The sequence below is a fragment of the Ctenopharyngodon idella genome, chromosome 6 (genome assembly GCF_019924925.1).
Source record: "Ctenopharyngodon idella isolate HZGC_01 chromosome 6, HZGC01, whole genome shotgun sequence".
Classification (NCBI taxonomy): Eukaryota; Metazoa; Chordata; class Actinopteri; order Cypriniformes; family Xenocyprididae; genus Ctenopharyngodon; species Ctenopharyngodon idella.
Genome location: NC_067225.1, coordinates 14,716,923 through 14,861,101, shown reverse-complemented (window position 1 = coordinate 14,861,101; position 144,179 = coordinate 14,716,923). Strand labels below are relative to the sequence as shown.

The window sequence follows — 144,179 nt, the reverse complement described above, 5'->3', positions numbered from 1 at the left end:
AAGTCAGTTGTTGGGTCAGAAAGAAAAGAAAAAAACAAATATATATATATATATATATATATATATATATATATATATATATCAAACAGCACCTACGTCACCACAAGTTGTTCAGGAGGGTTTCAAGAAAAATCCTCCTCGCTCATCCATGAACAATCTCCAGCATATTCAGTTGTTATACATGACTGGAACTTCAAATGGGACTGACATCTATGGTCAGATGAAACTAAAAAAAATAAAAAATACACGGCATCATGGATTCTATCAAATGCCAACAGATAAAAAATCAAAAGCTGACCGCTTCTGTTAGAAATCTTATAATGGGCTGTGGTTGGATCATCCATCAGGACAAAATTCCAAAACAAACATCAAAATCAACACAGAAATGTGTCACTGAGCACAAAATTAAGCTTCTGCCATGGCCATCCCAGTCCCCTGACCTGAACACTATAGAAAATGAGTGGGGTGAATTGAAGAGAAGAAGCACCAACATGGAGCTGGGAATCTGAAGGATCTGGAGAGAATCTGTGAAGGAATGGTCTCTGATCTCTTCTCAGGTGTTCTCCAAACTCATCAGGCGTGAAGACTCAGAGCTGTTATCTTGGCAAAAAGAGGTTGAAAAAAGTATTGAATAAAAGGGTTCCAATAATTCTGGCCAATGTGCTTTGGAGAAAAGCATTTATTGCATAAAGAGATTTTCCACACATTTTCAATTCTTTTACTTCAATGAAAGGTTAGATTGTTGTGATTTTTTTTTTTAAATAAAAGATCAAAAGGATTAACAATGCAGTTTTTTTATACAGACTTCTTTGTTCATATTTACCAAGGGTGCCAATAATTCTGACAACAACTGTAAATAGGACACTATTTGAGGGGACAGCCATTTGTAGTGGTCAGAAACCATAATGGATGTTGTCTGGTGCACTAGTTCAATCCCATAATGCACCGCGATAATGAGTGTACAACTGATGTACTCTCAACAACTAGATAATACCCATAATGCATTGTGAGTGTGCATTATGGGTATTCTCACCAGAAGATGGCGCCCGTAGCTGAATAATCCTTCCATCCTTTTTCCAAACTGCTGGTCCAATGTGGCTAAATTTTGTAGGAAAGTGGATCTCCATAAACTCTCCATAAATGTGACTTACTATATCAGGATTTGTAAGGGGGGGATTTGTAAGAGAACCAAAGCAGGTTTGTAAAATGATGAAAAGCTAATAATTAAATCAAATTTAAAGTCAAAATAAATAAGTGTGACTGCACAATTTATTGAAATTAAACTGAAATCGCAGTATAGGTGTCAAAGGATCACCAGGCTCTCTCATCACCACACAACGATCCCTGTCGCCAGAATGCTAATCACCAACACCTGTCAATCGTTACTCATCTCATCAGACACCACTTACAAGCACACACCTCAGTTCAGTCTTGGTCTGGCCTTGAACAAGGACATGGATCTAACTCAGTGATCTCTACCTGATTCCAATTTCTCTGATGATTCCAAGAAGTATATTTTTGTGTTTTATTCCCTTGTGTTTCCAAGTCTGCTTCCAAGTGTGTCTTCACCTGCAATACTTACCTGCTCATTGCTCCAATGCCAGTTGACTAAGGTGTGTGCTTCATCTGTGTGCTCTCCATCAGCCACCTGTAAGAAAAAGGGCTTTCATTATCTCATCAACCACAAACTCTTTCAGTTATTTCTCGCCTGTTCTTCCTTCACCTGCTGTGTGTCAAAGTTTTTATCTTGTATTCACTTACCGTCTTGTTCAGTATATGTTTCTTGAAAATAGGTTAAGAGAGGCACAGTATTTTTTTGTTTTTTTGTTTGTGGGTTGTTTATTTAAAAAAAAAAAAAAAAAAAAACACTAAAAAACCCAATCTGTAGTCAAGGCTGTAGCTCACCTTAGGCATATCGCTTACTGTTTCGCTCATTCAACAGAAGTTGGAGATTGTGCTCGTTGGCACATCTGTAAGAAGGGGATCTCTGTAGACTCTTTGGAAAGAGCAGAGAAGGAAATTATCAGAAATGTGTAGCAGGAAGTTCATTCAGATGAATTCAAGTGCATCCGAGCAAACCGTAATCTTTCCAAACAAAGCCCACTTGTTAAGCTGAATCCCACCATTGATGGTGATGGTCTACTCCGAGTTGGAGGACAGATTTGCCATGCTGGTCTCAAGTTGAAAGAGTCAAACCCTGTCATTATTCCTGGAAAGAATCATATAGCAGCTCTTCTTGCAAGGCATTACCATGAAAAGGTTCAACATCAGGGAAGGCATTTTACTGAGGGAGACATGCGATCAAGTGGTTTGTGGTTAGTTGGAGGAAAAAGGCTCATCGGTAAGGTGCTCAACTAATGTGTTACCTGTAGGAAACACAGAGGAAAAGTAAAGGAGCAACAAATGTGTGATCTGCCAGCAGAACGACTCCAAGTAGATCCTCCTTTCTCTTTTGTTGGAATGGACATGTTTGGCCCCTGGGAAGTGTCAGCAAGGCGTACACGAGGAGGTCATGTAATCAGTAAGAGATGGGCAGCAAATGAGTTCTTCGAGCTTCATTAATGCATTGAGATGCTTCTTTTCATTGCGTCGCCCAGGCAAACAATTACGCTCAGATTGTGGCACCAATTTCATTGGTGCATGTAAAGAAATGGGGATAAGCTCTCCTAAGGAGGATGGTGTACAAGATTTCTTACAAGACCAGACATGCACCTGGGTCTAAATAGATGCTAAATGTAAAGAAGTGCATTCTAAAAATGCAGAGGCACAAAGGTCAGAGGCAAAGATTCAGGATCTTCAAACACAGCTAGATAATTTACTAGCTGAGCAGTCAGCCCTGACTGAAGAGTGTAAAAAACACAAGGAGATCATTGCAAATCTCAAGGCTAAGCTAAATGCTCAAAAGTCTCCCAAAACGCTTAACAGCGATGGGGCTAAAAAGCATGTTCACTTCTTAGAGGAGGTGACTAGCTCTAATGAATTTGGAATGTTTTGTTCAGAGGCCACTGCTCAAGAGAGTGTGCCTATTTCAGTTCTTAAGGTGATGTAGCACTGTAATAGCGCAGAGTCATGTACCAGAACACATGGTGTACAAGTATTAGAGAGTCATGAAAATCCTCAAACTCTAGGAGAACACAGCAAACAACCCTGTGGCAAAGAGAGCACGTTTTGCAGTTCCTGTCAGGAAATAGGCTATACAGAGGAAAAATGTTGGTCACTGGGTAGGGGCAGACCTCCACCTTATTTTCAGAAAAATAGGAAACCACTTTCTAAGAGCAAAGATCAACGCTTATTTGCAGGTAAAACTCTGAGTTAACAGTATTGTTCATGCAGGGCCTCTAAATATTAACTTCACTTGCTAGTGGATTAGCAGCCCAATAGCAATGCTTACTAGTTAAACATCCAAATTGCCATGATCCTGTTTGTATTTTCAAATTTGTAATTGTGCTAAACACATTGTGCGCATAGAACACACATTAAAGTTGTTTGTGATACTACATGTACACATAGACTAGCTGCGTTTATTCTTTAAAACACATGATTACTTTACTGTAAGTGTTGTATGAAACACTTAGGTTAAAGGTTGTAGATGCTATGATTCTAGGCCATGTGTCTTGTGTAAGTTGGAATAATAAGTGTAGTACTGGAATTATATAGCAATTTCAAGTTGCATGTGTGACTATGTTGAATTTGTTTATCTCCTGAGGGGAAAACTCTGCTATTTTCCATATAGCTGCAAGAAAAAAAATGTACAGGAGCATAGAATTGCCATGTGGCTACAATGTGCTTTCTTTACAGCAGGATTCAGTAACTCTGAACTTTGTACTTTATCATGCTCCTTAACAAAAACTTTGGTGTTGAAAAACCAACATTTGTTGTTTTGTTATAATGCAATTTATTTCAATGTTTCCAGAAACAATGTAAGAGCTTGTAAGATCTTCTTTTATTCTCGCCTTGACCACTTTATCAAGTACAATGATTTAGGGGCTTATTGCCAGAGACAAATTTAATCTGACCACATCAAACCTCTGACCATTGACAAATGCCATATGTATGCTTTTGCTGTTTGTTGTGCTATATGTTCTTTTAAATCACAGGATCCCTGCTGTCAAAGTTCAAATCCTGTGTCTTGTCTCAAAAGAGGGGCAACTGAGTTCTACCATCATCAGTGCCTGATTCATGTGCGTGAAGTGTTTGATGGATGATTTGCATATCTATGAACGGTACAACACTATTTGATGGAGCCTTCCCATGCAGGGCTGAAATGAGAACAAAGACTGAAGACTGACCAACTGCTATTGAAACAAGTCTGGACAAGAAGTCTGAAGTTGACGTCTACACACAACAGAAAGCATGTCTTCATGGACTGTGCCACCTTTGGACTCCATGAGCGTGGCCAACGGTGCCAAGAGGGGATTTGTAAGGTTAAAAATATCCAAAGATATTTTAAAATGAACAAAGACATTTGCTTTACTGTTTCAACCCCCTCTCTCTTGCTACAAGTGCCATTTGGAAGGCAAAGAGGTGTTGATAATGATCAAGGCCTGTAGGCCAAGATGTGTACATCGGGGGTCTACGAATTGTCACACCTTTAGTACAGTGGGGGAAGTTTTAATCTTCTGATTGGTCAGTTTGAATGTCTCACATTTGGGTTTCAATCACATGGTCAAGGAAGGGATAAAAGAAGAATGTAACTATTGCTCTGTCCCTTTTTACTCTCTTTTATTCTTGGCCTCTCATGGGCATTCTCTGGCCCTCTCTAAACCACCCCCACCCCCTTCCCTCCCCCCTTTTCCCGCCCCTTCTCTCTCTCTCTCTCTCTCTCTCTCTCTCTCTCTCTCTCTCTCTCTCTCTCTCTCTCTCTCTCTCTCTCTCTCTCTCTCTCTCTCTCTCTCTCTCTCTCTCTCTCTCTCTCTCTCTCTGGTAACTCTTTACATTCATTTAAATTAACGATTAATGGTATATGATTTTATCATCTCATACATCTATTTTGTAATTATTTTTAGTGTAACCATAATCAGATATTGTCATTAAACTCTATTACAAATGATGTGCTAACTAGTTTTGATTTGGTATTAACTTTGAAATGCTACCTATTGCAGTACAATATTGTCACACTATAGCAACGCTCTCCCACATATTTGGCTATTGTAACTGCGCTTATTTCCGTCATTGGTATAAGTAGCAGTGGGTGGTAATAGACATGAAATGTACAGTTTTCTACCATCTTGTTGATAATGTTTCTTTAGTCGCTCGGCAACCCTACAGCCTGAACCCCTGTAGGTGGTCCACCCTTACAAATCTGCCTGGAAGAGGACATGTGTCTATATCGTCCTAATGCATGGTGAGGAGGAGAGTTTGAGTGGCCAAAGACTCTCCAAGGATCACAGCTGGAGAATTGTAGAGATTAGTTAAGTCAGTTGTTGGGTCAGAAAGAAAAGAAAAAAACAAATATATATATATATATATATATATATCAAACAGCACCTACGTCACCACAAGTTGTTCAGGAGGGTTTCAAGAAAAATCCTCCTCGCTCATCCATGAACAATCTCCAGCATATTCAGTTGTTATACATGACTGGAACTTCAAATGGGACTGACAACTATGGTCAGATGAAACTAAAAAAAATAAAAAAAATAAAAAATACACGGCATCATGGATTCTATCAAATGCCAACAGATAAAAAAATCAAAAGCTGACCGCTTCTGTTAGAAATCTTATAATGGGCTGTGGTTGGATCATCCATCAGGACAAAATTCCAAAACAAACATCAAAATCAACACAGAAATGTGTCACTGAGCACAAAATTAAGCTTCTGCCATGGCCATCCCAGTCCCCTGACCTGAACACTATAGAAAATGAGTGGGGTGAATTGAAGAGAAGAAGCACCAACATGGAGCTGGGAATCTGAAGGATCTGGAGAGAATCTGTGAAGGAATGGTTTCTGATCTCTTCTCAGGTGTTCTCCAAACTCATCACGCGTGAAGACTCAGAGCTGTTATCTTGGCAAAAAGAGGTTGAAAAAAGTATTGAATAAAAGGGTTCCAATAATTCTGGCCAATGTGCTTTGGAGAAAAGCATTTATTGCATAAAGAGATTTTCCACACATTTTCAATTCTTTTACTTCAATGAAAGGTTAGATTGTTGTGATTTTTTTTTTTTAAATAAAAGATCAAAAGGATTAACAATGCAGTTTTTTTTATACAGACTTCTTTGTTCATATTTACCAAGGGTGCCAATAATTCTGACAACAACTGTAAATAGGACACTATTTGAGGGGACAGCCATTTGTAGTGGTCAGAAACCATAATGGATGTTGTCTGGTGCACTAGTTCAATCCCATAATGCACCGCGATAATGAGTGTACAACTGATGTACTCTCAACAACTAGATAATACCCATAATGCATTGTGAGTGTGCATTATGGGTATTCTCACCAGAAGATGGCGCCCGTAGCTGAATAATCCTTCCATCCTTTTTCCAAACTGCTGGTCCAATGTGGCTAAATTTTGTAGGAAAGTGGATCTCCATAAATGTGACTTACTATATCAGGATTTGTAAGGGGGGGATTTGTAAGAGAACCAAAGCAGGTTTGTAAAATGATGAAAAGCTAATAATTAAATCAAATTTAAAGTCAAAATAAATAAGTGTGACTGCACAATTTATTGAAATTAAACTGAAATCGCAGTATAGGTGTCAAAGGATCACCAGGCTCTCTCATCACCACACAACGATCCCTGTCGCCAGAATGCTAATCACCAACACCTGTCAATCGTTACTCATCTCATCAGACACCACTTACAAGCACACACCTCAGTTCAGTCTTGGTCTGGCCTTGAACAAGGACATGGATCTAACTCAGTGATCTCTACCTGATTCCAATTTCTCTGATGATTCCAAGAAGTATATTTTTGTGTTTTATTCCCTTGTGTTTCCAAGTCTGCTTCCAAGTGTGTCTTCACCTGCAATACTTACCTGCTCATTGCTCCAATGCCAGTTGACTAAGGTGTGTGCTTCATCTGTGTGCTCTCCATCAGCCACCTGTAAGAAAAAGGGCTTTCATTATCTCATCAACCACAAACTCTTTCAGTTATTTCTCGCCTGTTCTTCCTTCACCTGCTGTGTGTCAAAGTTTTTATCTTGTATTCACTTACCGTCTTGTTCAGTATATGTTTCTTGAAAATAGGTTAAGAGAGGCACAGTATTTTTTTTTTGTTTTGTTTGTGGGTTATTTAAAAAAAAAAAAAAAACACTAAAAAACCCAATCTGTAGTCAAGGCTGTAGCTCACCTTAGGCATATCGCTTACTGTTTCGCTCATTCAACAGAAGTTGGAGATTGTGCTCGTTGGCACATCTGTAAGAAGGGGATCTCTGTAGACTCTTTGGAAAGAGCAGAGAAGGAAATTATCAGAAATGTGTAGCAGGAAGTTTATTCAGATGAATTCAAGTGCATCCGAACAAACCGTAACCTTTCCAAACAAAGCCCACTTGTTAAGCTGAATCCCACCATTGATGGTAATGGTCTAGTCCGAGTTGGAGGACAGATTTGCCATGCTGGTCTTAAGTTGAAAGAGTCAAACCCTGTCATTATTCCTGGAAAGAATCATATAGCAGCTCTTCTTGCAAGGCATTACCATGAAAAGGTTCAACATCAGGGAAGGCATTTTACAGAGGGAGCCATGAGATCAAGTGGTTTGTGGTTAGTTGGAGGAAAAAGGTTCATCAGTAAGGTGCTCAACTAATGTGTTACCTGTAGGAAACTCAGAGGAAAACTAAAGGGCCAACAAACGTGTGATCTGCCAGCAGAATGACTCCAAGTAGATCTTCCTTTCTCTTTTGTTGGAATGGACATGTTTGGCCCCTGGGAAGTGTCAGCAAGGTGTAAACGAGGAGGTCATGTAAACAGTAAGAGATGAGCAGCAAATGAGTTCTTCGAGCTTCATTAATGCATTGAGGTGCTTCTTTTCATTGCATCATCCAGCCAAACAATTACGCTCAGATTGTGGCACCAAATTCATTGGTGCATGTAAAGAAATGGGGATAAGCTCTCCTAAGTAGGATGGTGTACAAGATTTCTTACAAGACCAGAGATGCACCTGGGTCTTTAATCCTCCCCACTCCTCACATATGGGAGGAGTGTGGGAGCGTATGATAGGAGTTGCACGTCGCATTTTGGATGGGATGTTGTTGCAGACCAGTAGAGTACGACTGCCATAATAAATGCATGCCCTTTGATCCCCATCTCATCTGATCCTGAGAATCCTCACAATCTAACACCACCTATGCTGTTAACCCAGAAAAGTGTCACACATTCCTCTCCTTATCATCTCATACATCTATTTTGTAATTATTTTAAGTGTAACCATAATCGGATATTGTCATTAAACTCTTTCTATTCCAAATGATGTGCTAACTAGTTTTGATTTGGTATTAACTTTGAAGTGCTACCGATTGCAATACAATATTGTCACACTATAGCAACATTCTCCCACATATTTTGCTATTGTAACTGCACTTATTTCCGTGGTTGGTATAAGTAGCAGTGGGTGGTAATAGACAAGAAATGTACAGTTTTCTACCATCTTGCTGATAACGTTTTTTTTAGTCGTTTTTAGAGTTTTCTGAAATTTACTTTGATCGGTCATCAGAATGAGGACATTTTTTCACATCTTGTGAATGGATTAAAGCTGACCTTCTGACCACGGAATGGGTAAGACTGTTTTCATTGTTTAATGGTATGATAGGAAAAGTCTCCATTTGCATGAATTGCATGAAACAGAATTTAGAAGGTTGTAAATAGCTTTAATAGTCCTGTTACTGTACAATCCGAGAACATTCAGATCTCCTCAGGGATGGAAGGGAAAATTTCTGAAAAGAGTGATGTATTGTTTGCTTTATGGAGCAAAAAAGTTGAGCCTACCTTGTGCAAACTCAAGAAACAATATATTGGGATTAAATGTTCAGATGATGAAATGCTCAAATGGTAGGACATAATTGGCAAACACCAAAAGAAATCAAAACGTGGTGAAATAATTGAGGCTTTAAACTTCATAAGTTGTACGAGGCTACGTGATGTGACAACACATCTATTTTCAAGTATAGATGCTAAATGTAAAGAAGTGCATTCTAAAAATGCAGAGGCACAAAGGTCAGAGGCAAAGATTCAGGATCTTCAAACACAGCTAGATAATTTACTAGCTGAGCAGTTAGCCCTGACTGAAGAGTGTAAAAAACACAAGGAGACCATTGCAAATCTCAAGGCTAAGCTAAATGCTCAAAAGTCTCCCAAAACGCTTAACAGCGATGGGGCTAAAAAGCATGTTCACTTCTTAGAGGAGGTGACTAGCTCTAATGAATTTGGAATGTTTTGTTCAGAGGCCACTGCTCAAGAGAGTGTGCCTATTTCAGTTCTTAAGGTGATGTAGCACTGTAATAGCGCAGAGTCATGTACCAGAACGCATGGTGTACAAGTATTAGAGAGTCATGAAAATCCTCAAACTCTAGGAGAACACAGCAAACAACCCTGTGGCAAAGAGAACACGTTTTGCAGTTCCTGTCAGAAAATAGGCTATACAGAGGAAAAATGTTGGTCACTGGGTAGGGGTAGACCTCCACCTTATTTTCAGAAAAATAGGAAACCACTTTCTAAGAGCAAAGATCAACGCTCATTTGCAGGTAAAACTCTGAGTTAACAGTATTGTTCATGCAGGGCCTCTAACTATTAACTTCACTTGCTAGTGGATTAGCAGCCCAATAGCAATGCTTACTAGTTAAACATCCAAATTGCCAAGATCCTGTTTGTATTTTCAAATTTGTAATTGTGCTAAACACATTGTGCGCATAGAACACACATTAAAGTTGTTTGTGATACTATATGTACACATAGACTAGCTGCGTTTATTCTTTAAAACACATGATTACTTTACTGTAAGTGTTGTATGAAACACTTAGGTTAAAGGTTGTAGATGCTATGATTCTAGGCCATGTGTCTTGTGTAAGTTAGAATAATAAGTGTAGTACTGGAATTATATAGCAATTTCAAGTTGCATGTGTGACTATGTTGAATTTGTTTGTCTCCTGAGGGAAAAACTCTGCTATTTTCCATATAGCTGCAAGAAAAAAAATGTACAGGAGCATAGAATTGCCATGTGGCTACAATGTGCATTGTTCACAATGTTCACAAATGGTAGCAATAAGAGGCCGGAAAAGTTAAATGTACATATAAGGAACAGCTGGAGGACCAATTTGCAACTTATTAGGTCAATTGGCAACATGATTGGGTATAAAAAGAGCCTCTCAGAGTGGCAGTGTCTCTCAGAAGTCAAGATGGGCAGAGGATTACCAATTCCCCCAATGCTGCGGCGATAAATAGTGGAGCAATATCAGAAAGGAGTTTCTCAGAGAAAAATTGCAAAGAGTTTGAAGTTATCATCATCTACAGTGCATAATATCATCCGAAGATTCAGAGAATCTGGAACAATATCTGTGCGTACGGGTCAAGGCCGGAAAACCATACTGGATGCTTGTGATCTTCGGGCCCTTAGACGGCACTGCATCACATACAGGAATGCTACTGTAATGGAAATCACAACATGGGCTCAGGAATACTTCCAGAAAACCTTGTCGGTGAACTCAATCCACTGTGCCATTCGCCGTTGCCGGCTAAAACTCTATAGGTCAAAAAAGAAGCCATATCTAAACATGATCCAGATGCGCAGGCATTTTCTCTGGGCCAAGGCTCATTTAAAATGGACTGTGGCAAAGTGGAAAACTGTTCTGTGGTCAGACAAATCAAAATTTGAAGTTCTTTTTGGAAAACTGGGACGCCATGTCATCCGGACTAAAGAGGACAAGGACAACCCAAGTTGTTATCAGCGCTCAGTTCAGAAGCCTGCATCTCTGATGGTATGGGGTTGCATGAGTGTGTGTGGCATGGGCAGCTTACACATCTGGAAAGGCACCATCAATGCTGAAAGGTGTATCCAAGTTCTAGAACAACATATGCTCCCATCCAGACGTCGTCTCTTTCAGGGAAGACCTTGCATTTTCCAACATGACAATGCCAGACCACATACTACATCAATTACAACATCATGGCAGCGTAGAAGAAGGATCCGGGTACTGAAATGGCCAGCCTGCAGTCCAGATCTTTCACCCATAGAAAACATTTGGCGCATCATAAAGAGGAAAATGCAACAAAGAAGACCTAAGACAGTTGAGCAACTAGAAGCCTGTATTAGACAAGAATGGGACAACATTCCTATTCCTAAACTTGAGCAACTTGTCTCCTCAGTCCCCAGACGTTTGCAGACTGTTATAAAAAGAAGAGTGGATGCCACACAGTGGTAAACATGGCCTTGTCCCAACTTTTTTGAGATGTGTTGATGCCATGAAATTTAAAATCAACTTATTTTTCCCTTAATGATACATTTTCTCAGTTTAAACATTTGATATGTCATCTATGTTGTATTCTGAATAAAATACTGAAATTTGAAACTTCCACATCATTGCATTCCTTTTTTATTCACAATTTGTACAGTGTCCCAACTTTTTTGGAATCGGGTTTGTAATTCAGTTATTTCTCACCTGTTCTTCCTTCACCTGCTGTGTGTCAAAGTTCTTGTATTCACTTACTGTCTTGTTCAGTATATGTTTCTTGAAAATAGGTTAGTAGTGTAATTCATCAGTGAAGAGAGACACAGTATTACATGTGTGTGGCTTACAGGTATTTTTTTTTTTGTTTGTGTTTTTTTTTTTTTTTTTTTTAATAAGTGTCAGAGCGCCTCGGTTCACAGTAAATGCTGCTCCTCACAAGCTCTATATGTGCATTGAGTTTGTTCATTTAATTTGCCCATTTGCACAACCTCCAACATTTCTGTGGATAATAGTTTACAGAATTTCACCAGCTTGAAGATTTGAACGTTTGAAAGTAAAGAATTTAAGACATAAATGTTAGTATTATAACTATCAGGCCATATGTATATAGCATATATACACTGCCGGGCCAAAAGTCACTGTTTGGAATTATGCCGTCTAAATACCCACACTTGCGATCTTGGCCACTTGAGAGCTCGTGCATGCGACAGGAAGTAAGTGTGCAAGACTGTCCCATGTCTTAAAAATACCCAAGTGCAGTGCCCTTAATGCACACTAAACCCACACTATCTTGAATACTGCTTCTGAGCAGTATTCGAGGCAAAGCGTATCCCATCAAGCATTATGTTCGGGAGCTCACGTGCCCCGAAATCGTGAGATGACGAGGAAAATATTCCACTGTAAGTTAATTATATATTACATATAATTTGGTAGTAAAACATAAGGTGTTGCACATGTTATTGGTGCAAATATGGGTAGGGTATGTGTATGTAATTTGCAACTGCTTTTTATCACTTAATTAGAAGTCTTCTGTTAGTTACATAGCGACTACTGAACAGACATTTAGAAGTGTATTTTAAAATGCAAAGTATTAAAAATAAAATTAATAATAATAAAAAAGCTTAGTAAACTTGCATTTTTTGCAAGACTATAAGTGTGTCCCATCGGGTAATCAAAAGTTCTACACACACTTGCGGTCTTCACGCCTACTTGAATATTTGAGCCAAATAAAGGAAATGCGTCATGTAAGTAGACGAGTGGTCAAGTGCAAAGACCGCAAGTGTGGGTATTTGGACAGGGCATTACAGTTTTTCTCAACTGATTTGACACATTTCTCCAAATGAATATAGTTGCTCTCAAAACAATTAACACAACGCACTAAACACACTTATGTTGGCAAAACAGTTCAGTATGCATTGCATAATGAAGCACTGCATTTTTTTTTTTTTCTATTAATGCATTTATCAAATAAATACTAACAACAAAACTACAAGTGTGTTCTCTGTTGATCTGATAACAAATTCAGTAGATACACTGTAGATAAACAAATACATGAATGAAAATGCATGTTTTTCATGTTCCTCAAAGTTCTTTAATGACAAGTTTAGATGATTTTCATTTCACTACTGTAAAGTGATATTACAGGAGATGAAAGTAGATGAAGTAGTTGATCTTGCAAGAAGAAGAAAAGTTCAAAAACCAAAGAATTAAATATGAAATGTGTATGCAACACAGTACAGTATACTGTCAATTACAGTAATACATAAATAAAGAAATAAATTCACCATCCTCTGCACCTTCAGCCAAATTTCATTACAGTATACAGTAGTATAGCAGTTTCTTGGTCTTCTGAAAAAAGCCTTTCTCTACCTTCTTTAGGCAGTCGTTTCTCAGTTCTGCAAAAATACAGCATATGAAGAAAAAGCGGCTACAAATAAATTTGACAATTATAAATTTGAGGGTGTACATGTGCTACAGTTTACTGGACACAGAATTGTGAAATTTCTCTCATATAAAGTACTGCTACTGTCTACTGTAATTACTATATGTGTAAGCAATATAAAACCCTGTTGATGATTCTAGGATGCAATTTCTAAAGCACAATCACCTGTGCTCCTGTTTATATTACCCCGATATCCAGAGATACTGATGAATAAATGTGTGCTATTTGAGTTTACATAGTGACACTTGAGTTAATTATACTATGTGTTTGTGTTTTCTGAATGAGAACATCGTTAAACCACTGTAAAATAAGGGCATTTTTTTGTGTGTGTTGAGTTTTGCAGAAATCATTAAGAAAATTGGAATGTGTGTGAAAACAAGTGAAACGTGTTTATAGTTTTGAGAAATGTGTCTTTGTTTTGAGAATTCAATAAATGGTTTGGGAAATTGTGTCAGATGAATCAGTTATAGTGTGTTAGCAATCGAGAAATACTGTAATCAACATCTCAGCATATAATTTTACGAGTCATGCGTCATGGAGGAAAAAAGTTGTAAATGCTGGATCCTTCCTTGTGCCTCAACTTCTCCACAAGCCTCTTCCATCACTTGAAGACTTACTTGTAAGGGTTGTGATCATATGCTTTCCATCTCCAAGAGAAGAATATGCTGGAAGGAACACCATCCTGAAATGTGGGTCATGTTCAAACCACTCTTGCACCAGTGCTGAATGGTGAAAGTGGACGTTGTCCCACACAACTACCCAATTTCACTCAGTTTGCTCCTGATTACCCTGTGGAAAGTGGATATCATTGAGGGAGTTTAAACAATTTAGAAGCCTTTCTGTGTTGTGCAGCCCCAAGACAGCGTTGTGTGCCACAACACCAGTGGATTGGAGCACTTGTTGTCCAGGGACATTGATTGTGGTACAATGTTTATATTGGACTGAACTTTCTCTCCAGCGTCTCTTAAGGAAAGCCCATAATTTATGACATGGTAAATTAGGCTGGCTCTGATTTCATTTGAAACTCGTCTGTACCCTATTCCTGTGTTGTGTGTATTACTAACTTACTAATATTTATTTGGGGATAATTGAGAACATTTCAAGTGCAACTGAGAAGTTAACAAATAACAGAGTTTTGTTTGTTGTGTTTGGAAAAATGGTGCACAAATGATTGTGATTTTTTTTTTTTTTTTTGTAAAACCAATAAAATTGTTTTTGCCTGATATATTAAAGTTTCGATTGGCTGTATGAGCTACTGTGAAAACATTTAGGAATTTTATGCACAGTGTTTTGAGAAAATGATGCATGTGATTTGTAATTTGCATGAAATGAAGGAAAATTTACAACCTGTTTAGGACAATTACAAAGTGTTCAGATTACTGTTATCTGTTTTAAGAACAGTGACCTGAGTTTGGAGAAATGTGTCAAATCGACTGAGATAGGCAAATGCTTAAGAGTCTATGACTCGATCATTATTGCAGTGATTATGTTTCTAGTATGTTATATGTTTGGCAACTGTTCTTCTAACCCTAATTGTTAGGGTGTGTAGCTTTTCATTTCTCATGTAGGAAGACACATTCCAGGATGACAATGTCAAGATTCGTCAGGCTCAAAATGTGAAAGAATGGTTGGGAGGGAGCATAAATCTTTTTCACATATGAATTGCCACCTCTGGATCCAAACCTTAAATTCATTGAAATTCTTTGGAATGTGCTGGAGTTGACTTCACAGAGTCCTTGACTTGCATTGCCAATACAAGATCTTGTTTTGATGCACCTCTTGATGAAAATAAATGTCATGTTATTTCTATCAAGAGGTCTATCATATTTAAATTCAAACAAGGCAGTGGGCAGTGTATCTGATAGCTACTGTTATCAGTAAAGACTTGTTTAGGTTTAGAATATTTGAGAATATTTATTATTATATAGGCCTATGATATATTTTCTTAGCTTCCAGGTTGATGTACTATATTTACTATGCAGATGTATCATCAGCTTCCTTTTGAAAAAAAGTCTTTGAGCTGTGACCACCACTTCCACCTGATGGTGAACAGAAACTCACAGTCACAAAGAGCTGCGAAGATGCCGTATGTTCTGAGATACAGTTTTCTATTGATCAGTATTTGTATAAGAAGCATGTCATGTGAAGTTTCGGTGCAAGGTATGAATATGTTCAATACATTTTGTTTTCCAATTTAAAACTGAAAAATGTTACTTTTGGATTATATTGCTATGGCAGACCCTGCAGTAGAACACAGATAAGAAAAGAACAAGCACACACAAGATAGCTTTGCAAATTCATTAGTGTATTTAGGTGTTTGCAGAAATGTCTCAATAGTTGCTTTTTTTTCAAACAGTATTGAAAGCTTCTGGACATGATATCATCATCGAGTGCGCTACTGATAAAATACCTCAGGATGGGGTGTACATGTACAAACAAGAAGCAGCAGCAAAAGAACGACAAGAAATCTTCTACTGCTACAAACCAGACATTGTTACCCATAAAACAATGAGTAAATCCAAAGTCAGTGTAAGAGGAGCACTTCCCAACCTTAACGTCACCCTCTTACATGTAACTGCCGAAGACAATGGACTTTACTGGTGTGAATTTAATATGGAAGAAAAAACTACTTTGGGCAAGTTCACTTGGTTATGGATAGGTAAGTGTGTCTTACATTTCATTAAAATAATTTTATTATAAAACATGATGTTTTTATATCTATATAAATGTACTGAATGTTTAGTATGTAAACATTGTGAATGGAAAAATTCTATTCAGATGCAGAGATTATAAAGTACAATCACTTTCTGACTAAAAGAGTGTAATTCTATAATTCTCTGGTCCTATTTTTTTTTTTTTTTATTCTGTCATTGAAAAGACGAAAAAGAAAAAGAGTGCCCAGAAGAGTGCCTAAAAGAGTGCCCACAAAATGCTCTTTCTCTTGTGATGATCTTGATTTTGTGTGCTGTCGGGCTCCTGTCGATTGCTTGTATCATCTATATGATTCAGAAGGCAAGTATAAAATGATGACATATGTTGTTCAGTTAAAAGCACAAATTAAAAGCAAAAACAAAATTTATAGACAACATGCATCTATCTGAAGTGCATTACTGAGGTATGCTGTCATGTGAGAACACTCTGTGACAAATGACAATCACTTTTCATTGATGCTTTTTGTGGTTTGATTTGTTGTTGAAAATCTGCTGCTGTGTAATTCTTTTGCAATTCTCAAACACTAGGATGATTTTAAATGTGCATTTATACACCGTGCACAATCGGTTCTCAACTCTGGGCCTGCGGACCCACCACTCTGCACATTTTGTATGTCTTCTTTATTTAACACACCTGATTCAGATCATCAGCTCATTAGGAAAGAACTCCCATGAACTGAAAGGAGTGTGTCAGATAAAGGAGACATGCTAAATGTGCACAGTGGTGGGAGTTGAGAGCCGCTGCTATGCACAATATAAAACTCTACAAACACTTGGGTTTGTCAAAATAACTATCATGTAGTTAAAGCTTTATATGAAAAAATAGTTATGGTATTTTAAAGACCACAGGAAACATTTGAAATGGAGCTCAAATGCAGTTGTTCAAAGTTTGCTTGCACAAACAAGTGTTTTTGACATTAAGCTGTACAGTATACAAAACTTGAGTGAAAATAAAAAGTTGAACAATTAATTATGAAAATGATAGTCTAAAGCACTAACCTTTTGTTTAATATTGGTTCACCAAATGCAAAAGTGAAAGATTAATACATTTCAGCAGCAGCTGAGTCTTCCTGAGAGTCCCGGGCCACTGTTGGTAAATTCTCATCACTGACTGGGAGTGACCCACAAGCCTTGCCGTTTCAGAGATACTCTGACTCAGTTGCCTTGCCATAACACTTTGGCCCTTGTCAGAATTGCTCAGATCTTTATTCCTTGAACAATTACGAGAACTGATTGTTTGCTTACAATCTAATTTACCCAGTCCTTAATATGTGGCCTTGTTAGGAGATGATCAACAATATTCGCTTCAACTGTGACTAGTCATAAGGTTTAGGCTCATCAGTGTATATTAATGTATAAATAGTGAATTGCATGTAAAAGTGAAGTAAAAGGTAATAAAATAACAAAAATAACTAAATAAAATAACATGTCTTTTTTTATCTTCTTTATCTTCTTATCTTTTCTTGAGTCATAGAGCTCAAGAAAATCAACAACAGATTCCCACATGTTGCTTTTTGACCACCAAAAAAAAAAAAAAAAAAAGTTAAATGTTATGTGTGATTGGTCAATGACACACATTATCTTTTGTGGTATTTACTGTCAGCAGTCACATACCACAAGCAAGCGACAAGATTCATGTGAACAAGCTTGACAAGCGTCCTGTTTATCTGCGTTTCTCTGCATTCTATGTAAAATGTCCTTTTGATCTTCTAATAAATGTCTCCCTACCTGATTCAGGTCATCAGCTAATTAGTAAACACTCCAAGACCTAAAATGATCATGTTTTACTGGTACATTGTTTACTCACAGTCAGTTTAAAAGCGGGCAAAATATTTGGATAATATAGCTCAAGAACATTGAAAGATTAATTTATGTTTTTAAATGAGTCACTTCTTTTTATCATTCTCAGTGCTGTTCGGGGAAGAGGAATTACAAACCATCAAATGTACCCTCAGACTCAGTTTATGAAGAGATGAAACGGAGCAATTTGGACACCCAGCCCAATGTGCGGACATTCATCAACCCGGACTATCAATCTAGCAAGCAACTTCGATAAATAGTCCTGATTGATATAAGGTTTTAGGTTTTGTTACTGTCCATTTGGATTGGCAAAGCTTTTAAAATGATTTATTGCTTCATATTTGAGTTCAACTGTATTTGCTTTGTGTGTAATCATTGTTTGTTTCTGTAGCCTTCTTTCTGTTTAGAATGTGAGGCATCATTCTTTTCATTTAGTGTAAATATCAAGTAATTAAATTTAAAATACTGTAGATCAGGAAGAATTAAAAAAATAGTTGAAGTGTTAAGAATAAAAAAAAAAAGATGCAGCAGTTGAAAAGATATTGTTAGGTTATGGGCAACAGAAATGTCAAAGACCTTGTGGTTATGTGTGCAAAGAAGCATAAAGAATGTTGTAAAGTACCTGTTAGTTTCAGTCTGACGCTAAGTAGGCCAATGGTGAATTGACTGATGGAATTAAAGTACAGAATCATATTTCACTCCTCAGTTCATAATAATGGCATTCAGAAAAGCCTATCATGGCAGAAAAGCTTTCTATTTTCTATCATGGCAAACTTGAAACTAAACATATCATAAATGATGGGTACTTGTTTGTGATTGACTATCTGATGTTCATTTCTCCACTTGGGTTTACACTCTTAACCAATTACCTTCCTTTGCAGTTGTGGTCATGTTTTCTTCCTCTCTATAACCTTTTAGAATGCATCAAAGCAAGCTACACCGACCTGTTTCTTGTGTTGACTAACAATGTTAATATAGTTTTAAATATAAAGGCTATTATTGTAGTAAAAGTGATTAAGTAATGTGTGTTGTTTTACTCATCATTTAGCATGGTTGCATTTGAATGTATTGTATTTTATTTTGTATCTCTAGTACATTGTTGTTCATAATACTGTATTGCATTAACATTGTAAAAAAGCAACAATACAACAAAAAACATTAAACAATTGTCAAAATTATTTTAAACCAATTTTACCAATTCCATTTATTATACCCCAAATGTTTTACAGTACATTACCAACAAATTAATTCAGGAACTTTCAAGAATGACATTAAAAAACAGTGGTACAAAATAAAAATATACATTTCCAGCTCTCTTTCTCTCTTGCACACATTTATGCCTTTTATGTAAATGTTTTTGTAAATCTTGTGTCATGTCTGCATGTTAAAATGCTTTAGATGATCACATTGTTGCATATTAGCTGTACATACAAAGGTCTCTTCCGTTAAGAGACCTCTTAACATAAAATAAGGCAGCGGCTATTTGCACTAAGTGAAAATAGCGATATATTCTATTTACACTATATAAAAGTAGCAGTTCTTTGCAATAAGTCAAGTCATCTTCATTTATATAGTGCTTTTCACAATACATATTGTTTCAAAGCAGCTTCACAGTGACAATAGGAAAATTCTTATCGAGCTAAAGTTGGTTCTTGATTGAATCACTTCCGTTGTAAAAATTGTTAATTATTACTTTAGGGGCCACTTAAATGACACCTTTCCTACTGAAAACCCAATACCTTTAATGCATTCTTGCCATTCATTTACATGTTTAGTCTATAGGTTTGCATGTTTGAGTGTGTATGTGTGCAGAAAAGTGCAAATAGTTGTTAGATGCCATTTATACTTTTAAATAGTGGCAGATACTATCTGCACCTCGGTATTGTTGTACATTAACAGGATGCAATAATAACACAGAGTGTAAATGATTATATAAATAAAGGTATTAAATGGATACCACCATATTGGGACAATAAAGCCCTCCTTACACCTACCCCTAACCAATACCCAATAAATATTTTATTATTAAACACTTGTTAGGAACTTTATTTCCACTTTTCAAATATTTTCTTCATTTTTAGTTCAAGTACTGCATAATTACAATGAATTTACAGCGTAACATTCGATAATTATAGTGTACCTATAAAGTAAGTATTGGGGAACAATATGTAAAGTCTTGGGAATAAAGGGGTAACAACCAGGAAAATAACAAATTATTTATACTGTAAGCATTTTAGAACTAAGGGGTACTTATACTATTATGATAGACAAAAATCTTACGTTTGGGAGCAATTTAGCGAGAAAGTGCTCTGATTAAGTTGTTTCAAGGCAAGTAGAAAGAACTATTGCAATCTTTTTTAATATATGGGGAAATATACTTTTGTTTCATGTAGTTACAGGGTAAGTATGAAATTGCTGGCTGTAAATTAAAGTGGTGTTTGTTACACTCTTATTTCATGTAGTTAAAGGGTAAGTATGACATTGCAGGCTGTAAATTAAAGTGGTACTTGTTACACTCTTATTTCATGTAGTTACAGGTTAAGTATGACATTGCAGGCCGTAAATTAAAGTGTTGCTTGTTAAAAAATGCACACAATCTGATATCACTGACTCCGAAACATTTATTTGAAAAACAACTTAATTAAAAACAGGTCTACAACACTTATTATTCATTTATTCATTTTTTTTTAAATCAACTTATCATTTCAAATTCTAAAGTCCTGACAGAAAGTAACACGTTTTGTCCTTTTGTTGTTGTTGTTGTTGTTGTTGTTTCTCTTGCTTGGCTTCCTCCTCCTCTTGTTTCTCAACTGATGAATCTTAAGAAGGAATCCCATTGCTATTCTGTATTAAAAGAAAATACAGTACACCCAGAAATTTTCTCATGGTTTAGGCTATTCATCTTTTTGCTTCCGACTAACTGTCACCAGCGCCTGCATGAGAGTCGACTTTGCGTTCGACGAAGCATATTGTAATGAGCAACGTCAAAGAGCTTAGAACCCAAGAGGCGACACTTTGATACTTTTTGGGTAACAGCCACTAGATGCGTGGCTGCCATTATGGGCTGAAAATACTAACTGGACCATAGAATCCCTCACATCTTACGCACCCAAAATCGGCGAATTTCACTGCAAAATCAGAAGCGCAATAGAACAGTTTTTTAAATTAAGTCACCAGTAAATTGTATGGCTCCCACAGTAAATGTTGTATTGTCTTATTTATGTTTTATTTTACCAGTTGTGGAATCCAACCATTCATCCATCTGTGGTAACGTAGATAGTCTACTTTGAGTATTTCCATTTTATGCAACTTTACACATTTATTAATAGTAAATTAATAATTAATAAATTTAAGACCATCATGTTTGCAGCGAACAATATATTTTAGACCTAATGGAGTAATAGTAATAATAGTATCTAGGTCTGAATTGAAATAGGCTATATTGTACTTTTTAATGGATCAAACATAATGATCTTATAATTCACGATGCATTGCTGTGTCCGTTATTGCATAATTCCCACTTTTGGACACTTTTGCTTTAACGGACATTAGACAACACTGCAAAATCAAGCTGTTATATTCATATATTTATTGTCCAACATTCCCAGTTTTTCTGATGCATGTCCCTAATTTAATTTCATATGTTGGTAATAATTCAGTGTTTATAATGCTAATACTTGAACTTCAAAGTCAGTTAGGCCAGAATAGATAGATGTTCTGGGTGTTTGCTAAAGTGTTGTTATGAGATTCTGGATGGTTGCTTGGCTCTTGGCATGCACTTGCTAGGGTTTTGCTAGAGTATGTGGTTGACAGGGTGTGTGTGTGAGAGTATTTGGTTGATAGGGTGTGTATGTGTGAGTATATTTGATAAGGTGTTCTGTGTGAACACACACAGACATTCCCATCACTGTTAAAGGATTAGTTCACTTTCAAGTGAAAATTATCCCAAACTTTACTCACCCTCAAACCATCCTAGGTGTTTCTTCTTTCTGATGAACACAGTCAGAGTTATATTAATAAATATCCTGATGCATCCAAGCTTTATAATGCAGTGAACAGGGGTCACAAGTATGAGCTGAAGAAAGTGCTTCCATCCATCATAAACGTACTCCACACGGCTCTGGGGGGTTAATAAAGGCCTTCTGAAGCAAAGCGATGCGTTTGTGTAAAAAAAAAAAACTATATTTTAACAAGTTATGAAGTAAAATATCTAACTTCCGCCAGACCGCCTTCCATATTCAAGTTTCCGTAAGTTGATTAGGGAAGGCGTAGTGTAAGCTTTTGAACTGCAAGAGTTTTACACTTTCTTCGTACGTTGAATACGGAAGGCGGTATATGAATATGGAAGCACTTTCTTCAGCTCATACTCGTGACCCCTGTTCACTGCCATTATAAAGCTTGGATGCGTCAGGATATTAAAATATCTCCGATTGTGTTCATCAGAAGGAAGAAAGTCATATACACCTAGGATGAATTGAGAGTGAGTAAAGCTTGGGATAATTTTCATTTAAAAGTGAACTAATCCTTTAATAACAAACTCAAAAAATGTTTGCAAAACTGTGGAAATTCAAAAGTTTTTGTTGCTCTTTAACTTGCACTAAAACATGATTTTTACCATCGAAGTAGACTATGTAATATTAATAAAACTGCTCATCTCCTTTAGTGATACAAGCTCAAAATAATAATCTGTTGATGTTGTTCATATAGTGTCTTGACTTGGTGCCATGATGGATATTGAAATTATTTATTTTTAATTTTAAACTGTATAGATGATTATTTTGTGGTAATGCAATATTTGTGAACACAATTGTGTATGTCAGGCCATAAATCTCCAAAAACTATGCATGGGCGCTTGCTTTGGTGTTGCCACCCCTCATAGACCTCATGCCACCCCTTTGCCACCCTATAAATAATTTTCTAGATCCGCCCCTGCATATGGATTACTGTTGTTATTGCTGTATGTGCTGTTTGATGCTTCGACTTTTAGGAACACATGAGCTTGCATTATAAAGCATTCCCAGATATGATTTATTTTTCTAAAAACCTTTGTGTTCATCTTAAGAAGGAAAGTTGTATACATCTCAGATGGCGTGAGGGTAAAAGATGAGTAAACGGTGAGCACATTTCCGGGTGTACTGTATTTTCTTTTAATACAGAATAGCAAATGACATGGGATTCCCTCTTAAGATTCATCAGTGGAAAGAAAGAAAAAGAAGAGCAACAAGAGGAGAAGGTAGCCAAGCAAGAGAAACGAATAAGAAGTGTTGTAACTTTAAATCTGTTTTGAAATAAGTTGTTTTTCAAATAAAGGTTTCCGAGTGATAACAGATTGTTTGCGGTTTTTTTTAATTACTTACCCTATAACTACATGAAACAAGAGTGTAACAAGCACCACTTTAATTTACGGCCAGCAATGTCATACTTACCCTGTAACTACATGAAACAAAAGTATATTTCCCCATGTATTAAAAAAAGATTGCAATAGTTCTTTCTACTTGCCTTGAAACAACTTAATCAGTGCACATTCTCGCTAAATTGCTCCCAAACGTATGATTGTTGTCTATCATAATAGTATAAGTACCCCTTAGTTCTAAAATGCTTAAAGTATAAGTAATTTGTTATTTTCCTGGTTGTTACCCCTTTATTCCCATGACTTTACATATTGTTCCCCTTTACTTACACATACTTACTTTATAGGTACACTATAATTATCGAAAGTTACGCTGTAAATTCGTCGTAATTACGCAGTACTTTCCGGGCTGTAATCTAAAGCGTTACCAACCATTTTTATCTTTATGCACACAATAATAATCTTTTACATGTACATTGTAATCCTTTTATTTTTAATATTTGGCATGTTTGTGTGCTGCTGCACACATAAATGTGTGTGTAATAAGCAGAGTGTATACGCGTACTGTGCACCCGCATATAGACGCATATTACTAACACGCTCTTTAAATAACAAAACAAATACTGCGTCATTGACTTTAGACCAGGTTTCAGTTGGTCAACGCAGTCTATTTCAGTTGCCTCAAAATAGTAACTATGCACTTGAACACATCTCGTTTTCAGACCAGCATGCCCATGGGTGCTCAAATGGGCACAAATACATTTGCTATTTAAACAATGTGGTGCAAGACGTGAAAATGATAACTGCGTCGGGCTGAAACTTGCAAAAAACACTTGCGTCGCACCTGTCGCTGCATTGCGCTGGGTGTATGATAGGGCCCTTGGTGTAAATAGTATAAATAGACAGTCTGATCAATTTATATGAATTTATAGCATTATTAATAACAGTAATTGCTACAAACCAACTAAAATTGATTCTCTTTACTATAATTTAATGATTGTGTATGTTGAAGGGTGTAGCGAATTAACTCAAAGGGAAAATATTAATAATTATTCATAACTCATTATGATTATTAATTATGATTAATTATGAATATGTGAATCAGTTAATCAGATTAACTTGATGTAGCTACATTAAAATTAATATTACAATCAATTAACCTGTTTGTCCAGTGAACACTCAGTGTTAATTGTTTATTAATTCTAAGAAATGTTCATTTCCAGGTTATGGAAAAACAACATTCTTATTGTACAGTACTACTCAGAGCATGTAGTCAAGATCTAAATCATTTAAGAGGCAATTTATTAGCAGACGTAGTCAGAACCAAACCTGTATTGTGAACAATCTTTATTAACTATCTCACAAACACATAACTAAACTAACAAACACATAACATACACGCAGGTCACACACATACGTAGGTAAAAATGAGCAATGATAGAGTTGAACCGGAAGTGGGACCGGAAATGGAGCTATGGGAAAAAGTCAAAGACAATCTGGAAAAGAATCATCAGTTTCCTCAGTAATGAAGCACCTTTGCTGACACAGGTGGTTTACAAATTAATACTAAATCGCTGTTTAGTGTTCAAATGTATGATACTTGCAAGATGCCTTTAGGTCGAGAAGCATCGGATTTGCAGGCTGAGGAGTCCTTGATGATTTGGTCCGAAGTTGTAGTCAGTATCTTCTGCGTTGGATGAAGTAATATGAAACAGCTTAAGCTGTTAATTTGACTCTTAGTGGGGAAAGAGTTCTTTCTCTCTCTCATAGATGAGCACATGGCTGGGTTGCAGGCCTAAGCCTACAGGCCTTCCAGGCCCACAGGCCTTTGCCTGGTTGCATAAAGCACCTTAAGTGTAATTTTCCCTTAAGATCGCCCTTATGTTTCCCTTAAACTTAAGGGTGTTGCAGAAAATAACCGTTAAGTGTTACTTAAGGGTTTCTTTAGGTGAAACGTCATAAACCCTAAGAATTTCCCTTAAGTATATATTTTTCACTTAAGTAATCCCTTAAAAAACCGTAAGTGTTGCATTAAGTTATAGAACAGTCTGTCTATAAATTAATGCAGGAAAGTCTGTTTTCTGTAGGAAAGGTGCAGGAAAGATGCAGGTTTTCTGTGTGTCTCTTTGTCTCTGCTCTTCTCTGCTCTTCCATGTGGCAACCAACATTCTTTAGCGCAATAAAACTTGTAACTGAGAACTTCTCGGGGGATGGGGGACAGAGCCCAGAGTGAGCTTTAAACCATTATTGGTTAACTATAACAAATAATTGTGTCTGATTTGTCTTAGTCGTTACAAGGGGGTTGATTCTGGAATCCACTACCACTTCAATATAGCTTTTCAATAATCAATAATTATCCTTCCACACATTACATGATTTTTAATTACTTCTTCAAAGCATTTATTTTCCTTTTCATCTTCAAACACTAGAGAATAATGATGACTATTGTCTGTACGTCTCACTGAGAGAAAAGGGCAACTAATCTATATGTTTTGGGGAAATATCCTGCTCAACAAACTTCAGCCTTTAAGTTGCTATGTATCTGTGTATGTGTGCTGGTTCTCTGTTACACAGCGGTATTGGTGAAAGATAAACAGCTGACTTGTTTTTCTCGACAAGTTGGCGCCTAGAAGAGCAGTTCTGTGACCTCGGACGGTCACTCCGTGCCTAAACCATGGTCATCTGTATATTCTATGGAGACATGCTTATGTCTATCAATCCATGTGTGGACAATTTCTACTTTTATCTATTTCTTAGCCAATCAGAATCTTTTACAAGTAATGACATAGTTAGTGGACTCTGTAAGAATATAATTGTTGTGGAAATATGGATGTACGCAGAGCGGCCTACGAACTCCTTGCTGAGTATTGAAGCTGACCTCTGCTGAGGAAACTGCAAACTATTCTTCAGTAAAAGTTTTTTTTTTTTAAACTCTGACTCCAGGTCTTCATTCATCATCTGGGTCTTTAACTGTAAATTCCCCTACCATGTGCAGGAAAATATCACCAATTTAACACAAGCTTAAAAGTACTATAACATATTCCAAGCAATGCAATGTAAAATGCTACGTAAAATTATTTAATTGTAAAAGTATAAAAGTATGGCATTGGTAAATAACTGAAACACTTCAATAAGGACAGATATGAAGTACACAAGTGTTATTTAATTATAGTTGTCCATTCTCTGTTTACCCACACTGATGATGCTTGACCAAGGAGCAATATATAGCCCCGACATAGAGGGTATGTGGTCTGTAGCATCATCCTGTTTAGCTTCCTCTTTTAGTTGATTTTCTCAGTAAATGACTCATTTGATCACACCAGATCTCTTCTGCATGCAAAACAAGTTACATTCTGATCAAGATAAGCTATATTCTTTTTAATGCATTTGGACCTGGTATAAATAAAGTGTGATTAAACAGCTGAGCGGTCTTTGGCTCGCATGCAGAAACCCCAATTCTCTCTAGGTTGCTTAAATTTCAGTTACATTTTTTAGAGACGGGGATTTATCACACTTTAACTATAATCATCCCATTTAGGAGGATTATAATACATTATTGACATCTATAAATGACTATTTCAAACTTTTATTGTATGGTATATGGACTTCCATTGACTTGATTTTTAAATACTGAGCTAACCGTTACTCCTAAATCTTCTTACACAAACATACTCGTGGGGACATTTGGTCACCCACAGTGTTGGAAAACTTGACTCACACAGACAAAAACATCTGTACGTATATGACAAAAATATACATACGTACATGTCATTCAGACAGTTGTGGAAAAAGTAGGTTTCTCAAGTTCCATATGTAGATAAAAGTTTTAAAAAGTCCTTAAGAGTCAAAAACAAATATATTCATCTTATAAAATGTGACCCTACAGAAAATGGACAAATCTAGAACATACTAAAAACAAGATCTATAATTAAAAATGAGCATGCAATGACTTTTCCCAATTGAGATTATTCAGTTTCTGTTCATCCTGAGTGTTTCTGTGGTGGGGAGTGCTAATTTTTGTGTGGCACAGACTCATCTGAACACAGGTAGAGCAAAAAAGCTAAAAGACACAGAGAAAGCTTGCGTCTATGGTTACAATCAGACTTCAGGTTAATGTGGCCCAAATCTTTTTTTTTTTTTTTTTTTGAACAGCACAAAGCACATGGAATCTGATCTTTTAAATTCCAATTTGTGCTACTTCCATATGTGGTCCTATCTGATACAGGTCAGATGTTTTGCTATGCGACCTCAGCCTGAACAGTCAAATTAGGTAGCCCATGCCTCAAGGGGTTAGTCTGCCGGAACTCCACATCTTGGCAGATACGGCAGCCTCCACTGCAATGTGTTCCACCAGTCGAACGATGATCATGGCTCATTTTGCGATCTTCAAGTGCCTCCAACCCAGACTGACCCAGAAGAACCCCAGACCCTCCTAGCGCTGTGTGTTCAGCTCCTCCGAGAGTATCCAGACCGCACCCAGGAGCCCGGGTCAAAGGGTCACCCTCTTCACATCCCGCTGAGGATCCCCACCCCTTGCCCGGCGCTGTGTGTTCAGCTCCTCCGTCCGCAGGGTGGGTCGGCCCAGCAGTCTGCCGTTGTCCTCTGCTCTTGAAGGTTTGCCGTTCTCACAGATATGGAAGCCATCCTGTCCCGGTGTAAAACCACCATCTGTGGCCCAGGCCTCTCCCGAACACGGTAAACAGACTCTCCAAGCCTCTTCACTACGTAACAGGGTCCTACCCAGGCACAATCCAGTTTAGGTGAACGTCCCTTCTGCCTCTTCAGACTATAGACCCATACCAGCTCTCCAGCATTCCCGTCCCGTACAATGATGGTCATATGCCCGTTTCTGGTGAACATCTACCTGCAAAGCCTGACGACTAGCAAACTAGTACATCCACAGCCATGCGGATAGCATACCTCCTACGCTACGCACAGCCTACCAGGCATTGTTGTAGTGGGGCATGGGACTGGCCCGTTGGCCCTTTTTTAGCAGTGCAGGCATCACACCGATGACAGTAGGACTCCACATTTCTACGGCAGGTGTGCCAACAGAACACTTACTGAACTCGTTTTAATGTTTTATTTACTCTAAAATGTCCTACCCCCATCTGTCCATGCATTGCTTCCAGAACCAGGCGGTGGCAGGACTTCGGCACTACTGTCTGCCACTTGGTTACGCCCGTCACAGGTTCCACGAATCCTCTCTGTAACACTCCCGAATTCAATGCCAGGCCATCCCACATAGACCACAGTCCCCTCACCACTGATCCGAAAGCCATGACTTCTTCCCACCTAGGGCCCCTTCTAGCTTCCACCCAGTCGATGACTACCTGGAGCTCGGGGTCCTTAGGGGCTGTTCACACAAAATGCATTTTTCTATTCCAGTGCGCTACTTTTCCATTGTTTTTCTATGTAAACACGTGCTAGATGGATGTGCAAAACCGTTGTTTTCGCGTCTTGCGTCTTTTGCAGAGTCTCGCTCATGACATGGCATTCCATAAACACGGCACTCAAGTTAAAATCAGTTCAACTTTTAAAAATGCATCTCGAAACCTTGCGTTTTTTGTTTTTTTTCCCCCATTCCACTGCCCGCATCTCACGTTTTTCAAAGCATTTGAATCAGGCAGCACTGCACAACAAGAGGAAACTCCTGCAGGCATTCTATTCACAGTGCCACCTGTCCCTCTGGCTCCCAGAAAGACAACAGTTAATGTAGAAAAGCATTAACTGTTCGGATCCCAAAATGAAGACCGCAGAGGTGATGCCTGAAATGGCTGACTGCCACCACCTCGGCTAAAAGTTCGTGTTGGGTCACACAGTAATTATGTTCTGCCCTGTTGAAGGCCCGACTGTAGTAGGCAATGACCCTTTCTCCCTTTTCCCCCTCCTGGGAGAGAACCGCATCCTGTGTCCAGGATGAATGGTAATCTAGGGTTGGAGTGGCCAAGACTGGCGCATGACACAAAGCCTCCTTCAGGCTTTCAAAAGCCTGCTGCTGTTCTTGCTCCCACTGGAACCGCTGTGATTTCTTTGTTAACTCATGGAGGGGAGCGGCAACAGTGGCGAACCCAGGGACGAATTTCCGATAATACAATGCTAGTCCTAGAAAAGCCTGCAACTGCTTAAGGTTGCATAGGACTGCAATTTCAGTCCAGCCTGGGCTATCCTGGTCATGACAAGGTTGAGGGCACTCATGGCTGATTCAAAGTCTTTTCCATGCACTAAAACGTTATCCAAATAGGAATACCCTGGATTACCCGCTCCATCAGCTGCTTAATGATTGCCAGAGCGTTGCACAGACCAAAGGGCATGGTCTTGAATTGACAGAGGCCTGTCCCTGTCGTGAAGGCAGTCTTCGGTCCTGTGTCAGCACTGAGGGGGACCTGCCAATACCCGCTACACAGATCTAGCGAAGAGAACCACCTGGACCCAGTGATCCGACCCAGTTACTCATCAAGCGGGTATAAGTCCTTGACAGTCACCTCATTGAGGCACCTGAAGTCAATGCAGAAATGCCAGCCACCATCCTTCTAAGGGAATACAACTGGTGAGGCCCATGGGCTTTCCGATGGTTTTATAATTCCTGAAGCCTTCATCTCTTCTAGGCAGTGATCTGCAGCCGACTACCTTATGGGAGGTGTAGGAAAGTCTATCCCTTTAATTGCACTTTCATATTTAACCACTAGAGGGTGCATGTCTTCCATCTTACTGATACCTATACACCAGGGCTATTCAACTGGCGGCCCGCGGGCCAAGTCCGGCCCGCCGATTGTCTTCATCCGGCCCGAGGGCACCCACACCACTAATCCTACCCAAGACTACCAAGCGTATTATATGCATGCCATAAAGTGCGTATCATATACACTGCAAAACTCATTTTGGCGTATATTTTCTACGAGATTACACGAACGTACTATTGATATGCATTCTCATGTGATCGGTTGGGTGGCCGCAGTGGCACCTGCAGCTGCACTGTTCGTACCATGCACGCTCCTCCGACTGACCCGAGAAACGTTTTCCGTGCGGATATTTCAGCAGTTATTATGTCTGTCCCGTATTTCTGTTGACTGAACCAGCGATACCAATCATTCGTGAATTAATCATTCTTTTGTCTCGATTTTTTCTTTTCCGTGAATTGGCTAAACGCGCTTGCATTACGTTTCAATTAGACACACACCTCTCGGTTACAAACCACAAAACACTCGATGATTAAACTAGTTTTAAAACAGATGAAACAGCCTCACCATTCCCAACAATGAGGAAAACAGGAGAAACGTGCCATGAAGGAATCCCAAAATCACCACACTTACAAACATTTACCATAAATGAACTGTAGTAACTTACCATGGATTGTGGAAATGTGGAATATTCATATTGATTACCATGTTATTGTCACATCCACACACCATATGAACTTTCAGTTTGTTTGTCACGTGTTCTAGTTTCCCGCCACAATCTGTTACCATGGACACTCATCACATTCATCACAGCTGTTTGTCATTTTAGTTAATTCGTCAGTGTATATTAGTTCAGTTCTGTTGATGTGTCTTTGTCGGGTCTCGTTTGTACTTCTGTGGTGTATGTTCTTGCCTGGATTCTGTATTCTCCCGTTGGATATTCATATAAAGACTTATTTAACTATTATCTTCCTCATCGTGTGTTTGATACCCTACCAGACTGTAAGAGTTATAGCCATTTATATTGCAATATATTTATTAGGTGGGTAGGGGAATATATAATTCATTTCTTTGTGAAGGTGTGTGTAGTTTTTACCTGTGTTTAGGCATTTTTTATAGGCCTATATAACATATAATATAATATCATTTGACAGTAGTGAGTAGCCATGTATGGTTTTACCTGTGGTTACCAAGTCTCACTGTCAGAATATTTTCATTTAAGCCCATAATAATTATAGATAAAATAATTCTTACCAATAAGAAACCCCGGCCCTCCTCAACTTTTTGATTTGATAATCCAGCCCTCGAATAAAAACTACTTGAATAGCCCTGCTATACACCTTCCCCTTTAAGACCATGCGCTTCATACACCGCACATGCTGGGTCACGGTGAGCATCCGAACTTTAAAGCTGTGTGTGTTCATGCAGAAAAACCACACACACACAATTTTACCTGTATATTTTTCTATTGCAATCCAATTGGTCAGCAACGTGACCTGTATTTATGTGCCCAACTGTATTAAAGTTTTTTGGATGAAACTCTCAGAGCCCTTACTCTCTTACTGGAGTCACCAGATTTCAAGGACTATCTGAACAATCCAGAGGTTCCACCTCTACAAATGGTCTTTCGAGCCGGATGGTAGTAACCTTGAAGACAACATGCAGTCAGAGCAGGAGGTCACAGAACCAGTCGTGCGGCCTTGTATTCAGCGGGAGAGACATCCACCAGCCAATTCCAGCTTCCAGTGTGGATGCCAGCAGTATAATGCCAGTGGCTACAATTCCAGCTGCACAACCAGATGATGCAACTGTGCCTTGCAGACCACCTTCAGCACATTCATCTGCGAGTTCACGTCCCAGCCATTCCAGAACAAAGACCAGCAGAAGCTCTGGATCCAGCGGCACAACAGCTTCACGACTGACTGATCTAAAGGCAGCTATTGTAGAGGAAAAAATGTAGAGCATGGAGCTTGCAGAGATACAGAGACAGATGGTGGAGGAGAGCAAAGCTGAAGAACAGTGTGAGTTCCTGGATCAACAAGCACGCCTAGCTCTATATGAGAGAAGATTTACTCAGAGAGCAGCAAAGGAGTAGTCGGCAGTTGGATGAAGAGGCTCGTGCAGCACACAAGACCAAAGAACTGATCACCAAGCACCTTGAAAGACAGCGCTGCATTAAGGAGAAGGAGATGGAGCTGGCGAAAGCATGTCTCATTGCATCACTTCTTCGAGAATCAGATACTAAAAATGCAACAGCTGTTGCATTGGACTTGAAGTGGACTTGACCCAGGGCAGGTACAGACTGATATACTGTGTTCACAGAAGGTAGAGGTTGCTCACCACATAACACATTAGTTACAGTATCTGATAATCTACAGCCCTCGACACCTTATATACATCAGAGTAATCCTGTCACCACTCAGCACTTGATTTCACACTCTGTTCCTGAGCACATTACATGTCTCTCTACATCCAAACCATTACACACAGAACCTGTAACTGTTGTTCCTTCTCCTATCTATCCTGTAGTACTGCCAAGCGTGTCCCCCCAATAGGTAAAATTGCCTACTGCAAGTGTATACTCTCCTACAACAGTGCAGCAGTCATTGTACTTTGATAGACAAACCTATAGTCTAGGTCAGTCAGATGCCAACCTTACATTTCCAGCTAAACCATATATGTCTCAAGATTCAACAGGGACCAGCTATGCCCAGGGACCAGTCCCAGTCCCAGTCCCATACCTTTGCAGTCCCAGTACAATCCCAACCTCATCCTCAACAGGTCATGTTAAAGGTAGCCAGAGTACTTCTGCATAATGCTGAACACTCACTAGAGGCATATGCTTTGCTGGATGATGGTTCCGAGCAGACTATTCTCCTTTCTTCCGCTGCGCAATATCTCCAGCTGCAGAAAGAACCAGAAACCAGATCTCTTTCACTGAAAACTGTTAGTACAATGGCAATCCTGGGAGGCCGAATTGACCAGTTTGCACACTGTGGAAATACCCAGAGCATACATACCATCATGTGTTGACACAGAAGGCACCCAGAGAAGCACCCATTTTTTTTGCGATGCCTCTGAACGGGCTTACAGGTCGGTTGCTTACCTTCACACTCAAGATCAGCTAAAAAAGATCCATGTAGCCTTTGTGATGGCAAGGTCCAGAGTGGCTCCCCGCAAACAAATATCAATTCCCCGCTTAGAGCTTTGTGCAGCTCTCACAGGAGCGCAGCTAGCAAAGTTGACCACTAAAGAGCTTTCGTTCCTTCAGGTGATACAATTCTGTGGACCAATTCAACAACAGTCCTGAGCTGGCTAAAATCAGACTCTTGCCACTACAAAGTTTTTGTCGGGACACGCATTGCTGAAATCCAGGACGTGACTTTGGTGTCAAATTGGCAATATGTCAATACCGCAGATAACCCAGCAGATGACCTGACTAGGGGGAAAACTTTGCTAGAGTTGAGCAAACCTCAGCGCTGGAGTCAAGGACCACAGTTCCTTTATCAAGATTCCAACACCTGGCCATCCTTGCTTGAATTAGCGGTTGGAAATGTTTGTCTTGCCAAGCCCCAAACTGACACCTCCAATATTAAGAGTTGGAAAGAATTGTTGAGAGCAACTCACCAGTCCCTGAACTACACCTGTTAAGACAAGCTCAGAGTGACAGTTTTCCAGAAGAGGTGGATGCGCTGATCACAGGTAAATCCATACCTGCACAAAGTCGTCTTTCTTCACTTTCCCCTGAGTACAACCAAACATTTGGCTTAATCCGAGTTGGGAGACGACTCCACCGAGCCGAGGGCCAAGATCAAGACACAATACATCCCATAATACTAGGCCCGAAACATCACATACTGTCAATACTGGCTCCTACAGATTATGTGCCCATGTCGAACACAGATTAGTCCAGTCACTTTAAGAAAGTACTCCTAATGTCAGCTCCTTATGTGTATAAAAGACACCTGTCCAAAGAATCTGTGAATACCGTGATTAAATTTACAGTAAGCATACTGTGAAATAATTGCTGCCAGCAAGTTACCGTACATTTCAGTGTTCTATTATTATTACTGCTGTATTTTTTTTTAATCACAGCAAATATAAGATTACTGTAAACTGCTTTCATTGTGTACTGTAAAATGAAGACATGATTTTTGTCACAAAATGACATTTATTTAATACATTTTAAATTTGAAAATACATAGGCATAAAATATTTTACATTATATACATTTATAGGTTATACATTTTTATTATTATGTATACAACACTCCTAAACATACAAATCCATCATCTTTGTTGAAGTTGAATTAAAATGTCCAGATACAATTGGAAATTATTAAAACAGAAAGTAAATAATTCAAAAACGATAGAATTTTAAGCTTCAAAATCCTTAACACTGACTTTATTCCTGAATGGGAAACTTCCTTCTGGGCTGGAGTCATTTCCTGCAGTGGAAGAAATTAGTCATTAATTTAGACGACTAAGAGGGCAAGACTGATGGCTTGATGACAATGTATACAAGTTGGACTGGCTAAATTAAATGATCCAGTCAACATTAGTAATTACTATGGTGACCATATTAACTAGTGTGACTGTGAACATGATAATGGGTGGGCCTCAGTCAGCTCCCTAGTTCAGTAGTACAGGGCACTGATCAGGGAGTCAGCCATTTTAAGGTCTGTCTCGATCACAGAATCCTTCTAGTGCACTGAAATATTTGCTCGCTAAAAAGCAAGCAAATATTTAGCTTTCTACGCATTCATCATTGAAGTCTGTCCTTAAATGTTTCCTCATCTTTGTGACTTTCCTAACCACGTATTGTAACAATTATATTTTATTATATTATAGTCACACAATGGATGTGTGTTCAGGCAGACACAAGAAGACTCAGATGAATATAAATCCAATCCGAAGTTCAATAAATTACCAACAGGCAAGATAATACACAAAACAGGCAGAGTAACACACCTTAACATAATCGTGAGTAACACTGAACAGAAAATGAAGGCAAAGGCACAACTTAAGTAGTAAATACAAACGAGACTAATTAATCAAACACAGCTGAAATCATAGGAACTAATGACAGTTACTATAGAAACAAACGAGAAGCGGGAAATTAAACAAAGAAAAACAGGAACTAATGAAATAAATTCTAAAAGTCTGTGCATGACAAAACCAACTAAACATAATTGTGACAACTATATTATATTCTCCACAATGTAGATGGGCTACCTTGTGTCTGTGGCAGCATTCGAAAAATTGTTGAAGAAATACAAAAAATACTGTTAAATCGCGTACAATGGCATGTATGTATTATGGTTCCACGAGGTGGGAATTCACTTAAAAAGGCTAGCATCTATTCTATGTAACTGCTGTAGTTTGCCAGGCAAAGAAGCTCAGAAAAACATGATGCTGTGAAAAATGTTGTGCTGTTTAAAATCCGGTTGCTGCATTTTCTTTCACTTCAGCCCACTTCGATATTTGATTCATCATGCCGTAGCTAGAAAAACAACGAGAAACGGCTAGCGCACTTTGCTAACAAACAATTTCTTCATTGTGATTCACAGTAAAAAATCTGCTTTGCAGATTTACAGCAACATGCTGTATACAGGTTCTACAGTAAGGATTTGTTCATTTTACAGTAATAATGCTGTGAAAACTACAGAAATTTGTTACAGTGTACCATAAAAATTATAGACCCCTCATTTCTTTATAAGTGGGCAAACTAACAAAATCAGCAGGGGATCAAATAATTATTTTCCTCACTGTATATATATTTGGGGTATAATGGTACACAGAAGTCACGGTTTGGTATGTACCTCGGTTTCGTTGTCACAGTTTGTTACAATTTCAGTACAATAGGAAAAATGGTCACACTTTAGTTTAGAGTCCAATTCTTACTATTAAATATTAACTATGACTTTGCCTCAATAAACCCCTAATTACTGCTTATTAATAGTTAGTAGGGTAGTTGTTAAGTTTAGGTATTGGGTAGGATTATGGAATGTAGAATATGGCATTAATATCTGCTTTATAAGTAACAGCCAATATCCTAGTAATATGCATGCTAATAAGCAACAAGTTAATAGTAAGAATTGGACTATAAACTAAAGTGTTACCAGACAAGGGGAACAAATGCACAATGCTAGGTTTATTTTATTTTATTTTGAACAGACAGTAGTGCAAATCACAGTTTGTTCCACCTAGCGCATTTAGTCCCTTAGTACAGCCTCCTTTAGTGTACTAAGCACTAAGCAGTAATATGTCTTTTTTTTTTGCAAGGCTTATAAAAAACAAAAAATATTTGGTCACAATCAACTACAAAACTGAAAAGCTCCTTGTGTTATAAATACTTAGAATAATGAAAAATAAAACTTGTGCTTTAGGAGTGTTACAATTTTCTCCACTTAAATTATGTTTAAACATTTAAAGCTTAAGCCCAACCCTCCTATACTTAATTTTCTGTGTTCCGCTCTGTTTCGTGCACAGTTGAGTGCGTGAGCCTTTCAAAGTATTCTCCTTTGTCCGTGAGCGCAGAAAGATGCATTCAACACGTGCACTCTCTAGTGGACTTTGTTTTCAAGCGCTCAAGTCATTCACGTATGCGCAGTTGTTCAGCTGCAACACATCCACTTTATCTTTCATGCAACTTTCATACAGTTTATGTTAATGGTTATTGACTGTTAACACAACAGTTCACAGGACAGACCTCTTAACAGATAAATGAATGCATGGATGATGTTTCTTATCATTTTTGGACACTGTTCGTTGCCTTTAATAACTTGAGGTTTGGAAAAAGAAGAGTGCATGGGTAAAACGTTAAAAACACTGTTTTAACACTGTACTTTATACTACGCAAATGAGTTCCACACAAGGGTGGGAAACACTGTGGCTACGTCTGACACCAGTGGCCAGTCACACTCCAGATACCATCTGGTACACTCATAATAACCACATCTTAAGTGACAAATGATCAAAACTAGGCCTACATCATCTGTGACTTGAGTAGAAATCACAACACTGCTTTGTTTTTATCTTCATTCTCTGTCCAATGCATTAATTTCCACCACTCATCCTTGCTTAGCTCACCAAGCTCACCAAGCTCAAATAGATCATTATTATAAAACAAAACAAAAGTATTTGAAATAAGAACTGTACATCAGGGAAAGTGTGTAAACTCAGCACAGTCACATCAGACACTAATCTTACACAAGAGGACACAACAACACTCTTAGAAGAAAAAGTTATATACCTTCTGTCAGGCATTTCATATATAGAACCTTTTAGGGGTCCTCGTTATAGGATAATTTTATGGATTTTTGGAGTTTCATTTAATTAATTTTGTTTTATTTAATTTTTAATTTTAATTAGATTTTATGAATTAAGTAGCTCGTAAACATACTTTATAACTAGAAAATATTTAAATAACCTGTTAAAGAACTTGTTATTCTTCAATTGTAACTCGCTTTAGATAAAATCATCTGCTAAATGAATAAATGTAAACATGAAAGTATAATGCAATAATTTAAGACATTTCTCCATATATAGGACCTTTCTGGCATATAAGGTTATTTAAAATTGAGTCAAGGATCCTAAGGTTCTATATAGAACAACATTGAACCTTTTTTTGAGAATGCACTAACCAGGATGGTTGTAACATGGGTTCAGTTTAATAACTTAAAATAGAAATAATATGAAACTGATGATGTACTCTTTTACACCATTTCCGGATACGTTTTAGACAAACAACTTTAATGTAGCTGACGTGTTGGAACTTAAAACACAGAGCTAAATAATAAAAAATAAAAAAATCACCAAGTTCCGTATGTTCACGAAAGAAAAAAGTGTTCTATGCAATTATCCCTAGGTCTCCTTTTTTTGTCAACGTTCTGCATGTTTGGTGTTTGACAGTTTGATTTGTTTGTATGATTGTAGCGTGGTTTGTAACTTGTGGTGTGTGTTGTTAGAAAACAATGAACGAGACTTTCAGAAGCTCTGAATTACGATTTTAAGATACATAACAATTGCGACATCTTCTGGTCTTATACGTGTAAGTGCAACAAATGATAAAATGATTTGAAAGTTGCATGCATTTTCATTAAATGATATTCGGGGTCCCTGGATTGGCTGTGAGTGTGGAGTCTTGAATAGGTCTAAGCACTGTAATTAGCAAACGGGTTCTTGACAACAATGTCAGCACCGGAAGCGCTCCAAATGTCAAGACCCCATATCGGAGTCTAATAATACTGCCTCCATTGCTTTTATTGAATTTTATTCATGAAGTCAATTTTGTGAAATCAAGCATTAGCGTCAGTTCTGGCAGGACATGTCAGTCAAGCTCGCATCAGCTGACTCCCAGGTGACTCACGTCTACCTATAGGAATACGACGTCTATTACAGCATCCATATATAAGCTCCTCAGTATTATCAGCAGCTATTGCATTTCTCAGCAGCTAATTACCCTCCTCCATCCCCAGCCCCTCCTCTCTTCAGTCAGGATTGGCCTTATGGTTCCCCTGAATCAAACTAATTCCTGAAATATGTGTACATGTTAAATTATTGACATATCTGCATATGTTGGTTCTGTTCTGTTTACCCTCGCTGCTTCACTACCATAGTACGATGCATCGTTGAAAAAATCAGCTAGCAAGTCACGAATGTTTCCCGAAACCGTATTGTCGCAAACCTGTCGTTCAGCCATCATGTTGAATGATGTCACGCAGGTGGTGGAGTGGCTAATGTTAATAAATATCCTGACGCATCAGAGCTTTAATGGCAGTGATAGGGTTCAATGAGTATGAGCTGAAGAAAGTGCTTGTATCCACATCCACCCATCATAAATAGGTGCTCCACATGGCTCTGGAGGGTTAATAAAGGCCTTCTGAAACGAAACGATGTGTTTGTATGTTGGTGGTCTCCTGACAAACTAAAATATGTAAATTACATTTGTATATACTCGAAATAAAAGATATGCATTGTACTTAATGTCAGCTTGTTTATTTTAAGATAACGATGTATCAAGTTCACATGTCATAAAAACAAGAAACTGCTTAACCACATCTCGAGAGCTGTCGTTCCAACCAGGGGCGGATTAAGGTGGTCAGAGACCTCTAGGCTGCTCTTTGTGTAGGGCACCCCCTTAATCATTATGCTTTACTGAAAAATGTATTTAGTGCCACACATGGTCCACATGCAAATATTACGGTTAACTGGCATACCCACACCACACACATCGAGACTATACTACAGTTTTTCTTCTAAATTCCTTCAACTGGTGGACCACCACAGTAAGAAAATTACCACCACACCACATAGGTAAAATGGGAAATTGAAAATCATAATAACTCATATATAATAAACCAATATATAATACATAGCCTAATCAGCGCTCAAGCGCACGCATAAAACTTGCCACAGCGCACCGGCAAACGTAATTATTATGAATGTGTTGCGAAAAAACAGCAAGTAGACTTTCTAAACATTTTAATAATTTATTGATAATGTTTTCTGTTTTCGGCTGCAAAGACGAAGTCGACGATGTTGATTTATCATTTCCGCAGTAGTGGACGCGCCTATGTTTCATACGGATTACATAATCAGAGAATATGTATTTTCCATTTGAATTGGTTCGATTAAAAGTAGACATTTCAAGCTTTCTATAGATAGGCCTATGTTTCTCGTGTCTGTGAGGGAACTACGGTTCATGTTTGTTACGTGCTCAAGTTCACCGAGATGGCAGAACGCGCATCCTGGTTGTTTTCATTTTACAAAAGCACGTTTTCGGTTGTTGTGAGTTTACAGTTTGTGTAGAAATGAGTAAAGTAGACCCTTACTCTTATCTGTATGAGCAAAATGACGGAGTATTTTAAGTGATTTTAAGTGATTTTAAGCTTCCATGTCATGCAGTGAGCGCGCTCTCCACACAAACGGATATGCGCCTAATAATAGCGCGCATTTATCTAGGACTAGGCTAACATTAGCGGACTTGTCAAGTTGCTACTACTTGCATGTTTCAAGTGATAAACCATATTTGAGGTAGATGAATGATAGGCGAATGCAGGGGCGCCGCTAAGGGGGGCGGGGTTAAGGTTAGTACGATTCTATGGGCCCATGCACTTTTGGGGCCCCCAGAGATCGGTTTTATTAGTAGTAACAGTCAGTTCTCGAAGTGGGCCGGTACGCACCGGCACTTCTCACATGTTGCCGGTACTCTGAATGCCCACACCGACACGTAGAATCATCAGACTATTAGGCTAATTAATTCTATACGTCGCGCGTTCGGAGCTTTTATAAACTGTACGAACTGAACGGATCAATTGTCTGCGCAAAATGACTGTGACCGAAGCCCAATTGTTTAATTTTGCATGAGTGGCGCGTTCACCAGCGCGCTCCAAAAGTGTTAAGATGTGCACGAGCCGTTCCTATGCGACGCTGATGATAAAATGTGCAACCCATTTTAATTCTATTGAGAATAGTAAAACACTACGGAGAAAGTCAAACATGATCTAAAACAGCCACTAAAATGTCTGATGAAAAGAGGGGAAAACATCATCCTGCAAGCTTTTAAACTCATGAAGACCACATTTACTAGAATTTATCACATTTTATTGAATTTATTGTGGCAAATTTTGACTAGTTGTAGAATTTATAATAGATAATCTGTTAAGGGAATAGATTTTTCACTAAAGATATTACAACTGTGGCATGTTGTGGCTATAGTTTCTAACTGTGTTACTATTTTTCATAACAAATGCTATAAAAAGGAAGAAAGAAAAAATGGTCTTACCTGTAATTATATCCTTATTATTACAAATGGTATAGTTAACAATTACAAGAACTATGTTATTTTAAGGCTAAATACAAGTTAGAAAGATCAAAAATAAAGGGTTAGTTCACCCAAAAATGAAAATTCTGTTATTTATTACTCACCCTCATGCCGTTTTACACCCGTAAGACCTTCGTTAATCTTCGGAACGCAAATTGAGATATTTTTGTTTAAATCCGATGGCTCCGTGAGGCCTACATAGGGAGCAATGACATTTCCTCTCTCAAGATCCATAAAAGTACTAAAAACATATTTAAATCAGTTCATATGAGTACAGTGGTTCAATATTAATATTATAAAGCGACGAGAATATTTTTGGTGTGCCAAAAAAAAACAAAAAAAAAACCAAAAAAAAACGAATTATTTAGTGATGGCCGATTTCAAAACACTGCTTCAGGAAGCTTCGGTGCGTAATGAATCAGCGTGTCGAATCCGCATTTCAGAGCGCCAAAGTCACGTGATTTCAGCAGTTTGTGCGGTTTGACACGCGATCCGAATCATGATTCGACACGCTGATTCATAACGCTCCGAATCTTCCTGAAGCAGTGTTTTGAAATCGACCTCATTTTCTTTCATAGGGCCCAAAATTGCTAGCAGCGCCCCTAGGCGAATGTTTTGATTTCCTGCCATTAACGATCTCTCCCTCACGAACTGCGTGACTTCGCCACTTCTGTCTTGATGTAGGCTATCCAATGCCTTGAAGTATCAAGCCAATTTTGGGATTTTTTTTTTTTTTTTTTTCTCAGTATATCTTGATACCTCTTTTAACCTTTGTATTTTTCCGTTTTTTGTGCTCCACTATCGTAATTTCTTTCGGACATTTTGCCGCTATGCTGTTTAGCAATAGCAGTGACGTAAATGAAAATGACTGACATGATTTGATCAGCAGCTGATTGGACAGATTAGACCCAAATGTCACATCTACCCAATCACCTGCTTATTATTATTATTATTATTATTATTATTGTATGTTTCTTATGGGCCAATGAGGGTCTTTTTTTATTCGCGCTGAAGTAAATTTAAAATAATAAAAGAAAAGTCTGGCCCCTGCACACAAGCCTGTTTGTTAATCCGCGCCTGGTTCCAACTACACAAGTTTGCGATGTTGTTTGCGAATGTTCGTTTGAACTATGGTTTTGGGAAACACCAAATCGTTGAACTATGTTAGTAACGACGGAACTTCCGATGTTAGTTGGATAACGATGCTTTTGGGAAACGCACCCCAGAACCATACCGCCAATACAAACTCTATGTAATTATCAGTCATATTTTGACGATAGTGGTCCTGACAGAATTGATGAATAGCCTTGAAACAAAAGCAGGAAATTGTTAGAGAGCCACCAAATCCCTCTTGCAGTAGGCTATGTGTAAAAAGCGCGCTCCTCGCAGATGCGATGCGCGCGCCCTACACAGTGTTATCACGCCTCACGCCTCACGCGATCTGACAAGTGGAAGATGCATGCTGGCGCGCTCCAGACAACAAGAGCAGCGCGGATAACGGGACGCCAAGGCACTCGTCTTGTAAATATTTACCAGTAATAATACCAATAAACCTAAATTAGTGTTAATAAAATATTGGCGTTAAATAAATAAAACAATTAGTGTCAACAAAAAAGTGGTTATTTATTGAAGATGAAGAAAACTACTTCGCATCAAGGTAAGACCTTCATCTTTCATTATGCGTACAGTATGTGTTTTAAAAAGATTTTCATCATGGTTTTTGGGTGATGGTGAGATATTGGACGACCATTTCTTTCTTTCTTTCTTTCTTTCTTTCTTTCTTTGAAGGCTTGGGTTATAAAGTAATTTCTACATTATCTCTCTTTCCTCTTCTTGCTCACTTTATCTTGGGGCTTTCTTCCAAGAGCTCTATTAATATACTCAAGCATGAGGCCAGCTGACCTCTATTCCTAAATGCAGAAGACACTTAAATGGAAGGTGAAAACAGAGCCACATCAATCAGACCACATGTTGAACTAATGCTCTATGAAAATGGAATATTACCTCTATGTATAAGCTAATTTTGTAGACATGATTCAGAGAATTGTACATGACGAAAATATAGAAAGTAGACATTTCTTAGTGTGAACTGTGATCCTTGTGTCTTCAGCAGCCCCCAACTAACTTTTACACACAACTCCTCATACTCAATTTGCCATGACAAGCATTTTAAGGCACATACTTATTTATCTCTGAATATTGAAGTGATAATTTTACAAATATGTCATTTTATTTCACAAAAGCAGCTGGATATTCTATTCCAGTATCTGAAATCAGATATTGTAAACACACAAATGGACTGTCATGCTTGAGCTATTCTAGAGGCCATCTAATATATTTGGACATTAAGTCACTCAGTCCTGAGTACATCTTTTATATTGTTAAAACTGCCAGAAGGAGAATCAGTGATCTAGATAGTAATGGTTGTTTCAGGAACAAAACTGAATATTCAGGCAACATTTATAGAAAGAACTGAATTCAGATCATGAAATCATCCAAAGGTTATGCTTAAGCTAAATGTATTGTGCTAGAATATATGCAAATTACATTTTAATCTTTAAAGTCGCACTCTTAAGAAAAGACCTCAAAAATAATACCCAGTGTATTGTGTTAAAAATGATGGAATTTTCAGTTTGAATCTTACCAGTATCTTGCTGGATTTTTTTCTTACAGTGTGGAGATGTTCACAGAATTATTTCCTATAATACCAAAAGCAGTTAGAGAAGTTAAGTAATCCCTTAGAAAATATTCATGAGCAAATTATCAGAAGAGTGATTTGATGGTTTACATTATAACTGCAATGGATTTTGTTAATAATAAGAATAGTCTAGGTATGTAGATGTCACATATGTCAGCTGCTCTTCTATCAACAGAAGAATGGGGATCTTGTTAGCATTCCTTTATAATGATGTTAAAAAGTGTTTATTTGATTGCTTAATATTTTTTAAAGATTAAAAATCTCCTACACATGCAGACTGTATGTTTTATCAAGCAGTTGCTTCCCTCACCATTGCATCTAAGACTGAGGAACTGTACTTACTCCTTTGCAAGAGTGGAATTAACATTGTAACAGGAAGTGATTCATGACTTGTTAGCTCTCTGCTGTCCCTTTCCAATGCTATGAGCTAGTTTCCCTGGAATGTAATTTTTGCTACAGTTATGCAGTCTAGACTTTATGAAAAGAATTCTTTATTCATGAATAATATATTTTTTTGAACTCGTGTTGAAATGATTTTTTTTTTTTTTTTTTTTTCAGAATAACTTTATTCACTCTCTCTTGCTATGACATCATTTTCTGCTGGCCAATAAGGTTATACATAAATAGCTCTTCAAGCGTGCAGCTAATGCATGATGTCACGACTGAAAAAGCTTTTGAACAGATGGAAAAAAAAAAAAAAAAACAGGTCATGTTGTTATTGTTTTTTGCTTATGGTAGGTCATTAGGCATGAACATTTAGCCAAAACCACATTCCAGATGCTTGTTAGGGGACTGTTCCTGAGGCTGTTTCCACAGCCCTGTTGGCTTATGGAGCATTTCTTTCATGATCTCTCCTATGTTTATCATCACAGATAATCACAAGTGTTGCATGTTCATAAAATCAGAACCAATGTAAAGAACATTTTAAGGCAAAGTATGGGTCATAAATTAATCAGGTTTCCAGGCAAAATATATAGTCTCTTATTACTGTAACAACAGGCAATTACATGATACATGGTTTACATTTACATTCTTATTTGCACAAACACACTTAACAGTAACATATAAAGATGACATTAATTTTCAACTATCAATGCCATATGTGCTCATATCATTAGCCAAGATTAATTTATTTAGTGATAATAAATTAATAACATGGGTTCATGAGATAAAGTGAGAAGTGCTTAGCTGGTCATGTGAGCTTCAAATGACAGTCCCCATCAAGCAACCTTCTCCAAGTAAAATACAACTGCCTTCATCTCATGTGAGTGTGTAAGTTTACATCTCTTGTGAATGTACTTGGTTTGAATCATACTTTTCAAAAATACTATTAATTTCTTTAAACATAAAACAATGTACCTGTAATTATTGTACATTTAAGCCTAAACCTTTAGCTCAGAACTGCAGGTAACATACAAAGACCTAATGCTTAAAGAATGAAGATGGTCTGGATTCTTATTCTAATGAATAGTTATGTAACTCTCAAGGTCATGCTTAGTGCTTTCATATTTAGAGTTGTGTGCTCTGCCAAAAAAGTGTGGGCAAGTCTGTGGAGCCTGTGGCCAAAATCCACATAAGAGGAGTTTGTCTCAGTCCTGCTGCTGCTGTAGATAGACATTAGCAATTTGACTAGCTACATGGTCAACGGAGAGGGCCAACACATGATTTTCACCCGAGCTACCGATAACATAATTGCAAGTTTTTTTGCCTTGACATATCTAAATAAATATGTCAGAAAAGCTTCTTTTTTTTAAGCAAATATGTAGCAAACATTCAGTCTTTTCCCAGTTTTTAAGACATGTATAAGCATAACACATCATGGCACTGAACATGGTATTATTGACTTAGAGTGAGAAAGTAGTCAGATTTACAGGTTCATATGGACACACTTTTTTCCTGTTAAACGGTTTGTTTAAAATCTACATTTCATCTGGATCAAGCTCAATCGGAATGAATGGCCCGGTCCCAAATGGTACCCTAAACCCTCACAGTCTTCCTCTGAGTCCGCACTTTCGTGACGTAATGCCGCTTTGACTGCCGGGTAGAAGTCCTCTGCGTAGCTCGCAGACTTGCGGGTTCAACAGAAGTGCACAAAGGGGGCGCTCGCAAGCACCCTTCTGAAAACTAAAATGATGAATGGAACACCCTACGGTCTCGTGGACTTAATGGAAATGTGCACGCAGCGGCCAAGTAAGTCCACAAGACCGATAATCCACATGAAGTGCGTCATTTGGGACGCAGCCATTGAGGTGTTAAAATCAAGGCTTTTCAGTCTGATTGAACCATCAGTCCTGTTATAATTGGATTATTAGGTTGCATGTAAACATGTTGCATGTTAAGAATTCTTTCTAGGTTATAATCAAAGATTACTTCTAGATTGAAGTCAAATAAACTTTAATAGGGTGATTCTTAATGCAAAAAAAAAAAAAAAAAAAACCATGGAAAATTTACCTCCATGCATGTTTTTCTCCAGGCCATGTTTAGATTTTGTTCTACAGGTAAGATTTTGAACTTGTACAGAATTGTCAGGGCCCATGGAGGTTCATGGAGAATATATAATACACAGAGGGAGAAGCATCCCTTCTCTTGCTCATCACAGAATACATATACCTTTTTTATTATATTCCATCAGTCCAAATATTTTATTATTAGACATTTGGAAATGTAGAACATCTACATGTCAGCTAACTCTAGAGGCATCTTTACACAGCCGAGTTAAGCCGGGTCTGTACCTGCTCAAAATTCTGTGTAAAGTCGCCATGCCGCATAAAAGCAGACCTAAAATACGCCGGGTCTGACCCACCTCAGCCCCTAGTATCAAAGGCTCTGATACTGTTTTGGTTCAGTGTAAATGAACGCGAGCTTTTGGCGGCATTTACACTGCAAGTCTTAATGCACAAATCCGATCTTTAGACCATATTCAGACGCGACTGGTATCCGATATCTGTGTTTACATTACTTCCTGCCCCAAAATGATTGTCATTAATAGTTTTACATGCACATAGCAGACCCTTGGGTTTTGAATGGCCGTGCTATTAAAATTATTTATATAGTTCATGTCGAGTGGCTATGATTACCTGTCAGAATGGATAAGTTAACAGCTGTCAGTGTCATGGATGTATTGCAGCGCGAATTCTGACTGAGCGGATATAGACCGGAAAATAAAGGTAATTTGCGTTTGATATTTTATCTACAGTTATCAGTTTTAGAATTCCATTTTTTTTTTTTTTATGAATTCGACCGAGCTAGGGAGAGAGCGCGCGCGCGCGAGAGAGTAGCTACAGTGAAGCTTTCGGCTTAAAAGAAAAACAACAACACGGCGGTCTCTTTTAAATTAACCGGGCAAAGGTTGAAATTCAGCTGCTGAATGTACGTGTGTGCGTGCAGTTTCTTTCTAGAAAAATAGATAACGTTAAACATATATCCCACCTCAATAATGAAGCTGCGAATTTTTAGTGCGAGGGCATACTAGCACGTCTGCTTCATAATGCACCATAAAAGCTACCTTTTAGTGAGCAAACGTGCCGCCCTCGCCTTGTGATGGCTTGGAATTCCAATGGGAATCGGATATGCGTGTTTAGACGTAGGTCGCATGTCCGGAGATCGGATATGTATCGGATTTAAAACCACATTTGGAAGTGGCTCAGATCGGATGCGAAAAAAATCGGATCTCGTGTGAAGTTTTGTGTTTACACGTGTGCAACTAATTCCGATCTGTGTCAGATGTGAGCAAAAGATCGGATTTTTTGTGCCAGTTTTGTGCCAGCCTTTGCCGCACTAAACTACGTCATTGTCATGAGCACGCCTGTCAGCTCAGGCGGCGCGAGAATCAAAAGCGGGAGACAAAAATATAGACCTCGCTTCATATTGTTTTAGGCAAATTAAAAAATGTATACCAACAAGAGATCGTGAAGTGAAGTAGAGAAGTAGAGACCCATAGACCGGTTTTATTAGTGGTAATAGTAGTAGTAGTAGTAATTTAATAGAAATTATAAATGTACAGGTGCTGGTCATATAATTAGAATATCATCAAAAAGTTCATTTTTTTATTATAAATTATTTTTAAAAATGAAACTTTCATATATTCTAGATTCCCTACATGTAAAGTAAAACATTTCAAAAGTTTTTTTTTTTTAATTTTGATGATTAGAGCGTACAGCTCATGAAAGTCCAAAATCCAGTATTTCAAAATATTAGAATATTTCCTAAAATCAATCAAAAAATGGATTTGCAAAACAGAAAAGTTAAAGTTCTTTAAAGTATGTTGTTTTGTGCACTCAATACTTGATCGGCAGGACATATTACAGCAAATGACTTGCTCCTAGCACAAATTACTGCATCAGTGAAGTGTGGCATGGAAGTGATCAGCCTGTGGCACTGCTGAGGCACTATTGAGCCTTCAGATCATCTGTATATTGTTGGATCGACTGTTTCTCATCTTTCTCTTGAAAATATCCCATAGATTCAGGTCAGGCATATTGGCTGGCCAATAAAGCACAGTAATATCATGGTCAGCAAACCACTTGGAAGTGGTTTTTGCACTGTGGGCAGGTGCTAAAGTCCTGCTGGAAAAGGAAATCAGCATCTCCATAAAGCTTGTCAGCAGATGGAAGCATAAAGTGCTTCAAAATCTCCTGGAAGATGGCTGCATTGACTTTGCACTTGATAAAACACAATGGACCAACACCAGCAGACGTCACGCCCCCCCCAAATCATTATTGACTTCAGAAACTTCACACTAGACTTCAAGCAGTTTGGATTCTGTGCCTCTCCAGTCTTCCTTCAGACTCTGGGACCATGATTTCAACATGAAATGCAAAATTTACTTTTATCTGAAAAGAGGACTTTCGACCACTGTTCACTGTCCAGTTCTTTTTCTCCTTAGCCCAGGTAAGATGCTTCTGACATTGTCTCTGGTTCAGAAGTGGCTTGGTAGTCCTTTTCCTGAAGATGTCTGAGTGTGGTGACTCTTGATGTGCTGACTCCGGCTTCATTCTACTCATTGTGAAGCTCTCCCAAGTGTTTGAATCGGCTTTACTTGACAGTATTGTCAAGCTTGCGGTCATCCCTGTTGCTTGTGCACCTTTGCCTACCCAATTTCTTCCTTCCAGTCAACTTTGCATTTAATATGCTTTGATATTTCACTCTGTAAACAGCCACCCCATTCAGTAATGACCTTCTGTGACTTACTCTCTTTGTGGAGGGTGTCAATGATTGTCTCCTGGACCATTGCCAAGTCAGCAGTCTTCCCCATTAGTGTGGTTTCAAAAAACAAAAGATACCCGGATTTTATACTGTAGGGATGGTCATTTAATGAAACTCAAATGTAAATATTCTAATATTTTGAGATACTGGATTTTGGACTTTCATTAGCTGTACGCTCTAATCAACAAATTTACAAAAAAAAAACTTTTGAAATGTTTTACTTTACATGTAGGGAATCTAGAATATATGAAAGTTTCATTTTTTAAAATAATTTACAATAAAAAAAATGAACTTTTTCACGATATTCTAATTATATGACCAGCACCTGTATAATCTATCAAAGAATTACAAATAAAATAAAATGACGGCTTATTTCTGCATTTTCCGGCAAAATGATCCCCCTTATTCACTGCATGGTTTCGTCCTGTCCTACGTAGTCTAGAGCAGTGTTTCCCAACCCAACCACTGTGCACCGCGCACTAAATGTGCCGTGACAGCTTGTCAGCTGTGCCGTGGAAAATGATAAAATTCCTACAAATAAATGCTACAAATAAGAATCATCGCGCTGTCCGGACAAAACCTTGTATCGCTATATTTCTTCATTATTTTATCAGATTAATGCTATTGGTCATCCTTTATGTCTGTATGTGGGTTTTACAAATATTTAACCAATAAAAAGCATTTAAAAGAGTTTGTGACTAAACCTCGTAACTCCATTGGCTCCTCAAACTGTCAGTCAAATCTCATATAACTCCGCCACGCCTGCCCGCGCATAGTTTGGAGTCGGAGTCGGAGATCTCTTATTTGCAGTGCGAGGGTAAATAAAGAACTGATGTTTACGTAAGTACAGTGTTTTCTTTACTCAAGAAACACTATGTCCATAAAGGCTAACGTTTTTTGTATTTTGTTTGTCTTTGTCGTCTAGTTGAAGCATACTGTTTTAAATGTCCTGTGCATAGCGTTTCATCATATCATGAGATTTTAATCATAAGATTTCAACAAGACTGAGCGCCCATATAGCTACAATAAACTTTATATAACGTTACTGTACGATGATGAAAACATAATGCGATGCTCTTACTACCTCAGATGCGACTGTTTCAGTGAGAGACAAAATATCTGGTCAAAAACCTCGTAATTTGAGCTTGATTTTCATAAAATGTTAATATTATATGACATGTGTAAGTCTGCTATATAATAGCTATATAAAGCCACAATACCAACTTCGATGACAGTGTTTAAATACGAGGTGTAAATTTAAAGCAATGATATGTAATTTTTTTTTGTTTTATCACTAACATCATACTTGACCTTATTGTGTTCTTACCTAACACAAGCTCAAGTTAAGCATTAAATGTGAGTACTACTTTTAATATAATAGTTGTATATGCCGTTTGAAGCAATGCATGTTTGTGCAGTTTTGTTATATTTTTATAGTGGTGTTGGGAAACACTGGCCTAGAGTCACTGAGTGAGATCAGATGGTAAACTGTAAAATTAGAGATGTTTTCGAGTTCGACGAAGGTCGTCAAAAATGAAAAGAGAGGTATAGAAAGAGAGAGAGAGAGAGAGAGAGAGAGAGAGCTTCCTTTGCTGTAATGTTAGCTCTAGTTGTCTCTAGCGTCTGATTATTGAAAGTTACTGTTGCAGTGTATTGCATATTGCACTTTGTTCATGTTTAATATGGTGTATGTTTAACCATTGTTTAAGAATGTTGCATTTTCTATGAATATCTTATTACTGCTATGGTAGGTATCTGACTAAATACTGACACCTAGTGGTCAAAGCCAATAACAAAAGTAATAGGTCAGTATTAGTAAATATAGACAAAGATTTTGGTTGGCTTGTATGTTTGGTGAGGAATGGGTGCGGTAGGGGGCCCAACCTCATTTTCTTTAATAGGGCCCAAAATTGCTAGCGGCGCCCCTGAGTACAGGACTGCGCTGCTACATTTCTCTCAGATACGGTAAATGCTTAACCCAATCAGCGTCACTGTAATTGTGTATTGTTATGTTATATTCCAAAAATCCTCTCTTTGAGGATGCTATTTTCACCCACACACGACGGTCTGGTGACATCTGCTGTCCTGCCTGAAATGCTAACGCTAGCATCAATGTTCGTTTGTTGTGCCAGAGACTTTCTGGCTCTTTGAAAAAACCTTTCGCCTTCTTTTGATGTACCCGGTGTAAAAATTCTTAATTTCTTTGTAGCACTTGATAAAAATGTAACAATTTTAATAAGAAATAGAAAATAACTATCAGTACCACAGAATTATGACAAACATCAAAGCGTGAGATAGCTATAGCACGCAGAGGAAATTATTTTTTTATTTCAAGTTTTATTTCATTGTTTATTATTTGATTAGTTTTAAACTCATTTTATTAAAACTGTAGTTTTAAAATAGTAATGTTCAAAGCATTGTTTCCAGCGATTTTAATTCCTGTGTAAATGCATTTATGCTACTTCAGAAAAGCATTAAACTGTAATGATGGGTCGACAGAATGTGGATCCATTTGCAGCTAGTTTATTAAGAGAACTTACAGAGCAGACAGGGCAAAGGCAGAGGCATAAACTGGGACAGGCAATGGTCGAGGCAGGCGGCAGACAAACAGAGTCAGTGTACAGGCAAGGATCAGGGCAGGCAGCAAACAATCACAGTCCAGGAAACAGGCAGAGATCAGGGCAGGCAGCAAAGGGTCACAGAGAATAAACAGTCCAAACGATAACAGGTAACAGTCCACGGGAAAACGCTCAGAAATGATCACCAAGGCAAATCAAGACTTCGCGGTGAGAGAGTGTGTGTGTGTGTGTGTGACTTAAATAGTCCAGGTAATGATCTGCAGGTGTGTGTGGCAATTGGTGATTGGTGTGGAGTGTGCATGTGGTTGGAAGGGAGGATTATGGGAAATGAAGTCCAGGAACTGACAGGAACAGACGGTGATCGTGACATAACGCCCCCCTTCCGGAAGGCGCGTCCTCGCGGCGTACATGGCACAGATAGGGAGGGGTGGTGGGTGCATCGGAGACGTAAACAGGAACAGGGTCTCCAATGCAGATCCAGGAACTCAGGCAGCCACGGTGGGTCATGTGCCACGGGCAGCCATGGCGGGTCAGGTTCCACGGACAGCCATGGCGGGTCAGGTGCCACGGGCAGCCACGGCGGGTCAGGTGCCACGGGCAGCCACGGCGGGTCAGGGGGCTTGGGCGGCCACGGCGGGTCAGGGGGCTTGGGCGGCCACGGCGGGTCAGGGGGCTTGGGCGGCCACGGCGGGTCAGGTGGCTTGGGCGACCACGGCAGGTCAGGTGGCTTGGGCGACCACGGCAGGTCAGGTGGCTTGGGCGACCACGGCAGGTCAGGATCTGTAGCCGGCCACAGCAGTTCACAGGCAGTTGAAGGCCGTGGGCGTGTAAGGTCCCCACCCGCAAGCTCAAGCAGTTCGGAGGCCGCTGATGATCGCGGCCGTGCAGGGTCCCCACCCACAAGCTCCCCACCCTCAGGTATATGGCCCCCCCCAAAAAAGTTCTTGGGGAATTCAACGAAGGCCGTGGCGGTTTCGTGGGTAAGGAGCTCAGGTGGCGCCGGCAGGGCGAGGAGCTTGGGTGGCGCCGGCAGGGCGAGGAGCTTGGCGACGGCCTCCATGGCCGTATCAGGAAGAGCGGGCTGCTCTGGGACGGCAGCGGGCTGCTCAGGGACGGCAGCGGGCTGCTCTGGGACTGACTCACGGACTGGAGCGGGCTCTGGGACGGCCTCCGGGCCTACAGCGGGCTCTGGGACGGCCTCCGGGCCTACAGCGGGCTCTCGGGTTGGAGCGGACTCACGGGCTGGAGCTGGTTCTGGAGTGGACTCACTGGCCGGAACGACCCCTATGTTCCCAGACACTGGCGGGGCGGCCATCTTGCCCGTGGGCACTGGCAAAGCGGCCATCTTGTCCATAGCATCCAGAGAGTTTGAGTGCGTAGCAACCGGGGGGCTTGAGTGCGTAGCAGCCGGCGGGCTTGAGTGCGTAGCACCCGGCGGGCTTGGGTGCGAAGCGGCCGGCGGAGGCTTAGGAATGCCAGCCGCTCGCGCTGACGTCAGTGGTGGATCAGCCACACTGGAACGCAACCCACTCCGCTCCCAAACAGATCCAGAGACGTGACGTGATCCTGGGTGATCGGCGGAGACGTGACGTGACTCTGGGCGATCAGCGGAGACGTGACGTGGCTCTGGGTGATCAGCGGAGACGTGACTTTGCTCATGAAGATCAATTGTGACTTGACTGGGCTCAGGAATATCAACTGTGGCTTGACTTGGTGTTGTTGTTGTAGCCGCCACCTTGTGAGTGTCCTCTGGCACAGCCGCAATTACGTGAATGGATGAAGTGTCTCATTCCTCCGCGACACCCACAGTAAACGGAGAGCCAGAAATGCTCAGAAATGATCACCAAGGCAAATCAAGACTTCACGGTGAGAGTGTGTGTGTGTGTGACTTAAATAGTCCAGGTAATGATCTGCAGGTGTGTGTGGCAATTGGTGATTGGTGTGGAGTGTGCATGTGGTTGGAAGGGAGGATTATGGGAAATGAAGTCCAGGAACTGACAGGAACAGACGGTGATCGTGACATAAACATTCTGTGTAAATGCACATTTTTGTGATTTTATGCCACTACAGAGTTGGTTTCTGTGCCGCTTTTTCTGTGTAAAGATGCCTCTAGAGTATAAGTAGACTGTTAGGTATTGGGGTCTGGGTTATAGAATAAGTTGACATGTAGTTGCTGTCAGCAAAGGGTAGCAAAAAATAGAGAAATAAAAGTGTTGGATCTATTTGCAAGCAGCAATCAGAAAATCAAAATTAAACTCAATATCAGACTTCTTCAGGAAATCTAGAACCAAAAACATGGGAAACAAAATAGCCACAGTAGAGACAAGTTAAGACAAAAACTGAGCCAAAAACAGGGTTGTATATAGACCAAGAAACACAAGGTAATAAATGAGGTAATTAACAAGACACAGGTGGAACACGTGAGGGCAAATCAAACACTATGGCAACAGATGACAGAGACAAAGGAAACTGAACTAAGAACAGTGCAAAACTAACAGGCTAACAACTCAAATAAAACATACACAACAGCGATGTTTTTCCTTTGCGTTTTTTGCATACAGACGACAACGCTGTCAAAGTAATCCCTATTCACACGAATCCACAAAAACTATTAAAAACGCTGTATTATGCATGTCAGGCCAGTAGAGAAAAACAACGCACCTATAGAGTGAACACACACATGCGCATGACTTCACTGTTTTCACAAAATTGTTTGTAGTTTCACAGAGAAAATGACAGTATCGTTTTCAAAAACTTGCACCTCAAAACCCGTTTGTTAAAATTTTCCGTTTTCAGGCCTCCAAAACGACATAGTCGTGTAAATTAACGTCCAAAACACATAAAAAGTTTTATGTTTTTAGAAGAAAACATGTTGTGTAAACAACCTCTCAAACCCAGAAACAGACGTAACAATTTAAAAGTTACTCATTGTTAGTAGAATGTCTAAAGTGGACCATCGAAACGAAGTGTTACCCATTTGGCAGTCGTTGGAGAGAGGAAACCAGTCTGCACTAATCACAAGCCTCACCGGCATCAATGAGCTGGTATGTGGTGGCAAAATGAAGGTTGTCCAAATGGGTCAAGAGGAGGAAAGACACACAGACCATGATCTAGAAAAAAATCCAATACTTTGATGAATATGCTGCATTATGAAGAAATTCTTGGTATTTTTCCACAATTTTTTTTTTTTTTTCTTATATGCACTTAAAAGTCCTCTTATTTGCCCTTTTCTGTTCATTGAATCACTCCATCACATCCCTTTATTGCTTCTGTCATGACATCACCCTTTTTTCTTGTATATCTCATTCTTTTCTGACTTCTTCCTCTGCTTCTATAAGCATTGCTCCCCTGCAGCCCTGCCATCAGACTTAGCCGGTCACTGCATGCTTATATAACAAAATGTTCATGTCTGAGTCATGCTTGTAGGTCAGAGTGTTTGGGGCTGTAAGGCATGTGCACTTTAGTTACACTGATGCTGATGCTATTTGTAGATTTATCTGCATCTCTGTTTTGTGCATGGATGCTCTTGCACACGTGCCTGTGTCCATCTGCTTTCCTGAAAAAGAAAGGGGTAAAAAAAAACAAAAAAACATAAGCATGTGTGTGTGTGTGTGTGTGTGTGTGTGTGTGTGCACATGTGTGTTTACAGGATGTTCATTCATGCAAGAGGAATGTGCTTTGATAACAGGCTGCAGGAGATTGTTGTGTGCATGTGTGAATCAGGCTTGATGGTAGTGCTGAAAGGTATGGCAGATCTCCTCTGTCTCATCCATGAGTTGATAAAAGCATAGGGCCTTCCCTATTTTCCCCAGCCACTGCTCATCCAGCACAGCCAGAAGAGTGTGTGCCCAGAATATGACTTTATAAATATCCCTGTTACTGTGCCATTAATTTCAGTGACGTGTTTTCTCATCATAGGCACTGTGGTAGCCAGACTTTAAATCCATGCATAGCCTTCTCACTCATCTTAGTTGACAGTTTTGCTAGGTAAAATGAAAAATGATGGAAAGAAGCACAAAAGAGATGATGTCTCTTTAATGTCTCAATTGTTTCGCTTAGACAAAAGTAAGAATGAAATGTAAAGACTTTTGCTCATGCCTCCTGATTTTCTGATCATTTCACATCTTCTCAGAAGTGCTCTTTGCAATATTTTAAACATGATTTGTAAATCAGCAATCAAAAGTTAGAGATTTCTTATGAACTTGAACATTCTTCATCAAAAACTACTTATATAATAACTGTATAGATTCCATAGTATCTTAAGAATATGGGTTTTAGGATTTAAGATTTGTTTCTATTGTGAATTGTTTAAAAATTGAAAGATTAAAAGATTATATAAAATATTAATAATTTAAAATCATTATTAATAATTCAAATGTATTTTTTTACACTTGACAAAATAAAGTAAATATTTTCTTTTTTATGCCTTTCCTTGAAATAAATAAATAAAATAAAATAAAATAAAATAAAATAAACAAACCAGCAGCCCTCTGCGGGTCTTCGGTTGCCATTATTTAACACCATTATAAGAAATCTGTGGATTAAATTATCACCTGCATTTTTTTTTTTTTTTTTAACCTGCTGTTTTAACTGCTTTTATGATCCTTGAACAAAATATCTGTAGCGCACTGCTGGGATTTTGCCAAGTGTTTTTTTTTTTTTAAGAAGCACACCCTCTAATTTAATCTCTGCTGTAATGCCTATAAAAATAACTTTCTTTTTTTCTTTTCTTTTTTGTACCTTTTTTTTTTTTATAATACTTTCCTGAAAATACCTTTCTACCTATCTTCTTTATCTGATGTATTTCCTCTGTGGCTACACACTCTGCTTTTTAAGTTCTAAGTTTTATGTAAAGTATGATTTAAAAAGAAACTGTTTTAGTAGTAGTGAACCACTGATATTTAGATGTCTTTTACCCTGTGAGAAGATTTATATCAACAGCATGTTAGAGCAAAAGAAGTACTGTATTTCCTAAAAAAGCCAATTATTTCTAGAACCAGATTATTATAGGCTTATTTCATCTGCGTCATCAGTGACCCAGAAGGAATAATCATCATCATATGGTAGAGTGATATGAGGCCTTTTTTATTCTTTGGAAATGGAGAGTAGGTCTTGAATCCTGATGCACATACACTAATCAGAGTCCCACGCTACATTTGATCTTAGATGTGTGAGGTTTAGGTCATAGGTCATCATGATTTTATTTCATGACATGTATGACATGTAGTTTATGGGCACTGCTTTCACTGCAGGAATTTCACTGTGTTCATTGTCACTGACGGCCTTAAAAATCTTAATGCACTGTTGTGATGCAATGAAAATCATAATTTTTTTCTTGAATGCTGTTCATAAACCAGACGAGATTAATGACTTGATCACAAACCGGCCATCTGTACAGGCACTGAACAGTTAATTTTTTTCCAAATGTGATGGACTTAAGAAAACTGTGTAATATTGTCAAAATAATAATAAAAAAAAGCCTTAATGCCTTAATGATTACAATAATAGGGTAGAGATACTTGCATCATTTCAGTAATGTAATGAAATAGTATTGCAATTCATGTTGCTTTAGCTGTATCAAACCCAGTGGTTCAAAGACTTCTCTCATTTGCTTTCATGGTGAGAGTATGAGGCTGTTTATGGAGTCACATGGCTTATTCCCATCTCAGAGACACAATACAGCTTCAGTGTCAAAGGAGGTCAAAAGAAAGACGAAAGAAGATCGAATGAAGCCATATGATCAGCACATGTCAGTGCAGTTCCATTGGATGCACTTGTCAATTAAACCCTTCAAACAATTTTAATATTAGTATCGGGGAAGGAAAATAGAGACAAAGAAAGAAAGAAAGAAAGAAAGAAGAACAAAGTGAGTGGATTGAGAGAGTGAGAGAGAGAGAAGGGGGGGGGTGACTAAACTCTCGGAAAAAGCAAAAGGGGAAGTCTGCAAATAAAGGGAGAGGAGGAGAAACGCTAGAAACCACATGTGGCTGTTAGGAGCCATAATCCAGCTATGGAGCGAGACAGAATTGCTGGTAAGTAAATCTTTCTCTCTCGTTCAGTTTAAAAGACAGCTGAGAATGAGAATCTTTGTAAATCGTTTTGAAATTCGCCCTTTACTCTGGTTTTGTCTTGAGAGGGATGTATAGAAAGTACTGTGTTTTTAATTTCCACTTTGTGCAGGTTGGTCAGTTGGTGATCAGGCACAGTTGTGACACTCAATTGTGACACTCACATTTCGTTTGAATAAAAGCAGTTTGGAAGTATAGTAGTTGGTCCAAATAAACTGTTCTGTGTCATTTGTGTCTATCTATTCTTAACTATTTTTTCTTCCAAAAAGGAAATCAGTTTTCCAAGTAAAGTGCACAAATCATTATGTTTGGTTTATGTGGATTGTGCTTTTCATTTTTTAAGGAAGACACATGACCATGGGTGTGATTTTACCAATAAGGAAGTGGAACCTGATTTTAGTTTCTGCTTTTTGTGTTTTCTCATTATTTCTACTTCTTTCACACTGACTTTTAAATATTTTTTTTCTTTTTTTTTCAATACTGTTGTTACACACAGTTCATTGGTGAACTGATTGACATAATTGTTCAGTTTGAAGAAGAACAAGACAAAAGTATACTTTCTTGAATGTGGACAACTCCCTAGTGATTTCACAAAGTTACTAGAGTATATGTGTGAGAGTGACAGTGAGAAGGATTACCTTACTCAGCAGAATCTCCCATAAGGATTGTGTCAGTATCACACCGCAGAGCAGCTGTGCAGGGAGGGGTTTGTTGTGTGGCATGCCTCAAATCTTTGGAGCTCCTGTAACATCAGCTGTTAGTGGGCAATGCCACACGCCATGCACACACCCTGATACAGTATATTGTTTTTAATTTTTTTATCCATTTGTTTTGTACACCATAACGCTCGGTCTTTGTATGGTTGATCAGAATGTCATCTAAAACTGAGAAAGGCAAATATTTGTTTGGATGTGTTTTACATGTGACATCAAAGATTATTGCAGAATTGTATTGAATTGGTCTGCTATGCAGTTTAACAGGTGACCACAGAGGGGCGTTGGAGCTTTTCTGCATCCGAATATTATATATACTGTAGATTAAAATATAACTTTTGCTTGTGGTGAAAATGTTGACAAGGAAATGGATGGAGTAAGTGAAAGTGTCTTTGTGTTTATTTGTGTTGTGGAAAAGTGTTCATATGTGTGTAAAGCTGTTTTTATGTTTTGGTGTGTTGTGGTGCAGTGTGTGTGTCTGTTATCAGGGATGGGAACAGATTTCCAAACTGTAAGTTCAGCTTTGTCGAGGAAGTTGTGGGCAGAGCTACTTCCTGGTTCCGCGTATCCACTGGTTTGCATGTGTTGCCATAGCAATTAACACACCAGATTGTTTTGAAAGTGATATGTCGGAGAATCCTAGAACTTTTTGACCCTTGAGTCTCCTCTCAGAGCTTAGACACAAGATTATGTTACTTGTCAACACTTTAGTATAGTTAAGATAACAAGCACACAGAGAGAAACAATGATCATGTGTTAAATATAGATAACACTCTGGATTCTGTTGCGGTAGAATATAGCAGAAAAACCTAGTTGTGCTGGAGTGCTATTGTAATTTTAACAAATCATATATGTGTCTAAAGTGGACTAACGAAACAAAATCTTACATATTGTAACAAGGTTTGTTGATTAGAGAAGGAGGAGGCAAGAACCTGTGAACATTCAACATAAACTTTAATCCAAAAATAAACAAACAACAAAATGTAAGTAAAGTGGCTGCCCCTTACGGACGACTGTCGTATATAAACATAAAATGATATAAATTCCAGGCCTGGTCCTCTCTCGTCCTTTGTCATCACTCCTCCTTTTATCCTTCGGGAGCTTATCCGTGGGACTTTAGACCGGCGTGGTGTGAGTGCTCCCTGCGTTCCCAAGGCTCTCAGCCCCGTCCTGCTTGCCACATACCCCATCACAGGCCGGGGGGGGGGCACCCACGAGACTGCGCTCTACTCCGCCGCAGAAGTTGCAGCACCTGAGGGTAAAGACAGACGAGGCAAGAGAAAAGGAGACGGAAGGATAAGGAGGGACAGAGGCAAGAGAGGGGAGAGGGGAAAAAGGAAAAATAAATCTGGGTTTGTTTCCCAAAATGCACTGGTCCTCCACCAACTGGGTGAACTGCTCTGTGATGCTTGGCGGTGGCGCTGGATATCCCTCGGTGGATGGCTCGCTGGCTCCTCCGATGCCTGGTGGACGGCTCCGGCTCCTCCGGCTTTGGACACCCGGCAGCGAGTCCCCAGTTCCCTGCTCCTCCTTCTGATATTTTCTGTATGTATCGCAATTCTCTCTCGAATCAATTCTGAGCTTAGTTTTCAACAGCAGATGGCACTGCGTGCTTTAGAAACAACCGCAACCTGCTTCCTTCCAATTCCTTACACATACCTCTTAAACCTTCTATAAAATAATCATTAATAAAGTTTGAAAAGGTTGTAGCGAATTACAAGGGTGTTTGCAGTGGGCTGTTTACATTAATCTTGCGTCATAAAAGCATTCTGAGGTGCAAATACTTTGTCAGACTCAGCCGAATGCACGAGCGGTCTTCTTTGTGAGCATTTGAGCATGCGGTTAAAAAAATAACCTAGAGTGCCATCTGCTGCTAAAAACTAAGCTCAGAATCGATTTGCGATGCATTTGGAAAATATTAGAAATGATCCATGAATCGTGATGCATCGATTGTATTGTCCTAGCCCTACGGTAGACTCTGCTCAGCTCTGCTCGATGGCACCACAGATTTCCTACAGCAGCGAGGGCTCTTTAACAGCGCGTTCCTCCTTCCTCCTGAGTAGGGGTGGGTGATCTTCCCAAAATGAGTTGTACTATCGAGAATATCCAGACTGGAACAAGCCTATGAACTTATTTATTTGCAGAATTTAAAGGGCACCTATTGTGCCACTTTTTTACAAGATGTATAAGTCTTTGATGTCCCCAGAGTGTGTATGTGAAGCTCAAAATACCCCACAGATGATTTTTTATAGCATGTTAAAACGGCCAGTTTGGGGGGGTGAACAAAAACACTATTCTGCTTAAACATCTTATTATTATTATTCTTACCTCTTTTCTGACTGCTACTCCTCCAAGAGCTTTAATGCTACAAGCACCAAACTCGACACAGACTTTGGCCCTGGTGTCTAGTTAGTTGCTGTATCTTTTTAGACAGATCAGACGTACAGTTTTTTTTTTATATTAATTTTTTAAACTCAAAATTTTTCCATTGACTTACATTGACAGAGCAAAAATGCGCCCTCTAGAAGAGCAGTACCGTCCACTGGAGGAAGCCGGTTAAGAAATCACATTGTTTTCAGCCCAGTCAAATGACATAATGTTAAAAAGAGAGCGCTTCACAAGTTGTTTGTTTATGTCAACTGGAAATAATATGACGTCTTACACAGTTTATGGGTAAGTTCATCACTGTTGTAAACTAATTCGATCATACATTGTGCAGACGAGCCCCGCATTATATTAGACCAGATTACATTAGATTTGTCAGTTCGTCATTTGTATGCGTTTTAAGGCTTACAAGTTTGAACCATTCTAGCGACTGTACAATGTACAAGCACAGGAACACATTAAAGACTTACATTTAGATTTTGGATGCAGTTTTGAGTGACACAGAGACGGCTCGCGTCTCTAATGAAGCTCGCGCTCCGAACTCCTCCATTCTCGCTTCTATCATGTCCAAAATACATGGCGAATCTCATTCAAGCGAGCACAAGAACGCATCAAAATGCTTCTTTGTTTGAATGCTTATGTGTATAACTGTGTTCATTATGCGTGGCATCTGTGCAGATTTGTGCATTAAAGAGGCACGTCGTGTCGCCGGCGCCGCTGCAGCTCCCAGCATGAGCAGATGAGAGAGAGAGAAAGAGAGATAGAGAGAGTTTCGATACTGTCCTCAGTTTGTCAAGATTCATTATATCTTTGTTTATACCATCTAGAATATCAGTATTGATCGGGTGACTGCATGTTTGACACAGTTTATTGAACAGCTTAGTTAATCGACCGTTACGTTACACGCACATACATTCAGAGAGTTGCCGAGCCGAGCCGCGTCTCGTCCTCACTATGTTCGTCATTCGCACGTTTTCTGACCTTGTTAAATAAAACTTTCAAGCGATTGTATAAGATTCTATCACACGAACGCATTAAAAATGTACATTTAGAGTTTGAAAGCGATTTTGTGTGTGACAGAGACTGCTCGCGTCTCTAACAATGCTCGCACCCCGAAGCTCATTTATTCTCGCTGCGCTTCTATAAGCTGTTTCTTAAACAGCTTCTTTAACAGTGTTTTTAGACAGTATTGCTATTTCTGTGTTGCAAACATAAAGCAATAAGGAAAAAAAAAATAGGATAAAGATTTATAGATATAAAAACAGATGTTGCTGCAATGGCGATTAACATGAACAAATGAGCTTTGAAAGTGAAAGTAACTTGATAAAGATCTACATATTGATATTCTACTTAAACATCTTATTATTATTATTATTATTATGTTTGTTTATGCCATCTAGAATGTCAGTATTAATCAGGTGTTGTTTTACATAGTTTATTGAACAGGTTAGTTGATCGCATGGTGCTACTCATTCAGAGCTCGCAAGCCGCACCTCGTAACCGGCCGTAACTGTTCCTTCATAGATATGTATTGAAGCAGATAGCCTACTTTAATCTCTTGAATGAAGAAAACATTTCAAAACTCACGTGTAAGCATATGCTGTTGTCCCAAACAGTGACGGTGAAAACAGCATGCATATTTGTATATTTTTATTACTGATATGTTACCGTTTTAATTATTGCACATTATTTTCCATGTTGGATTTTTTATTTTTTTTTAATTATTATTATTATGACAAAATGTTTAAATAAACCTTGAAATATTAACAACATAAATTACAGTTATTATTTATTGGTAGGTTAATTAAGGTTATACTGGTGAGCCACTATATTTGACTAATCAGAAAATAATACATAGAAATACAATAAATTCTTTCTTTCTTTCTTTCTTTCTTTCTTTCTTTCTTTCATTGTGGCGTGGCCAGCTCAAGACCACCGAACAGACATGTGCGTTGGCTCTTTTACCTCAGGCTGCCCATCAAGGCTTTCTCAAGCCAGCATCAAAGTTTGATTTACGAACTTTATCTTCTAGTTGTGAATGAGCTGCTGCTGCCGTCCCCCTTTCAAGAAGAGGGGGGAGCTTCAAGAGCTCATGCAACAAACAAACAGGACAATCTCAAGCACTGAAAATGTCAGAAACTGTCAGTAATGGTGTTCAGCTCAAACCGGAGTCAGACAATGATGCCTACAGAGCCAGAGAATATATGCTGCATGGAAATAGAACAGGTAAATTTAGTTTAATTAAGTTTATAAATTATGTTGTCATCTTGTTATCCACTATTAGTACAAGCCTGTTGTAGCAGACCCTGTGCAAATGATGGCCAAAACTTTACTGATGAATTTTATTAAGTTTATTGTACATCACACAAAAGATGAAGCATCCGTTTTACTCCGGAAAATCACTCTAAGAGCTGAATAAAACACAGTACAAGAAATGCGCATTAAAGCCTTATCCATAAATGAATTTAGGTATATTTTGGGGCACATTACCTTCAAAAATAAAACTAATCCACTGGGTCCTCAGTGGCTCAGATGTTGGGAGAAAATGAAGACTCCTACAGTACGTTCACTCTTATATCCAACAACAGAACACAGGGATTGCTTACGAGACATTGTTGTCTGTAAATCTGCTCGAGCGCGAAGAAAATGGCGGACAGCGGACAACTCGCTGAGGGCGGAAACTATGCTAATGCAGGACTGTCAGTCAGTGGCCGTGGGTGTGGCCTGAGCAGTGTGATGTCACACTGCTCAGAGAGTCAAAACGGCATGTCTAATGAGACTGCTTTGGTTTAATGGGGATTAAAAAAAGGAGTGGGTGGCTCCAGTCAGCTCTGCCTTGGATCCTCCCACCCTTGGCTCCGCCGGATACCCTGTGCCTTGTGACTCCACCAGGTTTCCTCATCCCATCGGCTCCCCCTTGGTCAGTCGTCACTCTGCTTCCACCACTGACTTGAGAGCCTTCCGCTGTGCTCCGTCTCTCCACCCTTATGGCTTCAACAGGTTCCTCCTTCCCTCTGGCTCCGCCTCTGTCCTGGGGCACTCTGGATCCACCTTAAGCTGTGTCACTCAAGCCCATTGGCTCTCCATCTGTGCCCTGGGCTCCACTTCTAACAGCTCCATCTCCATTGGTCATCCCCCGGATGTTGCCTGTCAAGTCACCATCACGGCTCCTCCCTCCATTGACTCCACCGTGGGCTTTCGTCCTGGTTGTGCTCTGGGTCACTGCCACCTGGCCACTCTTTCCATCATCTCCACCATGGATGCTACCTCCATCATTGCCACCCTGTTCTCTCCTGCCTGCCCTCTTCCAGCCCTTCGCCTGCTCCTCGTTCACCTCCAAAGCCCCCACTTTTCCCTTTCTCGTTTCATCTCTTATGGTGCAAGGTCGCGCCTTTCTGGGAGGGGGCGTCATTTAGTTCATCACCATTACGAGGACATAAAAGATCACAATCTCTACAAATGTATGTGTTTTTCAGTCAGTGACTAGGTACTAGGTACGGTGTGTGTTCACACACAGGCAGCATCTGTGGACACATTTTGAATCACTGCACAATCACTCATCCAGTAGTTTAATCACATGGTTGTGTAATTTCAACAGCCTTTAAAGTGAACATCCTGTATTCAGTGACCTCCAAACCGGACACTCCAAGTAGTGGTCTTGTTCCATTAGTGGCGTATGGGATATCCTGAATGACTCATGACCTCACACGTGTACACAGACACACACACACACACACACACACACACATAAACCAACATATCATCAGTAATTATTACTCTGCTATTTTATAACAGAAAACCCAGTCTTACCTTTCAGAAACACTGGTGTTTAAGGGCTTTGTATAGCCACAGCTTTGGCACAGAGATTCAGAGAAAAAGTAGCACAGAATTATCTCAGTACTACCGTCCCTACTGACCAACAACACTGTAAGAAGTCACTTTTAAATGTATAAGGGAGTTCAAGGTTGTTTGTGTGCAAGAACAGTATGTCTATCAGTATGACTACTCAACAGGCCAAAATGGTAAATGGTAATGAAGAAATCTACTTAGAAACAAATAGCACCTTGTCCAAAAAAGCACCCAGTGTGTAGTAATTGCAGCAGTTTCCCTTTTGCTGAGATCTGTTCACACAGAATGTTCGGGAGAAATGTTTTTTGTCTGCATAAAAAATACCAGATGGGCTGAAGGAAATTGCAAATTCACTCTTTGACAGTAAGTGGAGCTTTCAGAAAAGCAGAAATACCCCAGTACCAAAGATGCATAACTTTTCGTTTATGACACCTGCTTGTCACAGAAAAGAAAGTCAAACAGTATTTACATGTTTTCACCCCAATCTGGGGTGCAACTCGCTTCTTAACTACCATACTATGATGCATTGTTGGAGAACTAGTTGCCACTGTTGAACTAGTTGCCACTGTTTTCTGAAACCATAATAACCTGGTCACATCGCTGTCATTTGAACCATATTGGTTCAAAAATATATAGGACTGTCGTTAATGATATCACACACAGGTGGTGCGGTAACTTATTAACTTAAAATTAACTTAGCTAATTAATCAATTCAATTAATGATAGATTATTATTGTTCATTTAAACAAAATGAAAACACTGTCTTCAACTAAAAACAGAAAACTGTTAAGCTAAACTACAAAAACGTGAATTTGTGATAACGGTGACGTCATGCACATGCGTGTTACGTGTTCAGTCTATAGGCGCGTAGTTTTCCTTTACAAAGTGACCTCGCCAACTACTGGCCTGGCATGCATAAGACAGCATTTTAAATCAGTTTCGCGGATCCGTGTGTGTGCAGAGATCGTTTTGACAACTTTGTCGTCTGACGCACATTTTTAGTACATTGTTGTTGTGTAAACATATACCCTAATTCATGTTTACATGCAGTATGCAGTAGCACAAATAGCTTGTTCTCAATATTTCTGTGCGTCGTGACATTCACAGATGGCGCGTTCTCATTTGTCTTGTCGAGCTTGAATGGTTTAAACTTTAAAGCATTTGCATGAAGTAGAGTGTGATCATATTATGTAATGCTAGCCAAAGGATGACATAAAAAACGGATGCTGCGTTAATTGCGTTAATTATTTTTAATGCGTTAAACTGAAAAAAATGTTTTATCACATGCGTTAACATTGACAGCACTACTTACAGCACAACCAATGTGTTTATGTGAATACGAGGTAAGACGGACATTGTGACAATATTTTCGTGTGTATTTGACCGTAAGCACAACAAGCCATGAAAAAGAGGTGGCTTTATGTGTACGCACTGGGAATGAAGCAGGAAATCATGCGCAACCCCCGCCAAAATTCAGACCAACCTTTCTTACGATTCGCATTTTTATTAGAAATTTCTGTGTGTTATTTGTAATTATTGGAGACATCAGATATTGATGGTACATAATAAATGATTTTTTTTTTTTTTACACATTTTAGCAATTTAAAACAACAATGTTTTTACACAGCATCCCTGCTCTCACCAGACTGCACCCCCGTTGGGAAACGCTGTGCTGGTACATTTCTCTCTGATATTAAATTAAATTAAATGTGGAGGATTTTAACTGTGACAAGATGATTGATAGGGCAGTTTAAACCGTGATAGGATGCTAAAAAGTAAGCGACAGAGTGGTCCTTTAAAGACGCAATTATGACAAAGTAGTACGTCCCAAAGCTTACCTACTCTTCTGCTACACACTCAAAAGTATGTCCTTTTTCTTCACAAAAACAGTACATTCTTTTAGGGCATAGTACAAGTAGGTTAATTGGGACTCAGCAATTGTTCCTTTTTGAAGGAACTCAACACTGCATTAATTGCAGTGAGGGACGTGTCTGAGGGACGTGTAACTTCACACCAGTACCACTGGCCGATGCAGTGCAGCGACGTCACATGGAGTGCCCGAGCATATAAATAGGGCACCTGCAAACACATCATCAGCTTCATTGTCTTCAGGAAGCTGCTTGTGTGTGTGCTGTGTAAAAAGCAGTGTAATTGTGTGTGGAAAAGCCTTGTGTTTGTCTGTAGTTATTATAATTCAACACAACCAGGAAAACAGTTTTGACTTTCATGTTGTGTGAAAGAAACAAAGACAGCAAAAATGGTGAATGAACAGTTTAAAAGATGTGTCCATCCTTGCCCTCCTACACCAGGCGATGGACACGAGTTGTGTGTCATCTGTTTAGGAACACAGCATGGGTGTTCAGCCCTTGAGGAGTTGGATGCGCTCAATGTGATACATTATTTGTGAGAAAGCTCCCTGGTTCCCTGCGTCGGTTGCAATTGCAGGGATCTCAGGTGGAGCTAGCAGAGGATCTTGAAGGGGTCTCCCTCACTTCTTTTGTTAGCTCCATGGCTCTCGAATCTATTCCGGAAGCCTGTGTAGTGGATTCTTCCAGGTTTTGGTTGAGAACATCTGCTCGCTTTTGGTTCTGGTTCTGAGGAGCTAGATGTGGAGTCAGTTGCAGACGTAACATCTAAGTTTGACACTCTCCCCTCCTATTAGAGCCCCACATACGATGAGCTTTTGGAGCTTATGACACATGCTATGGCCTGACTAGGTTTGAATTGGTCTGGCCCGAAGCACGGGATCATCTGTGGCCATTTAGATGAGAGATATCTGACAGGTCATAAGTCTCCAGCTCCAATAAGCCATCCTTTACTTCCGGACCTGCACACATAGGTGGCAGGTTCGTGGAAGCACCCTTACTCTGCTTACGTAGCTCCTTCAAGTTCAAGTTATGCGAATATCAAGGTAATGTGTGAGTGGGGTTAAGGACAAATACCTCGGGTTGATAAGAACTTAGCAAACTATCTCTCCCCGGGGAAGTGTTTGTCACTGAAGGCTTTCGTTTTGCCATCCAAGCCATGCCAGATAACATCTAAGCTGGTTTTCAAATCGTATGCGGTGGCAGGTCAGGCTGGTGGTGCCGCAGGCATACCTGGCTGACCTACTCAAAGACCTGGATCAGCGTGAGGATCTATCCACTGAGGCGTCTTCAAAACATTTATCCCTCGCAGCGTCTAAGCTCATCCAAAGTCTACTGGTCCGTCTCAGAGAACAATTTCATGGAGAGAGGAACAGAAGAGATGCCACAGGGCTGTGCTCTCCGATGGATATCCAGTGAGTGGAGCTGACAAGTGAATAGATAGTGTCACCTGCCTCCATTTTTAATAGGGTAGAGCAGTATATTAAATGTTTTTAAAAAGTAGAGCTATACGGATGATGTTTGAGGTGGATAAGTCGTGAAGCGACCCACTCTCGTATCTGTTGCCTTCTTCAGAATGGATGTTAAAGCAAGGCTATGCTCCTTTTTACATCTGTAAGTTAGAGCCTGACTGTTACAAATGCCAGCGAAGATCCCTCGATCGGCCACCGGAGGTCTCACTCTCCCAAGTATTAACTGGACTACAAATCCCAAGCACCCACATACCTGGCCTGATTACTGCGCACCTGTTTCACATCAGCCAGCTATTTAAGCCACACACACACACACACTCCTTGCGAAGTATTGTTTGCCCTGCTACAATTCTCAGCGTTTGTTTCCTGTTTCTGTCTGCCCATGTATCGACCTTGTTTGGATTACTGACCTTGGATTGTTTGTCGCCTGCCTGTTACCCAGTTGTTTGCCTGGACTGTTACTTTGATTGTTTCCTGCCCTGATCCTTTTCCCGGTTATGACTACGATTAATGTATTGCCTCTGACACTGTTGTTTACACTGGTGATAAGACCCACGCCTGCCTGTACTGTGAACTTGCTGCTTACCAATAAACCACTTATGGATCCCAACCAACCTGAGTCATCATCACAGAATACTTCGCCGCAAACAGATCCAGCGGTCCTCGTGCACTTCTTATGAATTATCAGCTCAAGGGAATTTGTTGGCATCTCACCAGCAGCAATTGGCCTGATTCACCACTGTAACGGAGGAGCTGGTGAAATCCCTACAAAATCTGCACCAACCCGCATCTGATCCAGGCCCTTCACCAACCTTCACCCACCAAGCGCCAGTGCCAGCACTGTTGTCACCTAGTCCTGTGAGAACCCATCCACGTCTCGCTTTCCCCGAAAAATAAATGCGTTTCCCCAATGCGTTGCAAGGGATTTCTCATGCAATGCTTCATGTTTATCAATCAGCAGCCCATGCTATATCCCACAGACGAAAGCAAAATCTCTCTGATGTGCTCTTGCTCACTGTAAAAGCACTGGACTGGCGTACCTGTCCAACTCGCATTCCAGTTTAATACTCTGTCTACTAAGGCATTGTTGGACTCTGGGGCAGCGGGCAACTTTATTGATGACAATTTAGTCAAAGTGCATAAAATACCATTAATACCGTACAGCTCTCCTTTGGCAATGGCAGCGCTAAGACGGACGCCCCCTAGGGACCGGTCACGTACTGCACACCACCACTGAACTCACCTTGCAAGTTGGAGCATTACAGACTGAAACAATCCACTCTCCACACAACCCGGTCATCCTTGGTTTACCCTGGCTACAGGATCATAATCCACTGATATCATGGCGGGAAAAACAGATAATTCGTTGGGACCCTATCTGCTCTTCCATGTGCTTAAAATCCATCCACCCCATCCCGGTGAGAACAACCACAGTAACTAACACTACCAATTCTGCCCCCAGTGTACCTCCTGAATATTCTGACCTGCTGGAGGTGTTTAGCAAAACTAAGGCTGCATTTACACTGCAAGTCTTAATGCACAAATCCGATCTTTTGACCATATCCGATTTTTTGGCCAGTGTGTTTACATTCACTTTAGACGCGACTGCTATCCGATATCTGTGTTTACATTACTTCCTGCCCCAAAATGATTGTCATTGATAGTTTTACATGCACTTGGGTTTTGAATGGCTGTGCTATTAAAATTATTTATATATTTCATGTTGAGTGGCCATGATTACCTGTCAGAATGGATAAGTTAACAGCTGTCAGTGTCATGGATGTGTTGCAGTGCGAATTCTGACTGAATGGATATAGACCGGAAAATAAAGGTAATTTGCGTTTGATATTTTATCTACAGTTATCAGTTTTAGAATCCCATTTTTTTTTAATTAATTCGAGCGAGCTAGGGAGAGAGCGCCCGTGCGCGCGAGAGAGAGTAGCTACAATGAAGCTTTTGGCTTATAAGAAAAACAACAACACAACGATCTCTTTTAAATTAACCGGGCAAAGGTTGAAATTTAGCTGCTGAATGTATGTGTGCGCGCACAATTTCTTTCTAGAAAAATAGATAACGTTAAACATATATCCCACCTCAATAATAAAGCTGCGAATTTTTAGTGCGAGTGCATACAAGCACGTCTGCTTCATAATACAACATAAAAGCTACCTTTTAGTGAGCAAACGTGCCACCCTCGCCTTGTGATGGCTTGGAATTCCAATGGGAATCGGATATACGTGTTTAGACGTAGGTCGCATGTCCAGAGATCGGATATGAATCAGATTTAAAACCACATTTGGAAGTGGCTCAGATCGGATGTGAAAAAAACGGATCTCATGTGAATTTTTGTGTTTACACGTGTGCAACTAATTCTGATCTGTGTCAGATGTGAGCAAAAGATCGGATTTTTTGTGCCAGTGTAAACACAGCCTAAAGCCACTCAACTACCACCGCACTGTGCCATCGAACTCCTTGCCAGGTACCACGCCACCTGGGGCAGAATCTTTCCCCTGTCACAGCCTGAAGTTGAAGCCATGAAAACTTACATAGTGGAGGAGCTAGCCAAAGGATTCATCCGCCCATCCACTTCACCGGCAGCAGCAGGGTTCTTCTTTATGGAGAAGAAAGATGGGGGCCTTCGACCTTGTATCGATTACGTGGGTTAAATGAAATAACTGTCAAGTTCAGATATCCACTAACCCTGGTTCCAGCAGCATTTGAACAGCTCAGAACTGCCAAAATTTTCACCAAGCTTGATCTACAATCCACCTATAGCCTTATTCGCATCCAGGCAGGGGATGAATGGAAGACTGCCTTCTCCATCAGCAGTGGCCACTATGAGTATCTTGTTATGCCCTTCGGGCTGTCAAATAGTCTGTCCGTGTTCCAGTCTTTCATAAATGACATATTCAGGGACATGCTGAACCAGTGTGTAATTGTATACATTGATGACATCTTGATCTACTCTGACACCCAAGAGGAGCACGTCAAGCAGGTCCAGGCAGTCTTAAATCGTCTCATCGAAAACCAACTTTATGCTAAAGCCAAAAAATGTGAATTCCATCAAACCTCAACTGCATTCCTTGGCTACATCATCAGTCCTGATGGGGTATCTATGGATGAGAGCAAAGTACGGGCAGTGCTCAAATGGCCTCAGCCTATTTCAATAAAAGATTTTTAGGATTTGCTAATTTCTACAGAAGGTTCATCAGGAACTTCAGCTCTGTCGTAGCTCCGCTCACCTCCATGGTAAAGAAAGGGAAAGCCAAGCTTCACTGGTCCACTGACGCCACACAAGCCTTCAACGAATTAAAGAACCGTTTCATTTCTGCACCCATCCTCCATCATCCCGACCCCAACATTCCATTCGTGGTGGAAGTAGATGCTTCAAATACAGGCATTGGTGCTATCCTCTCATAGCGGTAAAGCAATCCTCCTAAGCTTTTCCTCTGCGCCTATTATTCACGTAAACTTTCTGCCACTGAACAGAATTATGACGTTGGCAACCGTGAACTGCTCACCATAAAAGCTGCTTTTGAAGAATGGCGCCATTGGTTGGAGGGGGCAAAACATCCATTCCTGGTTCTGACAGACCATCGCAACCTTGAGTACTTGCGCTCTGCCAAAAGACTGAATCCCAGACAAACCAGATGGGCTCTGTTCTTCACTCGATTTAACTTATCAATCACATGTCGTCCTGGATCAAAAAACACCAAAGTTTACTCATTATCTCGCCAACATGACTGCACTCCTTGGAATCCCTCTCCAGACTCTGTTATTCCATCCTCCTTGATTCTAGCTCCAGTGGGACATCATCTCTGAAATAACCCTGGCGAACACTCAAAACCCACCCCCCCGGAATGCCTGTCCAATTGAACGTTTGTTCTGCCTAATCTAAGAGAAAAGGTAATTAGTTGGGTACACTCTTCTACAAGCTCCAGCCACCCAGGTATTACGGCCACAGTACATCAGTTCTGGTGGGAAACATTACAAGCTGACACCAGTACGTTCATGAACTCCTGTCACATCTGTGCCGCAGCAAAGTCTTCCAAGCTACCACCAGCAGGGCTACTACATCCCCTACCCACACCACAACGAACTTAGTCACACATAGCCATCGACTTCATCACCGACTTGCCAGTCTCACAAGGTAATACCACCATACTAACGGTCATTGATCATTTCTCCAAAGCATGCCGGTTGATACCCTTACCTAAACTCCCATCAGCATTTGAAACGGCAGAACACCTTTTCCACTACGTGTTCCGTTATTATGGCCTCCCTGAAGACATAGTATCTGACCGGGGCCCTCAATTTACATCAAGGGTCTGGACGGCCTTCTTCCATTTAATTAACAGGCTTCAGGCTATCACCCTCAGGCAAATGGCCAAACAGAACGTCTTAACCAAGAAATCACTAAGTTCCTCCGTATGTACTGTCAGCAGAACCAATCTGATTGGAGCCGCTTCCTCCCCTGGGCAGAATATGCACAAAATTTTTAAAGCCCTCCATGAAGTTAACACCCTTTCAGTGTGTTTTGGGGTTTCAACCTCCTGTTTTCTTGGTCTGGTGAGCCGTCTGAGGTACCTGCTGTGGATGATTGGTTCCGTCGGAGTGAGGCCGTATGGAATCAGGCTCATGTGCATTTACAACGGGACATAGACAGGAGTAAAGTGCAAGCTGATCATCATCATCGATCCAGCCCCAACTACTCGCCTGGACAGTGGGTGTGGCTTTCAACCCAGGACCTCCGGCTGCGCTTACCTTGCAAGAAACTCAGTCCCAGGTATGTGGGTCCCTTCAAAATCTTGAGACAAATTAATACTGTGTCATATCGCTTCCAACTGCCTGCTAATTATCGGATTTCTCCAACTTTTCATGTATCACTGTTGAAACTCTGTTACGAATGCCAGCGAACATCCCTCGATCGGCCACCAGAGGTCTCACTCTCCCAAGTATTAACTGGACTACAAATCCCAAGCACCCACATACCTGGCCTGATTACTGCGCACCTGTTTCACATCAGCCAGCTTTTTAAGCCACACACACACACACACACACACACACATACACATACATATACATATACATATACATACATACACACACACACACACACACACACACACACACACACTCCTGGTGATATGACCCACGCCTGCATGTACTGTGAGCTTGCTGTTTACCAATAAACCGCTTATGGATCCCAACCAACCTGAGTCGTCGTCACACTGACAAACATAGTCTGTTGGACCCCACCTGTTTATTAGCAGGGGCTTTAATTGGGGTGTTTCTCCATGCAAGAGTGACTAGATGGCTTATGCTTTTCAGTGAATGGGCAGAAGGGCTGACACATGAAACTAGAAAATAAAATAAAAACAACTTTTTATTTGTAGTCTTTCCCAGTTTTTCGACTGAGTTTTTTAAGCAAGGCTGCGCTACTGAATTTGGCTACGGGGTTAAGCTGGGCAGATTGAGTTGTTGCCCCTCCTAGTTTTAATTCTAAGAGTATGATTGTGCTCCAATAAACCTATTTTTTGGAAAACTAAAATCATTTTCTGTGCTCTCTGTCGATCACCTTAAAACTATCCATCTCATGTAGTATCTGCAAAGTTTGTATTAGTGGATCCCAAATCATGTCCCATATGGGTTTTTAATTCTGGTGAATGTTCAAAATATGCTTAAATTTTGGGCAAATACTCCCCATAACCTTTTTGCTTTCACAAGGTTCTCAGATCTTTTATGTTGGCAAAATTTGTATTATCATAATTTTTCTTTAAATTATGGCCTGTTTTCTGTTGGCTCCTAATTGACACCATATTCCCTTCACTTTTCTGAGGAGTAGGACAAATGAAAGCTGATGCTTCTTTAGTTCTATGAAGGGACTGGAAATATAAGTCTATCTATCTTAATGTACTGTCTGCCCTAAAGCTGCCGTAAGCCTCGACACAGCGATCTTGTTAGAAAGCCAAGAAAAATAAAGCTTCACTGAAGGTTGGCTGCTTTAACATATGCTGGCCTGGTTCTGAATCTAATGATTGTGTGCTGCTCAAGAGAGAGAGTGGGGGACTTCAGGTCATATTATTACTTTTTATCATCTAGATGTGTTTAGTTATTCGTTAGTAAACCTATCTAATTGCTTGTTTATTTCTTTATCTTACATCAGCTGGGTGTCTAAGTGTGGTGGGTTTGACAAGTTAGCATGGTCAAACTAACAGCACCATTCTTTAGGCAAAAAAACTTTCCCCACTGATGACCATTACACAATTTGGTATGTTTTGTGAGAAAATAATAGCAAATGTTTAACCCCTGGCCATCAGGCTTAGTCCAGCCTGGCGTATATTTCTGAAATCTCTGAATTGGTTTAGGAGCTGTTGCTTCTGAGAACAGTAGATTTTAATGGAAATTCTGGAGTAAGAGCTTATTACAGGATATCCATGAACAACTACAGGCTTTCATACGCATTGCTCTGGCATGGATTTCCTTTTTGCCATTTCTAGTTTTTCCTCTGTTTTCCAGGTGCGTGGGATGGACAAATGGAGTGCTCCCATAATCCCTCAAAAGCATGCTGGCTTTTCTTCAGAAACTGAAGCCAAAAGTAGCTCATGGGCTATGTTTGACTCAGCCAAACAGCTGTAGATACAGCATCAAATGTCACTCCATATAAATTTAAAAAGCATATTGTTTTAGTATATGGAAGCATATGGCCTAACCTCAGAAAAAACGGGTAATAGTCAAATGTAAATAGTATTATGTGAATGAATGTTACTTCAGGTAAGGGCACTTTTGACCCCATGGCCATTTAAAAACTAAACTTCCTTAAAACTCACTTTTCACACTCACTTATTTATTTATTTATTTAATTTGTCTCCTAACAATGTTTATCAGTGGATATACATGCATCACAGCTGAATTCTGTCATTTTTTTTTTTTAACCCACAAAAACAAATGTCATTTGGGCCAGCTTGAAATGATGCACAAGTGTTCACTTTATTTTTATTTCACAATTTCACACATTGCAAGTCTCATATTTCATATCAAGTAGGCTACCATAACTGTAAATAATTAGTGGAAAAATGTAAAGATTTATATAAATAATTTTTATACAATAAGTTTGTTTATTTCACTCTTTTTTTACTCACTCTTGTTTATATAATAGGTATATATATATATATATATATATATATATATATATATATATATATATATGTAGCTCCCAACTTTGTGGGAACAGTTTTGGGATGGCCCTTTCCTGTTCCAACATGACTGTGCACCAGTGCACAAAGCAAGGTCCATAAAGACATGGATGAGCGAGTTTGGTGTGGATGAAGCTTCATGGAATGGGTTTCCATGGCTGAGCAGCTGCATCCAAGCCTTACATCACCAAGTGCAATGCAAAGCATCGGATGCAGTGGGGTAAAGCACGCCACCACTGGACTCTAGAGCAGTGGAGACGTGTTCTCTGGAGTGACGAATCATGCTTCTCTGTCTGGCAATCCGATGGACGAGTCTGGGTTTGGTGGTTGCCAGGAGAACGGTACTTGCCTGACTGCATTGTGCCAAATGTAAAGTTTGGTGGAGGGGGGATTATGGTGTGGGGCTCTTTTTCAGGGGTTGGGCTTGGCCCTTTAGTTCGAGTGAAAGGAACACTTAATGCTTCAAGATACCAAGACATTTCGGACAATTTCATGCTCCCAACTTTGTGGGAACAGTTTTGGGATGGCCCTTTCCTGTTCCAACATGACTGTGCACCAGTGCACAAAGCAAGGTCCATAAAGACATGGATGAGCGAGTTTGGTGTGGATGAACTTGACTGGCCTGCACAGAGTCCTGACCTCAACCCGATAGAGCACCTTTGGGATGAATTAGAGCAAAGACTGCAAACCAGGCCTTCTCGTCCAACATCAGTGCCTGACCTCACAAATGTTGTGGAAAGCCTTCCCAGAAGAGTTGAAGCTGTTATAGCTGCAAAGGGTTGGCCAACTCCATATTAAACCCTACGGATTAAGAATCGGATGTCGTTAAAGTTCATGTGCACGTAAAGGCAGACGTCCCAAAACATTTGTCAATATAGTGTATATATTTTAATTAGGAATGCACCGATACCAGTATCGGTATCAGGCCCGATACCAAGCTCATGCAGCAGTTCGCCTATAGTGCTGCTTACCTGGATTTAACAGTATTCACTGTACACTTTCGGTTGTGTTAGTGTGATCAGACGTCCTGTTTTTCCCGGGACAGTTCTGTATTTCAGCTCTATTTTTAGTGCTCCGACTTATTGAGAAAAAAATCATGTTTTGTCCCGTATTTCATCTTTCCTAAATTGTCGTTACAACTGGGTGACCATAGAAAGGAGTAGTAGTGTTCTGTCACGCAAGAACAGCCCAATCAATTCGTCACAGAACAAAATTACCATCTAATCACAATGGACTACTTGCAGACGGGTGCAATTCTACTTTATTACGGCTCGAGCGTTTCCGGTCAGGGTTCAGCGCACTTATATACAGAGAGCTTCTTGTGAAAATGCAGATTATTACTATGTTTTAGGGCTGCCAAATGTTTTTTAATTAATCATATTCTCTGCATTAACATTAATTATCTTCAACCTGTTGAAATGTTTATTAATGGGCCATTCCACTGAATGGGTGACATTTGCTTGTTGTAACTCTTCAAAATTAAACTTTGTTTTTTATCTTTTTTCAACACTGAATCTAATACTACACACATTTAACTATTCAAAATGTCTATTGGTCAATCTCAGGCAACTTTATTTAAGTTTTTACAAGGTTTCAAAGCAGAAGATGGATGCATGTCAGTTAATTCCTTTGTATTCACCTCAAGAAAGTGTTTATTTTGAAGAAATGGTTGGTTATGTGTTCAAATAAAAGATATTTGTGACAAAAAAAATCACTTTATATTAAGGCAAGGTGTATTTTAATAAAAAACGCAAAGCAATTTTCTCATTTAAAAGAAAACAAAAGCCGCAAGTTTGTATATTTTTAAATAATTTAATTTATTTAACAATTGTGTAAATGATGGATCAAACAAAACTAATAAAAACAGTGGTTTAACTTTATTTTTCTAGAAAAATAAATAAATTTAGTAACAGGACTGAGCACTTTGTAACAGGAATGAACACTGGGTAACAGGACTGAGTGTCCATATGTGTGTGTATGTGTGCGAGAAAGAGAGTGTGTACATGGCCGTGTGTGCATGTGTGTGAGTGAGATTTCTGTGTTGAAGGGATGTTCTATGTGATAGTAGTACATCACAATGAAGGAGGTAGAAAGAGAAAGAAGGAGAGCGAGGAAAAGAGAGAGGGGGGAGAGGGAGGGAAGGAAAGACAAAAAATGGGGAAAAAGATAGGGTTGCTGGTGTGTTTCACTCCTTCCCTTGCAGTATGCCATAGGTGTGTGTTTCTTGCACCTGCAAAGTATAGGTTCTCTCCATCTTCTACAAAAGATAAGAAAGAGAAAGAAAAAAAAGATTAAGTCACGTCGTGGTGGACTGGCTCCCTGCAATTATGGCATTCACACTGTAAAACTAATCCTAAAAATCTACAATTTAAGTAATTTCAACTGTAAAACTCATGATACAGGTGAATAGTATTATATCAACTAATATTCACACAATTAAATCAACAAAACAGAGGACTCCACTCATTCCTGTTACTCTTAAGTCAGTCCTGTTATTTTTCATTTAAGTAACATGACTGAAAGTAACAGGATTGAGTTTTTAAGCAAAAATGATCAAATACATGTTGGAAGTACATGCTAATATCACGAGGACACTGAGCAAATACTAGTGACTTACCTAAGGTTAATATTTTTAAAATAAACAAATAACATCAAAAAAATAATTTGGGTAACAGGACAGTACGTTTGAGATTGACCTTCTTAGTCATAGTTACAATTTCATCAAATATACAGAAATTAAAATGAGAGAACTTACTTTTGGTCTTCTCATGGCCTGCATAAGATCCAGATGATGCAACTTCCCGTTGAAAATGTGTCTTGTGGAATGTTCCAAGTTTTTTAGAGGGGGAAATGTGTGAGGGTAACAGGACTGAGTGAAAACCTGGGGACATGACTAAAATGTGTATTTTATATAACATATTATGGATTTATTATTACATTTCTTTTTGTTTAGCATAGATGGTATATGAAGTATCACAACAATGCAAAAATAATAAGATTTCTGAAAGATTTTAATGATTATATTTCATGATAAAGTTTAGGTTTAGATAGCGGGGACATGTAACAAATGCTATTTTTTTAGTATTCTCAGTAGTTTTTAATACTGTTTTAAAATATATATTTTAAATTTGCAGTTAGATTAATGTTTAGGACACTTTGCTTAATAATAAAATATATTTTAGAGTTCATTTTCATGCATATTTATACATAAAATGTCCTGGGGACAGAAATGGCACCCATTCAGTGGAATGGCCCTAATATATTTCCCTTCCAAATGCGCATTCTGAATAATAAATAAATATATTTCCCCACTAACCTACCGCCGTCAAGTGCTTGTCTTCTCATTAGCAGTGTTTTTCTCTTACTCATCATATTTGATACCTGTTAAATTTACATTTAAATTTGACTGATAAACACCCTTAAGAAAGCGCATGGTATAACTATGGGTGACAACGCATTATCACGATGGCTAAACCATTTTACGTTACAGTTGCACTGCAAACAAATACAAGTTAAAACCGTCAAGCATCGCTGATTCCCTCCTGACAATCTGTTAACAGAATGACAACTGTAAAAGTCCGTTAGCATCGCGCGCTAGCTGCTTTCTGACTGTAAAGGAGCTCGGAAGAGCATACAAGACATGCACAAACCAAGCTGACGATTAAACAGCAGTATAACTTACCTTTCATATAATAGTTATAATTAATCAAATACTTATGAAGGCGAACCATGTTTACTATAGTAAGAGTGTAGTAACTATAGTTAATTTTCGTACGAGCAGTATTGCTTGCTTTTTTTTTATTCCAGTGATTGAAATAGTTGAATAAATGTGATAACTGCCTTAACTATGTTAAATATTTAATTAATCTTAAAGAATAACGCAATGACAGCTACTACTTTGAATAATAAGATTTTTGGCATAAATGTGTGAATTACATACAAGTGATTGTCAGTAAAAAATGGCACAGAATAATTTAGTGACTATATTATGTTTATTCTTATCTTATTCATCACATCTCACACTGCAGCGTCGCGATCACCAGAGCGCTGACACCCTGTGGTGAAAGAATCACATCTTATGTTGGATTAAAACTTAAAGTTCCGTTGAGTTTGGAAAGGTCTGTACACGGTAATCATCAGAATATCTCTTCTCCTGTCTCTGAATAGGCTATGTCTGGAATTTAAAATCATCCCGAGGACTCTAATTTTAAGAGGGGTTTAGTTAGGTTTTGTGATAACGGCGCATTGAAAATATATACAACCGGAAACAACTGAGCCGTAATATTTCAAACCGGAAGTGCGTTACGAGGCTCAGTGAAAGTAGTCCATTCGTTATTGATTAGTGAAGGCGAGATCGCGCTTGAATGACACGGACCAGAAGCGCTCTCTCTCGCGTGCGCGCTCTCTCTTTCTTGCGCGCGATCCCAGTTCTCTCAGACAGCGCGCTATCAGTACTCCTTGCGCCTGAATGGTCAAATGCACACATAGTTTTCAAAATGTTCATCGTGTGGAGTATCTCACGCAAATACAGTCGGTTATGGCTTAAGTGGACTTAATCAGGTGGGTGAAAACATGATATGTGTCAGAGTATATTACATCCATGGATTCGGTCTTAAAAGGACAGTAACCTAATTAAATATTTGTCATTAATGTTATTAAAACAACAAAAGATGTTAAATAAATGTCTGTGTGTGTGTGTGTGTGTGTGTGTATATATATATATATATATATATATATATATATATATATATATATACCTGGTCACCCTAGGTTGTTTACATTGGTAAAGGCAGGTTAAAAAAGACTTGATGTTTGTTTTTAATTTATTTATTATGACTTTGTTAATTATGCCCTTTGAAGGTTATTTGACATTGTGAAATTTGTGCTTAAAGTTTATAAAATATTATTAAAAATTATTATTACACATAAAAATTATTACTTTCTTCATTGGAGTAATAATATAGAAGCTGTCTTACATTTATCAGTCTCACTGTGTTGTGCTTGAAAAACTGCCACATCACCTTTTCAAAAAAAAAAAAAAAAAAAAAGAAAGGAAGAAAGAAATTAATAAATGTATAGGCATCGGTATCGGCGAGTACCAGAAAAAAAAGTATCGGTACTCGTACACTGTCCTTAAAAAATGGTATCGGTGCATCCCTAATTTTAATGTAATAATGATCAGTTTTATGACGAAAGTCATCTGGGACAAAGGTAAATACAGTTCTAATCTAATATTATATTACTTTCATATAACAAAATAAAAATGTGCTTGAAACTTTTCAAATCAGGAGATGAATCTCATGGAAGGTTTCTGATGTTACTACATTGTTCCATCTGAATCTGTTAGTCAGCTGTTGCAGAAACTCTAAGTTGTTCACCTGAGCATAAAATAGTTGTACAAAGAAATAACAAATACTGATAGTTTATTAGTTTGTGCTGAGTGACATTACAATGAAATTCTCTGTCATGTATTATATGCCATACTGTATATGTTGTGTCGTCGCATGCTTTATTCATTACTATTTGTGTGCCAAGTGTGAGAAACTCTTAAGGGATTTTCAAAGCACTGTGAATATTGCAGGCACTTTGGCAAACTCATATATGTATCTGGGAAAGTTTGTCTCTGGAATATCTGGCCCAACTTTAGAGAGATTGTGTTTTCTCCCAAGTCATAAACAACTGGGTGGTGGGATTTTGAATCCAGTGGCAGAGTGGTTTGGACATGCATGTGATCTCTTTTAGACTGTAAGTTTTATATTGACCTTATTCACATATCCAGATTTTTTCATATAAAGCATATACTGGAAGTGAGTAAGATACTTAAATGAGCAGTTCAGATTTTATTAAACTCTTAAAGTTTATGACAGTCTGCTATTAACTTTACTATCAAGCTGTTGGTGTGAGAAAATTATACTGTCTTTCAGCAAATTTATTCAGATGCCATTACATTAAAAGGTCAAAATAAATGTCACACAAGTGTTTAGCTCTGATTTCAATAATTATAAAAAAATGAAGTATTTTATAGTTTTCCATTCAAAGAATTGATTCTTCCAAAAAGGTAATATAAGACCAGAGGCCTCATTTATAAAACGAGTGTACGCACAAATTTGATCTTAGAATGTGTGTACACTAAAATCCACACTGACGTTCATATTTATAAAAACTGTCTTTGCTGTGGAAAAGTACTAAGCACCATGTCAGGGTCTAAGCAGGCGTATGCACTTTTCCTTGTGGCAGAGAGTCGGAGTAGGCTACTGCAAGTATTTGGAAATCTAAGTCATTCTTGCCCGCTCGCGATTCTCAAGTAAAGGATTTTGACATTGACTGGTGCTCTTTTATATGTTATTGACTTTACCTCTGGAAGAGAGGCGTGTACACGTTTTTTGTGTGTACATTTGTTCTCTGAATCACACACATTTGAGAAATGATTGTAAGATCAAATGTAGGATGGTTTCTGTGCAACATTTTATAAAAGAGGCCCTAGAAGTCACTGCATGGTCATGCAACATCGTACATAAGGAACCTCATATGTTTTTGGTATTTTTTTAGCCAATCTTTTATTCGGTTGTAAAGTCTGACGTCACGCAGCAGCGCTTCCGGGTCCTAACGCTCTATCTCGTACCACAAGAAAACAACAAATTGTGCTAATATACACACACGATGTGGTGTAATACTATCAAAAAATAATAATCATAATCTTCATACCAAAATCCCAGATGGCCAGACAGTGATTCATCTTTTATAAATCGTTAAAATATTAATGTCTGTGACGCTGTGAGCACGGAGGCTGTTGTGTAGACTAAGTATTTTAAATGTTTAACTTTTTTAAATGTTAAACGTTTAATATGAATAAATAGCGCTCATAAACGGCCATCGCGATGGCATTCTCAAGTGAAACGAGTCGAAGCTTAGACCCAGAAACGGCGTTCCTTACGTCACGACTTAACAAGCGGATAGCCAAAGCAGTTTGAAAGGGAATAGACCTATATTTTATCAATGGCTATTTCTCTACCCATCATTTAAAAATAGCAGGAGTGCCTAAAAGTAACATACATTCACAAACAGACATACGTCACTTCAAACTGACAGAGATATACTATTAGACTGATTTTTCAACCACATGAGAAAAAAAAAAAAAAAATCATGCTTTGGTAAATCATAATTATATGAGATTTAAAAGTCGAAAATTATGAGATACGAAGTCGAAATTATGAGATACGAAGTCATAATTATGACATAAAATGATGGACTTATGAGATAAAAAGTCATGATTATAAGTTGAAATGTCGAGAAAAAGTCTCTTATAGTATCTTTTTATATATAATTTTGGCTTTTATGTCATAATTGACTTTTTAATCTCATAATTTTAACTTTTTTACATTTTTTTATGTCAAACATCCTACTTTTTATCTCATAGTTATCAATTAGTATTTCATAATTTCATCTTTTTATGTCATAGTTGATTTTCCAAAGCATTTTTTTTCTTATGTGGTGAAAATGGGCTTCCATAGATTTACTATTATCATGTATGAATTTAGCAAATATAGACAGAGCCATATAGAAATGAACAGTGTTCTGTCTGAGAGACATGTAGGCTGAATTGGATTGCAGTCCATGGTGAGTTTGTCAGTAATGCATTATTGTCTGCACCAACAACTAAAGAAGGAAAAATAAAGAATAGCACTTAATAATTGCACACACTTTTTCTTAAGCATGGAGTCCTTTGTCCGCCAGTTGACCTGCTATATCTTAGAAGATGCTAAAATGCTTAATTAAATATCAGAACCAGGGCAGCTCCTCTGGGCATCCAGTGATCTAATGCACTCCAACAGTGATGCTGGCACTGGCACCAAACAGGATATCTGCATTCAGACAAGCATGACAAAACAGCACACAACAGGCCACTTTTCTGATATGATATGACCTGATATGAATTTGTTTCTCAGTTTAGCAGTGTGAGGAAGATGATTATGATTCAGTCTAAGTTTTCTTGTCTGAGATGAATCTGACCATTGAGTGATGTTTAGTTTATTGGGAGAATAGAGTGTCCTTAGTGCATAGACGGTTGTGGCCACATGGAGATAAAACAGAAGTAGAAAACTTCAGAGGGTAAAGGTGACTTTCCAATAAGTACATACAAAATGAGAAATATTTTGACGAGCATCCAATCATGGAAAGTCAGACGTAAAGGTCCAAAATAACACTCACCTTCACAAAACACTTCACAAAAATAGTTCATAAGTATATAACAGCCTTTAAAATGACTTAAAATATATATAACAATGAGGCAATAATAATTGGTTCAAAGAAAGCATCAAAAGCAAGTAATTTTATGATTTTATTGAACAAGCTGTTAAAATACATAATACATAGATTTATGTATTATAACAAATGCCGGCAGGGGCAGGACAGTCATGGCCTAATAGTTAGAGAGTCAGGCTGGTAACCCGAAGGTTGCAGGTTTGTTTCTCAATATTGGCAGGAAATGATTGAGCAAGGCACCTAACTGCTAATTGCTCCCTGGGTGCCACAGCAAAAATGGCTGCCCACTGCTCCGGGTGTGTGTCCACAGTTTGCAGTGTGGGTGTGTGTGTTAGCAGTTGGGTGTGTGTATTCACTACTCACTACTCACTAATGTGTGGGCACTAACTGGATGGGTTAAATGCAGAAGACAAATTCCGAGTATGGGTTACCATACTTGGCCTTGATATATCCCTTTGCAAACTCATGCAAACTCAGAGTGGGGGTTTAAACTTTGATGTATTCTTCTGTCTTAGTGTTGGTTTATAAATGATAGCACTATGTTATGCTATATTATGATTTTTAAATTGTTTTAATATATCGTGCAGCCTTAGAAAACGGTCTAATAATGCCGTTTCGAGTATCGATACATCTGCCCTTTTCGAGGAAGACAAGAACATGCAGCAATCTCAGACAACTTAATGCAGATATTTTAATCCATTCTGCAAATTTGTTCAAAGAACCAAATTAGCCACAGTTCAGTTATCACGATTAGATGATCTGGCATCTGTCAAATCATCTCAGATGTATGAAGCGAGGTATGAAGAACAGACCACAGGGCATAGTTCTCCATTAATTATGATCATTTGCACCCAGCCACAGACATGAGGTGGGGGCGGATGCAGGAATGGCGTGTCGCATGTACTTAATGCGTTCACCTTAAAATGCATTTTTTGTTTATATTTCTGTTTATGTTAATATAGAATGAAAGATGGCCCTGCGCAAAATGAGCAGGTACTCTGCGGATAGGGAGCAGTGGTACTACAATACCTTGTGAATGTGCATGTTATTTTTGGCTCATATTCAGTCAGCTTTTTATCCAGTAATTTGCTTTCTTTTACAATCACTGATATCTAATAAAGTATATTTCGGTTAACACTGTTGCTGTTGCTCTGGTCCAGTCTTTGGCCAGAGCACTGAATTTGGCTGTTCCACCCAACTGAAAATTCATTATAGAGAAAATGGTGTTTCATAATGCTTCTGTGCTGATAAGTGCACCCTGGGTACCATGTCACTTTTACCATCTGCAAAATGTTTGCTTGTGGGTTTGGCCAACCTGCCTCACAGTCTGGATGCCCTCAGCCTTCCATTAGTTTTCTAACACTATAAAATATAATTGTTAGGTTGAGTACAAATGAATGGTTTCCTTTGTATTATTTACATAATTTGAATTTCAAACCTTAAATCTTTTTTCTAGAATTTGATGGTTAGATATACATGTGTTGACTACAGAAGATAAATCTAGGAATTTAACACACTAAATTCCAATCTAAAAGTTTTCTAATCTGACCTTTTCCTTCAGCTCTTAAACGCTCATTTGAAGTGGAGGATGTGGACTCCTCCTCGCACTCTTCATCACCTCACACACGCCGAGCACCATCCAATGTTCAGCGTTCAGCCATGTCTCCGACCAGTGGACGGTATTACGAACTGGGCTCCAATGGTACCAAGCCCTCTGACACCTCGAGGCCCAAGGCACGAACCCCTGAACCTGTGTCACGTAGGACAGAGCTAGGCTTTGACATCTCATCCAACAACAATGGCAAAGCTATTGAAGGCTCTCCCAGGTATAAACTAATACATGTATAGTTGCAATTTTCATGTTACTGTCAGTTACTAGATTTTTTTGGGGGGAAGACCAAAATTGTCTTGTGTGGTATTGTCTAGCAATTCCAGTTGTGTGGTCTTGCTGGGAGCACTTTTGGAAACAATGAGAGCTGAATGAGCAAGCTCTGTGGTTCACAGATGGAATAAAATAAAACAAGGCTTTAGACACTTAGCAGACTGTTCTCAATAATGCTAAAATGTCAGAACATGGAAGAGTAAAAATGCAAACGTGTTCTCTGGATTTACAGCACCAAAGACAAAGAAAACCTGTTCTTTGATCTGTTCTTTGGATTCAAATATGCATTATACAGCAGTCAGTTTCTTTTTGTGTGTTTTAAGTGAGCCATTGAATCATTCACTCAATCAATTTGTGAATGATTTGTGAATAATTTGTGAATGATTCAATAAATCAATCAAACCTTCATTCATGAACAAAATAACACTATTGTGTGTTGCTCTGAGACATGTAACTGTTTTGATCCTGCTTTGGATTTGTACAGAACTTCATTTGTCAGTGAAGCAAAAACATAAAACGTAACTGCAAATATTGTCTAAAATGTAACTTGAATATTTTATATGAATATAAGTAATAAACACTTTGTGGCAAATTTGTACAATCTCCTTTGTACATTTTTGTACAATTTGCTCATGCTCTCCTGAAGGCTTGGTTTAGGAATGGACCTTCATGGTTTTACCTACAAATCATACATTTTTGTATGAAGTCATATGACATTACCAACTCGTATAACACTTCTGAACTCACATTGAACAGTTTTAGAAACCAGAAATTACTATTTGAGTGACTTAGATTTTAAACACCAGTTTTTCAGTTTGTTTCTGCTTAGCCAATGAAAATAGTGCTGGACAAGTTAACTGTAAAAAAGTGATACAAATATTCCTAGTGCTGTTATATAAAATATGACCACACCTGTCCAATCAGATCAAAAGACCAGAACTAACAGTTGTATAATGCAGATTATGTAAGGCTTAACTAAAAGATAAAATGTTATTGTGTCCTAGTCCTGGCACGGCTCGGTTTGGGCTGAAGAGACCAGATGTCTTGGGCCACAGTAAGACCCCTGAGATGCAGAAGCACTCAGTCACCTTCAGCAAGACACTGGAGACCATTGCCCCCATCACACGTGCAGCATCTACCATTGTTCCTCATGCCAGTGCTAAACTCCCAGAGACCACCTTCAGAAAGAGTGAGCCACCAAGCCCTGGGGATGGATCAGCAAGAAAGCATGAAATCGGTGTCACCAAAACAACAGACACCAGAGGTCATGACAATCTCCACCATCCACTGGTTACAACAAGGTGTCCATCGCCAAATCATGTCGGACGGAAATCCCCTAGTTCTGACGGGCATAGTAAGTACAGTCCAATTATATTAATGTTTTGGTCACAGTTTACAGTATATCGTCTTTAACTACAATCTACTTACTTCAAAAAAAAAAGAAAAAAGTTTGGTGCAGTGTTCTTATTGTGCTCTTGTTGTATTGCAAAAAATGGGACATGGGTAAGTTTAGAGATTGGTTTCATGGTATGATTAGGTTTAAGGCTGGGTTAAGAGGTAAGTAGATGTAATTACAGAAATTAATTACTGATGTAATTATATGCAGGCATTTTTAAAAGTATAAGTACAATGTAAATACATGTATGGAATGAAGTTTTAAGATAACCACACAGCTGGACAGTTGTCTTCTCATATGATTTTTTTTAGAAGCAAATTCAATGTTTTTGAACCAGCAGTGGTGCACATACATTATTTCATTAGTGTTCTTTTCTTTGGTGGTCTATCCCGAGATGCCCTGGTCTATGGTTGGATCCTATTATCTTTAACCTCATCTCTTGCTTTAAAGGGTGTTCAAACACTGTGTGATACATAAGTGCCTGTCATTATTGTTATTGAGGGGAGTTCTTCCAGTCTTCTGCTTCGTGTGATTTCGAATTTCTGTGCTTCATCCCCCTTAGCCTGAGCTTCAAGCCTTTCTGTTCTGTGTTTGATCTCAACTGGATACTGAACTTACACTGACTCTGACATCCTGAATGGGCCGTTGAGATTTGGCCCTTTACTGTCCATGAGAAATTAGCAAGATGCAAATGAGCCATGAGTGGAAGAAAGCTGCAAGGCAGCCGCAGGCTTCTTACTCTGTCTGGACTGGAGCCTTTCAGTCCAGCTGTGCTTCAGACAGCCTTCATACTGAGACATAAACATACTGTGGTAACTCAGGATCACAAAGGACCTGAGGTAGAGGAGAACTGTGCTGAATGAGAGGGGAAGTGGTAATATTTAAGTCAGTGCAGCTGTGGAGTATCTGAAAACTTTAATGGCATTTGTAGCCTAAACTATAAAAAACATCCAGAGGCTGTTTATGGCCAGACTTCATTTAAAGTTCAAAATTGTTATAATGAAGGCTGTTGTTTATTTAAGGAGCATTAAATGTGATGGATATGCTGTCAGTTTTATTTATATTTGGTATAATGAAGGAGGAGTGCTTTCTTTTTTATTCCAAATTTATGAGCACTTTTATGAAAGGTGGAACTATGGCTAAAGGTGGAACCTTATGGCTTAGTAGAGGTTACAACAGGTGTACAACCTACAATCAACTTACCATGTCTGACTATGATGTAATTTGCAGTCTGAAATTTTCTCTGCCTTTGTGGTTGTGAGATAGTTATGATGTTCTAGCAGCTTATGTCACATTTAGGTCATTTCTATAGTAAATAATGTTAACGAAACTATATATACATACATAAACTACATATATTCAGTATTCTTCCACAGTTTATGCCATTCTGCTTTTATTGATCTGATATAAATGTAGAATATTTTCATAATGCAAAGCCTTACGCACCTACCAATATGTCTCAAAAACCTTTTTTTTAATTTTTATTTTGAAACATGTTACGTAGTAGACCTTACAGGGTTAGTTCACCCCATGAAAATTCTGTCATTAATTACTCACCCCCATGTCGTTCAAAACCCGTAAGTCTTTCGTTCACAAACTGTAAGAACAAACCTCTTCTGGAAGCTCAAACGTTTGAGCTTCCAGAAGAGGTTTGTTCTTGTGCGTCATTCAGGTTAGGTTGAGCTTCTGCTTATGTTTGCAGATCAATGTTTATATGCGAGTAAAAGCCTAAATTAAATATGTTCATCATAAAAAGCGATCGAGTCTCGCACTAAAGTTGGACTTAACCTCTTGATTTATATGGATTAGTTTTTTCGATCTCTTTATAAACTTTTGAAGCATCAAAGTTTCAGTTGCGAAGATAGTCAATGGAAGGAAATCTGCATTCTGTCATCAAAAAGATCTTCATTTGTGTTCTGAAGATGAATGAAAGTCTTACGGGTTTGGAACGACATGAGGGTGAGTAATTAATGACATAACTCTTTAATCAGGGTAGGCACCATATTTAATTTTTTTCTGTGTACAAAAACGTGCCTGTGAGGGATATACCATATTAAAGGCATGCACTGTATAAAGATTCTAGATCATGTTATTTTCAAAACTCACAACGTTCAACTTTTTGCTTACTGAAAGTCTTTTGGAAAGATGTTTTGTCAGCTGAACAATCAGTGTTATTAAATTACAGTACAATCCACTGAACACACTGTACTTCCCTCACAGCCTCGTTTTCATTCCTGTCAAAAATTAAATATGGCACCACCCTGACTAAGGTCTTTTGTATCACCCCTCCGATTACAAAACATTTTTTTGAGAGTTCCAAAGCTTCCAATCTATGCATATGGATTATGCAAGCCAGCAGTTTCTACAGACACTGTAAGAGCAGTCATCCATTTGAATAAATTAAAGGGTGGAATATTTGTCAGTACTGCCTATAAAAAATGTATTCTGGTCTGTCTAGGAATTGCCTAATGGTTAATATTTGAAATGATAACACAAAAGTTGCTGATTCAAATTTTCAAATGTGCATAGTAAACTGTGTATAGTAAACTGTAAAGCACATTGAAAAGAGAATATCTGCTAAACGACAAGTTCAAAGCTAGCAATTTAACCCTGCCATTCAGAAGTCGAATTGTGCATGTGGAAGATAAATGATGGACATGAGAAAGGGTAAAGGGTATAGTTAAAACAGCTTCTTATACATTTTGGTTTGATTAAAGTCATCCAAACTCCAACTTCTCACCCCTTAATATAGCACATGCACAACAACACACACCACTGCATACACTTTAAACAAGTCACACATGTACATCACAACCAGGTACACAACCAAACACTGATAAAACACACACAAGAAATGGCACACATCACACATGTGGAAGCTCTCTGAGCCAGAGGAGTTCCTGTAAATGCTAAAAAATAGAGGAAAGAACAGCTGCAGCCAAGAATGATCTAATGCCTAAACAGACGCACTGTGTGTGCGCGCGCGCGCGTGTGTGTGTGTGTGTGTGTGTGTGTGTGAGTGTGTTTTTGTATAGGCTATATGGTTTATGAGGACATATGTATAATGACATAAGTATTATAACGTAAACATGGTTTACTAGGACACTTCCTGTGCCCTTGTATACCAAATGGCTTGAAAACATACTAAACAATATTTTTTTAATTAAAAAAATGCAGAATTTTTTTTTTTTTTTGTGATGGTAGGTTTAGGGGTAGGGTTAGTGTAGGGGGATAGAATATACAGTTTGTACAGTATAAAAACCATTACGCCTATGGAGAGTCCCCATAAAACCACATATTCATTTATGCATGTGTGTTTTTGTACCATGTGTATATATTTTGTCTGCTAAATGTGTATTATTAAAAATTAGACTGACTTCTAATCACCTAAAACCAGTTTTACTTTCTATAATAACCAGAGAAAGCTTTTAGTGTTCCAGTTTATCTAAATTGGAGATGCTTGGCTTGTGTAGAACCCCGAAGCACACCATTTGTAAATCTACCATCTTTATGCTTTATAGGTTGATTTGTTTCTTTTCTATCCCACTACTCCCTATTTCTCTGTGTGTTATGCTGTTTAGCATCTGTTAGTTCTGGTACTGTCACATGTCCTATTAAAATTATTATTAACTTATACTGGTGCTGACTTGCCCTCAGGCACTGCACTATGGCACAAATCCCTCTTGATACATGCAAAGCACACAAACATAGCATACATTTCCTAAATTCAATCAAAGCAGTTAAGCAAACATGACACTGTATGAGTTCTTGGAACTAGCAGAAATATTTAGCTTCTAAAAATTTTAATAAATCTTAAACCTAAGCAAATGTGGTTCAAGTTAAGTTTGGCTTTGTATGAACATTAAATATATTAATAGATTTTTATAAAATCTAGTCAACTCAGCTTGTTTTGGAGTTTGTATCTAGGATAAAAGAATACAACAATACATAATAAAGGAATGTTGCAGGTTTAATAAAACTTAAAGGCATAGTTCACCCATGTATGAGAAATGATAAATTATGGAGAAAAAAAAAAGAAAGAAAGAAAGAAAGAAAGAAAGAATCATAGCTTATTAAGAATATAATTTTTTTTCATTCTGCACTAGCCCACCCTCAGACACCATCTATGAATGTGAAGATAGCATCACTGGCACAGAAATGTTACTAATTTAGTGCTCATGGGTTCTCTTGTTGTGATCTGCCCTCTGTGGGACATAATTCATATAATTATCATTGTTGTTTTTAAACTTCTTATCTCTGTTATTCTACACCATTTAATTGTTACCATGTAAAACATGATTGAATGGTTCATGTGAAACAATTATCTTGCATTAGGTTCACTTTATTTAATTTCATTTTCTAATTGGGGCTTGTGTGTTCACTTATCCACAAAGGAGTTACTTTTATGTAAAATGACAGTACTATCTAACAGCTATATATTTTGTAGTTGGCCCTATACAACTATACAGCTGTATAGTATACTTCTATATGGTATAAACAGTACAGTAAAGCTGGGAAGGCAACATCTAACTATAGTTTTGAGTGCGACAGATTAGGTTCCTTCCTGTTCATTCAGTTTTTTGGGAGCAGGAACTGACCTCACACCAGCTTGTCTCACGTCCTTCCTTCCAATTGTTTCCCCTAGATCTGACATTTAAGAGCCTGTGAACATGTAGTATATTTTGTAGTATATTTTGATTTGCTTTATTTTGATTTTCTATAAAACCTCAGATCAGATCAGCTTCAATCCAGAAATGCTCAAACAAATTTTTTTTATGTAGCTACTGTTTAACAGGCAACTGACTATCCCCTGTTTTATTCTTTAAATTTAGTCGTAACTTGGTTTTCTAACTTATTCCTGACCTTGGTTCATCCCAGTCTCTGGGTCCCTCCTCCTACAGATCATGTGACTCATCCTTATTGCAGAAGTTTACTTTAAAATCTTTTCTCTTGGGTCTGTAACACTGAAGAAGAGCTGTGTTTTCTGCCTCAGTGAGGTCATACCCAGACCACCCGTCCAAACATGTTATCCATGCACGAGAGAGGGGCTGTCAAAATGGTGATAAATAGATTTTATCAACTAAGCGCCTCCTGCTGGTGCCCTAGACCTTCTGCAGAGTGTTTTGTCTGGCTCTATGCCTCATACTGTGTGTGTGTGTGTGTGTGTGTGTGTGTGTGTCAGATATTCCCTTTATTATGCAGACAATTTGTCCCCACAAGGATAGTAATACTAGCAATTTTTGACCTTGTGACATTTTTTGGTCAGCTTGAGGAAAACAGCTTATAAATCGCTAAATTATGTTTAAATTAATTAATTTTGAAAATACAAAAATGCAGAAAGTTTTCTTTGAGGGTTGTGTTTAGGGGTATGGTTAGGATAAGGGGATAGAATATACAGTACAGTTTGTGCAGTATAAAAATCGTGTCTATGGAAAGATATCATAAAACATGGAAACCCAACAACCTCCCTCTCTTCTCACCAGCTAAATCTGAGATAGAGAGTGGGTGTCTGAGATTTGTGAGTAGAAATAAGATGCAAGGATTTTTTTTTTTTCTTTTTTTTTCATCTTCTGTTTCTGTTGTACTCAGTTTTGTGAAGGAGCTGTGGATTAACAGTAATGTGAAAGATGTTTTGTTTGCTAAATTCACTTTTAACATAAGATAGATGTATGCATGCAACAAATTATATATATATATATATATATATATATATATATATATATATATTATTATTATTATTATTATAAATATATACTTAATCTGTATAAAAAGGTCTTGATTATGAAGGATACAACATATCCCCTTTTAATCATGAATTTCAGGAGGACATTACAGGATACCAAAGACCCCAAAATTATTTTCTTTACAGATAATGTTGTTATGGACATCTTACTGAATTAAGGGCAGTTCACACAAAGAATTATAACTATAATGATAACTATATCTATGAAGTTTATTAATTGTTCTAATTCTGTGAGAATAGAGAAATCCACACCACAGCTATAATGATAAAGACACAAAGGAACGATATCACTCAAATTACTTTCAGAATGATTATTTCCAGCTAATAAATTATAAAAATATTGACAATATTCCAATCAGATTCCACATAACTTTGAAGAGCTTGAGCATGGAACGTAGTTAGGCCTTAGAGAGTCGTCATGTTGAGGCTTCCATTCTTAGAGCTTGGCTAGGCATTGGTACTGAGTGTCAGGTTCTCTGTGAAATCCTTGGTTCTCCTGTGTTGGGAACGTTGCTTGGCCTCCTCTTGCTATAGAGAGTCATTTTGTTAGAGGCTTCCGCTCCCCTGAGCTCCGCAGGGATAGCAATATCAAGTATCTAGGCTCTCTGTGAGCCTCCTTGGTAAGCTGTCCTGGGTGTTGGATGTAGCTAGGCCTCATCTCACTTTAGAGAATCATCATGCTGAAGCCTCCGTCCTCAGAACTAGACCAGGCAGTAGTACTGAGTCGTTAGGCTCCCTCTGAGCCTTTTTGGTTTCTGCCTGTACAATGGAGCAGTGTTAGGCCTCCTCTCGCTAGAGAGAGTTATCTTATTGAGGCCTCCACTCCCCAGAGCTCTGCTAGGATAGCAATTTTTGAGTTGTAGGCTCCCTGTGAGCCTCCTTAAAAGATATCCTGAGCATGGGGCATTGTTAGGTCTCCTCTCGCTTTAGAGAGTCATTATGCTGAGACATCCGCTCCTAGAGCTCGGCCAGCCTCTATGCTAAGTTGTTAGGTTCTCTGTGAGCCTCCTTGGCTACTACAAGTGTTGTAAGATGTCCTCTCACTAGAGAGAGTTGTCTTATTGAGGCATCCGCTCCCCAAAGCTCTGCTAGAATAGCAATTTTTGAGTTGTAGGCTCCCTGTGAGCCGCCTTACAAGATATCCTGAGTGTGGGGCATTGTTAGGTCTTCTCTTGTTTTAGAGAGTTGTCATGCTGAGGCCTCTGCTCCTAGAGCTCGGCTTGGTTGTTTGCCAAGTGGTTAATCTCATTGTGAGCCTCTTTGGCTGCTGCAAGTGTTGCTAGGCCTCCTCTCACTAGAGGGTGTTTCTATTGACGCCTCTGCTCCCCAGAGCTCCGCTGGGATAGCAATTTGTGAGTTGAAGCCTCTCTGTGAGCCACCTTACAAGATATCCTGAGTGTGGGTCATTGTTAGGTCTCCTCTCGTTTAGAGAGTTGTCATGCTGAGGCCTCCGCTCCCAGAGCTCTGCTAGGTGGTAAGGTAGTATGCTAGGTTGTTAGGCTCTCTGGGAGCCTCCTTGGCTACTGACCTCAGTGTGGAGTGTTGCTAGGCCTCCTCTCATTATGAGACTCATTGTTTTGAGGCCTCCACACTGCGGAGCATCGCGGGCCAGTTAGACTGAGTTTATATCTCTTTCTGAGCTTTCTTGGTATTGCCCTTGGGTTAGAGTGTTGCTTAGAGTGTTGAGTTCTGAGTGTAAGGCTCCCTGTGAGCCTCTTTAGACACTTGCCTGAATATGAACTTTGTTAGGCTTCCTCTCTTTAAAGTCATCCTGTTGAGACCTCTGTTCTTGAGAAGCTCCAGTCTATGATCATGTTGCTGGTGTGCACCGTAGGGATGAAGACTACTTTGAGTCCTTTAACTTAGCTCAGCTGATGGGCACTCATTCCTCCAGCATGGCAGTGTGGGTATTCCATTCCCCATAGTGACCCCTAGGGGACAGAGTGTAGAGTTCCCTTTCGAAAGAGAACGTCTCAGGTTACGCACGTAACTATGGTTCCCTGAGAACAGGGAACGAGACGCTGCGTCCCTTTGCCATGCTTTCAGTATTCCTGCAGACGTCTCCTTTCAGACAAGAAGTGGATGATGTTTTGCTGCCCTTCTATACTCTTGGTCGCACCAGTGGTGACGTCATAGACTGCTGCCTGCCAATGTCAAGTTCATTGTCGTGTTTAGATTCATGCTTCAGACACCTGTCATGCCGGAGGCATTCCCCATAGTGACCCCTAGGGGACGTAGCGTCTCATTCCCTATTCTCAGGGAACCATGGTTATATGCATAACCTGAGACATTATTCTTATCTACAGCTTTTTTGAATAATATGTATTCGGACATACTACTCTGTTGGCGTACTGTTTTTCGCATACCATATAGTAGGAAAGTATTCAATTTTGCACTCAGCGATACTGTACACAGCCTCAAAGAAAGTGAAGAAATCTGTAACAAACACACCCACTTGCACTCTGGAGTATCCAGTTCAGAAACAAAAAGTTGAGTTCTGGTGGCTTTTGTTGTTTTTGATAAAGTTGTGTGTAATGCTGACAGAGGACCCCTCTGTCTCTGAGAAGAGTTGAGCTGAGATGCGTCACTGGAAATATGACAGTCCTCTCTTGATAAAATTTCCGGAAACATGTGTTTACTTTATATGGTGGGAGGGAGGTCAGAGGTCACACAAGTTTCCCACCACAGTGCAAACCATTCAAATGACTGTTCAAATGACTTTACCCTGGGGCCACTCTGACTTTATTCTCAGTCTACCCCTTTTGTCTTATCATAGATATTCTATGTGCTTGATCGCCATCTGATTTCTCTCTCCCTCTTTATCTCTGATTTTTTTGTTCTTTTTTGTCACAATATAATTCTTTAAACACTTTAGTCTTTTAACTTTATAAGAGGTTGTTCAATGTAGTCTTAAATTATGCCTGAGCAGTAGAACTGCGTTCATATCATAGAAGACCAACACTAATGTGGTGAGTGACATGTAGCAAGACATAATATCTCATGAAATCAAAAACCCTTCCCTCGAAATCTGATCACAAGTGCCTTCATTGGAGATGCACGTTACTACCAGGTGTAAATAGTGTTCTGTCCCACCTAACCATTTAAAATTGACCTTAAAACCAGGTGTAAAAATGGATTTTGGATTTATTGATTACATATATATTATACTTACAAGCAAGCATTCTATGATATTCATCAACGCATCATGAAGTGGAGAATTGGCATATGTACTAATGTGCATATGTACAGTACCAGTAATTATACTATTCTTTAAGTTGGAATGATAGACAGTAACATGACGATAAGGTGGAATGAATCTTGCTCTCTCTGAGCAGAGCCATCCATCCTCACAATACAAAAATTATTATAACAAGTAGGGGTGTTCAATAAAACTAGTATCTGTATCTATATCTGTAACAATAACAAAATTATTTATTTTGGATAAAACTAAATTTAGTCAGTTTATTTTAACAGTCATTTTAAATTTAAGTCTGATCTACTCATAGTTTCAATTTAGCAAGTAGGCTATGCCTATAATTATTGTTTTACAACATTTATGTAAATATCTTCTAATTAAAACAATAATACTAAATGTTAGATAAAAGGAAAAGTTCTTTAATGAAGTACATAGGTGTCATTTGCATGTGGGAAATGTCCCCACCTCTTTTTGAAAACCACTGAAAATAAAATAGCTGCCGGAACCCATGTTCAACAAACAGAAAAGACATCTCCAATCCCTCATTTAAATTCACTCTTGTGTTGTAATTTTAATTGTTTATCTAAAATATTGTGCACCTGGCTCACCTGTTATCCAGCAAGCACAAATGAGTAATAGCATCTAACATTTATTTTTACTTTTTATCATTCGTTACAATTTGTTTATTCATTTTGAAGTCATTAACATGACTTTTTGATTAAGGTATTCGACTTTGGGCTCATCCCTGATAACATGGATCATCACATAGGGATATTATTTGAACCACAACCTCACCGCTTCCCCTGCAGTGGCCTGACTGCATTGTATTTTTGCGGTGGACTCTGATGAAAAGCATTGATGTCTGTCTTTAAAGGAGAGAAAGAGAAATGATTTAGTCTGTGGGGGGTGCAAAACAACCTTTGACCTACCTTATGTTCCCTGTGTGTTCTGCATATTATGACCTCATGACTCACAGCTGTCAGCCTCAGGTTACAGAACAGCAGGGTCCATCCAGCTCTAGGGGGTTTCATTCTGTAGTGATTCCAAAGATGCGATGAACAACACTATTCATGAGAGATGTGATGTGGACCTGTGGCGTGAGTAACTGTAAACATGTTAGAAGCAGTGCAGCAGTGCAGCAAATGACCACACAACTGGAATAAATTAACAACAAACTTGATTACAATACACTATCTGTCTTTTACTATACCTCAGAGAAATAGGCTTTAAATAAATGAACAAATTTTCCCAAGGTTGTTTTTCCCTTTTTAATGAGTTAGTTCACCCAAAAATGAAATTTCTGTCATTAAGTACTCACCCTTATGTCATTCCAAACCCGTAAGCCCTTTGTTCATCTTCAAAACAAAAATTAAGATATTTTTGATGAAATCCAAGAGGTTTTTTTTTATCCCCCATAGAAAGCAACATAATTACCATCATTCATGGAACATAAAAGTAGTAAAGACGTTAAAATAGCCACCGTGACTACAGTGGTTTTAACCTTTATGTTATGAAGCGACGAGAATAGTTTTTGTGCACAAAAGCAAAACAAAAACAATGACTTTATTCAACAAATTTGTCTCTCCCCTGTCATTCATCAAAAAAAACCTCTTGGATTTCATCAAAAATATCTTAATTTGTGTTCCGAAGATGAACGAAGGTTTTACAGGTTTGGAATGACATGAGGGTGAGTACTTAATGACAGACATTTCATTTTTGGGTGAACTAACCCGTTAACTCTTTTGTTCCTGACAGGGCCTTCAAAGGTGCCATTTTGTAAGAAGCCACAAAGGAAGTAGATGGAGGCTGTGTTCTAAAGCTTACGATCATTTCACACATGATCCGTTAGCAGTTTGTATGCTGTATATGTGATGCAGAAGCAGTTTAATTGCTTATACATAAGATGTATTTGCAGTGCACAACTGCTTCGTGGCTTCTGTATGCCACAAATACAGAAGTATTTACAGTAGTAAGTAAAATTATCTGCCAGTGTGGTAATAAATAATAATCTTAATGCAAATGGAAATTTTAATAAATATAATCATTTACACTTATTGCATCCTGTTAATGTTTTTTTTTTTTTTTGCCTGTGGGATTCCATGAAAATGGATATTAGTTCAAAAACTTACCGCTTGCCACTTTTCACTTTCACTTTATTTTAACAGTGATAATAATTTCTTGTATTGACTTGGAAGTATCCGGACGTCTTTTTGTTGGGTGCTGTTGCCAAGGTGAATCAATATCGGTGCTCCATTGATCATGGCTTTTCATAGTCATGGTGCACACACTTAACTCAGAGTCAACCTACTCAGAGTTGTTTGAACTAACTCAATTTAGCTGTTCTGAAACCGAAATCTCAGAATTTCCCATCTCAGGGTAAGCCAACTCAGAGCCATTCTACTTCCTTCTTCTTCTTTTGTTTAATGGCGACTTACATAACCTACTTAATGTACATCGCCACATTAAGTTGTGCAATCATTTTTTCAATCATTTTTTCAATATTTTCAGTATTTTTTCACTTTATAATAGTGATTTTTAATATATATATATATATATATATATATATATATATATAATAAAAAATACTTACCATTTTATTTTTTTAGCTCAACTCAATGCACAGGATAGTGGTATGTCAACATGGGATAGGTACATCTATATGCTGCCTTCAAAAAATGATCAGATGAAGGATGTGTAGATAGGATGTGACATGATTATAGAATTCGGAAATGCCTTCCCACCACTGTATGCTGCCTGTGAGGCAGTATTTTTCAGCTTTCAGACACAGCCATTGTGTGAGGATCTGCTGAGTAAAATTAAAGCACAAGCTTTGCATGTTTGGACACAGAGTAAATTAGTTCAGAAAACCAATAAAACCAAATTTAAATGCTTCTAGTAGTCAATGTCTGACCGTAGATTATGGCTTCAATGAACCATTGAGACTCTTTAAGATGTTTAAAGGTGACAGCTTTACTATCACCACATATCATCCTCAAACTAAATGTCCTTCAGTTATTTAGGACAGAAAAACACCAGGGGACAGGAAGGTATTAAACCCAAACCTCTTCCAGATAAGACAGAGCTGCAGTCTTAAATCTCTAAAGGCCTTAAGAATGAGTCATCCTCACTGCCTCAGTACTAAGAAAGCTGTGAAATCAATTCCATATGCTGTAATTTTAAAGCATGCCTTTCACTATCATATCTAATCTTGCACAGCACAAGCTTCCTTCTCTACACTCTCTATCTCTCTGTCTTTTTGTCTCTCTCTGACTGTTTTTTATTCATTTTGCTCTTGGGCAGTGATACACCTTAGTTTGCTTTCTGATAACTTCCTGTGAGGAAAACAACATAAACATTCATTCTAGAATAACAAACAATTCCAGTATAGAATCTCAGGAAGAGGCTGACTATGTGTGAAGAGCAACAACTGGCCAGTAATATTTGGATGTTTATGGTGGTTATCATGAACAGGAAGTTATGTTGTCAAACCTCTAAGGACCAATCTCGCATGTATATGCGTAATTAAGATAAGCAGAAAAAACCCACAGGAAGTCTCTCTCCCACTCTCTCTCTCTGTCTTTCTCTGGTCAAGAGTTCCTGAGTAACATAATGTAGCTGTTCTCAGATGTATTTAGGATTACAGACTAATGCATCTCTGACAGACTACTTCCTGTACCCTAAAATCATTGTCTAGCCTCTCTCATTATTATCAGTGTCTTAAGAATTGTTTTGACGGTGTTGCCATCTCAAAAGGCTGAAATAAACGTTGAACATGTGACTGTCGTATCATTACAATCAGTGTAGAATGCATTTGTAGGATGTGGTTACTATCAGACACAGGAAACTGTATTAGTTTGTCTCATTGTTTCAAATGAAGCTTCAGAATAAGTAATGATAATAATTTTTAGTTTAAAAACCCATATTTTGAGAACTAATTTTATTATTGGAGGAACATACCAGTAGTTTGAGCCAAAATATAAATATGTTAATATAAATTTGTTTTAATATAGTATGACATTGTATTCAATTCATTCATTCATTTATTCATTCATTAAAAAAGGTAGCCTATTTTTCAGAATTCTAAATAAAACTGATCCACTTACAATTATATGCTACTAATAATAAAAATCAGTGTTTATTATTTTAGTGAGAATAATTTAAGGAATTCATGGCACATTGCTTTTGATTGTGTTCACTGGCTATAATTTAATGGATACATGGAGAGACACACAAATGTTTGTTTTTATATCATGGTGGGGACTTTTTATTTTTTGTGACTTCCATAGTTTTTATACTGAGCTATTGGATCTTCTAATAACTCTACCTTATACCTAACCCTAAAAAAATGTATCAGACATTATTTTATTAAGCCGTTATGCTTCCCTCACACTGTACAGTAAATAAAAGTTTTACTATATTCTTGGAGACATTTGGTCCCCAAAATGTAGACAAAATCTGAGCCACACACACACCATGACAGATTTTACTATAGCCTGTATGAATGGGTGATGAGTGCTGCTTGGCTGCTCTGTGGTCACATGACTCTAGAGTGGGCGTGGCTGTGAGTCCAGCTGGTGTTGCAGGCTGACTCAGGCACAGAGAAAGAAGGACAGAAAGAGAGATAAAGAAAGACAGCAAGAGCTACTAAACGAAGGGTGAGTCACTATCTGCTCTCCATGATTTCTTTTATTAAAACGGACTTTCTCTGCGTGAGTTTTACATCTCTTTCCATAGTCTCATTCAGAGAGGCTGTAATGCTTTTACAGAGCTACAGAGTGGGTGCGCGTGCGCGTGTGTGTGTTGCTGTTTGCACAAGTTTCCCAGGTGTCCTCACTGTGTTCTTGCCAGTGAGGAAAGGAAGCAAGTGAGAGAGAAAGTGAAGAGGAGATTTTGGCTAGTTTGTGGGGTTTTGTACTGAGTTTTAAGACCTCTCTTTCACTTGTTTGTCTGTGCATTAAAACAGATAAGCTTAGTGAACCCCTCCTTTACTTTTCTTCCACCCCCTCCCTTTCCCTTTCTCTCCTCCTCCTGGCCCTCTCCTTTCTTTGTGTGGGGTGTGTGTCATCACCAGTGTTGGGGGTAATGCATTACAAGTAACATGAGTTACGCAATCAGATTACTTTTTTCAAGTAACTAGTAAAGTAATGCATTACTTTTAAATTTACAATTTTTTCAAACAAGTTACATTTGTTTTCCCATTGATTGACTGACACCTCTCCTGTCCCCATGTTGAGAGAAATCAGGTGCAGAGTTATTGTGTGTGCTGTATAAATTTGATGGGTATTATAGTTCTAGACTAAATGTGAGCATGCATTTACTCCATCTTGCATAAAAACAGATTCAGTATTCCTCAAAATGAATAAAACAGTAAAATGCAAACTCAGAATATTACACAAACCTGCAATAATTAAATGTTAAATATCACAAATATACTTTATGTATTTAATCTCACTTTATTAACCAGTGTATTTGCTGTTGGCCTTCAATTATCTAATTCAACCATAACAATAAGCAAAAATTACTTTAGATAAACATCACATTTGTGTTTCTTTTTTCTTTTTCTTTATTTTTATCACTGAAGTAAGAGTGTTTAACTTTCGCATCCTATTTTTCTGCAATCCAGAAGGGCAGCACAGCTGGAAGGTTTGTTTGAGCTGCACCTTTTACTGTACAGCAGTGAATTTGCATTTCCTTCAGCCTGAGGCTTATTCATATTCTTTATATTTGCCAAAAGTAGAAATTTTGTTTGTTGTTGTTATTATTATTATTATTAAAAAAATCAAGCAAGCAAGCACAGCCCAGTTAAAAAAAAGTAACACAAAAGTAACGTAACACGTTACTTTCTAGAAAAATGATGTAACGCAAATTACGCAATTTTACTTATTTAGGGAGTGAAGCAACATTAGCTGAGTTTCCATCCATATGTAAAGCGAATCTTTTCAAAATTCGGAAAAAAAAATTGAATTAGGTGCATTTCCATCAAGTTGTTCAAGCGGATGAAGGTGGTATTGGCAACCTAGTAACCAACAGTAAATAAAACACCATCAGCGGAAAAAGCCATTAAACCCCATGTGGGGTTTAATGTTCGCTATGTCAGTATGTATTTAGCAAATGCATTTCCATCTCCCATTATTCGCATTAACTCTTTTTTGCACAAGAACCTCATGTGGGCTTTTTTTCCACCAAAATTTGGCGTTTCCATCACTCATTTCTGATTCGATACTTCAAAATGTGTATAAACACAGGGTGATGGAAACATAGCTATAGTAATGCATTACTTTTAAAAGCAGCTTTCCCCAACACTGTTCATCACTGCTTTCAGATTTAACCATCAGGCATTCTGATAATCAGTTTTAATTAGTTTACATTGGGCCCAGCATCCCACATGTTCAAACTTGTGTGTCATAGCTGTAGACATTTGCTCTATTGATTATAAATATCCAATCACCAATTATTTTTAATGGCTTTTTATGTTAATTCTGTTATTTTTGTGTTGCATGACAATATAGTTCCTGCTATTTAATTGTTATGATTAACAAGTAAGTAAATGGACCTTTTTGTAATCAACACAGATCTGTTCTGTTCCTCTGTTTAACTTCTCATTCCATTTGTCAGTAAGTGTCAGATTACTTCCAGTCATTTTCTTACAGTAACAGCAGTTAGCAATTTATCTAGCACACCGATCTTTCAGTTAAGTTTGAGCTCGGTTATAAACCAATTACAAATACCTCTGTCATCTTCAGTACATCAACAAGGTAATATGATACTTGTTCAGCCGAGTTCCTTTTTCAGATAAAACACCACTTCCTCATATATCGACCCAATTTTTTCACAGCAAATCCTTCCACATCTGTAGAACAGCTGCCATTCAACTTTTTTTTTGCTATATTATATTATTCCCCTACAGCTGTTTTCTTTCTTTTTCGAAGCTCTAACCCATTTTTTAACATCATGTACATGCATCCAAATTGAATACATTCTCCAAATGTTTAAAAATAATTATTTTCCATTTGGGGGTTAACTTTATTAAGCACTGTAATTACTTTATAAGGTGCATTACATGGGTTAAATCTCAGTGTAAGAATAATTGGTTCTGTTTGAAATTATGTGAAAATTAAGGACAGTTTGTTGTTGAACACTAGTGTTGATTATTACATCTGTGATATAGAGTGCATGCGGAAAATGAGAAAGCTTGTCACCACCATACTATATCACAATCTTATGTCTAAGACTGACCATCCGTTTTATTAATGTTTAACATCTTAAAATGTGTAAGGCCTCAACATTTATGTTCATTTTCCTATTTTGTTCTTCACAATAGTGGTAGACTGATATATATTGGTCAGGCTGATTCAATATTTGCCTATTTTTTTAGGTCCGCCAACCAGAGTCTGTTAACTGTTCCAAAGTCTAGATTAAAATCTAGGGGTGATCGAGCTTTTGCCATAGCCGCACCTAAACTTTATACCGATCCATATTAGAACTGCACCAACATTGCATATCTTCAAATCAAAGTTAAAAACGTATTTTTTCACTAAGGCCTATGACTTGTGATGTTGTTTGTTGTCTGATGTTTGCTTGGTTTGTATACATGTTTTTATAAGTCTTTTACATCATTGTACAGCACATTGGTCAACTGTAGTTGTTTTTAATTGTGCTTTATAAATAAATTGAGACTTGAGACTTATTTTTGGATTATCAGCTTTTGGATGATGTAAATTCCAAGGTCTACTAACAATGTATATAACATTGTAACATATACAATATACAATATATACAGTGTACATAGTGTATATAATTAATATATATATATATATATATATATATATATATATATATATATATATATATATATAGTCATAGTTATAGTTATATAGTTATATAGTGTAAAACAACTGAAGTGTTCATTTCAGCAATTGTGCAGGAATATTGCAGTCATGATATTATATTGGCGTTTTTTACCACCTTGATCTCTAGAATTGGCATCAGCCATTAAAAAACACAATGGGTTAGATTTATAGCATCTTGTTAGTGGCGTTAAATTCTAAAGGCTTTGATGTAATTACAAATATTTGATGTGACAAAGTCTGCCTCTCTCTGTGGTTTCAATTTAATATGCATGGTTTCATTTAAAAGTAAGACATTCATCCTCTATTAAGCTTCAGATTAAACATTTACATTAAAGTGCCATAAAGATGCATTGATTGCCTGATCTGAATAAAAATACATTTATCTGTGCTCATCACAAATGGTTTTACAGTGGCTCTTTTGGTTCTCTGCAGTTTTGTTTGCCTACAGCACTCAGACAGTCTACTTTTCTCCTTTCTAGTTGGTTCACTGTAGAAAATTGTATTTTAACACCCTTCGTCACCATCTGCTTGTGGCATGTAATGGCAAAGGTTGAATTCTCAAGGGACAAGCAGGATGAAAGATGAGTCCTCCAGTAGCATTCTTCATGCTGAGCACCAAAGTTCAGTCTACAGATCAACATTGTGTAGTTTACAGTTGTATCTGGCTTTTAAAAGGAGTTGTGAGGTTAAATAGCTGTACACAGCTCAAAACAGTTGGAAAAGAGAACGTCCTGAATACACGCCACTTGGTTTGGTCTGTGGAGTATCTTATCCGGGGTCTGACATGGTTGTGCATTGGCAGCTTTGATAGTGTTTGATGCATGCTGTCAAAAGAGTCTCGGTTTACATCATGAGACACAAATGAAAGTCAACACACATATACATTGGATTACAGTACACTTCTGGGTTTTTCAGGTGCCCTGGAAAGAAACATCCCATTTCCAAAAAAATATTAGATACTTAGGCTTCTTTAGATTTCCACAAGGATTGGTGGAACATTACACACAATTTGAATCAAAAGCAGCCAAATATTAGCAAATATTAGCAATAAATACCTCACCCTCACCCATTTCCACCTATTATGCCAGTCAACAAAGAGGGGAAAAAATAAATAAATTAAAGGTTAACTTTTTTGTTCAACAAATAACATTATTATATTCTTTACTATATAGAATGCTCACCCAAGCCCACCATATAATACCTAAAAAAATGCAGATTTCCCAGTAATTTCATGCTTAATTTTCTTTCTATTTAAGACACTGTTGAGTTGTCTTCTGTGCTATCACCATCCCATATTGTATTTTCTGAATTTGGAATTTTCCATATTGGAATACTAAATAGATTAACTATGGTGAAGTACAGTAACTAACTGTGTATTACATTGACCTAATTGACAATTGAGTGTATAGAACATAACTTGAAGGGCTTCAGTCCAAATATCCTCAGAGCTCTCCAGTTTATGAGAAACACACCCAGATTTTTACATAAATTTTGATAGTTCACTATGTTACATTCCTTGTGATTGTCTGTTCTAATGAGACTTGAGGTCAGTGTTTCACTCTTTTGTCTGATGCATCTGGTGAACACATGAAGCATGTGAGGATCATCCCTGTCTTCCAGCTGGTGCTTTTTACGTGAAAGTTTCTATAAATGCTCCAGGTAACATAAGGCTCCATATATCTGCTTCAGTCAAAGAGAGACATACAACTTTATTACCACTTCCTCCTTCAGGTTCACCCTGGATCTGTGGAATGGGCCTCTTGTGCTTTCCGACTGATTGTCTAGATCTGGCTATACATTCCGCATGGTTTCATACACTTATTGAGAGTGGACTGGGTGTCACAAATTGAGGATTTGCAATCAAAATTTATGAACTCGAAAAGATCATACTTCTGCCATGAGGATTTTTTCTCATCAGACCACATCTATGGGAGCTTGTGTTTAAAATATGCAATAGATAATTCAGCATTAGTTCTGCCTGACTTACCTTGCACTCATTATGGATGGTTATTTTTGCATTCACACAATATCACTGAACCATGATAAATTTGGTTACTCAGTTGAGAGTTACCTGAAATGTCTTGTAATGTGGTATCAAAATAAGTTGGTATATAGCTGGTATATATACGAGGTGGTATCAATTCCTTCCTCCTTTATTCTGTTGTTCTTATAAATTGACACCCTTTTCAGTAAGAAAAGCCTTAGCAGCATTTACATTCTTAGCTTAGCGTAACCAAAACACGTTTAAATACACATTTAGGGCAATTGTCAGATCTAAACTTCATTGGCTGTTGACACTAATTGTTAGTTGTACAAAGGTTTTTTATTCAACTGATTTTGAATCTCTGTTGCCAGACCAAAGTCCAGTCACAGGGGCCAATATACCACAGACCACTAAACATAGGCAAATTCCCAAATGTTCTGGGTCAGAATGAAGACAGAATTAAATAGTATGTTGCCAGTGAGGAATGAATTGTTAGATGGTCTTGTTTCAGTGTTTGCCTTGCTTTTCTGTGGCTATATGGTTTCTGCACAGGGTTGGATCAGCTTCATAAGGGGGACACACAATCTCTTGGGTTCTTAAAGTGAAAACAGGAAATAAACTATGTCAGATTTTCAATTCAGAGGGAGAGAGTTCTCTGTGGTTTTACGTATCTTGGAGAACTCATTGGAAACTAGAGACTTGTGGAATACTGTGCTATAGTTGGGGATTTTGTGGTTCTAAATGTTATAATTTTCATAGAGGACAAACCCGGTCATACTTATAGATGTACCTGATGGAATACATATTGTGGTCTTTGACCAAACTGCAAAATAGAAAATTAAAAGCATGTTCCAACTGTTAAGGCAAACTATTCAGAATTGACTATTTGAACAGCTTAATAAAATAAAAGGCAATGGTATCAATTCTAAAACAAGAAATCACATAAGAAACATAAATGTGACGTTTAGCTACAAAAGCAGAATGTGCATATAAATTTGCTTGCATTTGTGTGCAGGGACACACTTTAGCGGTAGACCCTATTTCCTGTTTGTTAGAACTCCGACACTTGCTAATATAGGCCACAAGTTTTGCATGAGAGACAGGATAACTGCCACTGAAGCTACATCTTTTCAGAACTGACTTGTATTGTTTTCTGTAAAGAGGCTTTGTGATTTAAAAGCTGTGAAGATTGAGATTAAAGGATTAGTTCACTTTCAAATGAAAATTACCCCAAGCTTTACTCACCCTCAAGCCATCATATGACTTTCTTCTTTCTGATGAACACAATCGGAGAAATATTAATAAATATCCTGACACATCCGAGCTTTATAATTGCAGTGAGTGGGATCAATGAGTATGAGCTGAAGAAAGTGTCTCCATCCATCAAAAACACGGCTCTGAGCGGTTAATAAAGGCCTTCTGAAGCAAAGTGATGTGTTTGTGTAAAAAAATATCCATATTTAACAAGTTATGAGGTAATATATAGCTTCCGCCAGACCGCCCTCCGTATTCTACTTACGAAAAAAGTGTAAAACTCTCACAGTTCTTGAATACGGAAGGCGGTCTGGCGGATGACAAATTTTTTACTTCATAACTTGTTAAATATGTATATTTTTTTTTACATAAATGCATCGCTTCGCTTCCCCCCCCACGGAGCTGTGTGGAATATGCTTATGATGGATGAATGTGGATGGAGACACTTTGTTCAGCTCATACTCGTTGATCCTCGCTCACTACCATTATAAAGCCCGGATGCGTCACGATACTTATTAATATTTCTCCGATTGTGTTCATCAGAAAGAAGAAAGTCATATACACCTAGGATGGCTTGAGGGTGAGTAAAGCTTGGGGTAATTTTTATTTGAAAGTGAATTAATCCTTTAAGTGACTGACAGACTGAGGTTTTGGTCTTGTGTATTAGAGTCCACAGAGTGTCTAGTGTGCACAGATCATGCCTAGAGCTCTTATGTTGAATGTGGCATAGAGGGTCTGATCCCCTTTGGAAATCTGTCAACACCATATCATTCTTGCCTTTAAATATGTTATGGTGTAGTTTTTTTTATTTGTTCTTTCTTTTTTGGCCCACAATGTGTGACCTATAAAAAACAAAGCTTATTTGCATTTTTTCTTTTTTATTTAAACCTACAAAAGGCTTATACAGATTTTCTGCATGTTAAGCTAAGAAAGGAGAAAGTGTTTTTTGTAACATCTACAAAATTATGTTTCTTTTAAGAGGCCTCTTTTAGTGCATTGTTTGATCTTTATGCGGGGTTACAATCCACACACAGTATTTTATGCTTACTGAGACGTCATTTGATGAGATTTGAGTCTTGGGTTAAAAACTTTAACTCTAGTTTTGGTTTGTTTTGTTTTTCTAGGTGATTTGTTTGAATTGGATTTAATTCTAAATCTTACCATCTTACCATAGTGTGTTTTTAGATGCTGAAAAGGCTCTTTCACAGATCTGCACAAATCAGGACTGATGAGGCAACATCTTAGCAGCATCATTTGTGTGAAATATAGTAATATTGATGTGTATTAAAATATGGTATTGTGTGTACAGTATGTTTCTAAAGTGCCTGGACAGTTAGAGAACCACTGCTCTAGATAATCCATTGTTTTTGACAGTGATATGGAATTTAGCACTTCACATTTTAAATGAGGCATAAAGCGTAATCAAAAGAGGAACTAATTGAGATTTATGGTATATTTAAATCATAGTTTGTGTGCCTGTGTCACTGCCCCCTTTCCTATTCATGCCTCATTTTGTTTCTTAGCAGATGGCAAACAATAGGTGCTGGCATCACCTACTTGGAAGGCAACGCAGTCATGTAACCAATGGCACAAGTTATGGTTGGTCTGTGTATTAAACCATAATTAACATGACAACATGTTGTGATCACTCTGACCCACCATGCCAGCAAAAATCCTGCCTTAGATACAGTAATGACTATTTGGCATTCTCTGAAAATGTAGTTTACATGGGAGATTCTCCCTCTTGTCTTCTCAAAACTACAGGCTAAACTTACAGGGATAACATTTCACTTTGGTATTAAAAAACTGTGGTTCACTCAAGGTTGAACTGTGGATTTCACATGTGATTGACTGTTGGGTTAACATATGAAAAATATAGGTCACAGTAAACCATGAGGCTTCCCTGAGATGAATGGAAAGTTCTAGGCCTCAATAGTGAAGCTCGTTGATGGGTTAGGTTTACCTAGACCTATCATTTTATTTTAATTGGCTTTAGGAGTTTTGCCAAAACTCCACACAAACTGAAAGACTGCATTAATCATACAGTGTTTGGAGCCAGAGGCTGAAATGAAGGTGAAGTCTGAGGTAGAAGGTGGAGCCTGAGGGGTGTAGTTTGCCTGATTCTGCTCTTTCCTCTATGTTTTGCCAATATGTTTTATGGCCTCTAAGTTGCACTAATTTGTGAAAAAGAGCACTGTCTGGTATTCAAACTTCACAGTTACCTTGGGAGCTGTTTAGCAAGTGTGTGTTAATGTGTGTATGGGTCTAAATTGGGACTTTTAAAAAGATAGAAGAAGCTTTTCCTGAACAGGTAGCCAGATATGAAATCACACTTTTACAGTGAGGGGTTTTATTGAACAATTATTTAGGATTGGTTATAAAAGGAAAAGTGAAAAATAAGATAAAGTATATAGTGTGAAAGAGCAGTCACTTTATGGTGACCACTGACCAGAAAATGTTTCTAATTTGAATAATAAGTAAGACAGATATTGAAATGTATGAGCACACAGCATGTTTAGTTTGCTAATTCTCTGTTTAAATGGCATAGGTTAAATTCTCTGGCCAAAACATGGCTGCTTGTAGTTCTGTTACTGTCTACTGTTTTAGGTTGTTTCAGCATGCCACGTTTTCTCAGAAAAGACTGTCATGTAGTGTGTGTAACTCACTGACAGGAAATCGTTTTCTAAATGCTTTGATACTGTATATCAGCCACAGAGGAACACATGCAAAAAAGTTTCATATTTGACTTATAGTTTTGACTTGACTCCTTACGCACATGAATCATTACCTTAAAACATGGGAGTGAAATAATAAACTATAAAAATATAAAACATAACAAGACTGTTTCTTAAAATGATATAAAATAAAACTAAGCAAAACAATTAACTGCTATTTGGCTACAGCTATTGTCATTCTCAGTTTTGTGTTTTATTGAACCCTACTCTTATACTTCATAATTAATGATATTTACAAATGTGTACATTACAGTATAAACTGTGTTGGTTAAGTCACAGATCAGGATTTCAGAGTTTCCACCTCAGGCATCTGATTAAGCAATAGTGAGTTTCATAAGTTATGTTTGTACATGCCTATACTTTTTTGCAGTTCAGTAAAATCACCTTGCATTATCATTTGGATATACTATATTATTTATGATATTGATTACATGTTATTTATTTATGAAATCACCATTGGCATTTTTGGGTATATTTTCTTTGGGTATATCTTCTTGGTAAGGCTTTTGTGCAAGTGTCTAGACGCTCTATGAAAAGAGGAAGCCACATTTAGTCGTTATAAAAGGAAAAGCAGCTATCTTGTCCCCTCCCACATTCACATATTGCGTGTGTGTCAATTGTTCGCTGTTAGACACACATTTTTTAAGCTACTGAATCATCAAATTCAACAACTTTGCAGACTTTCGTCTTCTGGGTAAGTTTGTGGTTTGCTTTTTTGGTATCTTTTGGTAAAGTTGATGATCAGTTAATCATTTGAGGAGAATTTAGTTTGCTCTAGAGGTTTTATGAATTAATTAAGTGCTTTATACAAGTAGTTTTGTAAAACATTGGTAATATAATGGTAATTTAGATAAGAATTCTTGGAGTACACAAAATGTGTTGTATAGAATGAGTGTATGTTCGTATGTTTACGTGTGTTTTGTTTAAGCTGAAGAAACTGTTTAACTGTTGTGGGTTTTCTGACCTACTTTATGTCCATGTGTTCTGACATCTGGTCTCTTTTCAGAAACATCAATACAATATTTGATTGCTCATAAATAATTAGCACAACTTCAGTGCAACCAGGAATCAGACTACTTTCATTTTACATATTATTACATTCAAAATATGAGATTTTTGTTGTTGTTGTTGTTGTTGTTGTTGCATCATTTAAATATGGCTTTTGCACAAAGCTGTTTGGTTCAGCTGACCCACATCTAGTGGACCACTAAACCTCTGAATGCTGTGGTAATGCTTGTGACAAGCTGCCATTTTGCCACTTCTGGTAGCAATGTTTTATCATACTTTACTAGGCTCTGAGAGTGTCTACTTTATTCTGCACATCTAGAATAGAGCAAGTGGGGTCTGAGAACACACATGAGGTATTCATGAAGCTGTGACAATGACCACATCATTGAAAGTTGCACATGAAAAATGTTCAAGCCAGTAATGTTGCAAAATAATCTTACCTGATCTGTCTATGTCTTTCTTTCTGTCTCTCATAAATTCATTAGGGCCAGAGGTCATTACAAGTATTTACAGCAATATGGCAGACGTAGGAAAAACGCCTGTGGCACGGAGTGAGAAGACCAGCAGTGAGTTTGGCTATGTGGGCATTGATGCCATCTTGGAACAGATGAGGAGGAAAGCCATGAAACAAGGCTTTGAGTTTAACATCATGGTAGTGGGTAAGTACAGGTGTGAGTGTGGAAGCCTAGATGCGTGTACACTTTTTGTTGTTATGTACAAAATTCACATTTAGTATCACTAAATGTAAATATTTAAATAGATCTAGATCAGGGTTGTCCAATCCAGCTGCTGAAGGGCCACTGTCCTGCAGAGTTTAGCTTCAACCCCAATTAAAAAAACTGAACCAGCTAATCAAGGTCTTACTAGGCATATTAGAAACTTCTAGGCAGGAGTGTTTAGGAAAGCTGGAGCTAAACTCTGCAGGACAGCGGCCCTCCAGGACCAAGTTTGGACACCTGTGTGCTAGATTAAAAAAAATAAATAAATAAATAAATTTTAAAAAAAAATTGAAGAGGGTCAAACATTACACTTTGATTTTAAGTCATGAAAACCATATACACTTAATATTATTTGTTTATTAAAATAAATGTGATGAAGGGATATTCAGGTAAAATTTGGCCTGGTTATAAGTTGGCTACTGGCAGGTATAACTTGCTCTTGATAAATGTTTTACTATTTTTTTTTATTTTAAAAAATACACTTGTTTTAAATATTCTCCATCTTTCCATATTTTTAAATATCTGGACTTAACTGTATTTTATGTTATTCATGTTTGGAAAACTTGGATAGCTAAGCTATGGCCAAAATATAGGCCTATATAATGCATACTGTAAAAATGTTCCCTTTGATTTGGTTATGGAATGCATGAGGCATGAGGCATAATGCATGAGGATTTTTGAACTCACTTGAGTTTTGCACACAAGAAATCTGCTCTATTGGTGAAACAATTTCAACTAATTCAGTCGGTCATAAAAATGATTAATGGGCTGAATTTTGCCAAGCTGTTAGCTAAAGAGCCCTGCTCTAGTCAGCTCATGAGGAGCTTATAAAATTTGTAAAGGAGTCAAAATAGTACCAGGAATTCCTCCATTGTGCACACAAACGAAGATCTGCTGCAAGGAGCTCCTGTAATGAGAAGAACCAGGTATGCTTGAGCATTCAGTCCTTTTTAGGGTCACATCTTGTGACATCACATCTTGTTTTTGGTTCGTTCAGATGTTTTTGGTCCATGTTGCTTTCATATTTCAGTTGAACCGCACCAGAGTTTGTTTGGAAGCGAAGTTAGACCCACTTTTTCAGAGGTTTTAGTCTGCTTGTTTGGTGTGCACTAAGGATGCAACGGTTCAAATTGCTCACGGTTCGGTTCATATCACGGTTTTAGGGTCACAGTTTCGGTACGGTTCGGTATGTGCCATGTTCAGGGAAAATAGGACTACTGTCAATTAAAAATAAAGAAAATAAAAACAAATAATCAAACTACAAGCAACATCACAAATAAATACAATAGAGCAAATATTAAAATAAAATAAACGGTGCTTTTCAGGTTTTTCAGGTATCTAACAGTAGTTTTCAGGTACAGAAAATGGATAAAGTAATCAAATATAAAATAACACTACATATTATCTTCACTGTATAAATTAAATAAAGATTAATCATTATTGAAGTTACAAAAGCTATTCAGTCAAGAGCAGTGAGTGATTTCTTTGTCATTTGTTGTTTGATTTAACATTAAAAACACAGGGAGCAGGAATAGTTTTTTTTTTCACTTTAAGCCATGCACGATCCAGTACATATACTGTTACACATGCGTTGTCTTTCTCGACTATTATATGTTCACTTAAGACATAACCGACTATGTTTGCTAGAATACTCGCCAAGACGGGCATGTGGACATAATTTTTGTATGAATTTGTCCGCTGAAGCCCAAGACTTGAAAGAGAACTCAGTATCTGTGCGCTGTCTGAAATAAGCGCGTGCGCGCTTCTGATGAGCGCACACACAAATCTTCTCTTTCGCGTCTTACACTCGAATGTTTAAATGAGCAAGGCTTAAATGAGTTTAGTTTAAACACAGATAGCAACGTGTGCTGTTCAGGTCTCACCTGTGCTCACACGCTATCAACACCCGGGTGATGACAGCGTAAATAACTGGACATTAGAGCATACGGCATTCGCATTGAACAAAGTTTACAAAGAGTGAATGTTTTGTCCACGCTTTTTGATTATCGTTGTTGTAATGTTTTGGGAAGCCAGGCACATCCATCGACTGAAACACATTATCTGAACTCTGTCTGTCTGTTTTCCAAGTTGCTATTAAACAAACCATATTAGCCTATAGATGCGTTGACATTCGAGATGCACCGCGGTGCAAGTGCGTGCCGAACCGTACGTGGAGAACGGTACGGTTCGATTTTTTTTTACTGAGAACCGTTGCACCCCTAGTGTGCACCAAGGTTCGGATGGCAGCGTTCACACTTATTCAAATGAACCGCACTAGCAGAGCAATCGTACCAGAGTTCATTTTAATCGAACCAATCCTGCCAAATGTGAACACACCCTTAGTGAACAGGATGGTTTCTTGTCATTGCCATTACATCTTGGATTCAAAATGGCTTAGATTGGCTTAGATTCAGGCAGACCCATTTGAACCCACGACCTTTCAGTTAATAGCCGAGATCTTTTGGTTATATTCGGTTACCAGCAGGCAACACCTCCCAGCAATTTCACCTCTAGTGGTGCATTATGAATGCCCTGAATGTCCCCAACTGACTCTTAATCATGACCTTGGTTCTAGATTCAGGCTATATTTTTCTTAAATGCCATATTCACAGACCCTAGTGCATCAGTATGGAACTGCTCCAGAACACGTGGTGACTTGCCTGGAGGCAGACTGGCAACCCACTCCCAAGATATAACTACAAGTTTTTAAAAAAATGTATATCTTCCTGGAGACTGATTTGTTATTCTCCAGCATTATATATCCCTGATTTTATTTGTTTTTCTTGGCAGTGTGTAAAACTCTGAAGCATAGACCTGTAGCCACATGCAGAGTTTTAGAAGAATTGTTTCATTGCAGTGCTGTTTATCTTTTGCTTTGAAGACTTAAGAGCTGAGACAAAAGCTTTTGTGTCTCTGAATGAACATGTCTATGTTTGTTTTAATCCAGTACTTTGGTAAGTTACTATATGGATATGTAGTGGCTTTACAGATATATTTAAGGCTTGTTCATAGGTTGATCTTTCTTTAAAAGTTCTTTTAGTGGTTGATGGTTTTGTAATCATCTAATTACTTTTTATCAGCTCTTTTAAGCTTGAACCTATTCAAACATTTGCAAACATCTAAAGGTTGGAGGTTGCTTTTAGGGATTTTATAGTGCATTATTTTTCATTGCCCACCAAAATGCACAAAAATGTTCAATCGGACATGGTTAATGCTTTCTGCAGTGAGAGCATCTGCCTGGCTGCTCCACTCAACTGATTCCAGCTGCAACCTTTGTTCTTGCTTTATCCTGGATATCAACGAGAGATCCAACAAGCAGCTCCCATGAACCACCTCTAGAAACACTGGCTCTTTTTATAGTCAACAGTATGATGAGAGAGTGTGTGTGTGTGTGTGTGTGTGTGTGTGTGTGTGTGTGTGTGTCATTGAAAGAACTAGTGGCAGGTGGTGGGTTAGCATGTGAGGATGAAGATTATGATACTCAGGCTCACACACTCAAACACACACATTTTAAAGGGGTCATATCATGAAAATCTGACTTTTCCCATGTTTAAGTGCTATAATTGGGTCTCTGGTGCATCTACCAGCACAGAAAATGTGAAAAAGGACAACCCAGTAACTTTGTTTTAATAAACATTTCTCTGCACGCATGAGACAAATCGAGCCGTTCTGATTTCGGTCCCCTGTGACGTAGGAAGGGGATCTTAGTATAATATTGAATCTGAATCCCCCTGAATCTGTATGTTTCCACCCATGGTACCACTGGTCCTGGAGTGCAGCAGCAGCAGCTGTCCTGCAGTTTAGCTACAACCCTGATCAAACACACTTGAATGACTTCAGGATTACTAAAGCTACATGAAGGAAGGTGAGCTGTGTCAGAGCAAAACTGCTGCAGGACAGCAGCACTCAAGAACGACCGTCCTTGAGCTGGTGATATGTCTCAGCTATGTAAACATTATCACTGATCTGTTAACGGTTATAAAAGCAAACATATGAGTCTCCATAAACTCCCTGTCATCTGAGCCACTAAGGAGGAAGTGGTGCAATTTTATTTATGAAGGGAATGTGGCTAGATAAATTCATATAGCAGTATGTGTAAGTCATTAACACTAGAATGCTTCACACGATCGTCAGTAAAACACAGGATTTGCACAGAAATTGATTCTCAAAGATGGATTGATCCAATTTCATATATATATATATATTTATTTCGTGATGTTTGCAAATTGTCTTCCTGAATGTGTTTAGTTAGCATGTTGCTAATGTACTGTTAAATGTGGCTAAAGTTACCATTGTTTCTTACTGTATTCACAGAGACCAGAGTCATTTCGTTATTTATATTTTTAACCCAAAAACGCATGTAGTGTGTATAATTCATAAACGCATCTCCATTCTTATTGAGTCTCTCCAACAGTATGTAGCTTTAGCCACGTTAGCCATGCATCACGCTATCAAAATCATTCAGAATCGAATTTTAGCAAACATCCACAAAATACATACCATACCTATGTTATATGCTGCATCAAGAATAGTTTGTAATGATCCATTTTGCGAGTTACATTTGCTGTGTTAGCTTCAGTATTATGTATGCCTCAGTGTGGGGGCGGGGGAGCATGAGCTCATTTGCATTTAAAGCAACCCACCCACAAAAACGGCTTGATTTTACTCACACCCAAATTTGACAAGCTATAATAAATGATCTGTGGGGTATTTTGAGCCGAAACTTCACAGACACATTCTGGGGACACCAGAGAATTATATTACGTCTTGTCACAAGGGGCATAATAGGTCACCTTTAAAGGGTTAGTTCACCCAAAAATGAAATTTCTGTCATTAACTACTCATGTCGTTTCAAACCCATAAGACCTTCTTTCATCTTTGGAACACAAATTAAGGTATTTTTGATGAAATCTAAGTTGTTTTTTTGTTTTTTATCCCCCATAGAAAGCAACGTAATTACCGTCATTCAAGGTCCAAAAAACGTAGTAAAAACATTGTTAAAATAGTCAACATGACTACGGTGGTTCAACCTTAATGTTATAAAGCAACGAGAATACTTTTGTGCGAAAAAACAAAACAAAAATAAAGACTTTATTCAACAATTTCTTCTCTACCCTGTCAGCCTCGTACACAGTTGACGCAGCTCTTCCGTGTTTATGTCTAAACGCTGGCTCAGTATTGGCCGAGGCTGTTCACGTGAGCACCACGACGCATGCATGTGGTGCTGACACAGAAGCCGGCCAATACTGAGCTGGCGTTCGGACGTCTTACGGGTTTGGAACAACACGAGGGTGAGTACTTGATGAGTGAGGGTGCGTTCACATTTGCAGTTCAGTTCGTTTGGTTCGTTTGGTCCGGACCAAAGAAGAAAAAAAAAACATTTAGTCCTGGTCCGATTAGCGTTCAGATTGGCAATTTTATTACCGAACCAAAAGATACCGAACCTAAAGGCATAGGGATACGTTCACAACCTGATTGGTCGGATTTTATGACGTATTGCCAACTTACCGAACATCCAAAACAACGCTGTCTGCTGAGGTAAATGTGCTTGTTGTGTGTGTGTGTAGCCTGCCATATGATGGTATTTTGGCCAGCTGGGAACCCGTGAAGAGCTTATAAAACGATCTTCTGCGTGGGTGACGCGCGTCTGATGCCTGTTATGGGCAAACTCGTGACTATGATGAAAAAAAAACCCCGATATCTGTGAGGATTCTGTCATTTTTAGGGTATCGTCTTCCTGTTTTTGGTTCGATTACATGTCTTTGGTCCGTGTTGCGTTCATATATCATTCGAACCGCACCAGAGTTCGTTTGGAAGCGGACCGAGACCCATCTTCTCAGCGGTCTCGGTCCGCTTGTTTGGTGCGCACCAGAGTTCGGATGCCAGCGTTCACATATGTTCAAATGAACCGCACTAACAGAGCAATCGCACCAGGGTTCATTTTAATCGAACCAAACATGACAAGTGTGAATGCACCCTGAGTGCCCATTTTTGGGTAAACTAACCCTTTAAGTCCCTTGCCATATTTACTCCACTCAGTAGACAACTAGTTTTTATTTTTTTTTACTTGATTCTTGAACACATTTAATAGGGCTGTTAAATTTAAAAAGCATTTAAAAACAGCTAGATCTAGTGGAACAGAATGGAGTTGAAAGCAGGTATCTGGAGTTGCATATTTAGCTGAGCTGTTTTATAGTGGTGTTTTAATGAAGTACTGATGGTGTGAGATGCTAAAAGGTTTCTCCACTCTGGCCCTCAAAATCCACAGCAGAATTTACTTGCAACCCGAATCAAACTCACCAGCCTGTCATTTTCTAGTAATCCTGAAGACCTTGATTAGCTTGTTCAGGTGCATTTGATTAGGGTTAGAAGCTTTGCAGGACAGTGGACCACGAGAGTTGAGAAATGAAGTAGTAGGTAGAAAGCAGTATATGAAAAGTACCTAGATGACCTACTACTTTTGCTGAGATTCCAGTGGAGGTCCAGTGGACGCTTTACTATGTATATGCCATTGAGATGAATTGTGATTGACAGGGAAGGTGCTGACTACAAGGTCACCTGACAGTGCCAATATGCCGAATGTAGTTAGTCCATATTAAATTTATACAACACGCATGCATACTTTGTAGTACTACGCTTTATTAATACTCCACATGCATACTTTTTTAATGTAGTACCTCCAATTTGCAAAGTCGATGAGTTGAGAGAGGAAAGGACAGCTGAAGGCTCAAACAAACAGAAAAGGTGCAAACTCTGCCCAAATGTATAGAAAGATGCAAACCTTGTGTGTGAAATGTTCTGTCCCTGTCTGAAAAGTCATTCTCGCATTATCTTTGAGACATATGTGGAGTGAAAGCTCAGACTACAACATATATTACAGTAGATCTAAATTTGCTCTGAAAAAATAAAACTGCATTTTAAAAATTGTCTAATGCTGTATGTTTTTCTGCATTTCCAAGAACAGTCCAATACGACCCCACTTAATTTCAATTATTTCCATTTGTACAGGTCAAAGTGGTCTGGGTAAATCCACACTGATGAACACACTTTTTAAGTCTAAAGTGAGTCGCAGATCGGTGATGACAACAGAGGAAGAGCGAATTCCCAAGACCATCGAAATCAAGTCTATCAGTCATGGTAAAAAGGCCTACAGAACTAAACTAAAACTTTAACTTCTGCTTATCTATTAAGGGAGGGATAAGCAGAAATCTTATTTTAACATTTCTTACTGTCTCATTCTTTTAGTTATTCACAGTGCACATTCACCTCTTTAAACTCATCTTGTATACAGATATTGAGGAAAAAGGAGTGAGAATGAAGCTGACTGTCATCGACACACCAGGCTTCGGAGACCAGATAAACAATGAGAACTGGTCAGTGACAGTGTCTCCTTATTCATCAGTCAGTGCTGATGCCTGCTATGAAAAACATATCAATATATAAAACATGGAGTATAAGTAACTTAATACTAACAGTTATTCAGATATTTCTTAGATCACATGGTGGTCTTGTTAGATCTCATGTGTTTTCTAGTGTCTCACTGTCTCTCTTATCTGTTTGCAGTTGGCAGCCCATCATGAAGTTCATTAATGCACAGTACGAACAGTATTTACAGGAAGAGATCAACATCGACAGGAAGAAGAGGATTCCAGACTCAAGAGTCCACTGCTGCATATACTTTATTCCTCCTACTGGACACTGGTGAGACACACACACACACATTCTATCCCCCTACACTCACCCTACCCCTAAACCTACCCATCACAGAAAACTTTCTGCATTTTTTTAATAAAAAAAAAAAAGAAAAAAAAGAAAACGTTTAGTATATTTTTTTAAGCCATTTGGTTTATGAGGACACAGGAAGTTGTAATGCCCATGTCATTATAAACATTTGTGTCCCCATAAACCACATATGCCAGAACACACACACACACACACACACACGTTTGTTTTTGTGAATTGTGTGAATGGTTTTTATATTGTACAAACCGTATTTTCTATCTCCCTACACTACCCCTACCCCTAAACCTACCCATCACAGAAAACTGTGCACATTTTTACTTTCTCAAAAAAAAAAAAAAAAAAAAAAAACTAATTCTGTATGATTTATAAGCCTTTTGAAAAATGGGGACATGGGGTAATGTCCTCATAAGTCACCCTCTCCTTGTAATACATATGTCATACCCATGTCATTATACAAATTTGTGTCCTGATATGTCACAAAAACACACACACACACACACACACACACACACACACACACACACACACACATACACACACACACAAACACACACACACAAGTTTCTTCCATTTCAATGAGTATATACAAATTGTTTTGGTGTATAGACGTAACTCTATATAACCTTTTCAGTTTGCTCAACAAATTGCTACACAAATTAGACAAATTTTGAGTTAGACGAAGTTAGACAAATAATGTTACACACTCAGCTTAACCGAAAATGTAAATTTATTAAACTCTGATCCACAAGTCAAAACATTTTTTTATAATTCCTTCTTTTTTTATAGTTTATAGAACTTTATTATAATATGTTTGATGAAGACAGATGATACAAGACTTTTTCCATAAATTGAGTGTTGCATTTAGTAATTTTAAGTTAATTTTTTACATTTACAGTTTAGACCGCATTTATTATTATTATTATTATTATTATTTATTATTATTATTATTATTATTATTATTATTTGCTTTGGGTGATCCAATCTAAGAGGTCAACATTAAATGCAGGTATAAAAGGGGCACAAAATGTTTTGTGATTCAATCACACATTTGGAGGCATCCGTAAATACATTGGACCACATAGTAGTGTAAAATACTAATCCGTCTTACTCTTAATGCATCCTGGACTGGTGAAAGACCCCTTACTCACTTGTCAGTCAACCACTGCGCTAAAAGTTTTTAAACTCTTGCTGATTTGTGCAGCTTTTTTCATTTAGAAGATTTAGTTAATACAGGTATGTGACCAAAATAATTGCAAATTCTGCTTGAAAAATATTTGCACTTTAAAAAAAAAGTATATTTGGCGAAAAATGATGCACAAATTTTTCATAGTTTTTTTTTTAGCAAAAAGTAATAAATAAATAAATAAATAAATATATATATATATATACACACACACATTGTAAGTGATGTATTTAGTCATGAAATCAGAGACCCTTCCCTCCCAACTGATCAGAAGTTGTCACATGAGACACGTTACTAGAAGGCATAAACACACTCCTGTGATCAGATGACTGAGATGTATCTTCATATCAGTTGTAAATAGGGTTGTATATATCTCTTAAAAGGATAGTTCATACACAAATGAAAATTCTGTCATTATTTATTCACCCTCAAGTAGTTCCAAACCTGTATGAATTTCTTTCTTCTGCTGAACACAAAGGAATATATTTTGAAGAATGTCAGTAACCAAGCAGATCTTGCCCCCCATTGACTACCATAGTATTTGTTTTTCCTACTACTACTTTGTCCAGCAGAACAAAGAAATTCATACAGGTTTGGAACTACTTGAGGGTGAGTAAATGATGACAGAATTTTTATTTTTGGGTGAACTATCCCTTTAACCTCTTCATTTTGTCTGCTAGCTTTCTAACTCGCTTGCATGCATGGGAGGAAGCACTGTGTGTGTGCGTGTGTGCGTGCGTGCGTGCATGCATGCGTGTGTTTGCGTGTGTTTGACCGGGCTGGAAGAAAAATGACATTTGTGTGGTCCTGCAAGTGGTTTGCTGTCTCGCTTTTTATGTGTATGTGTGTAATGTGCGCACAGGAGAGAGGAGGGTTTGGGGGGTTAAGTCTTTTAAAGAGGGCATTTCCTTCTAAGAGTGTGTGTTGGTGTGCACACTGTTATTAGACACTGTCTCGCAGCTGCTGCATGCTTGTCAGATATCTGAACAGCTGCTCGTTTCGCCACATCACAAGTCGCACACAGACTTCAGTGCCTGTGTTTGAAAGTTTGTCCTGGAAACGGCTCCTTTCACCTCAAGAGCATAAGCGGAAATATGAGTAGAGCCAAATGGGCAATGGGCCCAGCAGAAATCTGATTGGCTCCTTAATTTCTCCTGTCTTGGGAAATTGTTGGTTATAGTAAGCCAAAAGGCTCTAGCCAAACATAACTTTGGATGTTCAGTCTTGTAGTGGCATCAGGCAATCAGTGTTCACTGAATTTTCAAATTTCAAATGAGTGATTAGTCACATTAGTCACATTTACTACTTATTGGATATTGCAGAGAGGGTTTTTATACTCAAGATCTGGTACAGACCCATTTGTATTACAAAACCGAATGGAAGTCAGGCACCCTTAATAGGCCAGCCATTTATCTAAATTAATGTGACACAAACGCGGTTGCTAAAGAGCATTCAGAAACATAGATTTGACTTTCTGTTCCAAAAGAAAACAAAATATTTGCACAATTATTGTGTTAATATTTTGTCACCTTGTCTTTCTTAAATTGCTTGGGGAAAAATAGCCTAATATGTATAGTATGAGGTTATACTGTAAATGCACATTTCATGAACATGTCATATACTGTATGTCACATGAAATATACAGTTATCTCTCTGCATATTTTGGCAGTGAGTGCCAACACCTTTATTTTAAGGTGTCTTTGTTACAGTGTAAATATACAATTAAGTACTGAGTAATAGTAATTATAACTACATATACTTACTGTTTAAAATAGGGTTAGGGTTAAGGTTTGGTTAGTTGCATGTAACTGTGCATAACTGACTGGGACTCTGTAAAATAAAGTGTTACCCAACAGTCTTGTTACTTATGCAGATTTCAGAGAATTCCAGGAAGTACATTAACTTGTGGCAGCAGTTCTATATGTTAAATTACATGTAACTAAGGCTTGTAAGCAAATTAACACACACAGTGCCATATTACATATACAGTAGCTGTATATTTTTCACTTGGTTACTATGCCATAATCCCACAATGAGGAAGTTCTGATTAAAATTGTAGCCATATATTAAGTAATAGCAGTGTTTTAGCATATAATATTACAGCTATTTATTTATGTTGTCAAGTGCCTTCAGGGAAGTTTGAGCATCAGACATCATGATGACAATACCACTGTCAGCATTTGGCTCTTTGGCTAATTACTTTTAAATCATCATGTTTTCAGAAAAGCAGAAACAAGCTATAAAATCAAATCCCAGATTCAGCTGTCAGCACTGGCTGCAAATTTGCCATGAGGTTCATTCTTGGGCATTTCAAACAGATCCTTTCCCTTGTGGAGACTTTTATAATCTCATTAGCAGATGTTGCACTTTGTTGGCTAGCCATTTTCATGTGGTTTATTAGGAAACAGGAAATGAAATGAGAAGTGTCCGCCACAGATGGTGACTCCTTCCTCTATGAAAAAAAAAATTATGAGACCAACAGATAGGGGTAGGTGCTCATATATCAAATTGGCATTTCCCCTTCCGGGGCTTGTGCAAGTTACAGTATGTGCATCTTATAATTTGATGTTTCCTTTCAAATATACATGCATATATCAATCTAATTGAAGTAAATTATACAAGTAAATTAGGCAAAATAGGGTTGACTGCAACCTCTCTGCCAAATGGAATGTCTAGGAAAGTGTGTTTATCAGTGGGCTCTGAGGAAGCTCTGTGCCAGCACAAAATGGTGCTACTAAGAGAGAATTTGACTTTGACCACTCTACACAGAAAAAAAGAACTGCTATCATAATTTATGTCCTAGTTGGAACAGATGCAACAAAATGACCATGACCATACAGAAAGAAACACATATCATAAATGCAACATTCGAGTGTGTGAAATTTGAATACTAATATAATTGAATGTTTTTATGCTTGTGATTGTATTATTTCATGCATTAATGTTATTTTTTTTTCTGCTGTTTTAATTCCTGTGTAAATGAATTTATGCTGGCTTTGTAGAATTAGTCTGTGTAAATGATTGTTTTCATAGTACATAATCTGGTTTGTGCAAAACGTTTTTTTTTTTTTTTTTTTTTTTTTTTTTTTTTTAATTTGAACCCTATTTGCTGCAACCCAGTGACAGGGAGATTAATTTATTAAGAAATTATATATAATAAATGTATTTAATATAATTCATTTTAATTATACCTTCTTTAATTCCAGTTCAATTTACAGTTCTGTAAATACTTTAGGTTTACCTTCAGTTTAAAAATTTGAGTTAGAAAGGCATTCTCATTTAATTGTGTATGCCACACATGTGCAGCTTCTAATAATTCTAATGTTTCACCCTAAACCTACTTCTCCATACATAAGCTTAGGCACATACAAAAACACACGTTTTGTGGGCTTTCACTTTTTAACATCCTATAATTTACTGCATTGTGTCACTGTGTAAAGGTAATGCTTATATATTCAAAGAGGCATGTAATCATGAATGCACGTAATTCCTCAGAGCTTCTCGTGCATGTGTATGTTTTGCGTGTTTTAGCACTCACCGCACTATTCAAAGCCCTCAAGCTCTGCAGGTCCTCATCATATGATAGTATGCAAGCCCAGATTGTGACATCTTTTTGTCCTGCGGACCAAGGGGCTCTGTGCACGTTCATTCCAGTTTATTAAAAAGACAAAATTCAGTGTGTCATGTGAAAGGAGTGTACTGGATGTTTGGCCATTAAAGATGTCAGTGTTGCTTGTTTGTGCCTTGTGGTTGTAAATGCAGTATACTCCAAATCAACCCAGTAGACTTAAATACGCATGCCAGCTGGTTATATGTACAATTATTTTAGTACAAGTAATGCAAAGTCTCTAGCACAAAAGAAAGTTCAGCATATCCTTAAGGGCATAGTTCACCCAGAAATGTACATTTTGTTATAATTTACTCACCCTTATGTTGTTCCAAACTCATATGATTTTCTTTCTACTTTAGACCACAACATTTTATTTTCTATTGATGTAAAAATAAAATAAAAAATTTAAATAAAATACAAAAAGGCACCATAAAAGTAGTCCTTTGTGTGAGGAACTGACCTAAAATGAAGTTATTATTCACTGAAACTATGCGCTATTGTGTAATTTTGACATACATACAGTATGTTCGAATTGGGGACACCATGACTTGTTACTAGACAAACAAGAACCAATAATGTACAAGATTTATATATTAAAACGTGAATAAGATTTCAGAGCTGCAGCAATATGCTGCTTATTGTGCTTTTTGTCATTTTTGAGCTAGACAGCCCCAGACACCATTCACTTCCGCTGTGTCGAAAAAGCAGCGTCAACATCCTGCTAAACATCTCCTTTTGTGTTCCACATACGAAAGAAAATCAAAATGATATGAGTGTGAATACATTATCCCCCACTTTTTAAACTTTTAACCTTCCGTAGTAAATTCTCCACATTGGTTGTTGTCAGTCATTCGATGCCTTGTTTATTTATTATTCTGCTCCTACAGTATTAGATTGTGATACGTACTGTACGTGAGGTTAAACTACTTTTACACTGTATTACTTTAAATGTTTTGAATAAAGATTAAATATTAGACAGACTGAATAGACATTACCTGATGATCTCCAATTTGTCTATTTTGAGCCTGATTGCTTTGCTTTGTTTGTTGTTTTTCCCTGTTTTAGTTTGCGGCCAATTGACATTGAGTTTATGAGACACCTAAGTAAAGTGGTGAACATCGTTCCTGTTATCGCCAAAGCAGACACATTGACCCTGGAGGAGAGAGACTTCTTCAAACAGAAGGTGAACTCCACAGAATGTAGATAATGGACCTCTTCCAGTTCCAACTGTATGATAAAAGCTTTTATTACATAATTTCAATACCTCATCTTGTAAAATGCTGGTGAGGGGTTTTCCCTCTTGTCTACATCATTCACCTGGGTGATAAAAGGAATTTATTTGGGAGCAACTGGCATGTTTTCCATTCATTTGAAGACATTTTGCCTCACTCATCCAACACCAGTTGTATAATGATGGATTTTTTTTTTTTTTTTTTTTTTCCCAAGCATTTAACCTCATTACAAACTGTCATCACACAATGTCTGTGAGAACCTCTGTGGGTAAATATCTGTCCAACAGCTTTTCTGATGGTGTGAATTGGTGCAAAACTGCTCCCCCCTGACCATTTCTCAAGGCATTTCCTTGTTGGCATGTTGAGTAACAGACTACACCATGTGTATAATGATACAGCACTGTTCCAGTCCTGATTAGTTGGTACAGTTCTAGCATTTTGAAATACGTAATACGGTAAAGGTGCAGTCACATTTACCATTGTTTGCCAAAATTTCACAGGCAAAATCTCAAAAGCCATGCAGTTGGGAATTATGCACAAGGGCAAAATATTTCCTCTTGTAGATTTTGCAACAAGTCCATATGGATCATACAAATTTGCTGTATTGATCAACAGACCAGCTTGGTTTAAAACTGACTTTTGTGTGAGAATATTGACAGTAGACAATGGACATTTTTGGTAACAAAATTTTGACATGAAACACCTGGGTATTCTTTAGCTGTTCTTAAGTTCTTTCTTAAATTGGAACATAAAGTCCACACTGGGGGCTTAGTAACTTCTAGCTATTTTGGAACTAACTCCTAACTTGTCTATTTGTGCAAATCATCATCATAATTATTATTATTATTATTATTATTATTTTTAAATTCATGTGCCCAATTAAATAACTTCTCCTCATTGCAAAGGCATCTCTTCTCTTCTCTGATGAACTTTGCAACTAGGCAAAGTTGTAACTTATGCACAGCTGGTTTAACCACCCTCATTCATCAATGACATGTTTACTTCATAAAATTTACTGGTAACACTTTACAATAAGGTTCATTAGTTAACATTAGTTAACTACATTATTTAAGATGAACTAATAATGAACTGCACTTCTACAGCATTTATTAATCTTTGTTAATGTTAATTTTAACATTTACTAATACATTATTAAAATCTTAACATTAGTTAATGCCCTGTGAACTAACATGAACAAACAATGAACAACTGTATTTTCATTAACTAACGCTAACGAAGATTAGTAAATACAGTAACAAATGTATTGCTCATGGTTAGTTCATGTTAGTTAATACATTAACTAATGCTTAACTAATGAACCTTATTGTAAAGTGCTACCAATGTGCTTTTTAAATAAACTTTTTAAATAAAATATGTGGCACATGCCTTACAACACCCTTCAGCTTTCGACTATATTCTGGATATACCATAGTCTGGTACTTTTTTTTTTTTTTTTTTTTTTTTAATTACAGTATCAGTTATTTTCTATAGTATAATAATATACTGTAGATTGTTTTTTTTTTCCCCCCTCATTTTAAAATCTCTATACCCGCCCATAAATTGTAGAAATAATATGTGGAAATATCTTCAATCATGCTTGCATTCTTAATTATGGAGTGAAAGCCCTAAAACTAGTTGAGTATTTCTGGGTTCTTTTTTGGGTTCAGGGGCCAGTGAGGCATTTTGTGTTTTGTTTGACCTCAACCTTAAGCTGTAACTCGGCAGAACTTCAAATGCTGGTAGAAGCAGTTCATAGACAGATCCAGCAGAGGGCAGCTGGAGTTGGTACAGTTTATGGAGGCTTGCCATAAAACCAGCACAAACATGTGAACTGATGACTTACCCTTTGGTGTACAGCAATAATGTGTTGTCCAAAAGAGATCTTAAGGACTGCACGTATCTAGCACTTTAGTATGTTAGTGATTATGTAGTGAAGTAATTGGCTACTTATTGAAGTGATTAAACTGCATCAATCATTAGTATTATTGCTTCATGTTTTTATCCAATTAACATGTTTGCTTGGGTCTTATAGTAGGTGAAGGCAACTTTATCCTTAACATACTTCACCTCGTATAAAGTCTGTTTGTTTTGCCTGTGTAAAAGCTGCCAGAGGAAACTCAGTGGGCATCCAAGCTACCGTTTCCTCCTAACATTTGCTTCACCTGCCAAACAGAACAAACTGTAGGCTTCAGAAGCTCTTCAGGCTTGTATACAACTGTTATGTTTGGCTGTGTGGTCAGCGTACAATCCTTAGATCTTTTTCCTCCACCCCACATGGCCTTTGACCTGACAAGAGAGAGGGGTGACTCTATTTTCAACCTTGAGAACATTGATGTGGACTTGTTGAATTTATCTGGTTTATTTGCTTTAATGTCCAGCTCAGGACATCAAGCACATGGAAGCAGAGAATCAAAACAAACACCAGCTCAGAGTGGATTCTGTGAAGGGTGTAGTTTTGATCCTTCGTCACGCATTAAAGCCTCTCGCAGGCTGAGAGTTCTTTTCATTATCCTCACCATGGCCAGTTTAAATCTTCACTGCCAGAGGTCTGAATTCATGTGGGTTACGATTATTCAGTTTGACATCTGGAAAGCGTGGTGACCCTTAATATACCTACTATAGAATGCGTCATTAACAGAAAAGTTCACCCACAAATGAAAAGAATTCTGTCATCCTCCTACTCTTCTTTATGTCGTTCCAAACCCGTATGACTTTCTTTCTTCTGTGGAACACAAAAGGAGAAAACATGAATTACTGGCTGCTCATTTGCTTATAATGAAATTGAGTTGCCAAAATAAATAAATAAAAAAAATAAAATAAATAAAAACCTCCATGAAAGTGTCATAAAAGTCAGCCTTTCCAGTGTTAACTAGCACTGTTAATTAAAATTATTACAAATAATTTCTATTTGGAATAAAGCTTAAAAAAAAATTAAATATTAGTTGAAAAATTAAATGTAAAATACTTAATGAAACTACTTACTAACAAAAATTAGAAAATGTTGCTTTGACAACTAACTGAAATAAAGTAAGTTTAAGTACTAAAATTACTAAAAGTTGAGTTTATTTTCTTATAAAACACTTATGTACTTGTTGTACTTGCTACAACAAATATAGTCCAAAGTGCTGTATAAAACAATACAATAAAACCAAACATAACAAAATAAAACAGAACTACATAAAATACAAAAATTTAGTTCAATTCAGCTACAACTGAAATAAAAAATGAAAATTAAAGCTAAATAATATTTATTAATATACGCTATAATGACATAAGACATATAAAAAAGAAAAAACTTATAAAACTTATAAAAACGTATAAAACTTAAACTAAAAATAAAGTGAAATAGAAAATATAAAAATGGAAGCTAATTCAAAATAGTATTAAATAATATAATTGTCTGTAATTAATTTGAAAATAGCACTAGTCCAAATGGCTCCTACACTATATTCCAAGTGTTTAGAATCCATATGTTTGGATAGTTTTGTCATTTGACACAAGTATGAACTACTTGAAACTTGAAACCTTTCACTTTCATTATGGGGAAAACGTCTAAATGATTTGTTTACAAATAGAACTAATTATATTCTTAAATTTAACTTACCATTTCAATGGTTAACATCTCACAAGAGGGGAAAATTATCAGCAAAAAACTTTTTGTCTACATTACACAAAGTTACTGTATATCTTTTGATGAATGAACCATTTTTATAAGGTTTTTGCATCCTTTGTGAAGCTTGAACTCTCCAGTTCTCATTTATTTCATGGAAAATGGCGACCGGTACATTCTTAAGCATTTCTTTTGTGTTCCATGCAGGTTTGCAACAAGTAAATGATGACAGAATTTTCTTTTTCAGGTGAACTATTACTTCATTTTCATGTCTTTTATTTTCTTAAGACCTTTACTTGTTAATGTGTTTAGTAAGAGTTGAACTCTTACTCATTTTGAAATCATCCTGAATCATCCTCTTTTGTTGACAGAAGATAATTAGGCCTCTTTTTGTATAGGATGCCTCATAAATAACTACAATGCCTACATAAATAAATAACCTAATGTTCTGTGCACACACACTCATGTATGTCCTCCATATATGAACAAAGAACTAAACAATGATTCATGGGTGTGTGTGTGTGTGTGTGTATGTATGTATGTGCAGATAAGAGAGGACTTGCGAGCCAATGAAATTGACATCTATCCTCAAAAGGAGTTTGATGAGGATGCAGAGGACCGAATGATTAATGAGAAGATAAGGGTATGTCCACTTGGGCTGGCTGGGCTGTATATTGTTATTACAAGTGTTGCTTTTGTATATTGAGGGTTTCCATGTGATCTGCGTTTTAGGAGATGATCCCGTTTGCTGTGGTGGGAAGTGATCAAGAATATCAGGTCAACGGAAAAAGACTTCTGGGCAGGAAAACAAGATGGGGGACAGTAGAAGGTAGTGCGCGCACACACACACACACACACACACACACACACACACAAACACACACTCTCTCTCTCTCTCTCTCTCTCTCTCTCTCTCTCTCTCTCACACACAAAACACTTTTCTTCAGTCTTACTCTTTCTTGCCCAAACTCACATCTGCACATCCTCTCTGCCAGTAAGCTTTGTTGTTGGATTGGTGTCCTGTACTTCTTTTCTTCATTTAAAAACATTTGGTTGTGTGTGTAAGGAATTTCATGTACTCATGATGTCCACACCATCCTACATCGCTGTGATTGTTTTATTTAAACAGATTCTCAAGATTTAAAGCACTGAGCCAAACTCTTAAAGAGCCACATCACATAACTGTACTCTCTACAGAACCTCTTGGAGACATTATAAATATACATACTAGGGCTATCTAAGTTAACATATCTGATTAATTGAAAATTTAATGTTTAATGCAGTTCATATTTTTTTATGTCATTAACACATTTATTCAAATAAAAATAATAAAAATATGATATTAAAATATGAAATATCCGGAAAATGAAGGGCATCAAAGCACAGTGATAACAAGTCAGCAAGAAAGATTAAGATCATAAAGTGTGTGAAAATGTAATCTCATTATTGTAGTTTAGCTTTAGAAAATGTTGGGTAACACTTTACAATAAGGTTCAGTAGTTAAACATTAGTTAATGTATTAACTAACATGAACTAACCATGAGCAATACATTTGTTACTGTATTTACTAATCTTTGTTAACGTTAGTTAATGAAAATACAGCTGTTCATTGTTTGTTCATGTTAGTTCACAGTGCATTAACTAATGTTAACAAGATTTTAATAATGTATTAGTAAATGTTGAAATTAACATTAACAAAGATTAATAAATGCTGTGTAAGTGCAGTTCATAGGTCATTTTACCTAATGTAGTTAACTAATGTTAACTAATGAACCTTATTGTAAAATGTTACCAAATGTTGATTGTATGCTGTTTTAGAAATGTAGAATCTTTTGTTCTAAACTGGAAAGTGTTTTATAACTGCTATAACTTTGATATTGGTTTATGTATTTTGAGACATAGTGTGAGAGGAATAAGATGGAACTGAATGAGACATGTTAACTACAAAATATATTATAGTCCTAACAGGCTACACATTCACATAGGCCTATCTGTGTGGTACTTTTGTCTACAATATGGTTCTCATTCTTGCTGCCAATAGCAAATCAAGTTCCTGTACCAGATTCATCCAGTGGGAATAGAGAGCATAAGGAATCATTAAAATGAGAATCCAAACTGCTCCTTCACATAGAAAGCATATGACCAATAGGATTACCAATACGAGCACAGATCAGCTCACGTGACCTTTTTGGCAATCGGTATTTAGACAGTCACTTATGTGTGTAAGAGTAAAAAAAAAAAAAATACAGGAAGGAAACAGTGCTTCTGTTACTATATGGGCTTTCTACATTCTATAGAACTAGTTCAAAGTCAGAGTTGGAAATGTCTTGAAAAAAAAATATTTTTCCACAAATTATGTATGTATGCAAATTGTATAATATCCAAGGTACAACATTTCTAGTAATTGTTCAGTTAATTGTCATATTGTATTTTCAGAAAGTTTTGGAATATTTTTCCTCTCCCCAAATTTGTCACTGCCGAAACAGAATAATAACTAATTTAATAAGAATGGTTACATTGACCTATTAAGATTTTGTTTACATCTACCTTGTAAATATTATTATTATTATTTATTTTTTTTAAGTTTTCACGGGTAAATAACAATTACAATTTTAACAATATTTCAAGTGTAATTCATGAGATTTGTTGTATTTTGAATCCAATCTTTCTTTGTAAAAGGCATACAGTTTATCATACTGATTTCAAAGTTAAGGATTCATTAGTTTGAATATGCATTGAACCAAACACTATAATAACATCTTAGTTGATAATTTAATATACTTTATTTTTGACAAAACATCCCATGTTTCGGTCACGACTGCACATTTTCGGTAGTGACAGAAATATGTTGGTAGCCACCACATCACAATACAGAATTTAGCTTGCATACTAAAACACTACAAAAACATATTAAAATACTAACGATTTGCATAACTGTACTAAATTTTTGTTTATTTGCCCCAAATAAATGATTATGTGTTCCATTTTGTCACTACCAAAACAATGATGACATGTTTCGGTCATGACTGTTTCGGTAGTGACAATTTTAGATACTTTTGAGCCTAATTCAAAGATGCTAATCAGCACATGGTTAGCTAGCACGGTTCTGAACAGTTGTACATACATAAAAACAAAATTTTATGCAATAACACCCAAAAGTTTCATGATTTAAAAATAAAATATAAAATAAATATTTTTTTTTTAACTTCACATTTAAAAAAAAAAAAATATAATAATAAAAAATATTTTTAAAAACAACAATGGAAAAAAATGCAAAAATTATTGCAATATGAATTTTTGATGATTTTATATGTATTAAGCTTACTGATATTTTAAATATTATTGTGGGATTCGATAATAGAAGGATCTTACTAAACATCTAAAATTTGAATACTTGGGACAGCAGTTTGCACCAATTCTAGAATGGCCCATATAGGCCTATTCTCTAGTGTAATTTATCATTCCATATCTAGTTGCTTTTCTATTTTCTATTGTTATACTCATATTACCCCGTATTGTCATATTTATTTAACATTAATCAGCCCTGCATTTTAGTTTTTAACTAACAAAAATCAACAGAATCCAAAAGTCTTCCATTTCCTTTATTAATGTGGCTTTTTAAGAGTCTCTATGCATTAATGCACATGCTCACTCTCTCAGTAGCCAATTTTAAATGTGATATCACAAACCATTTTGCTGCTCAACTAGCGCACTCTGTTGTTGTCTGTTTTACTGCACTGCCATCTAGTGGCAATAAGAGGCTACCACACCTCAAGCACAATAGAAAAATATAGAAACATATAGTGGCAGATAGACTATTTATACAACATGTTATATAATAATTTGTAATTTGTATATAATAATTTGTTTGTTTTTTAATGACTGAATTACTCTCTAAAACCACATCATCTTCCTTTTTCTAATTATTTTTGCAGTTGAGAACACAGCACACTGTGAGTTTGCCTATTTGCGGGACCTGCTCATCAGGTATTCAACATTTTAGCTCTTTGGAGTGTTTGTATAAACAAGACGGCAGTTCATTTGTTAGTAAATATATTTCAATATAAGTGTTCACTCTGTGCCGGTTTCCCCTGTTCTAGAACTCACATGCAGAACATCAAAGATATCACAAGCAGCATCCATTACGAGATGTACCGCGTACGCAGACTCAATGAGAACAACACACAACCAAACGGGCAGCAAGCAATCCACACCAATGGCATACCTGAGCCTGAAGTCCTCTCCCACGAGATGTAGATGTCTGCCTAACCATCCATCCATACATCCATCAGTCCGTCCATCTATCCATTTCTCCTTCAATCTCTTAATTTTCAAAAGTCTCTCCTTCAGTTCACTCTGCCTTCATCATTTTGTCACTGTGTTTGTTTTACACAAAAAAATATTTCTGAACTGTGGAATATGAATCTTTAAGTGTGTAGCAAAATGTGATGTTCTGTAATGAGAGTTTTATTAAAGATGTTACTACATGTCTCTCTCTCTCTCTCTCTCTCTCTCTCTCTCTCTCTCTCTCTCTCTCTCTCTCTCTGTGTGTGTTCTCATTTATGGTAACTGCTCAAAGATCAGAAATAATGACATCTGTCAAAATGCCACAATGCTTTAAGTTCTCTCACTTAATCATTACAAATAACACATTAAAGTGGTTAAATTGCAATTTGACAAACAAATAGATATTGTATGGCTATTGGGTATAAAAAAAGGAGGGGCTCTGCAGCATAAAAATCCAAATAAATCATGTTTTTGACTATTTGGAAATATAATGGAACAAAGACAAGTGGAAAGGGATCTAAATATTACAGGACTTCTGACTGTACATTCACACACTTTTAGACAAGAGGTTTGATCTTGATTAAAGCATTGTATGAATAACATTTTAGCTGAGTATAAACATAATTTAATTTTAGTAACCCCCTTTTTGTAGTGACTCTGACCTGTGTTGTATCTTGTATTCTATTGTGCTTTGTGCCATGTTTGCATTTGTTTTTTTAAAGCTTAGTTCATTTATTTTGTAATTTTAATGATTGTTGTGCTGTTTAATTGTAAAGACTTTGACATACTTATGTGAAATGAAATGTTCTTTTTGTTTTTAAGAAAGGCAAGCATTTTTTTTAAGTTGTAAAGAGTTATGTATTTATATACACCATAATTTACCCAGATGTAATAGTGTGGCTTTTGTAGGTCAAATGTTCATATTTCCAAAATTGCACCACAGTGACCCAAATCACCTGTACTTACATTTTTTTGTTTTGTTTTGTTTTGTTTTGTTTTTTTCTTTTGCAACTGTCAGTATTCAGTAAAGCAAGTCCTGAGCCATTCTATTCTCTATCTGTATTCTGTAATTATATGTGTGACCATGAATTGTTGATAGATGTATTTCATGTTAGTGATTTCATGTTTCATGCTTAGTGACCCCCCAAACGTTTTGGACACTTAAACCACACTTAAAAGTTCATTGATGTTTTTGCATTATGTACAGTAGCAAAATATCTCAAAAAAAGTGGCATCTCAAACACAAAGAATTTTATTTTTTTTTTTATTTTTTTTTTTACATCTATGTGAAGTAGAGGGGAGCAGTTTTTATTCTTCCAAGGTTTTTTTTTTTTTTTTTTTTTTTTTGCAGATGCCATTTGGTTTAATATTTTGGTTTGATAATTCATACTTTTTTTAAGTGTGACAAAGTATACAAAATTGTACAAATATTTTATGGGTCAATATATGGACAAATATAAGTTAAGCAATTTCCTTAACAGTTAAACTGTGCCCTGGACTTATGCTGACCATTTTTCTATGTAAGTAAAAAAAAATGACCACATATTTTGCCTACATTTAAGGGGATGTACATTTTAAGCCTTTTTATTATTATTATTATTTTAAACCCTGATTCAAAAGATTTTTAAAGATTTTAAAAGATTATACGTACTGCTTAAAAATGAGGACAGTTTTCTCAGGTTCCAAAGTCCCACCTAGTGCTGCCTAGTGATTTGCATAATATTTGAAACATGACATGGCTGTCAATTCCTGGCTGTCATGTTATTTTGCAGCCATAATAAACGGACACCAAATATCCTAGTTTTTTATTGTTTTATTCAACCTGTATTGTGTAATTCAAATATGTCCAGACTGGTCAGAGATATTATATACATTAAAACAGATTATTTTATGATTATTGTACACATTGTATTTTTTTTTTTTTTTTTTTTTTGTATTATAAGGTAAGATTTATCTTATACTGTAGATTTGGGGGGAAAAATAAAGATTGCTAATTTTATTGTCATCTAATTATTCATACACTTAAGGTTGAAAGATAATATTCATTATATAGCTAAATTAACATAATCCTGGGCTTGTGATTTGTTTTGCATATCATCATAAGTTTATGAATCAGAGGGTAATATGTTTCTTACATAGGGTCTCTGAGGTAATGATCATGAGGAAATTATGCTAAACTGAATGTAAGAATACCACAGTGAATATGTAATTTTTTTTATTATTTTTTTTTATTACATTTCGTGAATATGTAATTTTAAAACAAAGAGACGAAACAGACTATATTCTGTACAGAAGCCTAATGAAAATGGGAAACATTTATTTAGTACTTTATTTATCCAGCTATGGAAATAATCAAAATGTCATTTCACCAGGAGCCTCCAGCAGAGGGAGAGAGAAATTAATAGTAAATGAAGTAATCTGTCTCCTTGGGCATGTGTGTATATTCAGTAAGTTACAAGAAAGTGGAAAATATGCCATTAAAAGGTTATTTCAATAGTGGCTGACAATACCTCTGAGATTGCATATCTGAGTTTTATATCTAGACTGTAAGCCTAAATAAATCTTGAATATAGTTATAAATCTATAGTTATGACCCTATTCTCAGGCATAGTGATGGGCAGACACCAATTTTCTACCCATTTTCCTTTCATGAAAACAGGCAAGTTTTGTATAGTTTATAGAACACAATATTATGAATACCATAATGGGGAAGATATGCATTTGCATCTGTTCATTTACAAGAACCGAATGAACCAATGCACAAGAATGAATTAGGCTTTTCAAAGAGAGCAGGTTCTGTTTATGACAAACTGATTCATTAGAATGAATCCGACTTTCCAACACTACATATGAGAGAGGTCTGTTTAGGATGAACCGGTTCACTAGAATGAATCAAACTTTCCAGAGCTATTTTACATATGAGAGAAACAGGGTCAGAGGCAAGGGTCTATCTGTTGTTGCTGGAACAATCGGTTATCGGCACAAAACCATACCGATAGTTCCCTTTCTGATGGTCACTTTCGACGTTGTGTTGAAATACTGACTCTAGGGGTCACACTGACCCAGACACCATATTCAGAAAGGCTTCAGCATCAGCTGCATTCTAAAAGATGTAATTTCCCTTTCAAAAGAGCGAATTCCTCTAAAAGAGTTACATAATGGATTGTGTCTTTTTAAAGATGCCATTTTTGCTTAGTTCTTCTGGATGCAGATGATTTCTCTCTCCCTCGGATGGGCACGGTCACTATCTGCACCGTTTTGTCTGCGCCCATACTGAAACAGCTTTCCTGGATGGTTCATGCTCTCACTGCGAGTCCATTGGGATGCATCATTCACAGCATCGGAGGGAGGGCTTATGCCTTCAGACGCAGATGACTCGTCTGTGCTTCCACCTTCGAGTGTGACAGCACAGTCTGAGGCTGATGCAGAGTTGGAGCCGTGCTTTCCCGGGCAGCCGCAGCATTGGGCTAGAGTGGACTGGCTGGACGATTGGTCACGCTTCACGCTAGTGCACGAGGATATCTCGAAGTCATGGAAGGCACCTTTCTTCACTTTGCAGGCCCCTCCATCCTCACTACCCTTGATGGTGGGGCAGTGCAGGGACATTCCCCAGGTGGAGCATCCTGGAAGTCTATCAGGCCAAAGCACTGAAAGATCTGCACGAGGGTAGTCCTGACCCAGAGTTAATGCAGGAACTGCACTTGTCCACCGACTATGCGCAGGACTCTGACTATGTGAGGACTCTGCGCAGCATTTCTCGGCAGTGAAGAAGCAGACGTGGGCAAACAGAGGTGGGCATTCGTATACTCAACTACCTTGATGACTGGCTAATCATAGCTCACTCTGGGGAGTCGGTGTGTGCACACAGGGATCTGGTCCTCAAGCACCTAGCCTGATTGGGACTCCGGGTCAACTGGGAAAAGAGAAGGCTCTCCCCTGTGCAGAGCATCTCTTTTCTTGGTGTGGAGTTGGACTTGATCGGCATGACAGCACATCTTTCTCAAGACCGTGCACAGTCATTGCTGCTAGAGACTGCTCAAGTACAAAACAGCTGTTCCACTGGAATATTTTCAGAGGCTCCTGGGGCAAATGACTTCCTCCACTGTGGTCACACCGCTGGTTGATGCATATGAGACCGCTTCAGCATTGGCTTCAGTCAGAGATGGGCATAGCGTCACGGCACACATCACGTGGCCATCACGCCGATCTGACGCCGTTTATTCAGCCCTTGGTCAGACCTTGCTTTTATACGGGCAGGAGTTCTCCTAGAACAAGTGTCCAAGCGTGCTGTCACAATAGATGCCTCTGAGATGGGCTGGAGTGGTGTATGCAATGGGCATGCAGCCTCGGGTCCCTGGACAGGCCCTGACTGCATTGGCACATCAACTGCCTTGAGGTGTTGGCCATCCTGTAGTACTCGGACTCGGTCTTGGACTCGGTCTCGAGACCATATTGTAACGGTCTTGGTCTTGTCATGGACTCATGTGCATATTGACTCGGAATTGACTTGTACTCGTACATATTAGGACTCGGACTCATTTCCGAGACCACTCGAGTCCCATTAAAAATATTTCATGACTATTACTGTATGTTAATGTTTGGGGGCAAAGAGCAATGGTAATATTGTGGTCAATAAAACAAAATACATTTGAATTATAATTAACATGTGTACAATAGTAACGAATCGCTCAAAAGTCGGAAAATTCCTATTATTTTTACATATCCGTCAGTGTGAGGCGTTGCCATAACGCGTTGCTATGGGTTGCGTGCGTGTGCGACCGACTGATTTTCCACAGTCTGTTCGAAACCTAGGCTCTCGAGCCATATATGGTTCTTGAGTGCCTATGGCTCGACGGAAGAAAAAAATAAACCAAACAATTTTTAAAAACTTTTTCCCCATCAATAATCAAAGCTAGTGTGTCGATTTAATTAAAAATCTATTTCTTATATATATATATATATATATATTTTTTTTTTTTAAAATATTACATAATTCACTAATGCCGGTTTGTCATGTATAACACCCCAACCAATCGTGATCTAGCACAAGAAGTTCAAATTTCATTGGACAACGTGAAGTCGAAATTACATGGACAGACGAGCGATTTCTGCGCTTGTCTCATTTTATAAATCAAATTGCATCGCTGACAAAATGGATGTTAAGACTATAAAGCCAAAAGTCGCATTAATGGTAAGTAGTGTTCAATTAATTTAGTGTTGATACACCGTTCACTATTTGATGAAACTATCATAGTTAATGAAGCCAAAGTGCCACCTACAGGCCTATTATGTGAAGTGTAGGCTGGCGAAATGGTGACGTGAAAGGACTTTATTGTATTACCATTTTTGATAATTATTAGCTTATGTGGCATTATGAAATAAGTCTCTTATGCTTATCAAGCCTGCATTTATCTAATCAAAAACAGCAATATATATTTAAAAAATATTATTACAATTTAAAATAATGGTTTTCTATTTAAGTATACTTTAAAATATAATTTATTTCTGATGCAAAGCTGAATTTTCAGCATCATTACTCCAGTCTTCAGTGTCACATGATCCTTCAGAAATCATTCTAATATGCTGATTAATTTTCAAAGTTGGAAAGTGGAAACAGTTGTGCTGCTTAATATTTTTTATAACATGCTGTGATCCTTTTTTTTCAGTCGATTGATTTAAAATCTTTGATTTAAAAATGTTTTTTTATTTTATTTATTCAAAATAGAAATCTTTTCTAACAAATTACCTTTACACCACCTACTATGCGGCCTTTTTACCCTTAATTCATAAAATTTTTTAAACCAATATCACTCTAAGTAAATAAAATACAGTGTACATGCCATGGTATATTTGATGAGTATGGTGGCAATTTTATTGTTTCCACCAAACATTTACATATTCTTTTAGGTCTTTAGATTTCTTTAGGTCTTGTCTCAGACCCAACCTTATGTGAACTTGAACTTGTCTTGGACTCCAACCTCTGTGGTCTCGGTCTCGACTCGGACTCGACCCTCTCTGGTCTCGGTCTCAACTCGGACTCGACCCTCTGGTCTCGGTCTCGACTCGGACTCGACCCTCTCTGGTCTCGGTCTTGACTCGGACTCGAATTAGCTGGTCTCGACTACAACACTGCTACTAGCCCTGAGGAGGTTTCCAGTAAGGTTGGCAACTGAGAACCAGTTATTATCCAGAACCAGTAGTGTTTTTTGAAAAGTTTGAAAAGATTCGTTCTGAAAATGGTTCTGGTGTGATCGGTGGGCGAAGTGCAAGGAGCGTTTCCTTTAATAGAGATGTCTCACCTCATGAATATTATAGCAATGAATGCACTGAAAAGCCCTTGTGCTACTCATATATGTCAGATATCAATGCAGAGAGAGAGAGACAGAGAGAGAGAGAGAGAGAGAGAGAGAGAGAGAGAGAGATGCACGATTAATCTTTAAAAGATTCTTGATTTCATCACCCATATGATCTAATTCCTAAATGACAATGATTCGCCCGTGTATATTAAACCTTTGACAAAAATAAAATCGTGACATTCAAATCTGCATTCGCACTGCTACTGATCTAGAGAGCGATCTTTTCAAACACACAATATCATTATTTCTGTTACAAATATTCCAGTTATCACAGAAGTATACAAAAGTTTATTATTCAGATATAAACGCTGACGTCTACGTTACCGATCAAAATAGAATAAATCACCTTTTGAAAGTAACTGGGTGCTTCAAATAACAACTGTATCGATTGCATTGTTATCCCACTAGGTGGCAACAAATTACTGTTAAAACTGTATCTATCACTGAATCATTCTTTAGGAACAAGTGAAGTCTTTATGAATCCAATTTAGAAAAATATTCTCTTTCACCTGTCTGGATCTCACATTTGTGTTCAAGCATCTTATTTGTGTTGAATTTGTGGTAACACTTTACAATAAGGTTCATTTGTTAACATTATTTAATGTATTAATTAACATGAACTAACCATGAGCAATACATTTGTTACTGTATTTGTTAATCTTTGTTAACCTTAGTTAATAAAAATACAGCTGTTCATAGTTCGTTTATGTTACTTCACAGTGTATTAACGAATGTTAACAAATACAACTCTTGATTTTAATAATGTATTAGTAAATGTTGAAATTAACATTAACTTTTAATAAATGCTGTAGAAATGTAGTTCATTATTAGTTCATGTTAATGTAGTTAACTAATGTTAACTTATGAACCTCATTGTAAAGTCTTAGCGAATTTGTTGAGATTAGCAGTGTTAAACTCATTTTACAAGGATAACAAACAAAAAAAGGACTATTTGAGTTGAGTATTGTGCATTTTCTCCCATTACTACTATTTTTTATTGGTTGTTTAATAATTTTATTGGAGCAGGAATCGGAACAGGAATCGTTAGGAACAGGAAACGGAACCGGAAAATTTATTTTGATTCCCAACCCTAGTTTCCAGACAGACAATACAGCGACAGTGGTGTATATATATCTGGAATTTGGGTAAGCCTACTCTCATGTTGTCTTGAGACCCCAGCATGCGTATGTGCCCAAAGTTTCCACTATACTCCCTTCAGGGACCAAGTGGTGAACTTGCAAGCAATCCCTCCTCATGAGGGAGACCCAGCCCTGTCTCTGTTGTGTCCAGTGCACGCTCTGTGCATATATAGTACCTGGACCAGACGCAAAGCTTCAGACAATCTAAACAGCTTTTTGTCTGCTTTGGGGGTCAGCAGAAGGGGAAGGCTGTCTCCAAACAAAGAATGTCCCACTGGATTGTGGATGCCATTCTCTGGGCTTATCAGGCCCAGGGTGTAATGTGCCCATTGTAAGTGAGAGCTCACTCGACTAAGGGTATCACAGCCATGTTGACTTTGGCGAATGGTGCTTCATTAGGAGACATATGTAGATCTACAGGCTGGGCTACACGCAAAACTTTTGTGAGATTTTATAATGTCTGCATGGAAACCGTTTCGTCTCGAGTCTTAGGCAATAACAGGTAAAACTCTGAAAACTGGTTGGGTGTAGTGCTTGCATTAGTGCCTTCCCCCTCCCTGACATGATAATGTGCACTTTTAGGTCCAGTTAGAGTTTCCCTTTAATAGTGAACCCTGGACCACCCTTCTCCATCATGTAGCACTCTTGCAGTAGATGAGTTGGGCAGGGGAAATCACTACCAGGCCCATTATTCATGTTATGCCCCTTTTCAGGTGAGCCCTTGTAATCTGGCTAGTGCTTTACATAGCCGTATGTCCAGGCATGTGGTCTGGCATGCAAATTCCACACGCCAATTCCATTGGCCTTTTCTGAATGTGACAGAGGTGTTTGGGCTCTCAGGGGTGATCCCTAGTGTCGGTATTTCAACACAACATCTGTTCCCTCCATCAGGGAACAAGGGTTACACTAGTAACCAAGATGTTTTTCAGGATTGTGTCCATGGCTGAAGTGGCTGAGAAGGGTCCACTGTCATTATTGCCTTTAAGGCTGAGAGGACACTAACATTATTAGTTTATATCCAGCCGGTCATTTTTATGCATTTGTTTGCAAGCAAAATTGCATATTTAAAGCTATAGTGACGCGAGAAAGCAAATTGATATGTTCATGCAGCCGACAGAAACAAATCAGAAATGCATCCAATTTCAGTTCTTTTTTATCGTCACTGTAACAAATATTTTCTCATTTTGATTAAATAATCATCAAGTGTTTTAAAATAAAAGCATATAACATGTGAGAGTATACAATATACATATGCAGGCTATCTATTTTCAGTGCTATGGCCTTTGTTATTTAAAGATGGACATCTTTATAATTAACTGTTTGGATTTATATGAAATGGCAACACTTTACAATAACTGTCCATCTGTAATATTAACTTAATTATAAAAATTACTTAAGGTTAATAAATGCTGTATAATTATTGTTCATTGTTAGATCATTAATTTCAATATTTTGCCCACTAATGCATTAGTAATAACGGTAACACTTTAGTATAGAGAACACATATAAACTATTAACTATGACTTTTCCCTCAATAAACTCATAATTTACTGCTTATTAATAGTTAGTAAGGTAGTTGTTAAGTTTAGGTATTGGGTAGGATTAAGAATGTAGAATAAGGTCATGCAGAATAAGGCATTAATATGTGCTTAATAAGTACTAATAAATCGCCAAAATTCTAGTAATATGCATGCTAATAAGCAACTAATTAAAAGACTCTAAAATAAAGTGTTACCGTAATAACATTAGTTAATGCACTATGAACTAACATGATCAATATATATTTAATATTTATATTTATATTTATTTCATTTATTAAGTACAGCAGATTTTCATGGTTCAGCACTGTTTTTTTTTTTTGTTTGTTTGTTTGTTTTTTTGTAGTGAAGTTCAGCACTAGCTTACTCTCAGAGAGATTGGGAAAAGATCTGCTACACTGCTGCTGATGCAGAACAAGTACCGAGACTTGCTACTGCCAACACATTCACAGACATGCTGCACATATACATGAAATAACCCCCGTAGCAGATCTATACAGGTGGAGGGTTTATGAAAGCACGCTGCAGACTGCTAACAGTAAACACTACCAGTATTTGAATGTTGAGCCTCAGCTCATTGGCCACTGATGCAACAGCAGCCAATCAGCTGCGCTATGTAGATAACGATGTGATTGCTACCAAATTGAGTTAAGAACGTATCAGCCTGCACCATCTAGAGTTTCATGACATAACTTGGTATTTCATGTTTTTTTTACATGGTAAATGTGGGAAATAATGTAGTGATTAATATTAGCTTTATTTGATAATAGTAGAAGTCCCCATTTAGATAACTAGGTAGCTAGATCATTTTTGTGTGTGTTGTGTTATGTGTGTCTACACACTGGTAGCAGACAGTCATCTAACTCAAGTCGTTAGTCTCCCAATAAAAAATCGTCGTCCTCTCTCCTTTCCCTCTGACCCTCATCTATGAAAGTCAACAAGCTCCAAAACAAAAGCTTGTCATCCTTCTTAAGATCAGCTAATCGGCGCAACGCTAGCACATCTGTTCAGACCAAGAAAACCAAGGTAATTGCTGATAATGAATTGCTTTTTATTAACCACTTTGAAGTAATAAGTATTTATACTAATATAGTATATAGTATAGTATAAGTAATATACTTTATACTAATTTTGTAATTAACCTGATGCAATTCGGTGATTTCGAGATTTCTGTTGGGACAGCTCCCCCATTGTTCTGTTCGCAATACCCTTGAGCCAATTTTGCAAATGCCCACATTGTTTGTTAGTCTATCTAAATTGCTAGCATCAATTTGTTCACTTGCATAATTTTGATTTCCATTCCACCTCATCTGCCTGTCGTCTTTTACCACCACTCCCCCGTCCTGTTCAAATGAATACACACATGTACACATGTACACATGTACACACATGTATTCTCACACTGAGACACTATTCTCTGACTGTCTCCTGGCATGATGCCAAGCCTTTTTACAAAGGAAGGGTTGGGCTGTTACCCTTCCCATATGCAAATTAATCTCATTTTGATTAAAAGACAGCTGCAAATTTAATTAGATTCTACAGCAGAGAGAAATATCATGCCAGTCCTCTCTGGAGGGGAGTGATTTACTTGAATTAATGTTTGCCAGACTTGCACTTGAAGTAAACACAGGGATAAAGAGAAAGGTATGTTGTTGCAGATCTTTTACGAAGGGCAATGAGGCGTTTCTATAGAACATCACTGATGAAAAACCCTCTTGCATCGCTTAATAAGGTTTGGAGCATTAAAAGCCCAAATAACAACACAGTAGAAGCCTAAAAGAGCTGTCTTAATATGCACACAGATTATTTAAATAAGAGTCAGCCTCCCTCCCTCTTTATTATTATATTAGTTTTTTAACAAATGCAAAAGCATATCAGCAATTTACTAGTTGAGATGTTTAAAACAGATACTCCAGAAACATAGGAAACCAGAATTTACATTTGAAGGGTTTTATTTTTTTTATTTTTTATTTTTTTATGATATCAGTATTTTCCCAGTTTACACCATTTGGTCAGCATTAAATAGCATGATTCCACAACATCATCTCCTGGTGTCACACAACAGTGTTTTTTTTTTTTTTCACCTGTAAAGGATTGGAGATAGTAAAACTTAAATTTTAAATATGTTTCAGTTTTTTTAAATGTTGTTTCAGTTCCCTTTCGAATGGCAACTCACACTGCGTCCCCTAGAGAACACTTTGGGGAATGCCCCAGGCACGACTGGTGTCTGAAAGTGAATGTGGAAATACGGCCAGTTTTAGACAAGCACTCGCAAACTTCCTTAAGTACTTCCCCTCGGGGGAATCTCTGTCGCCATTTTGAAGTGTGTTCCACTTTGTGAAGTGGACGAGGGAAGTTTATATGGACAGACCCTCGTCCCCTCGATTTTGACCGAGGGAGCGAGACTACTTCATATGTATACATCAGGCAGCTCCATATACCACAATGCAACACAATTGTGTTCACACTGCATATAACGTTTAATTTACCCCACCACAAACAACACTATAATATAGTAATTGTTTTTTTTTGTTTTTTTTTATTCAAAACACCCAAACACACATACTTACATATAGAATGCTGCATTAAACAATTTCGTAAGGAAAAGGAAAAAAAAAAAAAAAAAATCAACTCCATAGTGGATTCCAAGTGATCAAGGGCTTAGGACGTGCCAATTCAGCTCATTGCAAATGTTCCACCAGTAGTGGGCACTCATGCAACGTAAGCAATGAC

General features: G+C 37.9%; 2 protein-coding genes across 4 annotated transcripts; both read left to right on the top strand.

Annotated features, from left to right (window-relative positions):
• Window positions 1-15,303: 15,303 nt before the first annotated feature.
• Window positions 15,304-19,130, top strand: LOC127514870 (uncharacterized). Its single transcript, XM_051898123.1, has 4 exons — window positions 15,304-15,481; window positions 15,678-15,980; window positions 16,200-16,333; window positions 17,942-19,130. Exons 1-4 carry the CDS (start codon window positions 15,304-15,306, stop codon window positions 18,086-18,088), a joined length of 762 nt encoding a protein of 253 aa, XP_051754083.1. The 3' UTR covers window positions 18,089-19,130.
• A 37,844-nt stretch (window positions 19,131-56,974) lies between these two features.
• On the top strand, window positions 56,975-134,304 carry septin9b (septin 9b). Of its 3 annotated transcripts, XM_051897100.1 has the most exons (12): window positions 56,975-57,203; window positions 84,543-84,807; window positions 85,868-86,217; window positions 110,515-110,688; window positions 117,757-117,885; window positions 118,040-118,121; window positions 118,312-118,449; window positions 124,350-124,467; window positions 128,674-128,769; window positions 128,859-128,955; window positions 132,062-132,113; window positions 132,227-134,304. In XM_051897100.1, exons 1-12 carry the CDS (start codon window positions 57,182-57,184, stop codon window positions 132,381-132,383), a joined length of 1,680 nt encoding a protein of 559 aa, XP_051753060.1. In that variant the 5' UTR covers window positions 56,975-57,181; the 3' UTR covers window positions 132,384-134,304. The 3 variants fall into 3 exon arrangements, with proteins under 3 accessions (XP_051753060.1, XP_051753061.1, XP_051753062.1); XM_051897101.1 differs by lacking the exons at window positions 56,975-57,203; window positions 84,543-84,807; window positions 85,868-86,217 and adding an exon at window positions 99,720-99,853; XM_051897102.1 differs by lacking the exons at window positions 56,975-57,203; window positions 84,543-84,807; window positions 85,868-86,217 and adding an exon at window positions 109,593-109,715.
• The last annotated feature ends 9,875 nt before the right edge of the window (window positions 134,305-144,179 follow it).

Coding starts and splice junctions, on each gene's coding strand:
- LOC127514870 (XM_051898123.1), top strand. CDS start 15,304: ATGTATCATCAGCTTCCTTTTGAAAAAAAGTCTTTGAGCTGTGACCAC. Junction 15,482..15,677: donor ATGTGAAGTTTCGGTGCAAG/GTATGAATATGT, acceptor TTTTTCAAACAG/TATTGAAAGCTTCTGGACAT. Junction 15,981..16,199: donor GTTCACTTGGTTATGGATAG/GTAAGTGTGTCT, acceptor GTCATTGAAAAG/ACGAAAAAGAAAAAGAGTGC.
- septin9b (XM_051897100.1), top strand. CDS start 57,182: ATGGAGCGAGACAGAATTGCTG. Junction 86,218..110,514: donor CCCTAGTTCTGACGGGCATA/GTAAGTACAGTC, acceptor TAAATTCATTAG/GGCCAGAGGTCATTACAAGT. Junction 118,450..124,349: donor ATTCCTCCTACTGGACACTG/GTGAGACACACA, acceptor TCCCTGTTTTAG/TTTGCGGCCAATTGACATTG.